This window comes from Mustelus asterias, chromosome 27 (genome assembly GCF_964213995.1).
Source record: "Mustelus asterias chromosome 27, sMusAst1.hap1.1, whole genome shotgun sequence".
In the NCBI taxonomy this organism is placed as follows: Eukaryota; Metazoa; Chordata; class Chondrichthyes; order Carcharhiniformes; family Triakidae; genus Mustelus; species Mustelus asterias.
Genome location: NC_135827.1, coordinates 7112829 through 7257007, shown reverse-complemented (window position 1 = coordinate 7257007; position 144179 = coordinate 7112829). Strand labels below are relative to the sequence as shown.

Here is a 144179-nt window from a genome sequence, read left to right as displayed (position 1 = left end):
CACCACAATCTTCTGGAGCAGGCTTGATGTCTTTCACATGTTGGAGAGGAACTCAATCGCCTGAAGGATTGTTTTCTGTGATTTTGCTTCCAGGAGGAGATTGCATGGTTGTTTGGATGTGTATCGAGTTGATGGAGTGGTGAGGTTTTCATAGAATCCTACAGTGCAGAAGGAGGCCATTTGGCCCATCGAGTCTGCACCAACAACAATCCCACTCAGGTCCTTATCCCTGTAATCCCACGTATTTACCTTGCTAGTCACCCTGACACTAAGGAGCAGTTTAGCACGGCCAATCCCCCTAACCCGCACATCTTTAGAACAAAGGAATTAGGAGCGAGAGTCGGCCATTCAGCCCTTCAAGCCCACTCCGCCATTCTATATGATCATGGCTGACCTCCATCTCATCCTAACTCCACTTCCCTGCCTTTCCCCCACAGCCCTTTATCCCGCTTTCAATCAAATATTTATCTATCTCTTCTTGAATCCACTGATTGATTCTGCACCCACTGCACTCTGGGGCGGTGAGTTCCATAGATTCACAACCCTCTGGAGTGTGGAAGGAAACCGGAGCACCCAGACAAAACCCAAGCAGACACGGGGAGAACGTGCAAACTTCACACAGACAGTCACCCGAGGCCGGAATTGAACCCAGGTCCCTGGCACTGTGAGTGCTAACCACTGTGCCACCTTGTCAGACCAGCTAGACATAGAACATAAGAAATAAAAACAGGAGTAGATAATGTGGTGTGTCGAACCAGCTCCACCATTCAACCAGTCATGACTGATCCACTCCCTCAACTCTACTTTCCTGCTCCCGATATCCCTTCATTCCCTGAGGAATCAAAGATCCATCCATCTCAGTCTTCACAATGCTCAATGATGGAGGATCCACAACCTTCTAGGGTAGAGAATTCCAAAGACTCACAACCCTTTGAGTAAAGAAATTTCTCCTCATCTCAGTCCCAAACGGTTGGCCCCTAATCCTGAGACAATGCCCCCGGTATTCTGGAATTCCCAGCCAGTGAGAAACAATCTCTCCGAATCCACCCTGCCAATCTCTTTCAATCTTGAATCAACCGGTCTCTTTATGCATCTTCGTATTGGCAGAGTCACTCTTATTGGCACAAGTCAAGTTTTACTGGCCAACAAATAGGCCAATCGCAATTCCCAATCCCGATCTCAATCCCGGATCCACGAACGGGAGGAAATTCAGGGTGAGCCATTATCCTTCCCAGCCCTGAAGAAAGAACCCGGCATCCACATGGGCTGACCAGGCCAGACATATTGGAAACACCATGCAAAGAAGCCATGGCCAGCATGACTCTGAGGCCATCACAGTTCTGAAGAAGAATCACATTGGAGTCAAAACAATGACTCTGTTTCTCAGATGCTGCCAGACCTGCTGAGTATTTCCAGCATTTTCTGCTTTTAATATTATCTGAGTGAAGCGCAGCTTTGAAATATTCCTCCATGTGCAACATTTCAGTCCAAGCAATCTTGGCCAACACACATTCCCAAGTAACACACACCACCTACTGGCACCTCATGTTATAACAACACAAAACGATCTGGGAACCTTTGAAAGTGAATGCAGTGTTACGGAATCTTTACTGTGCAGAGGGGGACAATTCGGCCAAACTGCACAGGTCATCTGAAAGAACATTCTACCTAATCCCATAACCGTGCTTTATCCCCATAACCATGCACGTTTTTTCTTTTCCGATAACAATCCAAATCCCTTTTGAATTCGTCATTGAATCATTGGATCAGAAGGAGGCCATTTGGCCCATCGAATCTGCACTGACCACAATCCCACCCAGGCCCTATCCCCATAACCGCATGCATTTACCCTAGCCAGTCACCCTGACACTAAGGGGCAATTTATCACGGCCAATCCACCTAATCAATCAAACCTGGACTCCAACCACCCTCTGAGTGAAAACATTTTCCCCACACCACTTCTACTCCTTTTGCCCATTATTTTGAATCTGTGCCCTTTAGTGGAACCCTTCAGATTCCCACAATCTGAAAGACGTGCTGGTTTGGTGCATTGGCTAAATTCTCCCTCAGTGTACCCGAACAGGCGGCAGAGTGTGGAAACCAGGGGATTTTCACAGTAACGTCATTGCAGTGTTAATGTAAGTCTACTTGTGACTAATAAATAAACTATTAAACAGATCTCATACATTTGAGTCCTTGATGCTTCACTCCAACTCCTCACCTGCCCCTTGTTCAGCCGGAGTGCCCTCATCTCTGAATCTGAAGGTTATAGGTCCAAGTCTTGAGTAAGCTAGGCTGACACTGCAGTTCAATACTGAGGGAATGCCGCAGTGTTGGGTGTGCTGTTTTCTGGATGAATTGTTACACTGACGCCCTGTCTGTCAGGTGGATGGAAACAAACCCACAATCTAAAGAAGAGTAGGAGAGTTTTCCTCGAAAACTAACATCATTAAAGAAGTTACCTGGTCATCTCACTGTGTTTGTGGGATCTTGCTATAGACAAATCGACTGCTGCATTTCCTACAATACATTTCACAAAAACAACAATTTGTATTGATATAGAGCCCTTTATGTAATAAAATCACTCTCCAGGAATGTTAAGGAATAACCTTTGACACTGAGCTATATAAGGGGATGTTTGACCATACAGCCAGGTACTTGCTCAAACGAGTACAAATGTTGGTTGTAAGGTGCTTTGGGATGTCCTGTGGTTGCGAAAGGTGCTATACAAATTCATGATCTCTTCTTTTGTTGCTGGGCTATGTTTCCTAGTTCTGGGCATCATCTGCAGTGCTGAAATTGCAGCATATTCCACCACAGGGGCATCGCACACAGCTCAAAGCTGGTGCCATCTGACGTTCACTTGTAACAGGTGAGGCCTGGGCTGATTTCCCACCCCTTCCCTAAAGAGAGCCCGATTCTGTTGTTCCTCCTCTCCTGTGTCCTCCCCCACCATCCTCCCAAACCCCATCCCCTTTCCCTCATCCTCCACCAGCCTCCAGGCTGAGGTTAACACTGAGTCAGGACAGGTGGCAAGGCGTAATGTAGAGGTGTGCCATTACATACCAAACAATAGATGGATTGGTCTGTTTGCCAATGTACCAGCGCCCTTGCATAATGAAGAGGGGAGAGACAGTGACCATTGGAACCATATCTGAAAGTTATTGTCTAATCTGGCAAGTTCACAGTGTCCACATTTAAATTAAACACAGCCTGTTGGCTAAGATCAAGCGTGTGATCAAGCCCAAGATGGGGCACAATACCTCGTCTCGTCAGCTTGGATCTTGTTCGTCTCTCTTGTGGGGACCATGAATTGAATTCAATTGGATTTGGTTTTTGGAGCAAGTGAGGAATGGGTCAGTGTTCGCCCTGGTTCACTCTGAGCAATGGGCAGCACTGTGGCACAGTGGGTTAGCACTGCTGCCTCATGGTGTCAGAGGCCCGGGCTCAATTCCGGCCTCGGGTCACTGTTTGTGTGGAGTTTGCACGTTCTCCCCATGTCTGCGTGGGTTTCCTCCGGGTGCTCTGGTTTCCTCCCACCCTCCAAAGATGTGCAGGTTAGGTGGATTGGCCATGCTAAGTTGTCCTTTAGTATCAGGGTAAAAATGTGGGGCTACGGGGGTAGGGCCTGGGTGGGATTGTTGTCGGTGCAGCTTCAATGGGCCAAATGACCTCCTTCTGCACTGTTAAGAATGGAATTTAAAATGTTAAAAATCACAGCAGAATCGGGCAGACTCACCCAATGTGAAATCAGCCACACACCACGAGGTGGATGAGGGAAGCCAGGCTGCCACTCTCTGAGTGAAGTTTACCTCTGCGTCCTTACACAGATGTCCAGCAGAATAGAGCATGCCACAGAATTGCCACCTGTCATTCATCAACATCGACTTGGATGCAACTGCTGAAGAATTTAGGATTTAAAAGCAATCGCACCATTCATTTAGAAAGTGGTGGACTCAAGTCAAAGTCCAAGGACTCAAAGTCCAGGCTGACACTCCAGTGCAGTACTGAGGGAGTGCTGCACTGCCAGAGGCACCATCGTTCAGATGTGCTGTTAAAACTGACGTCTCAGGTAAAGATCACTCCTGTGATGACGAGTAGGGGAGTCTCTCCTGTATCCTGTCCAAACCTATCCCTCAAAATAGCACCATCAAACCTGCTCAGTATAACATCACTATTCTCTTCACAGACGCTGCCTGGCCTGCTGAGTATTTCCTGCGTCTTTTGTTTTTATTACTGTTTGTTTGTTAGAAGCGTAGAATCCCTACAGTGCAGAAGGAGGCCATTCGGTCCATCAAGTCTGCACCAACTCTCTGAAACAGCATCTTACCCTGACCCTCTCCCCCGCTCTATCCATTTTACCATTACCAATGCACCTAACCTGCACATCTTTGGACTGTGGGAGGAAACTGGAGCACCCGGAAGAAACCCACGCAATGTGCAAACTCCGCACAGACAATAAACTGAAGCCGGAATTGAACCCAGGTCCCTGTCGCTGTGAGGCCACAGTGGGTGCCACCGTGCCAGCCTGGACATCCTAGACATGCATAGAGGATCCCAGCTCTCTTTTCCAAGGAATGCTGTAAGTTTTGATGCCCAACGTCACTTGAACGCAGAATTCCAACAGCCACGGGGTCGTTGCAAAGAGAGATTTCACCTGCTTCTTACCCTTCCCCTGACTTGTGAAAGACATTACACGGCTAAGAGCGAAGAGAACTGATTATCAGGCCGGGCTCTCAGGTGTACACTCTCCAGACGTCTCGGAATGTGCCGAGGGATTTCTGGAAATGATGCTCTGAGGAGCTATCTCCAAGCCCAACCACAAAAACAGCACTGAAGTCAGGAAAACACATTCCTGACCACGGGGGATATATTAAGAGTGTGACTGGCAAACATATGTTAGCACTCTGCAGTGACCTTCGCCTGGTTAACCCTTCTCTTCTGTAGATATTACAATCATGTTTCTGTGAGGGGAGACAGTGCTTCAGTCACACATGGGCCTGTCTCAAGGCAAAGACTTTGATCAGTGCTACGGACCCTGGCTTCACCTCCATTAGAGATAAGGAGACACATTGTCTGTGCGCACATTCCTCTGCTTCATGCCCTAACACTGTACTCCTTCATTGATGAATCACCTGTAAGAGCTCGGAATCGCAGATCAATCAATTTCACTTTACTATCCAGGTGGAAATTAACATTTTGGGTAACGTTGCTCATTTGTCTCAAAACAAAGGGACACGCAGATGAATAACAGCAATGAAGGAAAGAAAATTGCCCTATCATAGAGATCAAACTTTAATTAAATATCATAGAATCATAGAATCCCCATAGTGCGGGAAGAGGCCATTCGGCCTATTGAGCCTGCACCAACAACAATCCCACCCAGGTCCTATCCCTGTAATCTCCATGATGGCACAGTGGTTAGCATTGCTGCCTCACAGCTCCAGGGACTCAAGTTCGATTCCCGGCTTGGGTCACTGTCTGTGTGGAGTCTGCACATTCTCCCCGTGTCCGCGTGGGTTTCCTCCGGGTGCTCCGGTTTCCTCCCACAGTCCAAAGGTGTGCTGGTTAGGTGCATTGGCCACGCTAAATTGCCTCTTAGTGTCTTGGGATGTGTAGGTTAGAGGGATTAGCTTGGTAAATATGTGGGGCTGCGGGAATAGGGCCTGGGTGGGATTGTTGCTGGTGCAGACTCGATGGGCTGAATGGCCTCCTTCTACACTGTAGAGATTCTATGATATTTACCCTACTAATCTCACTGTTACTAAGGGGCAATTGAGCATGGCCAATCAACCTAACCTGCACATCTTTGGACTGAATGTATTAAAATACGTATTAAAAAAACTATTTAAAATAATCAGTCAATGAGTCCCACCTTAAGTCCATATCCTCATCTACATATTAAATTCTGATTCAGTGTTCTTATAGGAAAGGGCACTAACAAGTTCAAGAACTGATTTGTCCTGAACCTGAGGGATTGCAGTCTTCCCGTCCTCCTAATGCTGTCAGTCCCGGAGCTGATTGAGAACATGGTGCTGCTGGTGTCCACACCCTCCTCGTCATTCCTTAGCCCAAGATGCTATGATGGAATACTCTCCATTTGCCTGGATGAGGCTCAACAAGCCTCACACCAGCCTGGTAAAAGTAGCACGTTAAACATTCACTCCCTCCACGACTGACATACATTGGCAGCAGTGTGTACCATTGACCAGAAACTGAATCGCACTCGCCAGATTCAGAATTTAGAAGATCTTATAGAAACATACAAAATTATGAAGGGAATAGGTAAGATAGAAGCAGGGAAGTTGTTTCCACTGGCGGGTGAAACCAGAACTAGGGGGCATGGCCTCAAAATAAGAGGGAGCAGATTTAGGACTGAGTTGAGGAGGAACCTCTTCGCCCAAAGGGTTGTGAATCTGTGGAATTCCCTGCCCAGTGAAGCAGTTGAGGCTACCTCACTGAATGTTTTTAAGGCAAGGATAGATAAAATTGAACAGTAAAGGAATTAAGGGTTATGGTGAGCAGGAGAGGGGGAGGGGGGTGTAAGTGGAGCTGAGTCCACGAAAAGATCAGCAATGGTCTTATTGAATGGCAGAGCAGGCTCGAGGGGCCAAATGGCCTACTCCTGCTCCTAGTTCTTATGTTCTTATATAAATACTATAGCGAGTAACTCACCTCCTGATTCCCCAAAGCCTGTCCACCATCTACAAGGCACAAGTGATGAATACTCTCCACTTACCCAGATGAGTGCAACTTCACCAACACTCAGGAAGCTTGACACCATCCAAGACAAAGCAGCACACTTGATTGACACCTTTGTGTACCATCAACAAGATGCACTGGAGGAACAGGCCAAGACTCCTTCAACAGCACCTTCTGAATCCTCAACCTCTACAGAATTACAGAATCACACAGTGCAGGGGAGGCCCCTCAGCCCATCGAGTCTGCACCAATACATGAGAAACACCTGACCTCCCACCTAATCCCATCTACCAGCACTTGGCCCATAGCCCTGAATGTTATGATGTGCCAAGTGCTCATCCAGATACTTTTTAAAGGATGTGAGGCAACCCGCCTCTACCACCCTCCCAGGCAGCGCATTCCAGACCGTCACCATCCTCTGGGTAAAAATGTTTTCCTCACATTCCCCCCGAAACCTCCCACCCCTCACCTTTGACTTGTGTCCCCTTGTGACTGACCCTTCAACTAAGAGGAACAACTAGTCCCTACACACCCTGTCCATGCCCTCATAATCTTGTACACTTTGATCAGATCGTCTCTCAGTCTTTTCTGCTCCAACAAAAACAACCCAAGCCTACCCAACCTCTCTTCATAACTTAAATATTCCATCCCAGGCAGCATCCTGATGAATCTCTTCTGCTCCCCCTCCAGTACAATCCCATCCTTCCTATAATGTGGCGACCGGAACTGCACACAGTGCTCTAGCTGTGGCCTCACCAAAGTCAGACACAACTCCAACATGATTTCCCTGCTTTTGTAATCTATACCTCGGTTGATAAAGGCAAGTGTCCCATATGCTTTTTCACTATCTGACTAACATGTCCTTCTGCTTTCAGAGATCTGTAGACACACACGCCAAGATTCCTTTGTTCCTCAGAACTTCCCAGTGTCATGCTGTTCATTGAATACCTCCTTGTCACATTACACTTCCAAAGTGTATCACCTCACATTTTTCAGGGTTAAATTCTATCTGCCACTTATCTGTCCATTACACTCTCCCGTCTATATCTTCCAGTAGCCCAAGACACTCAACTTCTCTGTTAACCACTCAGCTAATCTTTGTGTCAGATACCTGGGAACACCACGACTTGGAGGTTCCCCTCCAAGTCACTAACTATCCTTGACTTAGAAATACATCACCGTACCTTCACTGTCACTGGAAAATCCTGCAACTTCCTCCCTAACAACACCATGGGTGTATATACATCACCTGGACTGCAGCAGTTGAAGAAGACAGATCACCACCACCTTCTCAAGGACAATTAAGGACCTACTGATGACGATTAAACCATTGTTGATTGTTGGAAAAACCCATCTGGTTCACTAATGTCCCTCAGGGATGGAAAGCTGCCGTCCTTACCTGGTCTGGCCTACGTGTGACTCCAGAGCCACAGCAATGTGGTTGACTCTCAGCTGCCCTCAGGCAACTAGGGACGGGCAATAAAAGCTGGCCAGCCAGCGACAGCCATGTCCAATGAATGAATTTTTAAAAATAGGGATGGGCAACAAACGCTGGTCTAGCCAGTGACACCCTCATCCTGTGAACAAATAAAAAAGCCCAGTGGGATCCCTGTACAGGAGGGAGCTCAGCATTGGGGACGGCACGGTGGCACAGTGGTTAGCACTGCTGCCTCACAGCACCAGGAACCCGGCTTCGATTCTGGCCTTGGGTCACTGTCTGTGTGGAGTTTGCACATTCTCCCCATGTCAGCGTGGGTTTCCTCCAGGTGCTCCGGTTTCCTCCCACACTCCAAAGATATGCAGGTTAGGTGGATTGTCCCTTAGCGTCCCAAGATGTGTAGGTTTGGGGGATTAGTGACATTATTACATGGGGTTACAGGGATAGGGTCTGGGTAAGATGCTCTATCAGAGAGAGTTGGTGCAGACTCGATGGGCTGAATGGCCTGCTTTTGCACTGCAGGGATTCTGTGATAGAATAGAATCATAGAATTCCTACAGTGCAGAAGGAAGTCATTCAGCTCATCAAGTCTGCACTGACTACAATCCCACCTGGGCCCTATTCCTGCAATCACACATACCTACCCTGCTAAATCCCCTTGACACTATGGGGCAATTTAGCATGGCCAATCAAGCTAACCCGCACATCTTTGGACTGTGGGAGGAAACCGGAGCACCCGGAGGAAACCCACGCAGACACGGGGAGAACGTGCAGACTCTGCACACACAGTGACCCAAGCCAGGAATCGAACCCAGATCCCTGTGCAATGAGGCTGCGGTGCTAACCACTGTGTGCCATGCCAGCCTAGGTTTGTATCACTCTTCAGTCCCGTAGCTTTCATTGAATCATTGAATAGAATCCCTACAGTGCAGAAGGAGGCCATTTGGCCCATTGAGCCTGCACTGACAACAATCCCATCTACGCCCTATCCCTGTAACCCCATGCATTTTCCCTACTAGTCCCCCAGACACTAAGGGCAATTTAGCACTTTCCCCTGTTTGCCTCTTTCCGACCTGGCTCCCCCTCTCCATTTTCACTGTGCTGCTGCCATCCACACAGGAAATGGATAAAATCATAGAATCCCTACAGTGCAGAAGACATTCAGCCCATCGAGTTTACACTGATCTCTGACAGAGTATCTTACCCAGACCCTCTCCCACACCCCATCCCCGAAACCCATTTATCATGGTTAATCCACATAATCCACATGTTTGGACTGTGGGAGGAAGCCGGAGTATTCGAAGGAAACCCACGCAGACACGGGGAGAACATGCAGGCTCCCACAGACAGTGACCCAAGGCAGGAATTGAACCCCGGTCCCTGGCGCTGTGAGGCAGCAGTGCTAACCACTGTGCCACCATGCTGCCACGCATCAAGAATTAGAAAATAGGGATCGACTTGATAACTCTTTGTTGGCTGGCACCTCTGCGCCACTGTGCTTTAACAATGGCTTTCCAAAATGCCTTTTGACAGCATGTTCCAGATTACCATCTGTATGAAGCTGTGCTCCCCGATTACACTCCTAAATAGCTGAGCTCTAATATTAAGACTGTGGCCCCTAGTTATGGATTTCCTAAGCAGAGGAAATGGTTTCTCTGCCTCCAACCAATAGAATCGCTTGGTGACTTAGAGGCTAACATGAAAGAGGAGAGTCATGGGACTAATTCAATAGTTCTTTCAATGAACAGGAACAAGATAGAGGGGCTGAAAAGCTTCCTTATGTGTTGTACGATTCTTTGATTCGATGAGCTTGAATGACTCTGATTAGATTACCTCCCTCATTAGAATTATTCGCTCTTTTTACCCATTTCAAAGTAATTTTCAGATTGCTGCGCACAAGATTGGAGAGGTTGGGGTTATTTTCCTTGGAACAAAGAAAGGTTGAGGGGTGACTTGATCGAGGAGTACAAAATTATCAGAGGAAGAGAAAGAATGGACAGGATAAAATTGTTTCCCTTGGTGGAGAATTCTAATCAGTATTCTGTAACTTGATTTCTGTGACTCTGTGCACTGTTGGAGAACAGATTTCCACTCCATCTGACGAAGGAGCTGTGCTCCGAAAGCTTATGGTATTTGCTACCAAATAAACCTGTTGGACTTTAACCTGGTGTTGTGAGACTTCTTACTGTGCTTACCCCAGTCCAATGCCGGCATCTCCACATCAGGAGAATTCTAGAACCAGGGGACATAGATTCCAGATAAGTGGCAATTGGTGTAGAGGGGACATGAGGAAGAATTTATTTTACGCAGAGGATGGTGGGTGTCTGGGATTCGCTGCCCGAGTTGGTTGTGGAGGCAGAGACCCTAAACTCTTTTTTAAAAAGTACCTTAAGTGCTGCAAACTACAGGGCAATGGGCTGGGTGCAGGAAGGTGGGAATGGAAAAGGCACCTGGGGTGTCCTCAGGCTGGCATGGACAAGATGGGCTGAATGGCCTCCTACTGTGCTGTAACTTTTCTCTGGTTCTATGGTTCTAAGTGATGACATGAAGTGAATTATTTAATTGGCTTGACCCCAAAAATCAGTCTAAAGCTTATTCTCGAGTCACTTTTGGAGAACGGGTTTGTTTTTCCAATGATTTTCACTTCAATCTCTGCCCCATTTGGTATGGGGTTGAACATACATACAAACATATAAATTGGGAGCAGGAGTAGGCCACTCGGCACCTTGAGCCTGCTCTGCCATTCATTAAGATCCTGGCTGATCTGATTGTGGCCTCAACTCCACACCTTTTGACTTGCTTATTAAGGGCAACTGGGGATGGGCAATAAATGCGGGCCAGCCAGCAACGCCCATGTCCCACAGATAAATAGAAATTAAATGCCTCTGGGAGCTTTTACTTTTCCAAGGAAGCTAGCCATCGGTTTCTAAAGATCAGCTCCAACAGACCCTTTTATCATTACTGACGCCTCAATTAGATTAGCCCTCAAACTGTCCATTTCAAAGGAATACAAACTAAGGGTGGGATTTTCCATTCTCACGGCCCGCCCAGACCTGGTCCATCAAATTTTCCATCCTGCCCACAACAATTCCCGTGGCAGACGGGACCAGAAAATGTAGGTCTAAGTTTATGCACTTGAACTTATATTGCTCTGGTTCAAACCTACTACAAAAGATAACACCTCAGTGCAGTACTGAGGGAGTGTTCGCTGTCAAAGATATTGACATGAAATATTAAACTAAGACCCCCATCTACCTTCTCAGATGTAAAAAAAAAAATCCCACAGCAAAATTCGAAGAAGAGCAGGGTATCCTGTCCAACATTCATCCCTTAGCCAGCACCATTCAAATAGATCATCTGATCATTATCTGGTTATGGGAGTTTATTGTGTGCAAGCTGGTTGCCATGTTTCCTACAATATTACAGCGATTACATTTCGAAAATACTCAATTGGCTGTCAGACATTTTGGGACACTTGAGACTGTGCAATTCCTTTCTTTCTCCATGGACATTCAATGGTAACAGACAAAGGCGAATCTCTGACTCTGCAGTTTGCACCAACGGCAGAGAACTTTGAGCTACTGTGGCTACTCGACATTAATGGGCAATGCTGTTTAATATTAGAGTTCCCCTATGAAAATCGGACTGAGGAGTGTTCTGGTGTCCAAACTCTTCTGTTGCGAGAAACACAGAAAAAGCTTTCAGTCAGAATTCTGACCTGAGCAGTCCAGAGAAAATAATGATTGAAACTTCTTGCACTGATGACCAAAGACACTACCTTGCTGACAGAGAGATAGGCCCATTTTCTTTCATCTAAAGAAGTGCTGACTGACTCAGACAGTAATGTATTAAATAAGTCATTTTGTTGCCCCTTATTCACGATTCTGTCAACAATGTGCTATCAATCTGACACATGTGACAAGGCAGGGCTGCGCTATGGACATTAAAGAACAGCTACAGCCTCAAACTCTTCCCACGTGCCTTTATGCTCAACACATTTAGAGTTACGTTTGTATTCTCCAGTTGAAACCTTGACATTGCTTAACATCTTTAACCCTTTGCAGCACTGAAATTGAAATATTTTTGCGTAATGTGAGGCCGGAGTTCTGATTGGCATCACCACTTTGACTGGCGATTCTCACAACATTGGAGCATCGGTGACGTAACTACACGCAGCACCGCACAACTGCCACAGATTCTACAGCTGGAATTTTCCAGCCCTTAACGCCAACAGAATCTTCCAGTCCCACCGAAGTGAGCCGAGATTTCAATGGCTCGCCAGTCCTGTCGCGAGGGAAATCCGCCACAGGGAGGAAACTGGAAAATTCCGGCCTACAGGTGGCTTTGTCATAGAATCATAGAATCCTTACAGTGCAGAAGAGGCCATTCGGCCCATCGAGTCTGCACCGACCACAATCCCACCCAGGCCCTATTCCCGTAACCCCTCTTATTTACCCTGCTAATCACCGTGACACTAAGAGGCAATTTAGCATGGCCAATCAAAGCTTTCAGAGCTTTCCATATGGTTCTTTGACTCTATCCTTTAGTTTTCAATGCACAATTTCGCCTGTTTGCCTCGTTCCTACCTGGCTCCCCCTCTCCATTGTCACTGTGCTGCTGCCATCCACACAAGAAATGGATAGAATCATAGAATCCCTACAATGCAGAAGAGACCATTCAACCCATCGGGTCTGCACCAACTCTCTGACAGAGTACCTTACCCAGGCCCTCCCCCCGTCCTATCCCTGTAACCCATTTACCATGGCTAATCCCCCTAACCTACACATCTTGGGACAATAAGGGGCAATTTAGTATGGCCAATCCACCTAACCTGCACATCTTTGGACCAGGGGAGGAAACCGGAGCACCCGGAGGAAACCCACTCAAACATGAGAAGAACGTGCAAACTTCACACAGACAGTCACCCAAGGCCGGAATTGAACCCGGGTCCCTGGAGCCATAAGGCAGCATAGAATCATAGAAACCCTACAGTGCAGAAGGAGGCCATTCGGCCCTTTGAGTCTGCACCGACTACAATCCCACCCAGGCCTTATCCCCATAATCCCACATATTTACCCCACTAATCCCTCTAACCTACACATCTCGGGACACTAAGAGTCAATTTAACATGGCCAATGAACCTAACCCGCATATCTTTGGAGTGTGGGAGGAAACCGGAGCACCTGGAGGAAACCCATGCAGACACGGGGAGAATGTGCAAACTCCACAGAGACAGTGATCCACAACATACCCAGGGATGGTGATGGAGGAGTCTGGGACACTGGTTTTAAGGTATGATTCTAGGAGTATGACAATGCCCAGGCTGTTATTGACAGCTTTCCTAATTTTGACGGATGTTAGTGAGGAGCAGCTTCCAGGGTTGACTTGGCTGGGAGTGCCTTTGTCATATGCGGTGCCTTGGTCAATTCCAGATTGTGTGTCTGGTTTTATCCTTATTAAACTTCACATTGGTACAGCTGATTGACTTGCTAGGCCGTTTCAGAGGGCAGTTAAGAGTAAACCGTATTGCTGTAGGTCTGGAGCCACACGAGGGCCAGATCGGGTAAGGATGGCAGATTTCCTTCCCTAAAGAATGTTAGTGAACTAGATGTTTCTTTTTATGACAATCCGGTGGTTCTGTGGTCACCGTTACTGAGGCTAGTTTTATATTCCAGAATTAATCAATTAATTAAATTTACACCAGCTGCTGTGCTGGGGTTTGAACCCATGTGTTACCAGTCCAGCAAGATAAACACGATGCTACCGTTCCATCAAAATGTTGCGAGGACCATGAATAAGTGAATGAGGGATAGCTGGAGGCCAGAGTGGTGTGAGCCACTTCAAAGAGCGCAGGTTAGGTTGATTGGCCATGCTAAATTGCCCCTTAGTGTCAGGGGGATTAGCAGGATAAATACGTGAGGCCACAGGAATAGGGCCTGGGTGGGATTGTTGTCGGTGCAGGCTCAACGGACCAAATAGCCTCCTTCTGCACTGTAGGGATTCGATGAGCCAGGAGGTGGGAGTAGAGTGGGGCCATCACTTCCGCAGCAGAGTGTGGGCTGATGTCTTACATGGGTGGGGAGTGTATCTGGAAGGGCACAGTGATCCATCAGGCTGATTCACAGCTGCCAAGGCTGGTGCTGGGCTTCAGGTGAGTCCAACCTTGCTGAGGAGAGGGGAATTTTTAACCATTTGAGTTAGAGCACCCATCTCCTTGATATCTGTCAGCCAGGAGCTGTTTTCCATTGATATTAATAAAACACTGTTTTATTCATTCATGGGACGTGGGCATCACTGGCTGGGCCAGCATTTATAGCCCATCCCTAATTGCCCTTTAACTGAGTGGCTTGCTAGATCATTTAAGAGTCAACCACATTGCTGTGGGTCTGGAGTCACATGTAGGTCAGACCAGGTAAAGACGGCAGATTTCCTTCCCTGAAGGACATTAGTGAACCAGATGGGTTTTTTTACAACAATCAACAATGGTTTCATGGTTATCATTAGACTTTTAGGTCCAGATTTATATTTGAAGATAAATTTCACCATCTGACATGGTGGGATTCGAACCAAGGTCCGCAGAACATTATTGGGGGGTCACTTGAATACTCGTCCAGTGATAACACCACTATGTCCTCACCTCCCCTTTACATGCAGCACTTTCATATTATGGGGTGTATTGCAGTTCGCTCAGGGAGTCCGAGTTGCCGAGGCAACTTGCACATTTACAAGCATGTTGCAGCCAGGAGCAGTGGATAGTAACGATAAAGGGTTCAGCTTCTCTTTCCATCACCCACACAGGGGCAAATAGGGAGGGATGGGTGATAAATGCTGGCCTAGCCAGCGACACCCACACCCCGTGAAAGAATAATAATCAAAGCTTGTCTGACCAGGAATCTCTCCCACTCAGTGTCCACCCCTGACAAGGATTTGCAGATTGATACGCAACTTGGTTTGCCACATAGTGAACCTTGGCCATCGGGGGGTGCTGGGGTGGGACTCAAATCCAGAGCTTGTGGCTCAGAGGCAGGGATGCTACCCAGTACGCCACACGACTGCACCCCCATTATATCACATTGTAATTTAGATGGGATGTTGGTGATTATAAATCCATTTGAAAAGATGTCTTTCACACATTAAAGTCTGACAGCCACAGGTTTAGCAGTCGCCTAACCAGCCATTTCTGAAGAGTTAGCATCACCTCCCTGCTTCGGAATGTATGAAATGAGCAATAACAGAGGCTTTGCAGACTTCACTGATGCAGTAACGGATGGTGATCTCCGGGGATTTTTTTCTCCTTGTTCCCTTGGCCCAAAACTAGAAACTTGAAGCTGGGAATTCTCCCTCAATTATATTGACATGTAGAACTGGAAAAAGTGCAGGGGCTGGACATGAAAGAGCTCATTCAAAGCATTTAATCAGCATAAAATCCAAAGTGACAGCTTTTTGAAAGGCAGGTCATGCAAAGATTTTTCTAAATTCTTTTGAGGCCGGAACACACTTGGGAAATTCTCTGGAACTTGACTTTCAACTAATCTTTCAGAAGCTTCCCTGAGCAGAGCGGCATGTCTGACGGGAAACTCTCTCTCTCCCGGGACCCGAAACGGAATTGTAAATTGGATTAATTGGTGAAATGGGAAGCAGGGGGTAAATAATCGGTCTAAATGAGGGCCAGGGATGAGTCAGAAATGGCTGTGTGGCTAACGGGCAAATGTGTTGGAAGTGTTTCTATTTGCATATCTCGATAGCCAGCCCGTGAAGAGGTACAAAGGGAGTCAATGGAGAAAACTGGGATGAAGATAAGTAGAAATAGTTTGAGCGGCTAATTGATGCGATCTGGAATACATTGCCAGAAAGGGGAATGCAAGCAGGTTCAATAGTATCTTTTAAAGGGAGATTAGTTATCTACTTGAAAGGGGAAAAATGAACTGCAGGAGAAAGAGCAGGGAAGTACAAATAATTGGATAGCTCTTGCAAAGAGCCAACACAAGTGCGATAGGCCGAATGGCCTCCTTCTCCTCTGTATGACTCTATGAATGTTGGCAAAGAGGAAGGATATGCCGAACATTTGGAATTACAGCAGCAATCAGGTTGCATTCAATCAGCAGAATGGGCTGGCATGTGATGCAGTGGAAAGGAACGGTTCCCAAATTCAGCGGGAGTTAGCGAGGCCAATCTTGGTGCCAAGATGGAAGGGGATGAGGCTGGTACGTGGATGTGAGCCAGGCAGGTTCCACTGCCTTCTTATTCCAATCTTCCAGCGTTCAGCGACAGGCTGCCCCGAGTATTTCACTTGCGTGCATTGCATAACCTCAAAGGCAGCCAAACCTCAGCCACTTTCAATCTAAAACACCATTAAGTGGGTGTGCCTTGTTCCCATGGTAGCTAATCCATGGACTATATGGCTCAGATGCTTCTGAGGGGTAGAATCACAGAATCCCTACAGTGCAGAAGGAGGCCATTCGGCCAATCGAGCCTGCACCGACCACAACCCCACATTAGCAGTAGGAGCTACCAGAGATTGCCAGCAGAATTTTACTGGCCCACGGCAGGTAGGCAGGGAAGGGTCGGGAGAAGGGGATATGGGGGCTGCAACATAGAGGGGATAGCTTCTCAACACTGTCACCGAGGACTTTTCCCAGCAGCAGGGTGCGAGGAGAATTGCTGGCTCAAAGAGGACAGGCAGCTTATTTGCAGCCAAAGGCCCAATCAAGCACCAGGAGCTGCTGGCTCTAAAGGGGTGGTCTCACTGCAGCAGCCCAGGGGAGGCAGAGGCTCCATTGCCTCAGAAAAAGGGCCATGGACAGGGAAGGATACCCCCCACCCCCATGCCCCCGGTGTTCTCCAGAGAAGGATTCCCCAACCCTCCAACGCACAGTCCTCTGCATTTTTCAGCTTTTATTTCCTTATTGATTTGATTTATTTTGTCACCTATATTGGGATACAGTGAAAAGTATTGTTTCCTGCGTGACATTTAGACAAAACACACCATTCATAGAGTACATAGGGGAGAAGGAAAGGAGAGGGTGCAGAATGTAGTAATACAGTTACAGATAGGATGGAGAGAAAGATCAACTTAATATAAGGTAGGTCCATTTGAAAGTCTGATCGTAGCAGGGAAGAAGCTGTTCCTGAATTGGTTGGTACGTGTCCTCAGACTTTTGTATCTTTTTTCCCGACGGAAGAAGGTGGAAGAGAGAATGTCCGAGGTGTGTGGCGTCCTTGATTATGCTGGCTGCTTTTCCAGGGCAGCGGGAAGTGTAGACAGAGTCAATGGACAGGCTGGTTTACGTGATGGACTGGGCTTCGTTCACGATCCTTTGCAGTTACCTGTCCAGGTTCCCGGGATCTCCTGCCTGCCTCAGCAGCACATATTCTCGTGGTGGGGCTGCTGAGGATTCCAGGCTGCCCCAACCTCTGGTGGAGCCAATTAGGCTGCATGTGGTAAAATGGCTGAGCCTATTCTGCTGCAGGCAGGGTGTGGACTCGGAATCGATTTTCTGCGCCAATGTTGGGCTCCAAAAGTCCACAGTTATAAGGAGAGGCTGGATAGACTGGAACTTTTTCCCTGGAGCATAGGAGGCTGAGGGGTGATCTTATAGAGGTCTATAAAATAATGAGGGGCATAGACCAGCTCGACAGTCAATATCTTTTCCCAAAGGCAGGGGAGTCTAAAGCTAGAGGGCATGGGTTTAAGGTGAGAGGGGAGAGATACAAAAGTATCCAGAGGGGCAATTTTTTCACACATAGAATTCATAGAATCCCTACAGTACAGAAAGAGGCCATTCGGCCCATCGAGTCTGCACCGACCACAATCCCACCCAGGCCCTACCTCCATATAGAACCATAGAAAATTACAGCTCAGAAACAGGCCTTTTGGCCCTTCTTGTCTGTGCCGAAACATTTTATGCCTCGTCCCACTGACCTGCACTTGGACCATATCCCTCCACACCCCTCTCATCCATGAACCCGTCCAAGTTTTTCTTAAATGTTAAAAGTGACCCCGCATTTACCACTTTATCCGGCAGCTCATTCCACACTCCCACCACTCTCTGCGTGAAGAAGCCCCCCCTAATATTCCCTTTAAACTTTTCTCCTTTCACCCTTAACCCATGCCCTCTGGTTTTTTTCTCCCCTAGCCTCAGCGGAAAAAGCCTGCTTGCATTCACTCTATCTATACCCATCAAAATCTTATACACCTCTATCAAATCTCCCCTCAATCTTCTACGCTCCAGGGAATAAAGTCCCAACCTATTCAATCTCTCTCTGTAACTCAGCTTCTCAAGTCCCGGCAACATCCTTGTGAACCTTCTCTGCACTCTTTCAATCTTATTTACATCCTTCCTGTAACAAGGTGACCAAAACTGTACACAATACTCCAAATTCGGCCTCACCAATGCCTTATATAACCTTACCATAACACTCCAACTTTTATACTCAATACTCCGATTTATAAAGGCCAATGTACCAAAGGCACTCTTTACGACCCTATCCACCTGTGACGTCACTTTTAGGGAATTCTGTACCTGTATTCCCAGATCCCTCTGTTCAACTGCACTCTTCAGAGTCCTACCATTTACCCTGTACGTTCTTCTTTGGTTTGTCCTTCCAAAGTGCAATATCTCACACTTGTCTGCGTTAAATTCCATTTGCCATTTTTGAGCCCATTTTTCTAGTTGGTCCAAATCCCTCTGCAAGCTTTGAAAACCTTCCTCACTGTCCACTACACCTCCAATCTTTTGTATCATCAGCAAACTTGCTGATCCAATTTACCACATTATCATCCAGATCATTGATATAGATGACAAACAACAATGGACCCAACACCGATCCTTGCGGCACACCACTAGTCACAGGCCTCCACACAGAGAAGCAATCCTCCACAACCACTCTCTGGCTTCTTCCATTGATGTGGAGATGCCGGCGTTGGACTGGGGTAAGCACAGTAAGAAGTCTCACAACACCAGGTTAAAGTCCAACAGGTTTATTTGGTAGCAAATACCATAAGCTTTCGGAGCACAGCTCCTTCGTCAGATGGAGTGGTCTCTGTTCTCAAACAGGGCACAGACACAGAAATCAAATTACAGAATACTGATTAGAATGCAAATCTCTACAGCCAGCCAGGTCTTAAATGCACAGACAATGTGGGTGGAGGGAGCATTCAACACAAGTTAAAGAGATGTGTATTGTCTCCAGACAGTACAGCTTGTGAAATTGTGCAAGTCCAGGAGTCAAGCTGCGGGGGTTACTGATAATGTGACATAAATCCAACATCCCGGTTTCGACCGTCCTCATGTGTGCGAAACTTGGCTATCAGTTTCTGCTCAGTGACTCTGCGCTGTCGTGTGTCGTGAAGGCCGCCTTGGAGAACGCTTACCTGAAGATCCAAGGCTGAATGCCCGTGACTGCTGAAATGCTCCCCCACAGGAAGAGAACAGTCTTGCCTGGTGATTGTCGAGCGGTGTTCATTCATCCGTTGTCGTAGCGTCTGCATGGTTTCCCCAATGTACCATGCCTCGGGACATCCTTTCTTGCAGCGTATCAGGTAGACAACATTGGCCGAGTTGCAAGAGTAGGTACCATGTACCTGGTAGATGGTGTTCTCACGTGAGATGATGGCATCCGTGTTGATGATCCGGCACGTCTTGCAGAGGTTGCTGTGGCAGGGTTGTGTGGTGTCGTGGTCATTGTTCTCCTGAAGGCTGGGTAGTTTGCTGCGGACAATGGTCTGTTTGAGGTTGCGTGGTTGTTTGAAGGCAAGAAGTGGGGGTGTGGGGATGGCCTTGGCGAGATGTTCGTCTTCATCAATGACATGTTGAAGGCTCCGGAGGAGATGCCGTAGCTTCTCCGCTCCGGGGAAGTACTGGACGACGAAGGGTACTCTGTCCACCGTGTCCCGTCTTTGTCTTCTGAGGAGGTCGGTGCGGTTTTTCGCTGTGGCACGTGCCACAGCGAAAAACCGCACCGACCTCCTCAGAAGACAAAGACGGGACACGGTGGACAGAGTACCCTTCGTCGTCCAGTACTTCCCCGGAGCGGAGAAGCTACGGCATCTCCTCCGGAGCCTTCAACATGTCATTGATGAAGACGAACATCTCGCCAAGGCCATCCCCACACCCCCACTTCTTGCCTTCAAACAACCACGCAACCTCAAACAGACCATTGTCCGCAGCAAACTACCCAGCCTTCAGGAGAACAATGACCACGACACCACACAACCCTGCCACAGCAACCTCTGCAAGACGTGCCGGATCATCAACACGGATGCCATCATCTCACGTGAGAACACCATCTACCAGGTACATGGTACCTACTCTTGCAACTCGGCCAATGTTGTCTACCTGATACGCTGCAAGAAAGGATGTCCCGAGGCATGGTACATTGGGGAAACCATGCAGACGCTACGACAACGGATGAATGAACACCGCTCGACAATCACCAGGCAAGACTGTTCTCTTCCTGTGGGGGAGCATTTCAGCAGTCACGGGCATTCAGCCTTGGATCTTCAGGTAAGCGTTCTCCAAGGCGGCCTTCACGACACACGACAGCGCAGAGTCACTGAGCAGAAACTGATAGCCAAGTTTCGCACACATGAGGACGGTCGAAACCGGGATGTTGGATTTATGTCACATTATCAGTAACCCCCGCAGCTTGACTCCTGGACTTGCACAATTTCACAAGCTGTACTGTCTGGAGACAATACACATCTCTTTAACTTGTGTTGAATGCTCCCTCCACCCACATTGTCTGTGCATTTAAGACCTGGCTGGCTGTAGAGATTTGCATTCTAATCAGTATTCTGTAATTTGATTTCTGTGTCTGTGCCCTGTTTGAGAACAGAGACCACTCCATCTGACGAAGGAGCTGTGCTCCGAAAGCTTATGGTATTTGCTACCAAATAAACCTGCTGGACTTTAACCTGGTGTTGTGAGACTTCTTACTGTGCTTACCCCAGTCCAACGCCGGCAGCTCCACATCATGACTACCATCGACGCCACAAACCGCCGGCTCCAAGTGGAGAGGATCTCCAAGAAGATCGCACATATCGACACAGACATCAAGTTTCTACAAACATGCAAGAAAGCAGACAAGATACCGAAAGGACTACGGATCACGAACCCACTCAGGTCAACCTTTAACACGGACTACGCTGAGAGACTGTGCCGTCGCACCTCTCTCACCCTCCTCAAACACCTCATACACCAACTCTACAGCAAGCGCCGCAGCCTGGAAACCAAGATCGAATCCATAGTCTCAACCTGCGCTCAGGACGCAGACCAGCTGCGAAACTCTGCCAAGCAGACGAGACAAAGGAACTACACCATCTACATGCACACCAAGAACAGGAAACTTGAGAAACTCGGCATCACCACCAGCAGCAACCAAGCCTCCCCCGGTACCACAGTAGAAAACAGTACCACTGCAGGGAAGTCCATTGTCAACCTATCGGACTACACACTTCAGCCAGATGAAATCGAAGTTCTCAGCCGAGGGCTCAACTTTTGCCCCACTACCAAAATAGACCCCATCAGTCTCGCAGCGGACACAGAGGGATTCATCAGGCGAATGAGGCTGCGGGAGTTCTTCCACAAACCCCAAGAGGCCAACAGCGAACACAATGAGACAGCTAATGAACCGGAACAGCAGACAGAGAGACCCGCAGTGCAACCGAAGAGGAAAGAGTCGAATTGGACTCCTCCGGAAGGCCGCTGCCCTCGACTTGACATGTATGCCCAAGCCATCAGGAGGTGCGTCAACACCAAATTCATCAGCCGCACTCACAAGACAGCACCGAACATCACCCAAGCACAACGCAACGCCATCCACGCTCTCAAGACCAACCGCAACATTGTCATCAAACCAGCAGACAAAGGAGGGGCCATCGTCATACTGAACAGAACGGATTACTGCAAAGAAGTGTACCGACAACTAAACAACGAGGAACACTACAGACAGTTACCCACAGATCCGACCAAAGAACACACCCGTCAACTCAACACTCTGATCAAAACCTTTGATCCGGACCTTCAGAGCACCCTCCGTGCTCTCATCCCACGTACTCCACGCGTTGGAGATCTCTACTGCCTCCCAAAAATACACAAGGCAAACACACCCGGCCGTCCCATCGTTTCAGGAAACGGAACCCTGTGCGAGAACCTCTCCGGCTATGTCGAGGGCATCTTGAAACCCATTGTACAAAGAACCCCCAGCTTTTGTCACGACACTACGGACGTCCTACAGAAACTCAACACACATGGAGCAGTTGAACCAGGAGCACTCCTCGTCACAATGGATGTCTCGGCACTCTACACCAGCATCCCCCACGATGATGGCATTGCTGCAACGGCCTCAGTACTCAATGCCGTCAACTGCCAGTTTCCAGATGCAATTTTACAACTCATCCACTTCATCCTGGATCACAATATCTTCACCTTCAACAACCAGTTCTTCATCCAGACACACGGAACAGCCATGGGGACAAAATTCGCACCTCAATATGCCAACATCTTCATGCACAGGTTCGAACAAGACTTCTTCACCGCACAGGACCTTCAACCGATGCTATACACTAGATACATTGATGACATTTTCTTCCTTTGGACTCATGGTGAGCAATCACTGAAACAACTATATGATGACATCAACAAGTTCCATCCCACCATCAGACTCACCATGGACTACTCTCCGGAATCGGTTGCATTCTTGGACACACGCATCTCCATTAAGGACGGTCACCTCAGCACCTCACTGTACCGCAAGCCCACGGATAACCTCATGATGCTCCACTTCTCCAGCTTCCACCCTAAACACGTAAAAGAAGCCATCCCCTACGGACAAGCCCTCCGAATACACAGGATCTGCTCGGATGAGGAGGATCGCAACAGACACCTCCAGACGCTGAAAGATGCCCTCATAAGAACAGGATATGGCGCTCGACTCATCGATCAACAGTTCCGACGTGCCACAGCGAAAAACCGCACCGACCTCCTCAGAAGACAAAGACGGGACACGGTGGACAGAGTACCCTTCGTCGTCCAGTACTTCCCCGGAGCGGAGAAGCTATGGCATCTCCTCCGGAGCCTTCAACATGTCATTGATGAAGACGAACATCTCGCCAAGGCCATCCCCACACCCCCACTTCTTGCCTTCAAACAACCACGCAACCTCAAACAGACCATTGTCCGCAGCAAACTACCCAGCCTTCAGGAGAACAGTGACCACGACACCACACAACCCTGCCACAGCAACCTCTGCAAGACGTGCCGGATCATCAACACGGATGCCATCATCTCACGTGAGAACACCATCTACCAGGTACATGGTACCTACTCTTGCAACTCGGCCAACGTTGTCTACCTGATACGCTGCAAGAAAGGATGTCCCGAGGCATGGTACATTGGGGAAACCATGCAGACGCTACGACAACGGATGAATGAACACCGCTCGACAATCACCAGACAAGACTGTTCTCTTCCTGTGGGGGAGCACTTCAGCAGTCACGGGCATTCAGCCTTGGATCTTCAGGTAAGCGTTCTCCAAGGCGGCCTTCACGACACACGACAGCGCAGAGTCACTGAGCAGAAACTGATAGCCAAGTTTCGCACACATGAGGACGGTCGAAACCGGGATGTTGGATTTATGTCACATTATCAGTAACCCCCGCAGCTTGACTCCTGGACTTGCACAATTTCACAAGCTGTACTGTCTGGAGACAATACACATCTCTTTAACTTGTGTTGAATGCTCCCTCCACCCACATTGTCTGTGCATTTAAGACCTGGCTGGCTGTAGAGATTTGCATTCTAATCAGTATTCTGTAATTTGATTTCTGTGTCTGTGCCCTGTTTGAGAACAGAGACCACTCCATCTGACGAAGGAGCATTGCTCCGAAAGCTTATGGTATTTGCTATCAAATAAACCTGTTGGACTTTAACCTGGTGTTGTGAGACTTCTTACTGTTCTTCCATTGAGCCAGTGTCTAATCCAATTTACTACCTCCCCATGTATACCTAGCGACTGAACCTTCCTAACTAACCTCCCATGAGGGACCTTGTCAAAGGCCTTGCTGAAATCCAGGTAGATAACATCCACCGCCTTCCCTTCATCCACTTTCCTGCTAACCTCCTCGAAAAACTCTAATAGATTGGTCAAACATGACCTACCACGCACAAAGCCATGTTGACTCTCACTAATAAGTCCCTGTCTATCCAAATATTTGTAGATCCTATCCCTTATCACACCTTCCATTAACTTGCCCACCACCGACGTCAAACTTACTGGCCGATAATTTCCCGGATTTCTTTTGGAACCTTTTTTAAACAACGGAACAACATGAGCCACCCTCCAATCATCCGGCACCTCCCCCGTGAATACTGACATTTTAAATATGTCTGCCAGGGCCCCTGCAAGTTCAACACTAGCTTCCCTCAAGGTCCGTGGGAATACCCTGTCCGGTCCTGGGGATTTATCCACTCTGATTTGCCTCAAGACAGCGAGCACCTCCTCCCCTTTAATCTGTAAAGGTTCCATGGCCTCCCGACCAGTTTGCCCTATTTCCGTAGACTCCATGCCCGTTTCCTCAGTAAATATGGATGCAAAAAAACCATTTAGTATCTCCCCCATCTCTTTTGGTTCCATACACAGTCTACCACTCTGGTCTTCAAGAGGACCAATTTTATCCCTCACTATCCTTTTGCTCCTAACATACCTATCGAAGCTCTTTGGATTTTCCTTCACTCTGTCTGCCAAAGCAACCTCATGTCTTCTTTTAGCCCTCCTGATTTCCCTCTTAAGTAGCTTCTTGCACTTTTTATACTCCTCGAGCATCTGATGTGTTCCTTGCTGCCTGTACATTTCATACAACTCTCTCTTCCTCTTAATCAGTGTTACAATCTCCCTCGAGAACCAAGGTTCCTTATTCCTATTTACTTTGCCTTTAATCCTGACAGGAACATACAAAGTCTGCACTCTCAAAATTTCTCCTTTGAAGGCCTCCCACTTTCCATTTACATCCTTACCAGAGAACAGCCTGTGCCAATCCACACTTCCCAGATCCCTTCTCATTTCATCAAATTTGGCCTTTTTCCAGTTCAGAACTTCAACCCGAGGACCAGATCTATCCTTATCCACGATCAGGTTGAAACTAATGGCATTATGATCACTGGATCCAAAGTGTTCCCTCACACTCACATCCATCACCTGCCCTAACTCATTTCCCAATAGGAGATCCAATATCGCATCCTCTGTAGTTAGCACCTCTATATACTGATGGAGAAAATTCTCCTGAACACATTTTACAAACTCTACCCCGTCTAAACCTTTAACAGTATGCGAGTCCCAATCTATATGTGGAAAATTAAAATCCCCTACTATCACAACTTTGTGTTTCTTGCAGTTGTCAGCTATCTCTCCGCTGATTTGCTCCTCCAATTCTCGCTGACTATTGGGTGGTCTATAATACAAGCCCATTAATGTGGTCATACCTTTCCTGTTTCTCAGCTCCACCCATAGGGCCTCTGTAGACAAGCTCCCTAATCTATCCTGCCTGAGTACCGCTGTAACATTTTCCCTGACCAACAATGCCACCCCCCACTTTTTATCCCTCTGCCTCTATCCCGCCTGAAACATTGGAACCCTGGAACATTGAGCTGCCAGTCCTGCCCCTCCTGTAGCCAAGTTTCACTAATGGCTATAATGTCATATTTCCATGTGTCCATCCACGCCTTCAGCTCATCTGCCTTCCCCACAATACTCCTGGCATTGAAATAGACACACCTCAAAACATTATTTCCACCACACTCTACCCTTCCATTTGTGATTTTGCTTGAACTAACCTGTCTTTTTACCCCTGCTCCACTATCTACTCTGGCACTCTGGTTCCCATCCCCCTGCAAATCTAGTTTAAACGCTCCCCAATAACACTAGCAAATCTCCCTGCAAGTATATTGGTTCCCTTGTAGTTTAGGTGTAACCCGTCTCTCTTGTACAGGTCCCACCTGCCCCAAAAGAGGTCCCAATGATCCAAGAATTGGAAACACTGCCCCCTGCACCAGTTCCTCAGCCACGTGTTCATCCGCCCAAGCATCCTACTCCTGCCCTCACTGGCATGTGGCTCAGGTAGCAATCCTGAGATTACTACCCTCGGGGTCCTGCTTTTTAACTTCCTTCCAAGCTCTTTGTACTCACTCTTTAGGACCTCCTCACTCTTCCTTCCCACGTCATTGGTACCGATGTGTACCACGACATCTGGCTGATCACCTTCCCTCTTTAGAACGCTGTGCACGCGATCAGAGACATCGCTGACCTTGGCACCTGGGAGGCAACAAACCATGCGGGAGTCTCTGTCCCGACCACAGAACCTCCAGTCTGTACCTCTGACCATTGAGTCCCCTATCACTACTGCTCTCCTCTTCTTCATCCCACCCTTTTGCGCTGTAGAACCAGACTCAGTATCAGAGTTCCGGCTGTCGCAGCTTGTCCCAGGTAAAGCATCTCCCACAACAGTATCCAATTCAGTATACCTGTTGTGGAGGGGTATGGCCACAGGGGAACCCTGCTCTGCCTGTCCTTTCACACTGCCATTTCCTCTCCTTACAGTAACCCAATTTCCTGTGCTCTGCTGCTTAGGTGTAACTATCTCCCTAAAGCTACTGTCTATATACTTCTCATTCTCCCGAATTAGATGGAGGTCATCAAGGTCATCATATCCCAACATATTTTACCCACTAATCCCTCTAACCTACGCATCTCAGGACACTAAGGGGCAATTTAGCATGGCCAATCAACCTAACCCGCACATCTTTGGACTGTGGGAGGAAGCCGGAGCACCCGGAGGAAACCCCCGCAGACACGAGGAGAACGTGCAAACTCCACACAGACAGTGACCGAAGCCGGGAATCGAACCCAGGTCCCTGGAGCTGTGAAGCAGCAGTGCTAACCACTGTGCTACCGTGCCCCACCACAGAGGGTGGTGAGTGTCTGGAACAAGCTGCAAGAGGGAGTTGTAGAGGCGGGTACAATTATGTCTTTTAAAAAGCATTTAGACAGTTACATGGGTAAGATGGGTATAGAGGGATATGGGCCAAGCGTGGGCAATTGGGACTAGCTTAGTGGTTTGAAAAAAAGGCGGCATGGACAAGTTGGGCCAAAGGGCTTGTTTCCATGCTATAAATCTCTATGACTCTAGTAAAATTCAGTCCATACACAAGCAAAGAGATGAATATTATCTAGCTTCCTGGCAAGACATAGATGAGACTGGATTTTGTCTAAATCTCTGATCTGAAACTCAAGTAAGGAGTTGGCACTGTCTAACAACTAGAAAAACATGGGGGATGATGAGGATGCCCAACATCTGACAATAAACAGATGTTACTGCTCATCTATAACATCTGTCACCAACACAGGCACAATGAACCAAGTGTTCTCCATCTGCGGTGTAATTGCTGTGATTCCGTGATTTACACATCTTAATCGTGATCGAGTTTCTATCACTTGTTAGCTTCTGGTGAGAGAATGTTTAATGCAATAAGTGAGGTTGTTTGAATCGTATCTTCCATTGCAAGCTTCTCACAAGTGGACACACCAAAACACAACACACAGCAACCCTCTTCAATCATGTATTACTCAATACTCCAACTTGGCCGTGCAGTCGAGGAATTGGCCACATTTATCAGGCACTGCTGGGGCCACTAAGACCTGAATATGGTGGACAGGAAACCAGTCCACATTTCAGGCCCCAAGTGTGCTGACCACCATATTGAGTAAAGACAACGCTGAGGTGTCCACTGCCCCACCCAAAGCAGCCATTAGGCCATTACCATTTCCAAATAAGAGACTTCAGGCCTGTTTGAGGCCCCCTCTCCTGGATTGGTTGCCCCTCAGCAGCTGAGGTCATAGCTAACTACCAAATAAACCTGTTGGACTTTAACCTGGTGTTGTTAAAACTCTTACTGTGTTTACCCCAGTCCAACGCCGGCATCTCCACATCATAGCTAACTGAACACAGGGAAAACCAGGTCTAGCGATGGCTACCAACCGAAAACATGAATAACTTATCTGAACATGGATCCTTTAAAAGGAGTGTAGGAGTATCTGGTCTGCCTTCCATCCGGTGTTGGTAAAGTACCCTATGGCCCCCACACACACTGGAAAAATAGGCATGTCAGGATTTCTGGGCCCAAGTGTTTTCTTTTCATTATTGTCTGTTTTTCCAAGTATTTTAAAGAGAAGAACATTTAATTATGAGGATTAATGATGCAGCTGAGAATTGATCTTTCATGAATGGGCATTCCACCTAGACTTACACTCCGTAAATGTACTTAGGAACAAGGGGTACTTCTCAAACCAGCTGAGAATAATGTATCAAGGGGAAGAGGTTGTGTTCGTTTGTGGGTGTCGCTGGCTGGCCAGCATTTATTGCCCATCCCTAGTTGCCTGAGGGCAGTTAAGAGTCAACCACATTGCTGTGGCTCTAGAGTCACATGTAGGCCAGACCAGGTAATGACGGCAGATATCCTTTCCTAAAGGTTGTGTCGTGGTTTTGTCACTGGACGATCCAGAAACAGTCTGGGATCTTGTATTCAAATCCCACCATCGCCAATGGTGGAATTTCAGTTTAATAAAAATCTGGAATTAAAAGTCTAATGATGACCATGAAACCATTGTCGATTGTTATAAAGACCCACCTGGTTCACTGATGTCCTTTAGGGAAGGAAACCTGGCATTCTGGTCTGGCCTACATGTGACTTGAGACCTGCCCTCTGAAATAGCCTAGCAAGTCCCTCAACCCGAGGGCAATTAGGTCAAAAAATGACCTTGCCAACGGCATCCACGTCACAAGAATTTTTTTTTAAATGTGCTGACCTGCTTTCAGGTCAAAGGTGAAAGGTTACATGAGCAGCCATGGGGACTGGTCTCACAAAGGTTCAAAATATTCTTCAGGATTGTTTTGTCAAATGGTGGAGCAGACACGAGGGGCTGAATGGCCTAATCCGGCTACATTGATACAGAGGAATTTCCTCTGCTGTCCCAAAATGTACCAAAAAGCATTTCAGGAGCATGGTGTTACTCTGAACAGACTCATTCCCTCCGTGGTCCTCAGCTCCAGTTTTGCTGACATGGTATTCCATCTGCTCTTGACTCCTGGTTTTCATTGAAGCCATGGCTAAACATTTACCCTCATTCTAAATATAATCACAATGGAATTTTCACACGGGAAGCAGCTGAGCAACAACCTCTCACTGGCATTTTGGACAAATGAGTAGGGTGTCCGCGAATAAAGTCTGAGCGGAAAAGGCCAATCAGCGACACTAGGAGCTGCAGGTGGTGTGTGCACGTACCCACCACCCCAACCTCCTCATTTCCTCACGATGATCCTACCCTCGTGCCTCTTTCAGATCCCCAAGAGCTGCAACATGGCCAGCCTGTAATGGTAGCACTGAAATAAGAGTAGGAAGACAATGATAAGACCATAAGACCATAAGATACAGGAGTAGATTTAGGCCATTTGGCCTATTCAATCATGGCTGATATGATTCTCATCCCCATTCTCCTGCTTTCTCCCTCTAACTCTCGATCCCCTTATTGATCAAGAACCTATCTATCTATGTCTTCAAGACACTCAATGACCTGGCCTCCACAGCCCTCTGTGGCAATGAGTTGCACAGATTCACCACTCTCTGGCTAAAGAAATTCCTCCTCATCCCAGTTTTAAAGGAATGTCCCTTCACTCTGGCTGGAATTGGCTGGAATTTTCCTGTCCCATCGTGCTGAGTTCTCCCATGGGAGAATTGGCAATCCAGCCTAAAGTCCATGGACTCTCAGCATGACGGGATGGTCCCAGGTGGCCAGGGCCAGAAAATCCTGCCTCATAGTCACTCAAAGTGATGCTTGTAGCCACCGAGCTCAGTTACTGACACTGTGGTTGAGGTATGAGTGGTCTGTAGGTTCAGCTGCGGAAGACTCAGATGAAGACTATGATGGGCTGCCGCATACCAGAAGGAGAATATACATGCTCAATGAAATGCTTGGTCCATGGATGGGCCTGCCAGAAATCCTGAGGTCAATGTCAAAGAGCTTGAAGGAGTCTGGTACCAAGTTGTACCTGGTGTTTGTGCAGAGTTTGCAGTACTTCTTTGCCAGAGTGGAAGGAGAAGCAGACTGGCTTAGGTGCCTATGGGTGGCACAGTGGTTAGCACTGCTGCCTCACAGCGCCTGGGAGCCGGGTTCGATCCCTGGCTTGGGTCACTGTCTATGCGGAGTCTGCATGTTCTCCCGGTGTTTGCGTAGGTTTCCTCCGGGTGCTCCAGTTTCCTCCCACACTCTGAAAGCCATGCTGATTAGATGCATTGACCTGAACAGGCGCCGGAGTGTGACGACTAGGGGAATTTCACAGTAACTTCATTGCAGTGTTAATGTAAGCCTACTTGTGACTAATAAATAAACTTTAGGCTGCTGACTCAGTGCTGTGGACCACTGGGGCAAAGGAACCATTTTGGAGCACTGGTGTCCTGCTTGGCATGAACAAGGAACTGAAATTGTCCCTGGAAGGTGAAGCATGAGTATAATGTAGGATCCAGGGGAAAGGAATCTTGGAGTGAGATTGAACCTGCAAGTTGGATCATTGTTGAATCTATTCGAGTGGGAATGACCTGTGCAGAGAATTCCAAGATGAGATCTTTGGATGCTGATAATGGAAACCCTTCTGAGAAAGATACATTTTCAGTGAGATCACTTGGCTCACAACATGACAACCGTCTGGTAGGTTGTTGAGAAATCCATGGAATCTGCTTTGGTCGCATCTGTCATCTACTGTGTAGTGTGTTGTGTTTGACCACAGTTTGCCTGTTAATTCACATACACCTGATACTTACCCTGAATGTTAGAGTATCAGATAGACATTGTAAGTTGTTTTATCTTTCCAAACTTGTTTGTTCAAAACTGGTGGAATCTTGTGGCTTTCTCCATTTAGTAAGCACCTAGAATCTCAAACTTCATCTACTTTAAACAAAACCTTATTTGTCCTAAATGGGATATCACCCCACAATATGGGATCTGACCAAGGATCAGAACACAAGCATGGACATGGGACCGCCTGCTCACCCTGGAAATCCCCCTACCCTAAATTCTCACAATGGAAGCTCTCCCCAGCACTGCCCAGGCACTGTACCCTGGCACTGCCCCCTGGACATGGCCCCCTCCCCTTGGGGGCTGTACTTACCTGTGGACCCCCAATAGAGATGATTTGCCAGGTCCCCCATTGATCCAGACCTGTTGTAAAGCCTGCCTCGCCAACGGGGTTTGGGGGGCGGGTGGAAAATTTCCTGACATGGAGGGATAATAGAGTGGGGAAGCCCGCTAATTATATTTAATGAGGTTCCCAACCTATCATGGCAGGAGCCCCATTATGCCATTCACGGGTGGGTGGGGACAATGTTAATGGGAAATTCCACCAGTGTAAAAGCCCTTTGGAGACTCCTGTTGGATTCTCCGCCCCCTCTGGCTTTCCCACTGACTGAAAAACGGGCAGAAAATCCCCTCCTTAGACTTTTTCCAAACAAACTGAGCTTGCTGTCACCAAGGCTCAGATTGATGCCCAGAAAGCTATGGATTTCAATGCTGAAAGGACCTTGCAGAGTGTCACAGCAGACGAGCAATGTGCCCTTGAATGCATTGGCAGGACTGTAACCATCCTGGAGGAGTGGCAGTGGCCCGTTGAGCATAAATCTGATCTTCAAGGGTTCTGCAATGTCTTTCTCCCACATGTTGGCAGCTTGGTTTCTATTCCCCTTGACTGTTATATATTTGAGTGGCTGTATGATTGCTTTAACAGCCGATGACATGATTTGATGGTGATGTCATTAGGGTGTTTCACAGGCTGATGTTTAGAATCAGAGAGCATCCCTTTCAACAAACCTGTTGTGTGTTACTTTGAATCTACGTGTGCAAATCAGGTTGTTTTCTTTTTTTATAAAACCCACAACTGCTAACATAGTTAGGACATTAAATTGGCTGACAAAATTTCAGGTACAATCTTGAATTATAGAATCCATACAGTGTAGAAGGAGGCCACTCAGCCCATCGAGTCTGCACGACCACAATCCCACCCAGGCCCTATTCCCGTAAACCCATGCAATTACCCTGTTAATCCCCTGCCACTAGGATCAATTTAGCATGGCCAATCAACCTAACCCGCACATCTTTAGACTGTGGGAGGAAACTGGGGCACTTGAAGAAAACCCGCACAGACATGGGGAGAATGTGCAAAGTCTATACGGACAGTGACCTGAGGTTGGAATTGATCCTGGGTCCCTGGCGCTGTGAGGCAGCAGTGCTAACCACTGTGCCACCGTGAGTGGGGGTGACTCACAAACTGCTCAAAGAAAAAGGTAGGGGAAAGGGTGTGTTATGGTTCACTTAGGTGTCTGATTTTTCTTTAGTTCTTTGTTGGGATGTGAGCAACATTGGCTAGACCATCATTTTTACTGCTCATCCACAATTATAGAAACATAGAAACATAGAAAACTACAGCACAAAACAGGCCCTTCGGCCCCACAAGTTGTGCCAAACGTATTCCTACCTTTTAGGCCTAACTATAACCCTCCATCCTATTAAGTCCCATGTATTCATCCAGGAGTCTCTTAAAAGACCCTATTGAGTTTGCCTCCACCACCACTGACGGCAGCCGATTCCACTCGCCCACCACCCTCTGTGTGAAAAACTTCCCCCTAACATTTCCCCTGTACCTACCCCCCAGCAGCTTAAACCTGTGTCCTCTCGTAGCAGCCATTTCCACCCTGGGAAAAAGCCTCTGCGAGTCCACCCGATCTATGCCTCTCAACATCTTATACACCTCTATTAGGTCTCCTCTCATCCTACGTGTCTCTAAGGAGAAAAGACCGAGCTCCCTCAGCCTATCTTCATAAGGCATGCCACTCAATCCAGGCAGCATCCTTGTAAATCTCCTCTGCACCCTTTCAATCTTTTCCACATCCTTCCTGTAATGAGGCGACCAGAACTGAGCACAGTACTCCAAGTGGGGTCTGACGAGGTCTTATATAGCTGCATCATTATCCCCGGACTCCTAAACTCAATCCCTCGATTGATAAAGGCCAGCACACCATACGCCTTCTTAACCACCTCCTCCACCTGCGGGGCCGATTTTAGAGTCCTATGGACCCGGACCCCAAGGTCCTTCTGATCCTCTACCGTACTAAGAGTCTTTCCCTTAATATTGTACTCCTTCATCCCATTCGACCTGCCAAAATGGACCACTACGCATTTATCTGGGTTGAAGTCCATCTGCCACTTCTCCGCCCAGTCTTGCATCCTATCTATGTCCCTCTGTAACTTCTGACATCCCTCCAATTATGATGGTGTGTGGTGAGCCACCTTCTTAAACCGCTGCAGCCCGTGTGGTGTAGGTACACCCACAGTGCTGTGAGGATGGAAGTTTAGGATTTTGACCCAGCGACAGTGAAGGAACGGCTGTGTAATTCCATGTCAGAATGGGGAATGACTTGGAGGGGAACCTCCAGGTGGTGGTGTTCCCATGTGTCTGCTGCTCTTGTCCTTCTAGATGGTAGAAATCATGAGTTTAGTATGGCATTATCGAAGGAATGTTGATTGCTGCTGTAGCAACATACACTTTGCCATGCACATTGCAGTTCGAGTTATGTTAGAGGATCCAACGTTCTTCCTGTCATATGGCTAACCAGGATTCTCCCCCATTCTCACTCTCTGCCACTGTAGAGAGGACTTGCAGGTTGATACTCAACTTGTTTGACTGTGCAATGAATGCACCTTTCTTGTCCATCAAGACCTTCCAGAACCTGAAGCTTCTGACTCAGAGGCAGGGACACTGTGCCACAAGACCTCCCAGAAGGAGGTAAATAATGCACTGACAAGTTTCACTGAAGTTTCATCCAGTTTATTTTAGTGGTAATTAGTCAGCAAAAGCATTGACAAAAACAACATTAATGAGATGAGTTGTCGACATGGCAATGATAATATTGTGTAGATCTGATCTGAGAGCAAAGAGTCAGAGCAAATCTGCAGTGTAATTAATATCTGATGCTCATGTCTAAAGACCACACTGAGAGTCAACTGGCTACAATAAATAGAGAGAAGGTTTTCTAGTCAGTTCTGCTGCCACAGAGCTTTGTGCAATGGAATCATTTAACAGGAATACAGGCATGCAACTCAACAAGGTTCCACTCCGAGTTCCACGTCTCATTCCCAATGGAGAATCATGAAGATGTGTCAATCGCTGTTTAAATTCCCATTACACTCTCCCACTGTGGTAGGACCTCGTGACCATGAATACCCATTCCTTAATTTCTCTGTATTTTATCTCTGACCCCATGCTCTGTACAATGGTGCCACAGGCCCACATTTCTTTCATTATTGTGCTAGCGCTTATGTGATCCATTCTTGTCTCCTTATCTGAGGAAGGCTGTGGTGGCATTGGAGGCAGTTCAGAGGAGGTTCGCCGGATTGATGAAGGGGTTGACGTATGAGGAAAGATTAAACCGTTTGGGCTTGTACTCGCTGGAAATTGGAAGGATGAGAGGGGACCTGATCGAGGAATATAAAATTTATAAAAGGGATTGATAAAGTAAATGTAGACCAAATGTTTCCTCTTGTGGGGCAATCTAGAACAAGAGGTCACAGGTATAGGTTGAGAGGCGATAGATTTAACACTGAGATGAGGAGGAATTACTTCTTGCAGAGGGTGGTAAATTTGTGGAACTCACTGTCCCATAGCGTGGTGGAATCTGAATCATTGAATGGTTGCAAGAAGGAGACAGATATATTTCTAATAAAAAAAACGATATGGGGAACAGGCGGGGAGGTGGATTTGAGACCAGGGAGAGATCAGCCATGATCTGACTGGATGATGGAGGAGGCTCGAAGGGCTGAATTTGCTGACTTCTGCTTCTAATTCCTGTGTTTCTATGACAACCACGTTCAATGAGTGGAACAGAATCTTTGTGAACATAATAAAGAAAGATTTGCATTTATATAGCACCCTTCATAACCTCGGGACACTCCAAAGTATTTTGGAACCAATTAAGTACTTTTGAAACGTCCTCACTGTTGTAATATAGGAAACCTGGTGGCAGCCAATTTGTGCACAGCAAGCTCCCACAAGTAGCAATGAGATAATAACCAGAAAATCTGTTTTTGTGATGTTGGTTGTGGTATAATTATTGGCCAGGACATCAGCAATAAGTCCCCTATTCTTCATTCAAATAATGCCATGACATCTTTCACATTCACAGGAGCAACTTGACCAAGAGGTCAGTCACGATCCCAGCTTACCAATTTATTCAAAAGATGGTAGCTCAGACAGTGCAGCACTCCCCTAGCACTGCACTGGAACATCGGCCTAGATTCCATGCTTAAGTATCTTGGAGAGGAACTTGAATCCAAATCTGTCTCAGAGTCCTGAGAGCAATCAGTGAGGCATGGCTGGCACATCTGATGGTGAGAAATGTGTGCCAGATATGGTTAGAGACTGACCATTTATTCTGAGATACAGCAATTCCCGAAGTCTCTTCATCAACAGCAAACACCTTCTCTTGTGGGGCTTCCGAGAAAGTTTCCAACAATCCGGTTAATGAGGGATCCAAATATATTATTGATGTCATCGGGATTGCTATCCCAGCCTCCTTCAGAAATTGGACTGTCCAGTAACCCCAATGGGATGATTTACAGATTTGTAATCAGTGAGGGAAACAAGGGTTAAGGGGATAAGGCAGGAAAGTGGAGTTGAGAATGATCACATCAGATTGGTCATGATCTCATTGAATCTTGAGCAGAGCAGACTCGATAGGCCAAATGACCTACTTCTGCTCCTACACCTTATTGCCTTATGGGATGTCAAAGTGAGCTAGATGCACTATTGTGGACAGATTTGGCTGCATAATTGTGGTAAACCACTGTTAAGCTTATTGCCTGTGTGTGTGTGTGACATGCCTGGGCATGCCCCTGCCGGCCCTGCCTGAGACCCCTCCCCCCCTGATCCAGGTATAAAGGTGACTGCTCCCCACCCCCCTGCCTCAGTCGCCAGACCAGTTCATCAGCATGGGTGTGCTCCAAGTCTTTTGCGAATAAAAGCCTATTTGTTCTTGCACACAAACTAGTCTTTGCTTGATTGATAGTGCATCAATAATACTGCCCTATCTGCTCAGACAGTTTGTTGCCAGCTGTGGTCACTCTGTTCGGATCACCAAGTTGTTTCTCCAAATTACCGAGAGAGAGAAATTCCAACTGGAAAACGCATTTTGTAAAATGGTTTGCTCTCAGACTACGGACATCAGCAAAGCCAGAACTTCCAGCCCATTCACACAGGAGGCGATAATGGGGCATTGCCACGTGGCATAATCATAAAGGTTTACAGCATGGAAACAGGCCCTTCGGCCCAAGTTGTCCATGCCACCCTTTTTTTAACCATTAAGCTAGTCCCAATTGCCCATATCCCTCTATACCCATCTTACCCACGTAACTGTCTAAATGCTTTTTAAAAGAAAAAATTGTACCCGCCTCTACTACTACCTCTGGCAGCTTGTTTCAGACACTCACCACCCTCTGTTTGAAAAAATTGCCCCTCTGGACCCTTTTGCATCTCTCCCCCCTCACTTTAAACCTATGCCCTTTAGTTTTAGACTCCCCTACCTTTGGGAAAAGATATTGACTATCTAACAGATCTATGCCCCTCATTATTTTATAGACCTCTATAAGGTCACCCCTAAGTCTTCTTTGCTTTAGGGAAAAAAGTCCCAGTCTATTCAGCCTCTCCTTATAACTCAATCCATCAAGTTCTGGTAGCATCCTAGTAAATATTTTCTGCACTCTTTCTCATTTAATAATATTCTTTCTATAATAGGGTGGCCAGAACTGTACACTATTCCAAGTGTGGCCTTACCAATGTCTTGTACAACTTCAACAAGACATTCCAACTCCTGCATTCATTGTTCTGACCAATGAAACCAAGAATGCCGAATGCCTTCTTCACCACTCTGTCCACCTGTGCCTCCACTTTCAAGGAGCTAGGAATCTGTACCTATACCTGTTCTATAATTCTCCCCAACACCCTACCATTAACTGATCTACCAAAATGCATCACCTCGCATTTATTTAAATTAAACTCCATCTGCCATTCGTCAACCCACCGGCCCAATTGATCAAGATAGTTTGATACAACTGAATGGATTGCTTCAGTGGAAATTGGGGTCAACCACATGGGATTGGAGTCACATATAGACCAGACTAGTCAAGGAAACTAGCATCCCTTCCATAAACAGCATTGGTTTACTGATTTAGTTTTTACAACAATTCAACATCATCCTGGTCACTTCAAATTGATTTCAAAATCTCGATAAGAAGATAAGAAATAGGATAAAGAGTAGGCCATCTGGCCCCTTGAGCCTGCTCCACTATTCAGTGGGGATTATGACTGATCTGACTGACCTTTAGTGTCACTTTCTTGCCTATCCCCGTAACCCTGGACTTGTCAATCAAAAATCCATCAAACGCAGCCTTAAATATATTCAACGACCCAACCGCCACTAACTTCATTTTGGGGTAGAGAATTTGAAAGTTTAACAACCCTCCGACCAGAAGTATCTCCTCAGCTTTGTCTCAGATGGGAGAGTTCTTATGTTGAAATTGTTCTAGATTTCCCCAGGAGAAATGACCCTAATTTTCCTAAGTGTCAGTGCTGCTGGTAATGTACAGGGATCAGTAAAACTGACAATTGATACGAAAGCTCATGAAAGCCTTAATCCTAGAATCCCTACAGTGCAGAAGGCCATTTGGCCCATCAAGTCTGCACCGACTCTCTGACAGAGCAGCCCAGCCAGGCCCTATCCCCATAACCCCATGTATTTACCCCACTAACCCCCCTAACCTACAAATCTTGGGACTCTACAGAGTAATTTAGCACAGCCAATCCACCTTTGAGTGTGGGAGGAAACCGGAGGAAATCCTCGCAGACACGGGGAGAACGTGCAAACTCCACACAGACAGCAACCCGAGAATTGAACCCGGGTCCCTGGCACTGTGAAGCCAGTAGAGAGAGAAAAACTATTGCAACCTGCTAGAAAACTCACAGGAGGAAAGAGTGAGAGGGCGGTATGTGTAAGGATGGCAGGAGAGAGAGAAGACACAGATGGCAGTGCAATCCTGGCAACAAAATTACCTGGTTGTTAAAACCCTTACTGTGAACAAAATTACACTCGGAGGAATTCATATATCTTCCATCGTCCAGTCACCCGAAGTACAGATTAATGTAATGATTTCCTGATGTCAGTCGGCATGTGAACAAGAATAATTGAGCTCGATAGGTGTTCTATGTTTTAAGGACGAACTAGAGGAAAAGCAACCATCATCATGACTTTATCAGACTTTCAGGATGTGGTGTCAGGAATGTTCTGTCAGCTCCTCAGGCTCCATCTCAGGTGCTGGCTAACTCACTGGCTGCACCATCACCTTGATCAACCTCAGCGGCCGGTGATTCGATGGTGGCTGTCGTGGTAACCGCCTCCTCAGCAGAAGTGCCTGGACCGGTCTCTGCAAGATTGAATGCAGCCATTGAGAACATGTCCCACCTTCTTAGCAAAAGATATACTGAGATTTCCCCCCCAACACGAGAGGTCCCCGACTGAGTTCCTCAGCCAAGCTTAATTCAACCAATCACAGTACAATAGCACGGGCCCGCCATTCAGTAATTGGAGGTTACCGCAGGACATCGAGCACTTTATTCATCCACATTTGTAAATTATTTCAAATTATTTTTGGGGCATTTTTAATTTGAACGGATTTGGGTATCCTCCTTTCAGGGTAACTCTTTCAAGTTTAGGGTTTACTGGAGATACTTTCTTGAATTCTTGTTGTCAGCTGGTTAGCACTGCTGCCTCACAGCACTAGGGATAGAACCATAGAACCATAGAAAATTACAGCTCAGAAACAGGCCTTTAGGCCCTTCTTGTCTGTGCCGAACCATTTTATGCCTAGTCCCACTGACCTGCACTTGGACCATATCCCTCCACACCCCTCTCATCCATGAACCCGTCCAAGTTTTTCTTAAATGTTAAAAGCATTTACCACTTTATCCGGCAGCTCATTCCACACTCCCACCACTCTCTGCGTGAAGAAGCCCCCCCTAATATTCCCTTTAAACTTTTCTCCTTTCACCCTTAACCCATGCCCTCTGGTTTTTTTCTCCCCTAGCCTCAGCGGAAAAAGCCTGCTTGCATTCACTCTATCTATACCCATCAAAATCTTATACACCTCTATCAAATCTCCCCTCAATCTTCTACGCTCCAGGGAATAAAGTCCCAACCGATTCAATCTCTTTCTGTAACTCAGCTTCTCAAGTCCCGGCAACATCCTTGTGAACCTTCTCTGCACTCTTTCAATCTTATTTACATCCTTCCTGTAACAAGGTGACCAAAACTGTACACAATACTCCAAATTCGGCCTCACCAATGCCTTATATAACCTTACCATAACACTCCAACTTTTATACTCAATACTCCGATTTATAAAGGCCAATGTACCAAAGGCACTCTTTACGACCCTATCCACCTGTGACGTCACTTTTAGGGAATTCTGTACCTGTATTCCCAGATCCCTCTGTTCAACTGCACTCTTCAAAGTCCTACCATTTACCCTGTACGTTCTTCTTTGGTTTGTCCTTCCAAAGTGCAATATCTCACACTTGTCCGCGTTAAACTCCATTTGCCATTTTTCAGCCCATTTTTCTAGTTGGTCCAAATCCCTCTGCAAGCTTTGAAAACCTTCCTCACTGTCCACTACACCTCCAATCTTTGTATCATCAGCAAACTTGCTGATCCAATTTACCACATTATCATCCAGATCATTGATCCGGGTTCAATTCCGGCCTTGGGTGACTGTGTGGAGTTTGCACATTTTCCACACGTCTGAGTGGGTTTCCTCTGGTTTCCTCCCATAGTCCAAAGATGTGCTGATTAGGTGGCTTGGCCATGCTAAATTGCCCCTTAGTGCGCCAAGATGTGTAGGTTAGGGGGATTAGTGGGGTAAATATGTGGTGTTACGGGGATAGGGCCTGGTCGGGATGCTCTGTCAGAGAGTCGGTGCAGACTCGATGGGCCAAATGGCCTCCTTCTGCACTGTAGGAATTCTATAGTGTAAGTCCAGCAGCCTCGTTTATGCTGGACGTGGCTCATACTTGCCAACATACTCCTGAGTGTAACTTCGGGAGCGTAATGTTACTTCTGTTGTAGCTTGGCGGAATACTCAGAGAAACATGGCCATTGACCATTTCTGCTGCTTCCCTGAACTTCTCCCTGATCGAAGGAATCACGGGGAATTCTGTCCCGCCAGGAATGTACCAAAGTCCCTTCTGAGGATACTGCATAATGGAAATCTTAACAATGAAGATCAGAAATCTCTGCTTGAATACTGACAACTTACCAATGGAGAGACTTTACCCAGACCCCCTGGCCATCAGTAGACCATGGGGCCATTATTTATTAGAAGATTGAAAATGATAACGGGGAAATAACACAACTAGATGATAGATTCTCCAAAACAAAGAACATGATCAGAAAAATACTCCTGTCCTGTTATGACCAATGTGTCTCAGATAGGGTTAGCCTGGACACTCCAGGGATTGAAGATCAAGCTCCAGGATACTGCTGTGTAAAAAAAATCATTGGGATATTTAAAAAGAGTTTTTTGTCATTTTCTTTAACATTTCTCTTTATCAGATATAAAAATATTGGGGGGAATTCTCCCATCCCACCCATCACAGGCAGGGAATGGACCACACAAAAGATCCACACCTCGGGCGGGATTCTCCGGTTTTGGGGCCAGCACGGCCAGAGAATCCCACCCATTGAAAATGGGTTTGGCTATCAATCAAACACCATCCAATTGGGTAATAAATCTTGCTGCTTTCCAATTGGTGTAGGAAGGCAGTGCGTCACAAGGTTGGATGTGTTGGCTGACTATTGGCCGGAGTGTGGGGGAAAGTCATGAGATGAAACCTCCAGGAATAAATACATTTAATCACTGTCGCCAACCCTAGTTTCAGACCAAACAAAGACCAAAAGGTTTTAATAATATTCCAACTTCAACCATCCAGACACAGCAGGTGGAATTTTCCCATCCTACCTGCCATGGGAATTGTAGTGGGGGGACACGGACATGCAAAGGTCCGTTGACCTCGGGTGGGATTTTCCAATCTTGGGAGAGTGCAGTCGGAAAATTCTGCCCATTATCTCTGAGCGTCAGCTGCAGGTTCACCCTATTACATTCCTCGATGGGCTCAAGACCTCAGCAGGTGCTGGTCGGGCTCAGACAGGGGTGTAGTGGCTCTGGAGAGGGTGGGGATTAGTGGGGGGGGCTGATGATCGTGAGAAACCTCCCCCCCCCCACCCCTCCCCCGCCCCCCACAGTGTTGGTAACTGAGCAGGATGGGCCTGCAGGCTCTATGGTCAGCTCAGGGCCAACACTGCGTGCTATTTGCCCCACTCTGGGGTCATGAGACCTGAAGAGAGCAAAGGATGCAATAGAAAAATCTATCTGATACCTTCTGCCAGTTCCCTGCCATCCTCAATGTCTTCAGCCTCAGCAGGGGCAGTAACATCAGCATCCTCTGGATAGTTAATCTGCTCCCTTGATTCACTGGGTGGTCTATGGAAATGAAGGTGAATGGTTTGAGAATTAAGACCACCTCAGTTCAATTCTTACCAGTTCTCAACTCAGTGACATATCCATGAGAAGCTATGGAACAATAAGAGGCCATTCAGCCCAAATAGTCCACTCCTTTCATAGAGACCATCTACGTTGTTGTTTCTCTTCCCGCACCTTATGGTGCACAAGGCAGACTTTGATCTGTTCCCATAGCGATGTTTCTTTTCCTGGAACAGGTCGCTAGTCTGTCATCAGAGGCTTATAGCTTGAGGGGCCGCCACTTGGAGAGGCGATGGCCTGGTGGTATTATCGCTAGACTATTAATCCAGAAACTCAGCTGGGGACCCGGGTTCGAATCCTGCCATGGCTGAAGGTGGAATTTGAATTCAATAAAAAATATCTGGAATCAAGAATCTACTGATGACCATGAAATCATTGTCGATTGTCAGAAAAAATCTATCTGGTTCACTAATCTATCTGGTTCACTTTAGGGAAGGAAATCTGCCATTTTTAACCGGTCTGGCCTACATGTGACTCCAGAGCCACAGCAACATGGTTGACTCTTAATTGCCCTCTGAAATGACCTAGCAAGCAACTCAGTTCAAGGGTGACTAAGGATGGGCAATAAATGCTGTAACAAGTCTCACAACACCAGGTTAAAGTCCAACGGGTTTATTTGGTAGCACAAACTTTCGGAGCGTTGCCCCTTCATCAGGTGAGTCAATAAATGCTGGCCAGCCAATGATGTCCAAGTCCCCAGAAAGAATTTTAAAATCTCCATATCAGGTGGCTGATCAGGAGTCTCTCCCTCTCTCACCACCATCCATTGGCATGTTGGGAAGGATTTGCAGGTTGACTCACTCAACCTGTTTGACACGTTATGAATGCATCTTCCTTGGCTGTCATGTCCTATGATGGGACTCAAACCCAGAGCTTCTGCCTCAGAGGGAGGGACACTACTCATTGAGTGACCTTCTGACCATCTCCTGATCAACATATTAAGAAACTTACATCAATACAAGCTTTTCCTCTATAAATCTCAATGATGTTGGTTAAGATGACAATTGCTTTGTGTGTGGCACATCCTGTGAGTATCATACTCAACCTGCTCTAACACTTTATGAGTAAGGTGGCTATTGTTAAGGAGCAGTAAGCAATCCCTGGCGGCTTTGTTGCATTAATATAAACACCATCATTGGTCAGAACCATCTGTTGGCAGTGAACACCAATTTCACACCCACAGACTGCTGCGTAATCCCAAGAATTTCACCAGAATATTACCAGACAAGAGGTTCTTCGATTGTATAAACTTGGTTTGTACTCCCTCGAGTTTGGAAGCATTGAGATGTTTGCAATGACATTGGGATTCAATTGGGTAGATAATGGGAAACAACTTGGGACAATCCAGAACAAGGAGCCATAATCTTAAAATTCAATTCAGGCTAGTGAGGAGTGCTATTTGGAGACAGTGTTTCACACAAAGGTTGGTTGAAATCTGGAATTCTTTCCCCAGAGCCTCTGGACACTGGGGGAGCAATTGAAACTCTCAATACAATCTGAATTCTGAGCAGCATGGGAGTTGAACAGTTAGGGAGTCAACTCCCAGGGGCAACTGAGTGTGTTGAACATTTTACTCTGCCAAACTTTGGAAACCTATCCATGTTCATATTAGGCATCGTGCAGTACTTACCCCTGAAACAGCAGGTCATGCAGCCCTAGGAGAGAGAGGGAGAGATATTTGGTCATTATAATACACCCATCAGTCAACGTTAGCCATAGACTGGCTAAGTGGAACATCACAGTTACACAGCAAAATTTCACCAAATAGGTTTCCATTGAAATCCAGTGTGATTTATGTCATTACATTTCAGGTTATTATTCCTCTAATATTCAGGAATCCTCTTTGTTTGAATCTCACTCCATGTTTAGGATAACAGAGTAGAGTTGCCAACCCCCTAGGAGTCTCCAGAAATTGAAGGTTAATCTCCAGGGCACTGCTGTGTGAAACCCTAGGGAAATATCATCCGGACCTTAAAAACAATAGCTTTTTAAAAAACTTCCTTCACTGTTTCTCTTAACTGGACATAAAAATATTGAAACTGGGCTGACAGTCAAGCATCATCTTATTGGGTGAAGAGTCTTTTTGCTTTCCAATTGGCCTTGGAAGACTGTGTCACAAGGGTGGATGTGTTGGCCTAATGGGTGTGCGTCACTAATGGATGGAGTGTGGAGGCAAGTCAGGTGATGAAACCTCCAGGAGTGCATTTAATCACAGTTGGCAACTCTGCAACAGATACTTTTCCTGCAATCTGAACTGCTCGACTCAACACTTTGCTTGAGAACCGCATTTATATTGGGTTTTGCAATGGCTGCCAGTCATGGCTGTAAACTAACTGACCTGAGTATCATGAGCTGTAAGGTACTCGGGAATACCATCACTTCCAAGTTTCCCTCTAAGTCACGCACCATCCCAACTTTGCCATTCAACACCATTGGTTCCATCACTAGAACCTTCTGGTTTCCCGTGATGACAGGTTAGAAGGTGGAAAACTCGACATCTTCCTGCCACCATGTGATATTACCATCAGCTGCCTGCTCATTAAACCGCTTAAGTGGCCAATTAAGAGACATTGTCCACCCTCGCAGGCATTTTGTCCCCTTCAGGTAGACCAGCGACCATGTGAGACAACCATCCAGTGAAGCCTGACAGCTCTCAACATACCCCAGGTGCAGGGTGGAGGGCGCCCCATGTTCCACGGAGGACCATCCCCCTCCCATCTCCCCGCCCCTCCCGCCACCCATGACAATGGCTGCCCCCAGGGAAACAAAAGCATCCGTGCCCCACAACCCTTCTCCATCCCCACGATCGCTGGGCCTTTGACTGTCGTTGGACTGACTGACCTTTGACTGTCCCCAATCTACCTGATCTCTCTTTGGGGAAAAGCTGTCCATCCGGGTGTCCTCATCTTCCTGGTGCGCCCCTAGTGGTGGTATTTCTGAGGCTGCTGAGCTGCTGGCCTTCTGATTGACCCAGGGGCATCTCAGGCCTCAGCATTCGGAAATAGGTCATGCACCCCATGTCCCAAGGAACCCAGAAATGGGCACATCGGAATTTCCAAGTCGATCGCTCGTGCGTACCAATTTTAATGGGCATTAGGTTGTAAATGTCAGAGTTATCATTGTCCAGAATCAGCACTTTCACCATTTACATACCACATCTTACTATTTACACATTGCACTGCAGGGTGAACCACTAATTTGTTGTCTAGGGCATAGAGTCACAGAGATTTACAGCATGGAACCAGGCCCTTCGGCCCAACTTGTCCATGCTGCTCTTTCTTGTAACCACTAAGCCAGTCACAATTACCCATGTTTGGCCCATATCCCTCTATACCCATCTTACCCACATAACTGTCTAAATGCTTTTTAAAAGACAAAATTGTACCCGCCTCTACTACTACCTCTGGCAGCTTGTTCCCGACACTCACCACCCTCTGTGTGAAAACATTGCCCCTCTGGACCCTTTTGTATCTCTCCCCTCCCATCTTAAACCTATGCCCTCCTGTTTTAGGCATTTCACTTCTTCTGAGATTCGATTTAAAACATATTGTTGAGTCAGTGAAGGAGGAGATTGATTCTGCATCTACTCCGTGTTGTGACTACCCTGGGTACTGAATGGCGGAGCTATGTTGGCTTGGCTCAGTTGAAAGATTGTGGGATCAAGCACTTATCCAGGATTTAAGTATCTCCCCCCCTCACAGCACTGTGGGTGTCCCTGCAGCGGTTCAAGATGGCAGTTCACCGTCTGATGGGCAACTAGGGATGGGCAGCAAATCCTGGCCTAGTGGATGACACCCACATACCATAAATGAACTTAAAAAAAGAAATTGGGACTGACATTCTGGGGTAGCACTGGGGGTCTGCTGCAAGGTCAGTGGAGCTGTCTTTTGGAAACCTTTGCCGGTTCAGATGAATGTTAAAGGTCCATGCTAATGTTCAAAGAGCGATGGGTTTCCCTTTAGAGTTAAAATAGAAATCACAGCCGATTGTGGATCTCATTGCTGTTTGTGGGATCTGAATAGTGAATGGCCACTATGATTGTCCGTATGACAATATCATTTCACAGAAGCAAAATCAGAAAATGCTGGAAAATCTCAGCAGGTCTGGCAGCATCTGTGGAGAGAGAACAGAGCTAACGTTTCAGGTCTGTTCTCTCTTCACAGATGCTGCCAGACCTGCTGAGATTTTCCAGCATTTTCTGTTTCAGATTCCAGCATCCGCAGTAACTTACTTTAATAATTTTGCAGAAAGTTGTGTGTGACATGTTTTCATATGTTTCTCTGAGGTGTGAATATGTACAATATAAATACTGAGGGTAGTCTTTACTCTGCATCAAACCCTCATGTATCCCTGGGAATACTTAATGGGGACAGTGTAGAGGGAGCTTCATTCTGTATCCGAGCAATTTTGGGCCCCACACCTCAGGAAGGACATACTGGCACTGGAGCGGGTCCAGCGGAGATTCACACGGATGATCCCAGGAATGGTAGGCCTGACATACGATGAACGTCTGAGGATCGTGGGATTATATTCATTGGAGTTTAGGAGGTTGAGGGGAGATCTAATAGAAACTTACAAGATAATGAACGGCTTAGATAGGATGGACGTAGGGAAGTTGTTTCCATTAGCAGGGGAGACTAGGACGCGGGGGCACAGCCTTAGAATAAAAGGGAGTCACTTTAGAACAGAGATGAGGAGAAATTTCTTCAGCCAGAGAGTGGTAGGTCTGTGGAATTCATTGCCACAGAAGGCTGTGGAGGCCGAGACGTTGAGCGTCTTCAAGACAGAAATTGATAAATTCTTGATTTCTCGAGGAATTAAGGGCTATGGGGAGAGAGCGGGTAAATGGAGTTGAAATCAACCATGATTGAATGGTGGAGTGGACTCGATGGGCCGAATGGCCTTACTTCCGCTCCTATGTCTTATGGTCTTATGGACCCCTTGCTGTACCTGCTCATTATGGCTGCATTTCCTATCCATTGGTTGCAACTGGGTAGAAGTGGGACCTGAGTGAACACAATTAGCTGGACCATTTCATGCATCAATGAAGTGGATGCACCTCAAAAATATTTAACTGGCTCTAGGGAAATTTGGAAATGCACAATATAAATACAAGAAATGTTTTTAACTAAAGCCCATTATCCTTGCTCATTGTAATAATTCAGCCAAATGCCAGTTTCCTGTCACCTTGCATTGTGTACCAAGAAAGAGTCCGGTCCCGCGGCTCACAGCTCGGCAGTGCAACACCTCGGGGCCTACAACCCAGTCCGGGTGAAATAACAGGGTTAAAAGCCCCTGTTGATCCCTTCCTATCAGACAAGCCTCCACCTGCTCAATCAGGGAGTCCACGGGGAAATCTGTCAATAATCGCCCATTGCCTTCGTGGTCATCATAGGGGCCATAGAGATTTACAGCATGGAAACAGGCCCAACTTTTCCATGCACTCAGTTATTACCACTCAGCTAGTCCCAATTGTCTGCATTTGGCCCATATCCCTCTATACCCATCTTACCCATATAACTGTCTAAATGCTTTTTAAAAGACAATTTGTACCTGCCTCTACTACTATCTCTGGCAGCTTGTTCCAGACATTCACCACCCTCTGTGTGAAAAAATTACCCCTCTGGACCCTTTTGTCTCTCTCCCCTCTCACCTTATGAACCTATGCCCTCTAGTTTTAGACTCTCCTAGCTTTGGGAAAAGGTATTGACTGTCTAACTGATCTGTGCCCCTCATTATTTTATAGACCTCTATAAGATCACCCCTAAGCCTCCTATGCTCCAGGAAAAAAGTCCCAGTCTATCCAGGCTCTCCTCTTAACACTCATGCCTGCAGAAATGAAAGCTTGGGAAAGGGATTAGAGCGCAAGGCTAAAACTCTGGTTGAGGAATTGGATATGTGCTGACCCTGGATGTGGCAATGCTTTCAGAAGAGGGAGCAAGCTAGTACTGAGGAAATGCATCAAAAATGCAACTTGGGATTCAAAGCCGGGAGCGGGGCACATCTGTGCAGCACTGTGTGTCTCTGAAAGGACCCAGGGAATAGTGAGCTAATGCACTGCTGGTTAGTGTTGTTTCCAGTGCTGCCTCTCTGCCTTCAAGAGGGAGTTGGACTGCTTCCTAACCGTGGCAGAGATCGCACTGGACAGGAATAAGTGTCCATTTAGATATTACTTGATCAATGAGATTGCCTGGAAATTTCCAGAGTATTTTCCCTCATCTGCCCTGGATCTTTTCCCTTCTTCTTTTGCGCATCCCTGGAGGGAACCTGTCTGGGGATATGGGCGTTGCGGGGAGGGGGGGGATCGGGGGGGAGGTGATGATGGGGAGCAGTAGGAAATATACAATCATAATACTCCAGCCAGATACTCAGAGTGTGGAGAACCTGCCCTTCACCTGCCCGTCTATTTCATTTGTGACGAATGAAGGTTTGAGATAATTCTCCTCAGAATCAGGTTCAATTCCAACGGAAATCTTCACAGTGACAGTGATGAGTTAAAAGCCGGAAGTGGCTGGCACTTGATGCCCTACTGATCTGGATGGGCTGGGAGTTACTTACATGGCATGTTTTCACGGTTCCTCATAACGTACATAAACATCAACACGGTTCCTATGGCGGCAACCAGCATTCCAACCACGGCAGCGCCAATCACTGCTGGCAAGGCACTAAAAGGTGGGTCAGCTGAAAGATATATGGGTGACAACTCAATACTGGCCTTTTAAACTGGTTTCAACCAAGCTTGCTCACTTTGTTAACAAAAGTTATGTTACACGGGAATTAAATAAAACAGAATTAGGTCTGCCACTTAGGAACGAATAACACATTCACGTGAAATAACACCATCGGAACTTTTAACAAGAGGTTCCCCCAATTAAAACAAAGCACATTGATCGTAACGTGGACCTTAACAAAGGAGAGGAGTAGCATTGGGGTGAGGACACTAGAGAGGGAATGGCAGAGCACAACATCCAATTCATTTCAAAGATAATGGCCGGAATTCTCCAGCCGTTCACGCCGATGGGATTCTCCGGTCCCGCCGGCAGCCCAGCCCCACCCAAGGGTTTCCCACCAGCGTGGGGTGACATCAGTGAAAATTCCCATTGACAGCGGGGGTTCCAGAGATTCCCGCCGCTAGCAAACAACCAGCGGGAACCACCATGCGGCTGGGAGCCGGAGAATCTCACCCTATGCAAGGTTTTGATAGGATAGACATTGAGAAATTGTTCTCAATATCGAGGGAGATCAGAACTGGAGGCTATAAATAGTCACTAATAAATTCAATGGTGAATTCAGGAGAAGCATTTCGACCCAGAGAATGGTGAGAATGTGGAATCTGCTTCCACAAGGATTAATTGAGGTGAATATCTTCAATGTATTTCAGGGGAAAGATGAAAACTCTGCTACTGATGACAAAGTGGAAAGATCAGGAATATAGAATTCTAAGTGATGCTGACCAGGGATTAGAAATGACCACTGATATCTCCATCACCCCACTGATATCTCCATCATCCCACTGATATCTCCATCATCCCACTGATATCTCCATCATCCCACTGATACCTCCATCACCCCACTGATATCTCTATCACCCCACTGATATCTCCATCACCCCACTGATATCTCCATCACCCCACTGATATCTCCATCACCCCACTGATATCTCCATCACCCCACTGATATCTCCATCACTCCACTGATATCTCCATCACTCCACTGATATCTCCATCATCCCACTGATATCTCCATCACCCCACTGATATCTCCATCATCTCACTGATATCTCCATCACTCCACTGATATCTCCATCATCCCACTGATATCTCCATCACCCCACTGATATCTCCATCACCCCACTGATATCTCTATCACCCCACTGATATCCCCATGACCCCACTGATATCTCCATCACCCCACTGATATCTCCATCACCCCACTGATATCCCCATGACCCACTGATATCTCCATCACCCCACTGATATCTCCATCATCCCACTGATATTTCCATCATCCCTCTGATATTTCCATCATCCCTCTGATATCTCCATCACCCCACTGATATCTCCATCACCCCACTGATATCTCCATCTTCCCAGTGATATCTCCATCATCCCACTGATATCTCCATCATCCCACTGATATCTCCATCACCCCACTGATATCTCCAACATCCCACTGATATCTCCATCACCCCACTGATATCTCCATCACCCCACTGATATTTCCATCATCCCACTGATATCTCCATCACCCCACTGATATCTCCATCTTCCCAGTGATAGCTCCATCATCCCACTGATATCTCCATCACCCCACTGATATCTCCATCATCCCACTGATATCTCCATCATCCCACTGATATCTCCAACTCCCCACTGATATCTCCATCACCCCACTGATATCTCCATCATCCCAGTGATATCTCCATCACCCCACTGATATCTCCATCATCCCACTGATATCTCCATCACCCCACTGATATCTCCATCATCCCAGTGATATCTCCATCACCCCACTGATATCTCCATCAGCCCACTGATATCTCCATCTTCGCAGTGATATCTCCATCACCCCACTGATATCTCCATCACCCCACTGATATCTCCATCATCCCAGTGATATCTCCATCACCCCACTGATATCTCCGTCATCCCACTGATATCTCCATCATCCCACTGATATCTCCATCACCCCACTGATATCTCCATCATCCCACTGATATCTCCATCACCCCACTGATATCTCCATCACCCCACTGATATCTCTATCTTCCCAGTGATAGCTCCATCATCCCACTGATATCTCCATCACCCCACTGATATCTCCATCACCCCACTGATATCTCCATCATCCCACTGATATCTCCATCTCCCCACTGATATCTCATCCACCCCACTGATATCTCCATCATCCCACTGATATCTCCATCATCCCAGTGATATCTCCATCACCCCACTGATATCTCCATCATCCCACTGATATCTCCATCACCCCACTGATATCTCCATCATCCCACTGATATCTCCATCACCCCACTGATATCTCCATCACCCCACTGATGTCTCCATCATCCCACTGATACCTCCATCTCCCCACTAAGCAACAATCAATGAACACAACAGGGGCACATCATGATTGAAATATAAACAGAGAACGCTGCAAAAACTCAGCAGGCCTGGCAGCATCCGTGGAGCATGCACATATTGTGTGTAAGAGGGGGTGCAGCAGCTGGAGCAGAGTAGAAGTCAGTGGTTGGTGGGAGCTAGGAGAAATTGCAATTGATGTGTCGGTCAAGTGACAGAGGAAGTGTAAATGGCAGTGTGAAGGGCTAAAGAAGGTGCAAATAGCAGCATAAAAGCAAGATAGTAGAATGTGTTTATGGGAGAACAAAGGTCAGTGCTTAGTGAAAGCAAAACTGAAGAACAAGTGACAGGTAGCCCAGAGGAAGAGGGAGGGTTTTGTGTTGGAACTAAAAATGTTTTGGATTTTACAAAAGGGCCAAGATAGAGGAGGAAGGTCATAGGCTAAAGTTGCTGAACTCCACGTTGAGTCCTGAGGGCTGCAATGTGTCGAATCGGAAGATGAGATGCTGCTCCTTCAGTTTGCGTTGGGCTTCACAGGAATATTGCAGCAGGCCAAGGACAGAGCCGTGGTCCTGAGAGCAAGATGCTGAGTTAAAATGACAAGCAACAGAAAGGTTAGAGCCATGCTCGTGGACTGCGCGTCAGTGTTCTGCAATGAGATTACCCGGTCTGCGTCCAGTCTCTCCAGTGCATTGGGAGCAGCGAATGCAATCGGCCAAATTGGAGGAGGTGCAAGTGGAACGCTGCTTAACCTGAAAGGGGTGTTTGGGCCCTTGAACGGTGAGGAGAAAGGAAGTAAAGGGGCAGATGCTACGGTTGCAAGGGGAGGTGCGTGGGAGAGGAATGAGGAGCGGGGGTGATGGAGAAGTGGATCAGCGTATCATGGAGAGAGCAGCCACTGCAGAATGCTGGATGTGTTTTGTGCTGAGTTGGAGTTGTTGGAAATCATGGAGGGTTGATCTGGCTCTTTGAAAGAGGCCACGGTGATGCGTCGGTAACTTCACTTGATTAGTCACCCAGGCTTATAGAACATAGAACATAGAACAGTACAGCACAGAACAGGCCCTTCGGCCCACGATGTTGTGCCGAGCTTTATCTGAAACCAAGATCAAGCTATCCCACTCCCTATCATCCTGGTGTGCTCCATGTGCCTATCCAATAACCGCTTAAATGTTTCTAAAGTGTCTGACTCCACTATCACTGCAGGCAGTCCATTCCACACCCCAACCACTCTCTGCGTAAAGAACCTACCTCTGATATCCGTCCTGTATCTCCCACCACGAACCCTATAGTTATGCCCCCTTGTAATAGCTCCATCCACCCGAGGAAATAGTCTTTGAACGTTCACTCTATCTATCCCCTTCATCATTTTATACACCTCTATTAAGTCTCCCCTCAGCCTCCTCCGCTCCAGAGAGAACAGCCCTAGCTCCCTCAACCTTTCCTCATAAGACCTACCCTCCAAACCAGGCAGCATCCTGGTAAATCTCCTCTGCACTCTTTCCAGCGCTTCCACATCCTTCTTATAGTGAGGTGACCAGAACTGCACACAATATTCCAAATGTGGTCTCACCAAGGTCCTGTACAGTTGCAGCATAACCCCACGGCTCTTAAACTCCAACCCCCTGTTAATAAAAGCTAACACACTATAGGCCTTCTTCACAGCTCTATCCACTTGAGTGGCAACCTTTAGAGATCTGTGGATATGGACCCCAAGATCTCTCTGTTCCTCCACAGTCTTCAGAACCCTACCTTTGACCCTGTAATCCACATTTAAATTAGTCCTACCAAAATGAATCACCTCACATTTATCAGGGTTAAACTCCATTTGCCATTTTTCAGCCCAGCTTTGCATCCTATCTATGTCTCTTTGCAGCCTACAAACAGCCCTCCACCTCATCCACTACTCCACCAATCTTGGTGTCATCAGCAAATTTACTGATCCACCCTTCAGCCCCCTCCTCTAAGTCATTAATAAAAATCACAAAGAGCAGAGGACCAAGCACTGATCCCTGCGGCACACCTGAGGGGACACGGATTCAAATCCCACCATGGCAGCTGGTGGAATCTTCATTCAGTCTGGAATATAAAGCTAGTCTCAGTAATGGTGACCATGAAACCATCATCAATTGTTGTAAAAGCCCTAATTGATTAATATCCTCTAGGGAAGGAAATCTGCCAGCCTTCCCCAGTCTAGCCTACACATGACTCCAGATTCACAACAATGGGTGGAGTTTTCTCTTCTGAAAGTTCCACTCCTCCTCCCCCTAGTCTGCAAGGAAATCTTTATAAGATAACTTTGGCTAACTGTCTCAGCTCCCTCTGCCTCACTGCCACCTGTTACTTGGTGTTTGTGAAAAGCGGGCAGCAATGTGTGTGTGGAATGGTACTGGGGGTTTGGATTCTGCTATCAGACCTTCATTTCTAGTAACAATTCATTGGTGGGCACTCAGACACTTGCTGTGAACACACTTTGGAGCTAGCCAATCACTGATCCATGAGAGTTTAACACCAATGACGTCAAGCGAATAGTTGCTGATCTGGTTTCTATGGTTACAGCAAATAAATGTTCGCAATTGACTCCATTTTGGGTCAGTTCTTTCATTTGGTAACTTTGAGATATCAAATGATTAATAATTGCTTTTGAACTCAAGGGTTTCACAGCTAAGCACTGTTAACACTGGAGCGCAGAAATATATCAATGTTTACAGGTAGGACTGGTATCTGCATTTTAGCGAGAGCCTGACCGGCCAGTGGGGTGGACTTCACAAACCTCCCGAAACTTGGAGCTTGGAATATCTGCCAGCATGAGTGAGGCAGCAAACCAGAGAGAAAGACACCATAGCGATTGAAATCTCTACTTCCACTTATCCCAGTCTCATCAGTCCCACAGGGTAAAATCGGCCTTGTACCATGGCAATGGACAGCAAACAGCCAATAGAAATAATGCTGGGAGTATGTGTGAGGCCATTAATATTGGGAAGGAAATAGTGGAGCAAACGTACAGGCAGATTACAGACATGGAGGGAATTTTCCCATCCCACTCACCACGGGAATCGGAGCGGGCAGCGGGCAGACCATGCAAAGGTCTATTGACCTCGGGCAGGGTTTTCCGGTTTTGGGGTGAGTGCAGCTGGAAAATCCCACCCAAAGAGTATTGACAATGAGGAATTCCGATTATCTAACTGGGATTGTGATAAGGTAAGGGGCAAAGAAGTGGAGAAATGCATACAACCATCATAGAATCCCTACATTTGGCCCATCGAGCCTGCACCAACAACAATCCCACCCAGACCGTATCCCTGTAACCCCATGTATTTATGATGCTAATCCCCCTGACACTAGGGTCAATTTATCATGGCCAATCAACCTAACCCACACATCTTTGGAGTGTGGGAGGAAACTGGAGCATCCCCACGTAGACACGGGGAGAACGTGCAAACTCCACACAGACAGTGACCCAAGGCCAGGAATTGAACCTGGATCCCTTGCGCTTGAGGCAGCAGTGCTAACCACTGTGCCACCGTGCCGCTGGAGACAAGAGAGTCAGCAGTATGAGGAAGAGGGCAGTGCTGGATCTTTCTAGTTCTCGGAAATTAAGTGAGGCAAGTGTGTTTTAGTCGCTGTCAGAGCCAACCAACTGCACTGAAACAAAAATCAGAGTGAACTATCCCAGGGAAACAGGTTGGGTGGTGAGTGAGTGTTTCTCTCCAAACTAGAATGAGTGAATTCGTTCAGATTGGGAACTGAGTTATTAAAATTTCTAATTGACACAAACATAACAGTCAATAAAATAACATGAGTATTAGCACAGAGAAGGCCAAGAGGCATTAATCAAAATTAATTGTTTCAACAAAGCACTAACTGGATTGTTAAAGAAATAGGGGTTTTTTTAGAATATGGGTGGTATTTTCCATTACCAATACCCCCCACCAACCCCCTCCCCCTCCCCTCCACCCGCTGTCACGTGTTTTGCACAGTAAGAAGTTTAACAACACCAGGTTAAAGTCCAACAGGTTTATTTGGTAGCAAAAGCCACACAAGCTTTTGGAGCTCCAAGCCCCTTCTTCAGGTGAGTGGGAACTCGCACTCACCTGAAGAAGGGGCTTGGAGCTCTGAAAGCTTGTGTGGCTTTTGCTACCAAATAAACCTGTTGGACTTTAACCTGGTGTTGTTAAACTTCTTACTGTGTTTACCCCAGTCCAACGCCGGCATCTCCACATCACGTGTTTTGCAGCCAGTGGAGGTGGTCCATCCATTGGCCAGTGGTGGAATCTTCAGGTCCCGCCGCAGTCAACAGATTTTCCCATCGTCCATACCTTCCCATGCCGGGGATCCCACGGCAGGTGGTCGCCATCAGCAGGACTGGAAGATCCCGCCGGTGGGACGGCCGTATTTGACCTATGGGTGGGCATCAGGGACCTGTTGCTTGCGATTCCTGCACCAAAAGGGAGCTTCAGAATGCTTACGCGTCTTGGAGAGGGGGGCTGGGGGTCACGTGTGCAGGTCACTGTCTCCAGCTGCTTCAACCCGAGCTCAGGATTTCTGAGCTTGGGACACATCTGGAGTAATTGCGGAACATCAGGGAGGATGAGTGTTTCCTGGATCGTTTATTCCAGGAGATGGTCACCCCACAGGCAGCAGAGTTCCCATTGGGAAGAAGGCGGGGAGTGCAGGGGTGTGCCAGTCTCAGGAGAGTGACAATAACCTGAGGGAGTGCTGTCTAGACCACAGCACCAATGCAGAAGGTTCTGCACGGGAGGGCAGAGCAAATAATAGAAAAGCAGAGATTGTATAGTCAGGGAGACAAACAGGCATTTCTGTAACTGTCTGTGTGAGGCCCACATGGTATATTACTCCCCTGGTGCCAGTGTAAAGGAAATAATCCAGTGGCACAATGGGGCAGCATGGTGGCACAGTGGTTAGCACTGCTGCCTCACAGTGCCAGGGACCCAGGTTCGATTCACAGCTTGGGTCTCTGTGCAGAGTCTGCACGTTCTTCCCGTGTCTGCATGGGTTTCCTCCGGATGCTGCAGTTTCCTCCCACAGTCCAAAGACGTGCAGGTTAGGTGCATTGGCCATGCTAAATTCTCCCTCAGTGTACCCGAACGGGCACCGGAGTGTGGCAACTAGGGGATTTTCACAATAACTTCATTGCAGTGTTAATGTAAGCCTACTTGTGATACTAATAAATAAACTTTAAAAAAACTTAATCACCTCCCTCGATGGTTTGGACACTGGACTCCTGAGCATTGTTCTCTCCCAAAAACTGATTGGTGAGAGCCAAGTGCTTAATACACAAGGATAAAATGTTTTCAAGGAAGGGAAAAGAGGGATGGGTGGCAATGCTGATTAGAGAACACATCGTATTGTTGGGAAGAGCAGATGTCCTTGTTGGGGCCAAGGACAGAATCCATCTGGTTAGAGTTGAAAAGTGAAGAAGATATGATCTGACATTCTATAGGCCTCCAAATAAGGAGAAAGAGAAAGAGTGAGAGAGAGAGGAGCAAATCCGAAAATGTGTAAGAGTGGTGATATTGGGATTTTAATTCCCCACATATTGATTAGGATAATGTTAAAGAAAAGGGTGAGGAGGGGGGAGAAATTACTGAAATGTATTCAGGAGAACTTCCTTGACCAGCATGTTCTCTGTCAAACTAGAAAGGGGCCATTTCTGGATCTGGTTCTTGGGAATGAAGTGAACCAAGTGTCTGTGGGGGAGCATTTAGGTAAGAGTGATCATTGTATCATATGTAGATACAATGTAGAAGAGCAAGGAACAATCTAAAGTAGAATGTCTAAATGGGGAGAGGGCTAATTTCAATGGGATGAGAGGGGTCTAGGCTGGAAAAAATGGAACCAAAGGCCGACAGAAGATCTGTAATGGAACAATGGGTGATCATTAAGGAAGAGATGCTTCAGGTAAAGGCTAGGTACGTTCTTGCCAGGGTGCAAGATAAGAGAACCAAAGCCAGGGCTTTTTTGATAATGAGGCAGCTCGAGATTACGATGTAACAAAAAAGAGGTTGTACAATGCATGTCCGGTGAAATCTTCAAGTGTGAATCAAGTAAAATACAATAGGTTGAGAGGGAAGCTGAAGAGGAAAATAAGACTGGCAAAGAGGGAATATAAGAATATAATGGCAGGTAATATAAAAGGGAACCCAGAAATCATCTCCTGGCATGTAGATAGTAAGCAGATAGTAAGAGGTAGCCTATTCGGGACAATGATATATGCTTAGCGGTACAGGGCAAGGCTACAATAGCTCTTTGTTCTTGTACCAATGTTTGGTAAGTAAGAGGAATCATATAAACTATCGGTAGAAGCGGGGATGGTAGGAGCAATGGATGGAATGAAAATTGAAAGGGAGGAGGTTCTGGATATGCTTAAGTGGATAAGTCACTTGGACTTGGATGGTTTGCATCTTAGATTGCAAAAGGAAGTGGGGAAGGAGGTAGTGGAAGAGCTTGTTATAATCTTCCAATATTCTCATAGATATGAGGGAGGTGCTAGAGGATTGGAGTGGCAAATGTGACAACCTTCTTCCAGGAATGTTCCAAGGACAATCCTAGCAATTACAGGCCAGTTAGTGGTGTGTAGGGTCTTAAAAACAATAAACAGTGGAAAAATACTCAACAGACCCAAGGAGAGGTTTGAGTTCATTAAGGAGAGCCAAAGTGGGACGTGATGAGGCAGACCTGATATGGGAGCTTAAGGTGAAGGAACCCTTAGGAGGCAGTGACCATAACATGACAGAATTCACCCTGCAGTTTGAGAGGGAGAAGCTGGAACAGTATTACAGTTGAGTAATGTTGAGGAGCAGATAGGGAAACAGATCCTGGAGCGATGTAGTAATAACAGGGTTGTCGTGATGGGAGACTTTAATTTCCCAAACATCGATTGGAATATCCCTAGGGTAAGGGGTTTGGATGGGGAGGAGTTTGTTAGGTGTGTTCAGGAGGGTTTCCTGACACAGCATGTGGATAAACCTACAAGGCTGTACTCGATCTGGTACTGGCTAATGAGCCTGGACAGGTGTCGGATCTCTCAGTGGGGGAGCATCTTGGGGATAGTGATCATAACTCTATCTCCTTTATGCTAACATTGGAAAGAAATAGGATCAGGCAAGCTAGGAAAGTGTTTATCTGGAATAAGGGGAAATATGAAGCCATCAGGCGGGAGATTAGAGGCTTAAATTGGAAGGAGGTATTCTCGAGGAAAAGTACCGAAGTAAGGTCGCAGATTTTCAAGGATTGTTTGTCGGAGTTCTACATGACAACGTTCTGATGAGACAGGGAGGTTTTGGTAGGTTACGGGAACCATGGTGCACGAAAGCTGTGCTGAACCTAGTCAAAAGGAAAAGGAAAGCGTACACTAGTTCAGAGAGCTAGGCAATGACGGGGATCTAGATGAGTATACGGCTTGTAGGAAGGGACTTAAGAAGGAAATTAGGAGAGCCAGAAGGGGTCACGAGAAGGCCTTGGCAGGTAAGATTAAGGAGAACCTTAAAGCGTTCTATAAATGTGTGAAGAGTAAAGGGATGAGATGTGAAGGAATAGGACCTATAAAATGTGAAGGTGAGAAAGTCTGTACGGAACCAGAAGAAATAGCAGAGGCGCTTAATGAATACTTTACCTCGGAATTCACAGTGGAAAAAGACCTGGGTGGTTGTACTACAGGATTGCGGCGGACTGAGAAGATTGAGTTTGTCGACATTAAAAAAGAGGATGTGTTGGAAATTTTGAATAGCATCAAGATAGATAAGTCGCCGGGACCGGATGGGATGTACCCCAGGTTACTGTGGGAGGCGAGGGAAGAGATTGCAGAGCCTCGGGCGATGATCTTTGCGTCGTTGATGGAGACGGGAGAGGTTCCAGAGGATTGGAGGATTGCGGATGTGGTTCCTATATTCAAGAAAGGGAATAGGGATAGCCCAGGAAATTACCGACCGGTGAGTCTAACCTCAGTGGTTGGTAAGTTGATGGAGAAGATCCTGAGGGACAGGATTCATGAACCTTTAGAGAAGTTTAGTATGCTCAAAAGTAGTCAGTACGGTTTTGTCAAAGGCAAATCATGCCTTATGAGCCTGGTGGAGTTCTTTCAAAATGTGACTAAACACATTGACGAAGAAAAAGCGGTAGATGTGGTTTACATGGACTTCAGCAAGGCGTTCGATAAGGTCTCCCATGCAACACTTCTCGAGAAAGTGAGAGGGCATGGGATCCAAGGGGCTGTTGCCTTGTGGATCCAGAACTGGCTTGCCTGCAGAAGGCAGAGAGTGGTTGTAGATGGGTCTTTTTCTGAATGGAGGTCGGTCACCAGTGGAGTGCCCCAGGGATCTATTCTGGGACCCTTGCTGTTTGTCATCTTCATAAATGACCTGGATGAGGAAGTGGAGGGATGGGTTGGTAAGTTTGCCGACAGCACGAAGGTTGGTGGCGTTGTGGATAGTTTGGAGGGATGTCAGAAGCTGCAGCGTGATATAGATAGGATGCAAGACTGGGCGGAGAAGTGGCAGATGGACTTCAACCCGGATAAATGTGTAGTGGTACATTTTGGCAGGTCAAATGGGATGAAGGAGTATAATATCAAGGGTAAGACTCTTAGCAGTGTAGAGGATCAGAAGGACCTTGGGGTCCGGGTCCATAGGACTCTTAAATCGACCTTGCAGGTAGAGGAGGTGGTTAAGAAGGCGTATGGTGTGCTGGCCTTCATCAATCGAGGGATTGAGTTTAGGAGTCGGGAGATAATGATGCAGCTTTATAAGACCCTCGTCAGACCCCACTTAGAGTACTGTGCTCAGTTCTGGTCGCCTCATTACAGGAAGGATGTGGAAATTATTGAAAGGGTGCAGAGAAGATTTACAAGGATGTTGCCTGGATTGGGTGGCATGCCTTATGAGGATAGGTTGAGGGAGCTCGGTCTTTTCTCCTGGAGAGACGAAGGATGAGAGGTGACCTGATAGAGGTGTATAAGATGTTGAGAGGTATAGATGGGGTGGATTGTCAGAGGCTTTTTCCCAGGGTGGAAATGGCTGCTACGAGAGGATACAGGTTTAAGGTGCTGGGGAGTAGGTACAGAGGAGATGTCAGGGGTAAGTTTTTCACTCAGATTGTGGTGGGTGAATGGAATCGGCTGCCGTCAATGGTGGTGGAGGCAAACTCGATAGGGTCTTTTAAGAGACTTCTGGATGAGTACATGGGACTTAATAGGATTGAGGGATATAGGTAAACCTATATATAGGCCTAGGTCGGTAGGGACATGACCGGCGCAACTTGTGGGCCGAAGGGCCTGTTTGTGCTGTAGGTTTTCTATGTTCTATGTTCTATACAGTGCAGAAGGAGGCCACTCAGCCCATCAAGTCTGCATCGACAACAATCCCGAGGCTCTATCCCCGGAATCCCACACATTTACCCGGTAATCCTTTGGACCTACGCATCCCGGAACACAAAGGGGCAATTTAGTATGGCCAATGCACCTAACCAGCATGTGAACTGGAAATGAGACAGTTTATTGGATTAATCCAAAGCAATGGAGAACTTCTTAGGGGAAACCAAGAAATTGTGTTCCAAATTTTTAAAGTTTATTTATTAATGTCACAAGTAAGCTTACGTTAACACTGCAATGAAGTTACTGTGAAAATCCCCTAGTCGCCTCACTACGGCGCCTGTTTGGGTACACTGAGGAAGAATTTACCGTGGCCAATGCACTTAACCAGCACGTCTTTCGGACTGCGAGAGGAAACCCATGCAGACACGGGGAGAACATGCAAACTCCACACAGACAGTGACCCAAGCTGGGAATTGAACCCAGGTCCCTGGAGCTGTGAGGCAGCAGTGCTAACCACTGTGCCACCATGTCGCCCTACTCCTTGCGGGTCAAGAACTGTTCGGTATGCCTTTCTATTTATATTTTACTTACTATTGGACTCAATTCTCATGTCTAATCCGTATGAATATATATATTGTATATATGTTTTACCATTTTTTTCCTCACCTTCTAACTAGTTAATATAACTTGTTCCATCTTAACTCAAGAAAGCCTAGTTAAATTGACTCCTTTTAGAACATAACTATTAGGTCTAGAAAAGGTGTCCAAGGGAAAGGGAGCCTTGTTAGATTAAACAAGACCAGACGATGCTGGAAAAGCTCAGCAAGTCTACCAGCATCTATTAGGATTAAACCTTTGCTGTTTCCAACAGAGTGGGGGGGGGGTTGAATAAAGACCAAGATCCAGTCACACCTCCTCACCCAGCTTTGTAACAATTTTAGGGGTATCCCAGTCGGATGGTGATAAATAGAGGGGTCTGGCCCAGATCAATAACTTTTGGAGAACTGCATCTGGGACTGGTCATAACCCCACCGTCAAACCACCCAGGAATCGGTGCATCGGAAGAAGAGAGGAATCAGGATTCAGATGTTTTAACTTTGAATATCTTTCCCAAACTCAACCAACACACTTTTGGTTGTTAAAACTGCGCCTTGCATTTCGCTGGAGGTGTCTCACGGAGGTTGAGGGGCGACCTGATAGAAGTCTACAAAGATTATGAGAAGCATGGACAGAGTGGATATTCAGAAGCTTTTTCCCAGGGTGGAATAGTCAATTACTAGGGGGCATAGGCTTAAGGTGCGAGGGGCAAAGTTTAAAGGAGATATACAAGGCAGGTTTTTTTACACAGAGGGTGGTGGGTGCCTGGAACTCGCTGCTAGGGGAGGTAGTGGAAGCAGATACAATAGTGACTTTTAAGATGCATCTTGACAAATACATGAATAGGATGGGAATGGAAGGATATGGTCCCCGGAAGGGTCAGGTGTTTTAGTTCAGTCGGGCAGCATGGTGGGTGCAGGCTTGGAGGGCCGAAGGGCCTGTTCCTGTGCTGTCATTTTCTTTGTTCTTTGTTCACACTGAATCAAACAGCTGACTAGCAAGAAGAGAAAGTACACCTCACAGCAAGGCACAGACCAGAATCTGTGCTATCCAGCCTACTCTATTACAAACTAGCCTTCAAACAACACTATTCCTAGAAAGGTTACAAAGAAGGATTTAAATCGTCATGTATGTACAGTCAGTGTTTAGTACTATAAACACCAATGTGGAGGAAGTAAATTGAGTCTATCATCTTAATAAAATGGTGTGTCTTTTTTCCAAACAATATGGGGCTTTTAGCCAGTCGAGGGGCAATGTTAGTCCTTCGAGGAGGTTTACACTGAGACAGTTTATAGCAATAAGATTTCAATGGAAGATAATCAAAATTCAGCATAAACATTCAGGCTCATTAAAAAATTATTTTCTGATTCTTGCATCCAAAGAAATTGAAGCACACAACAAGGCCATTCGGCCCAGTGAGCAATTGCTAGCTCTTCAACTGCAAGTATCTACTCAATGGTCCATCCTTTGCCTATATCCACTTTATCATCTTCCTTTTTCCTGTTTGGCCATTAACACTCCTCTACAATGAGGTGTTTAACGCACTGGGTTGTGGGAAACAGGCTGTCAAATGGCTACAACAGTTATCATTCAGGAAACCAACTGTAGATGGGGAGAGGCATGACGCCGGGATCCATCTTCCGCTGGGAGCAGGCAGTCCGAGGGTCAGCTGTAAACTGGAATGAGAAGGGGTTAGATCAGAGCGCCAGTTCACACACGCTACAGTGAAAGATCCACCAAACATTTCGATGTAATTGTCCTTTTTCCCAAGAGCCAGAGTGCAACAACTGGCCCTTTCTGATATAAAAAATTAAGTGCACACAGCAAACTCTACCACCCAAAGCAAAATGAACAAACAGAACGGACGCATTTTAGAGAATGAAGAGGCCTCCAACCAGGCACCAAATGGATCGACCAAGGATCAACTTGTCTTAACACTAGAGTCACAGCAATGACAATGGATCCTCTGGGATTGTTTTGTAGACCTACATATAGGGACGGCACAGTGGTTAGCACTACTGCCTCACAGCGCCAGGGACCTGGGTTCGATTCCCGACTTGGGTGACTGTCTGTGTGGAGTTTGCACGTTCTCCCCGTGTCTGCATGGGTTTCCTCCGGGTGTTCTGGTTTCCTCCCACAGTCCGAAAGACGTGCTGTTTAGGTGCATTGGCCATGCTAAATTCTCCCTCAGTGTACCTGAACAGGCGACTAGGGGATTTTCACAGTAACTTCATTGCAGTGTTAATGTAAGCCTACTTGTGACACTAATAAATAAACTTTAGAAATTTCTGGGTTTCCCCTGAGAAGTTCTCCATATAAACTGCCTCGCTGTCCGGCCCACCCTCTGTGGGAAGAAGCTGGGTTGGACCAATATAGAGCAGCAGCGAAGGAGGCCCTTCAGCCCATTTGAGTTTGCTCTAGCTCTCTTGAAGAGCAATCTAATCAGCTCGCCCACCCCCACCCACCCCCCGCCACACCCTCCACACCCCCCTCCCCCCAGCTTGTTCACCATATCCTTGCAATTATTTACCCTTCAAGTATCTATCTAATTCCCTTTGGAAAGTTAATATTGAATCATTTCCATTGCACACTCTTAAATCCTAAACTCTCCTAAAGTATTTTTTTCACTGGTTCTTTTGCCAATCACGTTAAATCTGCTTCTTTCAATCACTGAAAACAGTTTCTCTTCACCCTGATATAAACCCTTCAAAATGTTTCCACTAATATGCTCTATGTGGATAACTATTTTTCACTGGAATCTCTTCCCATTCTACTTATAGAAACATAGAAACTAGAAGCAGGCCCTTTGCCCCTGCTCTGCCATTCATTTTCACCATGGTTGATCATTGAATTCAATATCCTGATCCCCCCTTCCCCCCATATCCCTTGATCCCTTCAGCCCCAAGAGCTATATCCAATTTCTTCTTGAAATCAGACAATGTTTTGGCCTCAGCTACTTTATGTGATAGTGAATTCCACACATTCACCACCCTCTGGGTAAAGAAATTTCTCCTCATCTCAGTTCTAAAAGGTTTATCCCTTATCCTCAAACTATGACCCCTAGTTCTGGACTCCCCTACCATTGGGAACATTCTTTTTCAATCTACCCTGTCTAACCCTGTTAGAATTTTATAAGTTTCTATGAGACCCCCTCTCACTCTTCTAAACTCCAGTGAATATAATCCTAACCGACTTAGTCTCTCCTCATATGACAGACCTGCCACCCCAGGAATCAGCCTATTATACCTTCACTGTATTCCCTCTATAGCTAAGACATCCTTCCTCAGATAGGGACACCAAAACTGCACACATTACTTCAGCTGTGGCCTCACCAACGCCCTATACAATTGGAGCAAAACATCCCTATCCCTATACTCAAATCTTCTCTCTATGAAGGCCAACATACCATTTGCCTTCTTTACTGCCTGCTGTACCTGTGCGCTTACTTTCAGCGACTGATGCACGAGAACTCCAAGGTCTCATTTAGTATCCACCTCGCTCAATTTACACCCATTCAAATAATAATCTGTCTTCCTATTATTGCTACCAAAGTGGATAATCTCACATTTATCCACATTATACTGCATCTACCGTGCAGATGCCCACACACTCAGCCTGTCCTAATCACACTGAAGCATCTCTGCATCCTCCTCACAGCTCACCCTCCCACCCAACTTTGTATCATCTGCAAATTTGGAGATAATACATTCAGTTCCCTCTTCCAAATCATTAATGTATAATGTGAACAGTTGGGGTCCTAGCACAGATCCCTGCGGAACCCCACTGGTCACTGACTGCCAATCAGAAAAAGACCCATTTATGCCAACTCTTTGCTTTCTATCTGCTAACCAGCTTTCTATCCATCTCAAGACATTACCTACAATCCCATGTGCTTTAACTTTACATAGTAGTCATTTATGTGAGACCTTGTCGAAAGCCTACTGAAAGTCTAAATAAACCACATCCACTGATCCTCCTCAGTCAACTCTACTAGTTACATTCTCAAAAAATTCCAATAGATTAGTCAAGCATGATTTCCCTTTTGTAAATCCATGCTGACTTTGCCTGATTATACCACTGCCTTCCAAATGCCGAGTAATGAAATAGTTGATAATAGACTAAAGCAACTTCCCCAGTACCAATGTTAGGCTCACTGGTCTATAGTTCCCTGTTTTCTCTCTACCTCCCTTTTTGAATAGTGGGCTTACATTAACTACCCTCCAATCTGTAGGAACTATTCCAGAATCCAAAGAATTTTGGAAAATAACTACCAACGTATTGACTATTTCCAGGGCCACTTCCTTAAGTACTCTGGGATGAAGATCATTAGGACCTGGAGATTTATCCACCTTCAATCCCATCAATTTCCCCAAAACCATTTATCTACTAATGCTGATTTCCTTCAGCTCCTTTCATTTCAACCTCTCAATTTTATCAGCGTATCTTCTAGTCTTTACTCCCTCATTAACTGACCCAAATTCCTCTTCAATGCAGAAACAATGGTAGAAATGTGGAACTCTTTCCTACAAACATTAAATGATGTTGGGTCAATTGTCAATTTTAAATCTGAAATTAATAGAAATTTGTTAACCAAACGTATGAAGGGATATGGGGCAAAGCAGGGTATATGGAGTTGGGTTGCAGATCAGCCATCATCTTATTGAATGGTGCGACAGGTACAGGGGGCTAAATAGTCTTCTCCACAATCACACACCCAACCCATTATATGTGAGTTTGTATACATCTCAATATACACCTCTCCCAATATACAGCTCGCCCATTAAATACAGTCCAACTTTAACATATCCAGCCATTACATAAGTGCACTGCTGGTTACACACCCTGCCATTAGACAGACAGCCATTTCACACCTGTCCCTTACACAGTTGCTCGTTACACACCCTGCCTGTTACAAACCATACTCATTACACACCTCATCTGTCATGCACCCATCCATTAGACACTGCACCCATTACAATTCACCCATTATACACTTGCCTGTTACATACCCTCTCGCTATAACCCATTAGTATTGCATACTGCCCGTTACTGAAAGCTAGCATGCAGGTGCAGCAAGCAATTGGGAAGGCAAATGGTATATTGGCCTGTAATGCAAGAGGATGTGAGTTCAGGGGTAAAGATGTCTTGCTGCCATTGTATGGCATCTTGATGAGACTGCACCTGGAGTATTGTATGCAGTTTTGGTCTCCTTATCTGAGGAAGGGTGTATTTACCAGACTAATCCCTGGGATGGTGACATTGTTTCAAGAGGAGAGATTAGGCAAACCACGCCCGTATTTTCTAGAGTTTCAGCTCAGGGGTTCTACACAGATTTTACTCCCTTTGTGTACTATAGCTGAAAGGTCTTAGACAGTGACTATTCCCCATTGTCCCTGGATGGCGACTGCCCTAATGAGGGGTGATCTCATTGAAACTTACGGAATCTTTACAGGTTGATAGAATTTATGTAGAAAGGATGTGTCCCTTGGCTGGTGAATCTAAAACCAGGTCTCAGAACAAGGGGTAGACCTGTTAAAGCTGATCTGAGGAGGGGTTTCTCCACTCAGAGGGTGGTGAATCTTTGGAATTCCCTACCCCAGCCCGTGGAAGCTCATTCACTGAGCATGTACAGGACAGAAATTGATAGATTCCTGGACACTAATGATATCGAGGGATGATACAGGGATAGAGGGGAAAAATGGCTTGGAGGCAGATGAACAGCCATGATTGGTTTGAATGGCGGAGCATTTGATGGGCCAAATGGCCTCCTTCTTAAATATCAAGAACCTTACAATTGTAGTGAGGTATCTCAAAGTGGAACCTGCTGAATGGAGACAAGTTGAATTTCATTACACTTCCTGTAATTATCAAATCAAAATGGTTTTCAATGTACTTTTATATTTTTTATGAGTGAAGTATATTTTGAAGAATAAAAAGGAGATCCACCATGTTCTTAGGGTTGGGCAGTAAATGTGTCGCACCATTGTCATCCTCACCTCAACAAATATAAACCAGAAAGGAATGGGGAAAAGATGGTTACAGCTCCTGGGAAATCATTTTAAATTCCTCCAATAGATATCATACTCTACCTGGAGTTTTCACTTCTGAAGGATACCCTGTCGTCTTGTGATTGACAGCCAGGATACGAAAAGCATATAGGACCCTGGGGTCCATGCCCCCCAGCTTGTGACCTCTGATGGCGGGGTCGATGGCACTAGCGACAGTCTGCCAGGGTATGTATGGGTCGGCAATGGCCTCCTCCAGCTTGGCTCCGCCACGTGGCCTCAGGGACCGTCTGGCGGGTCTCCTCTCAATCATAAAACCCGTTAAGTCACCGGCGCCCCGAGTCATCCATTCCAGGACCACCTCCGTTCTCTGGCGGCCATACAACAGCTTGCTGATGGTCACATTCGGGGGTGTGGGGTATTCTGTGAGGGATATGGAGGAAAACACATGGTTAGTGAGACAGCAGAGTGTCAAGCCATCAAGTATGTTCATTCCTGAAACCACTTGGTTGAAACTGGTAGGGAAAGAACACATAAGGAGCCAGTTACACTGTAGGATATGGTAGCTGAGTGTTAGCAATTGGATTAGTAATCCAGCAGACCAGACTAATGGTTCTTGAGATATGAGTTCAAACCCACACCACCACAGCTGAGGGATTTAAATTCAGTTGATTAGATACAAAATAAGGAATTACAACAATAACATTAACAGCAGCAATGGGTTATTTTTATTCATTCATGGCACACGGGTGTCGCTGGCTGGCCAGCATTTATTGCCCATCCCTAGTTGCCCTTGAGAAGGTGGTGGTGAGCTGCCTTCTTGAACCGCTGCAGTCCATGTTCTGTGGGTTGATCCACAATGCTGTTAGGGAGGAAATTTCAGGATTTTGACCCAGTGCCTGCGAAGGAGCGGTGATATATTTCCAAGTCAGGATGGTGAGTGGCTTGGAGGGGAACTTGCAGGTGGTGGTGTTCCCATGTATCTGCTGCCCCTTGTCCTTCTAGATGGAAGTGGTCATGGGTTTGGAAGGTGCTGACTAAGGATCTTTGTTGAATTGGGGTTTTAGTTAAATCAGGCAGCATGGCCAGTGCAGGCTTGGAAGGCCGAAGGGCCTGTTCCTGTGCTGTAATTTTCTTTGTTCTTTGTTCTTTGAATTGCTGCAATGCATCTTGTAGATAGTTCACACTGCTGCTACTGAGGGAGTAGATGTTTTTGGATGTGATGCCAATCAAGTGGGCTGCTTTGTCCTGGATGGTGTCAAGCTTCTTGAGTGTTGTTGGAGCTGCACCCATCTAAACAAGTGGGGAGTATTCCATCACACTCCTGACTTGTGCCTTGTAGATGGTGGACAGGCTTTGGGGAGTCAGGAGGTGAGTTACTTGCCACAGTATTCCTAGCCTCTGACCTGCTCTTGTAGCCACTGTGTTTATGTGGTGAGTCCAGTTGAGTTTCTAGTCAATGGTAGCCCCAAGGATGTTGACCGTGGGAGATTCAGTGATGGTCACACCATTGAATGTCAAAGGGTGGTGCTTAGATTGTCCCTTATTGGTGATGGTCATTACCTGGTATTTGTGTGGCGCAAATGTTATTTACCACTTGTCAGCCCAAGCCTGGATATTGTCCAGATCATGTTGCATTTGAATATGGACTGAGGAGTCGCGAATGGTGCTGAACATTGTGCAATCATCGGCGAACATCCCCAGTTCTGACCTTATGACAGAGGGAAGGTGATTGATGAAGCAGCTGAGGATTATTGGACCCAGGACACTGCCCTGAGGGACACCTACAGAGATGTCCTGGGGCTGAGATGGCTAGCCCTCCACAACCACAACCATCTTCCTATGTATCAGGTATGACTCCAACCAGCGGAGAGTTTGCCCCCTGATACCCATTGATTCCAGTTTCGCTAGGGCTCCTTGATGCAACACTCAATCAAATGCGGCCTTTATGTCAAGGGCTTTCACTCTCACCTCACCTCTGGAATTCAGCTCTTTTGTCCATGTTTGAACCAAGGCTGTAATGAGGTCAGGAGCTGAGTGATCCGGGCGAAACCCAAACTGGGCGTCACTGAGCAGGTTATTGCTGAGCAGGTGCTGCTTGGTAGCACTGTTGATGACCCTTCCATCACTTTACTGATGATCGAGAGTAGACTGATTGGGTGGCAATTGGCTGGGTTGGATTTGTCCTGCTTTTTGTGTACAGGACATACCTGGGCAAATTTCCTCATTGTTGAGTAGATGCCAGTCTTGTAACTGCACTGGAAGAGCTTGGCTAGGGGAGCGGCAGGTTCTGGAGCACAAGTCTTCAGTACTATTGCCGGAATGTTGCCAGGGCCCATTGCCTTTGCAGTATCTAGTGCCTCCAACCGTTTCTTGATATCACGTGGAGTGAATCGAATTGGCTGGAGACTGTGATGCTGGGGACTACTGGAGGAGGCCGAGATGGATCGTCCACTCGGCACTTCTGGTTGAAGATGCGAATGCTTCAGCCTTATCTTTTGCACTGATGTGCTGGGCTCCTCCATCATTGAGGATGAGGATATTTGTGGAGCCTCCTCCCCCAGTGAGTTGTTTAATTGTCCACCACCATTCACGATTGGATGTAACAGGACTGCAGAGCTTAGATCTGATTCGTTGGTTGTGGGATCGCTTAGCTCTGTCTATCACTTGCTGTTTTTGGCATGCAAGTATTCCTGTGTTGTAGCTTCACCAGGTTGACACCTCATTTTTAGGTACACCTGGTGCTGCTCCTGGCATGCCCTCCTGCATTCTCCATTGAACCAGGGTTGATCCCCTGGCTCGATGGCAATGGGTGACCATGAAATGATTAGATTGTCATAAATAATATCATTTAGGGAAGGAAATCTGCTGTCTTTACATGGTCTGGCCTATATATAAGTTCAGACCTACATCAATGCTATTGACTCTCAGCTGCCTGTGCAACTCAGTTAACCCTAATCCAATCCTACTGAGGGGGAGGGGCAAGTTAACCATAAGGAAATTTAAAAGAGGATCTAAGAATTTCTTAGTTAAGAAATAAAAATGTAAAAGAGCATCAATGTGCATGCACACACGTACACACACACACGTACACACACACACGTACACACACACACAGATCCACACACACACGTGCGCGCAGATGCACACACACATACGCATACACACGCACACACACACCACACATGCACGCACACGAAAGAGATAGCCAAAGAGCTGTACAATGCACAAGTTGCCACTGTTACAATCACGAATGAGAGGTTCGCTCACTATTCACGTGGAGGTGGATGCTGAGGGTGGAACTCCCCACCACATTGCTGGCTGTGCACCAGTAATGTCCATTGTCACGGTCCCCATCGGTTTCCCGGATGGTGAGGTTTGACCAGAAGGCTTCCTGGTGCAGCAGGTACTTTTTGGGCGTGAGCCAGACGCTCTCATTTCTATTATTGTGCCAGACAATCTCCGAGGAAGGATAAGCTGCCTTAAGGACGCAGGTCAGATGAACATCACTCCCTTCGAACACCGTCAGGGAGTTTCTCGGGGTAAGCAGATCAGGCGCCTCTGAAACCCAAATAAACACAGCAGGATGTAACTTTCACATCACATTTTTATATCAATGAATTGAATCATAGAATCTGATCATTTCTGGTTTGTAAACCCTTCATTGTGGTGAAAGATGTCTGCCAATCTCTGTAAAATATTGACAACCTCAGGCAGGCCACCTCAAAATCTCACTTCTTTTAAACAGCAAGTAAGCCTCAATACTTGCCTTAACCTATTTCTGTTAATAAAAACAGAAAGTGCTGGAAATACTCGGCAGGTCAGACAGTATCAGTGAACACCTGAAACACTGGGTGGAATTTTCTGTTCCCGAAGCAGTGTCCAACTCACTGCCACGTTATCCAGCACTTGGAAGATCAAAATCCTGGAGGTGTAGTCCACGCCATCTCTGGTCAGGCGGGGCAAAGCCTGAACCAGCCGGCAATGTCAGCTTCCCAGAGATCATGGGGGCCTCATCTCCAGTAACAAAAAGGAAGATCCCCCTGCCCAAGGACACATAAAGCCACCCCACACGCACACGGGCAGGTCCCCTGACCCCCATCAGAACTCCAACCGTACACAGGAACCACCCCCCCCACCCACGTACACGGAACCGCTCCCCCATCAGAGCTCCTTGGAGTGGGCTATCCCGGCACTGCCCCTGGCAAGCCTCCTGGCATTGTCCCATAGCAGTGCCGGGGGGCAGTGCCAAGATGCTGTCAGGGCATATCTGTCTCTCCCTGGGGAGTGACATTACCTGTGCGCCCTCAACATGGTCTCTTCATCCATTACACATTGTTCCAGACCCGGTGCAAACCTCACAGTGGCAAGGGAGCATTGGGCGGCAGGGTGATGAGGGGAGGGCGGGAGTGGCGGGAGTTCCCAACGTTGGGGAGGGATACAGCAGGAAAGCCCTATAAGCACTTTTCAATGAATTTGAATGAGGTTCCCAACTTTCAAAGAACAAAGAACAAAGTAATGTACAGCACAGGAACAGGCCCTTCAGCCCTCCAGGCCTGTACCAATCATGATGCCCTAACTGAACTACAAAAAAAACCTTCTGCCCTTACTCGGTCCGTATCCCTCTACTCCCTCCCTATTCATGTCCTCATCCAGATGCCTCTTAAATGTTGCCAATGTGCCTGCTTCCGCCACCTCCTCTGGCAGCGCGTTCCAGACACCCACCACTCTCTGCGTGAAAAACTTACCCCACACATCTCCCTTAAACTTTCCCCCTCTCACCTTGAATCTGTGCCCTCTTGTAATTGACACTTCCACCCTGGGAAAAAACCTCTGACTATCCACCCTGTCTATACCTCTCATAATTTTGTAGACCTCTATCGGGTCTCCCCTCAGCCTCCGTCTTTCCAGTGAAAACAATCCTGGTTTATTCAACCTCTCCTCATAGCCAACACCCCTGAGACCAGGCAACATCCTGATGAACCTTCTTTGCACTCTCTCAAAAATGTCTACGTCCTTCTGGTAGTGTGGTGACCAGAACTGCATGCAGTACTCCAAATGCGGCCTAACCAAGGTTTTATATAGCTGTAACATGATTTCCCAACTCCTGTACACAATGCGCCAGCTGATGCTTTCTTAATCATCTTGGCCTCCTGTGTTGCCACCTTTAGGGAACTGTGGACCTGCACGCCCAGATCCCTCTGTATGTTAATGTTCCGAAGGGTTCTGCCATTTCCAGAATAGTTCACACCTAAATTTGATCCTCCAAAATGCATCACCTCGCAATTGCCCAGATTCAACTCCATTTGCCATTTCTGTGCCCAAGTCTCCAATCTATCTATATCCTGTTGTATTCTCTGACAATCCCACCAATCTTTGTATCATCCGTAAACTTACTAATCAGACCTCCTACATTTTCCTCCAGATCATTTATATATACTATAAACAATAGAGGTCCCAGCGCTGATCCCTGCGGAACACCACTAGGTACAGATCTCCATTGTGAAAAACACCCTTCCACTGCTATTCTCTGTCTTCTATCACCAAGTAAGAAGTCTCACAACACCAGGTTAAAGTCCAACAGGTTTATTTGGTAGCAAAAGCCACTAGCTTTTGAAGCGCTGCTCCTTCATCAGGTCCACCGCTGGTATCTCCACATCATTCTATAACCAAGCCAGTTCTGTATCCATCTAGCCAGCCTACTCTGAATCCCGTGTGATTTTAGTTTTTGTATCAGTCTGCCATCTGGGACCTTGTCAAACGCCTTACTAAAGTCCATATAAACTACATCCACAGCCCTTCCCTCATCAATTATCTTTGTCACCTGTTCAAAAACTCAATCAAGTTGGTGAGACATGACCTTCCCCGTACAAACCATGCTGCCTGTCACTAACTAGCCTATTTTCTTCCAAATGTGCATATATCCTGTCCCTCAGTATCTTCTCCAAAAGCTTCCCCATCACTGACGTCAGACTCACCGGCCTTTAATTATTATGCCCATGGATTATCCCTGCTTTCATTTTTAAACAGGGGAACAACATTGGCTGTTCTCCAGTCCTCTGGAATCTCACCTGTCATCAAAGAGGGTGTGAAGATATCTGTTAAGGCCCCAGCTATTTCTTCCCTTGCCTCCTGCAGTAACCTGGGATAGATCCCATCCGGCCCTGGGGACTTGTCCACCTTAATGCAATTTAGGATACTCAACACTTCCGCCTTCGACATTCTCTGGAGCGTTCACACACCTATCCCTGACCTCAACATCCATCATGTCCTTCTCCTTGGTGAATACCGATACAAAGTACTCATTAAGGATCTCACCCACTTCCTGCGCCTCCACGCATAACTTTATTTGGCCTACTCTTTCTCTTGCTACCCTCTTGCTGCTAATATAAGCATAAAAAGCCTTGGGATTTTCCTTGACCCTGTTTGCTAAAGACATTTCATGGCCCCTTTTAGCCCTCCTAATTCCACGTTTAAGATCCTTCCTACTTTCACTAAATTCCTCAAGGGCTTTGTCACTTTTTAGATGCCTAGACCTATTGTCTGCTTCCTTTTCCTTTTGCTAAGTTTACAATTGCCCTTATCATCCATGGTTCCCAAATCCTGCCATTTCTATTCTTCATTTTTGCGGGGACCTGCTTGTCCTGCACTTCAATCAAGTGGCCTTTAAAAGTCTCCCACATGCCAGATGTGGATTTGCCCTCAACTGGCTGCTTCCAATCCACATTCCCCAGTTCCTGTCTAATTTGGATGCAATTAGTCCTCACCCAATTAAGCACCTTCACCCGAGGGCCAATCTTGTCCTTATCCATGACTACCCGAAATCTTATGGAATTATGGTTGCTAAACCCAAAATGCTCCCCCACTGAAACATCGATCACCTGGCCCGGCTCATTCCCCAATGCCAAGTCTAGTATGGCTCCCTCCCTGGTTAGATTGTCAACATACTGAATCAAAAAGCCCTCCTGGACATATCGAACAAATTGCTCTCCATCCAAGTCCCTAGCTCTAAGGGAGTCCCAGTCAATATGGGGGAAGTTAAAGTCACCCACCATAAAACTACTCTGCTTTTTTCACACTTTTTCAGTGTCTGACTACACAACTGCTCCTCTGTCTCCTACAGGATGTTGGGAGGTCTATAATACACTGATTTCACCCATCCTATTCCTGAGCTCCACCCATAATGCCTCACTACAAGATCCCTCCAATGGCTCCGCCCTCAGCACAACTGTGATGTGTTCCCGAATCAGCAATGTAATTCCCCCACCCCTTTTGTTTCCCCTTCTGTCCCGTCTAAAACAGCGATATCCCGGAATGTTAAGCTGCCAGTCCTGTCCCTCCTTTAACCATGTCTCCATAATTGCATAGTAAGAAGTCTCACAACATCAGGTTAAAGTCCAACAGGTTTATTTGGAATCTCAAGTTTTCGGAGCGTTGCTCCTTCATCAGGTGATCACTTGATGAAGGGGCAGCGCTCCGAGAGCTCTTGCTTCCTAATAAACCTGTTGGACTTTAACCTGATGTTCTGAGGCTTCTTACTGCACCCACCCCAGTCCAAAGCTGACATTTCCACTCCATAATTGCACCTACATCATAATTCCATGCCGTAATCCAGGTTCTCATTTCATCTGTTTTACCTGTTATACTTCTGGCATTGAAGCAAACGCACCACTGACCTCCAGTCCCTCTCTCTGCCTGCTCTTACTCTGCGCTATGTTTATCTCAGTCTCACTTTTTCCCCCAGTCTCTACACCTTCTGGCCTGCTGTTCTGGTTCCCACCACCCACCCCCACCCCACCCCCGCTTCCCCCCTCTCTCCCCGCTGCACTAGGCAGTGTCTCTGGGCAGATACCTCATTATGTCAATGGCAGGGGGCGGAGAGAATTGTGCTGTGAGACATTGCCGGTGGCAATCTCGCTTTTGGCCTCTCGCGGGATCTTGCATCCGCGGTAAAAATGGGCACAGAATCCCAGCGGTTAACTCTGTTTCTCTCCACAGATGCTGCCAGACCTGTTGAGCATTTCCAGCATGTTCAATTTTTATTTCAGATTTCTAACCTCTGCAGTATTTTGCTTTTGTGCCAACCCCCTTAACCTTTCCTGACCATTTAGATCTTTGGCATCCATTTTGGTTGCTTGACTCAGTACCCATGCAAGGGAACACTTTAACTAAAGTTCTAAGAGTTTAAAAAGATGACAGTCAAAGAATAACTACTCCTACATGATTATAGACGTGTTGAGTTCAGGATGGATGGCTGAAGGTTAAAATTCCAAAATAAAGATTCTTCTCAGAGACTCGGTACCTAGTTTGATGCTGCATGCCTTACTCCTGGTCAAAGGATGTGTTGCTTGGCAGATAAATTCCTTGCCACTGTATGTTGGACTGGACTTTAGCACTTGATTATTGATGGACCGTTCAGCTTTACCCAGGAAAATGCTTCTCCAATTCTTCCAGTGCAGTGAAGCCTGTGGTAGGCCTCCTTCCCAGCTGCACGACAGCATCGTGTATTCCAAACTCTTCACAGCGGCGGCTGAGCATTTGGGTTTCCCTACGGGTAACACTGAAAGCAGAAAAGAACTTCAAGACGAAACTAGTTGTGGAAAAATCTCTTGGACGAAAGAAGGAGCCGGAAAGTAAACACAAGCAAGACATTAGTGCGCAAAGAATGTTATAAACCACAAATCTAGTTTGTCGTCTTCTGAATCTCAAAATTGGCCTTCCTTCATAATCCCTTCCCTTGAGGGGGGGGGGGAGGTCATGCCTAAATTGTGGGCTGGATTTTCTGGCCCTTCTTGCCGATTGGATCTTCCGTTCCCGCCGAACGTGACTCCCACCGGCAAGCCACTCAAAACACTGTAGACATCGGCGGGACTGGAAGATCCTGCCAACTGCCGATGGAAATCTGCCATGCGGTGGCTGGAAAATGCCGCCCTGTGATACAAGGCCCATTCTAAATTCCTAATGATGATCCTGCCTTGTGCTCACCCCCATAAAAGATGTCAATAACAGCTATAGAATAGAATCCTTATAGTGCAGAAGGAGGCCGTTCGGCCTATCGAGTCTGCACCAACCACAATCCTACCCAGGCCCTATTCCCATAACCCCACATATTTACCCTGCTAATCCCCCTGACACTAAGGGACAAGTTAGCATGGCCAATCCACCTTTGGAGTGTGGGAGAAAACCAGAGCATTTGGAGGAAACCCACGCAGACACGGGGAGAATGTGCAAACTTCACACAGACAGTGACCCGAAGCCAGAATTGAACCCAGGTCCCTGGTGCTGTGAGGCAGCAGTGCTAACCACTGTGCTACCGTGCCGCCCAGTTATGCATCACCTCCATTGGTCATTTTTCCTCTACAAGTTTGAGATTTTCTTATAAAACAATTGCTTTAGGATTATTCCCAAAACAGAAAGTATAAACCTGTCTTTTTGCGTTTTCATCTTTGGGCCAAGTTTTCCTGAAAAATCTCAGCATGCAATTCATGTGTAAATGATCCGGTAAGCTCAGGGATATTCAGTGATACATCGTGTGTTGTATATCACCAGAACTTGCTGATTGATTTACACTTCCGCCATTTGATTCACACGGACATCATCTCTTCCAGGCCATCCCATTATTTTTAGTAACTTGTTAGGTTCGTTCAATGAATGCCCAAAAGTTCACCCCAAGAAATTAGGACTCAGACTTAACAAGTAATAATGGAAAGTCACAGAACTTTATATATCACAGAATTCTACAGTGCAGAAGGAGGCCATTTGACCCATCGAGTCTGCACTGACAACAATCCCACCCAAGCCCTATCCACATAACCCTACATATGTACCCCACTAATCCCTCTAACCTACACATCCTAGGGAAACTATGGGCAATTTTAGCATGCCCAATCAACCTAAACCGCACATGTTAGGACTGCGGGAGGAAACCGGAGCACCCGGAGGAAACCCACGCAGACACGAGTAGAATGTGCAAACTTCACACAGTCACCCAAGCCGGGAATCGAACCTGGGTCCCTGGCGCCATGAGGCAGCAGTGTTAACCACTGTGCCACCCTGCCGGCCAATCAACCTTTCGAGGCCAGAAAGGGCACAATGTAATCTGTTGATTTTCATGAAGGCGATTAGTCAATTACTGTGTAAGATTGGTAAAATTTAAATTGCAAATCTTTACATTTTTCTTAGTTTGCTTTGTCTTTTATCTCTCTCCCTTTAATCAGTCTTTCTTTTCTTTCGTTGTTTCTCTTTGTTTCTGATTTACCTCTAATTCTCTTCCACCTCTGTTGTTCCCTGTTTCTCTCACAACCTTCAGATCTCCTGGGTTAATCCGCAACCATTGATGGTTCTGGTTTCACAGTTAACAGAATCCCTACAGTGCAGAAGGAGGCCATTCAGCCCATCGAGTCTGCACCGACAACAATCCCATCCCAGTTCCTATCCCCGCAAACCCCCATATTTATCCCGCTAATCCCTCTAACCTACGCATCCCGGGATACTAAGGGACAATTTTGCATGGCCAATCAACCTCACCCGCACATCTTTGGACTGTGGGAGGAAACCGGAGCACCCGGAGGAAACCCACACAGACACGGGGAGAAAGTACAAACTCCACACAGACAGTGACCCAAGGCTGGAATTGAACCTGGGACCCTGGTGCTGTGAGGTAGCAGTGCAACCACCCCACCCACACAGAGCTCAAGTTCCAGATGCCCCATTGACCTCATTATCAACTCGCACTTCCGGTAATTTAAGATGGAAATTTAACTGGAGCTGAAATGTGCAGGATAAAGTCTATCCAATGACCCTCACAACCAGATGCTCCACTCCAGCGGGATTTAATCCATGTTGCTAGGAGATTGCAGAAGCTTTTATTACATGCACAGTGGGATCTATTCGCATTCTTCACCTGCATGTTGGAGCTTTCAGGGGAAGAGGGGTTGTTTTTGGAGGCTAATGATATTTTTCACAAGATTGGTGCAAAGCCCAACAACATTACTGAGAACAGGCGATTTGCTTGCTGCAAAGAACAAGATGCTGGATAAGTGAAAATCAGCTAGGGTTCCCAATCCTTATCAATGGGCTATGATTCCAACTGGGAAAGTGCTCATTGACTGAGGTCAGGGTCAGACTCAACCGGGTCTCTCTCACCAACAGATAGTCCAGAACAGGGGAAGGTGGACCACGGGAAAAGAGCACTTAACATATTCCAGCACAGTTGTTCATTAGTCATACTCACATGCAGTGGTTCTGCAGGACCAGTCTGCCCTCAGGGCTGGATGAGAGGCCCGGCAGGAATAGGTGCTGTTGTTTGAGGTCTCCCGTCCTGACTTCACTCTTGAAATACTGGATTGTCCCTCAGCGTCAATGCCACCTCTCGCCACATTAACCCACTGGAGAGTCGCTGGGGGGTCTCCACCTTCCCAAGAGCACCACAATGCTATATCCCGATTATCATTAACAGATAGCACTGTGCAGATGGGCCTTCCAGCAGGCAGATCTATACATGGCAGGAAGGACTACACAGGTTAGTAAGTCGGTATACGGGGAGACATGATGAACAAGACTGAACCTGGGTCCTACCTGCACTCTTTTTGCCGCCTCTTCCCATTTACAATTAGCCAACGGACAACCTGTTTCCAACAAAGGGGATCATGGAGCAACAGTTGGCCAGTGCCAACAGTTCAAGGGAGGAATGGAGGAATTGGAGTGGGAGGAAATTATTGTCACTGAGAGATGTTTGCAAGCTAACCTGGAGGTGATCATTTACAAGCACCCAGTAAAGTGCAAACTTCCCTTACATGCGGCAATTAAACTCTAACTGGCCTCAGACATCTCTTCAATTAGATCCAGTGATGCATAAAGGGGTGGGTTTGAAAACAGATTTAAAACATTAATTGCATCTTGCATTCTAACAATGCCTCCACTATTGTGAAACTGCCGAGATTCTGACTTACCATGCCCAATGCCAAGGAAGATGAATGGGTAGACTTTAACACACAACAGTGAGTCAGGCAAGTCAGTATTTTGAGGTGAATCTATGACTGTCAAGGAAAATGTTGATTTCAGTTTCAAGGAATGGTGAAATAAGTTTTCTGCAGTAATGAATTGGGAAAATGGAGAGAAACAATGTTTTTAAAGAATATAGCAAAGAAAAGTCCTAGACGAGAAATGCAAGTGAAACTCATCCCTAGTCTCCTCCCAATAACACCCAGATCATTCTGAAGGACAGAGATATGTGTGCCTCCATTAGGCTGCTTATTCAGAACATTCATCACTCTTCAAGGCCGTTCTTCTTAATATCCTCTCAACATTCAAGGTTATGAAGAGAGCAGATTACATACACTGCAACTCCTTTACCCCCCTGCAACCAGTGTCCTGTTCCTACAACATCTGAAGCTGCGTCAGTTTTTGGGGGAAAATATTGCTCAGGAGTCCAGTGTCCAGACAACCTCGGGAGGTGATTACGTTTTTTTTAAAGTTTATTTATTAGTGTCACAAGTAGGCTTACATTAACACTGCAATGAAGTTAATGTGAAAACTCCCTAGCCGCCACACTCCGGCACCTGTTCGGAAACACTGAAGGAGAATTTAGCATGGCCAATGCACCTAACCAGCACGACTTTCGGATTGTGGGAGGAAGCCGGAGCACCTGGAGGCAACCCACGCAGACACGGGGAGAATGTGCAGACTTTGCACAGGCAGTGACCCAAGCCGGGAATCGAACCCGGGCCCCTGGCGCTGTGAGGCAGCAGTGCTAACCACTGTGGCACTGTGCCACTATTAACAGGGCAAAGGTGAATAAGGTTAGCGTGCAAAGCTTAAAAGCATTTAGACAGTTACATGGGTAAGATGGGTATAAAGGGATGTGGACCAAATACGGGCAATTGGGACTAGCTTAATGGTTGAAAGAAAGGGCGGTATGGACAAGTTGGGCCGAAGGGCCTGTTTCCACACTGTAAACCTCTATGACTCTATAATGCTGCAAGGGCAACATTCTAGACACCACCAGATGATGCAGCTTTTATGCCATTTAGAATTCAAAGATTTTATTCATTTGGATGCATTAAGCCAATCTTCAAATGCCTCAAATGTGTGTGTTGTGGTTTGACTCAGCCTGCTGGAGTTGAGGATAGAATGATACTAACCCAATCCAGAGGCTACAGCTGGGATTTTCCGATCTTGCCAGTGACGCACATCATCACAGGGTGAACGCTGCCTCCCAGTGGTGGGACTGGAACATTGTTGGGAGGTAGTTAAGAGGAGCGTACAGCCTTCTCTTGTTACCTTATATCCAGCTTCCTGGTAGGATTGTAAACCCTTCAGGATTGGCCTGGGGTCTCCAGGAATTGAAGATCAATTTACTAGACACTGCTGTGTGTAACCCTGAGGAAAATGTCATCAGGCTGTTAAAAAAAGATTGGTTTGTTTTTTACTTTGAACATTTTTAACCAGATGTAGAAATCTTAGAAATCCTACAGCACAGAAAGAGGCCATTCGGCCCATCGAGTCTGCACCGACCACAATTCCACCCAGGCCCTACCCCGATATCCCACCCATTAATCCCTCTAACCTACGCATCCCGTGACACTAAGGGGCAATTTTAACATGGCCAATCAACCTAATCTGCACATCTTTGGACTGTGGGAGGAAACCGGAGCACCCAGAGGAAACCCACGCAGACACGAGGAGAATGTGCAAACTCCACACAGACAGTGACCCAAGCCGGGAATCAAACCCAGGTCCCTGGAGCTGTGAAGCAGCAGTGCTAACCACTGTGCTACCGTGTCGCCCCAAATATTGAAAATGGGTGGGGAAAAGGGTTGTTTGGCTGTAAACATAGAATCCCTACAGCACAGAAGGAAGTCCATCATGTCTGCACTGACTCTGCACCAGAGTACCTTACCCAGGCCCTATCCCTGTAACTCCATATATATAACCTATTAATTCCCCTAACCTACACATCATGGGAAACTAAGGGGCAATTTAGCATGGCTAATCCACCTAACAAACACCTCTTTGAACTGTAGGAGGAAACCGGAGCACTCGGAGGAAACCCACGCAGACACGGGGAGAATGTACAAACTCCACACAGACAGTGACCCAAGGCTGGAATCGAACCCGAGTCTCTGTTACTTTGAGGCAGCAGTGCCACTATATCAAGCATCATCCAGTTGGCTAATGAGTCTATTTGCTTTTTGAACAGCGTAGGAAGGCAGTGCGTCACAAGGATGGATGTGTTGGCCGACTGATGGATGGAGTATGGGGGGAAATCATGTGATGAAACCTTGAGGAATACATTAAATCACAGTTGGCAGCCCTGCAATCTGGGTAACCCCTCTTCTGTGCAATATTGAATGTGAGCTACTGTGACTGATCATAGCCAGGGTAATGGCAGAAGGTTTTTTTTTTAATATACTTTTCCAATTCAATCAAATCAAATCCAATTCAGAGTCTCAACAAGTTGAGACATTTCAGATCCAGGCTGACAAGACAGGACGGGAGACCAAAACCACCCTGTCCTGGGCCTGATCTACATGGGTCAAGCTGATTGGAGAAGGGGGAGGATCCTCCTCCAAGACTTGAGCTCATTTGCATCTTAGCCAAAAGGCCGAGATGCCGCTTTTAAAAATTGCTTCATATGAAACATATGAAGCCTCAGCGCAACCCCATGACCTCAACCAAGTGCAGATCCGATACTACACTTGATCTTAGCCAAAAGGCCGAGAAGCGATGGCAGAAGGTTACAACAGTTAGTATCACCCATTCATCCTGTGCATGTTATTTCATTGCCTATCAACTATACTTTTTAAGCACCGTATCGCATCACTTCATGCTGAAGATTGGCCTTATAATCGAGTTTGGATGATAGACAATTGGTTGCGAATAATACAAAAAATTTCACTATTTTTCAGCAAGACACTGCCAAAGGTATATCTGTAATTCGAGCCGAGAGCTGGCATTGCCCTGGATTGTACTTAGAATGCAAATAAAACCATCACAATTGTGTCAACTGCTTCCATTGTTTCCTAGTTGTGTTATGAATTAGTGTAGGATGTTACAACAATATACTGAGAGCACCTTAAAACACAAACGTTTATTAATCTCGCCTTTTCGATCTGCAATCTGTAACTTTGTCATGAAATGTTGGCGTTTATGGTAAAAAAAAATCAAAGGTGGAAAATCAGCCGAGGACAACAAAAAGAGAAGTTTCTCGAAACCAAACGATGTGAGATTAAAATCTACTCACAGTAGACAGTGAGTACGATGCTAGTCTTAGTCCTGGCGTTGAGAACTGTGTTGTGTGCGAGGCACATGTAGGTTCCTGTTTGACTTCGGGAAATTCGTTCAATGACAAACTGCTGCCCTGCGTAGATCTGAGAGTTATTGTGGAACCAGATGTACTGGCTAGGCGGGTTGGAAGAGGCGGAACAGATCATGGAGACAGTGTCCTGCTCAATGGCTGAGTAACCGACAGCGTTGAGAGCGTAAGGAGTGACATTGATGTCTGGCTGATCAGGACCATCTAGGAAAGAAAAGAAAGAGCCAACTTCACTTTAGAGACCTTTATTTTATTCATTCATCGGGTGTGTGTGTCGCTGGCTGGCCAGCATTTATTGCCCATCCCTAGTTGCCCGAGAGCCAACCACATTGCTGTGGCTCTGGAGTCACATGTTGGCCAGACCAGGTAAGGACAACAGATTTCCTTCCCTAAAGGACATTAGTGAACCAGATGGATTTTTCCAACAATTGATTCATAGTCATTACCAGATTCTTAAATACAGATTTTTTTAAAAAAATTCAAATTCCACCATCTGCCGTGGCGGGATTCGAACCCAGGTCCCCAAATACATTAGCTGAGTTTTAAGATTAATAGCCTAGCGATAATACCGCTAGGCCATCGCCTCCCCTGCTAAACGCAATTGTACAATACTTGCCCTTGAGGAAATGCAACAGATGTTCACCAGACCGATTCCTGGTATGGAGGGATTGTCATATAAAGAAAGTTTAAATAGATTGGGCCCGTATTGACAGGAGTTTTGTAAAATGAGAGGTGATCTCACTCAAACGTACCAAATTCTGACAGGGCTCGACAGGGTGGATGCAGGGGTGGCGGGGGAGGGGGGTCTGGAATCAAGGGACAACATGTGAGATAAAGTGCAGGCCATTTAGGACTGAGATGAAGAGGAACTTCTTCACTCGAATGGCGGTGAATCTTTGGAATTCTCGGCCAGAGGGGTGTGGGGTGTGTTCAAGACTGCGATTGTTAGATTTTAGCAGATTAAAAACATTAAGGGATATGGGAATAATACAGGAAAATGGCATTGACATAGAAGATCAGCCATTGGATGATCTCGAAGGGCTGAATGGCCTACTCCTGTTTCTTCTATTTTTATGTACTTTTGGATTTAACTTCATCAATCAATATTGATTAATGACAACAAGGCTGATCGCAGTCAAGGAGCTATCATTCTCATGGCACTAATACTTGCAAGCAAGAGCTTGAGTTGTAGAATTGGCCCTATGATGTGGAAGACATTTACATATTGTAATTGAGAGGCTCAGGGCGGGATTTTACGACCTTGCTCGGGCGAGATTATAAAATCCCGTCTGAGGCCAACAGAGATTTCTGTCCTGCGAGCCTCGCCTGCCCCTGGAAACGGGACGGGGAGGTGGTAATATTCCAGCCACAGTATGTGCCAAAGCACTCTCCAGTTAATGGAGCACTGTTTGCCGTGCGATGTAGAGACTATCCCAGCCAATTTACACCAATGAGATAATGAGCAGATAATCTTTCTGCAGTGATGTTGCTGAGAGACAGATGTTTCCCAGGGAGAAGTCCTCCTCTTTCTTTAAAAATAATGCCCTAGGATCTACCTGACAGAGCAGGCAGGGCACTGGTTTGACTTCCCACCCAAAGAAGGGCAACTCTGACAGGATTGCACTCCCTAAGTACTGGAGCACTCGGAGGAAACCCAAGTGCTCCAGTACTTAGCTCCAGCACTGAAATGTCAGCTTAGATTTTGTGTACAAGTTATTTGAGTGGGAATTGAATCCATTTATCTCTGACACAGAGGAGGCAGGGTTACTCACTGAGCCACAGCTGACATCTATAGATACATCTTGATCAATAGCAATAAAAACTAGCAGCAAATGGTGGCACAGTGGTTAGCACTGCTGCCTCACAGCACCAGGGACCCAGGTTCAATACCAGCCTGTCTGTGTGGAGTTTGCACATTCTCCCCGTGTCTGCGTGGGTTTCCTCCGGGTGCTCCCGTTTCCCCCCACAGTTCAAAGATGTGTGTGTTAGGTGGATTAGCGATGGTAAATGTAGAGTTAGGAGATATGGGATAGGGCAGAGGGAGGACCTGGGTGAGGTGGTCTTTCGGGGAGTCAATGTAGACTCGATGGGCCGAATGGCCTCCTTCTGCACAGTAGGGATTCTATGATTCAAACCAATAAGAGCCAGCAGATCAATGCAGACTTTGAGATGCCTCAATTGGAGCCAGTTGCACAGAATATCGGGGAGGGAGCTTTTCCCAGGGCCTGGTGTTACTCCTGTTTCCACAGTAGAGAGAAACCAGCTAACTAGAATAGAGTCCATACAATGCAGAAGGAGGCCATTGGTCCCATTGATCCTGCACCGACTCTCTGAAAGAGCATCTTGCCCAGGCCCTATTCCCGTAACCCTGTGCATTTAACATGGCCAAACCACCTAACCTGCACATCTTTGGACTATGGAAGGAAATCAGAGCATCCGGATGAAACCCATGCAGACATGGGGAGAACATGCAGACTCCACGCAGATACCAAGGCCAGAATCGAACCTGGGTCCCTGACGCTGTGAAGCAACCAGTTGGGCACAAAGTCAAATTTAATTTGACGAGCCTTTCACTGTAAATTCTGTAAAGTCTTCAGTCTGAGTAACGAAAGGAACTCACAGATGACATCGAGCCAGACGCGGTCACTGGTCTCTTCATTCACCTCATTCTTAGCGGTGCAGGTGTACCAGCCGGTGTGGTTCCTGTTTACTGAGGTCAGGTTCAGCAGACTGTCCGAGCTCTCACTAATGTTAACGGGACTTCTGGACAGAGCTGCCTGCCTGTTCCAGACGTATTCCAGGGGACCGGTTCCATTCTCCACAGAACACAAAATCGAAATCGCAGACCCTTCAACCGGAGCCGAGAGGCTCATCTGGACGGATGGTTTGGAAATTGGAACTGTTAAAGTAAAAGGAACCTGGTTATTTCCACAGAGCGAGCTAACATCTTCCACCTCTGCGTGTTCAGTTCGAAAACCTCCTGGCTCTAAGCCTGGTACACCGTTTCCCTTGCAGATTCCCAATGAGGTTCATTGTAAGTTCATGGAACAATAGCTCATCTGCCAGTCAGCCGCTTTGTAGAACTCAACCTTGAGTTCAACAATTTCAGTTCACAACCTCTGCTCCCACTGTTATAAAACATTAATGATTCTGCTATTACCATTTCCCCCACCTCCAGACCCACCTTTCATTTCGTTATCTGTCCCATTCCCATCTTTTTTTGACTCGCACCATTGTCCATTGAGCTGATTAACCCTCTCCTGTCCTCCACTCTTCTTGCTCATTGCCAGCCTTCTCCCTGTCTCTTTCTCTTTACTTGTTTAAAACCCTGACCCTTGGAGGACGAGAGGGGGGATTTAATAGTGGATAATGAGGAAATGGCTGAGACTTTAAATAAGTTCTTTGTGTCGGTCTTCACGGTGGAAGACACAAATAGTTTACCGAATATTACAGATCGAGAGTTGGTGGGAGGTGAGGTTCTTAATACAATTACTGTTACTAAAGAGGTAGTGCTTGGTAGACTAATGGGACTGAAGGTAGACAAGTCCCCGGGCCCAGACGGAATGCATCCCAGGGTACTGAAAGAAATGGTTGAGGTAATAGCAGATGCGTTAGTAGTCATTTATCAAAATTCGCTGGACTCTGGGGTAGTGCCGGCTGATTGGAAAACAGCTACTGTTACACTGCTGTTTAAAAAAGGAAGTAGACAAAAGGCGGATAACCACAGGCCGGTTAGCTTAACGTCCGTAGTTGGGAAGATGCTGGAGTCCATCATTAAAGAGGAAATAGCAGAGCACCTGGATAAGAATGGTTCGATCAAGCAGACGCAGCATGGATTCATGAAGGGAAAGTCGTGTTTGACGAATTTACTGGATTTTTATGAAGATGTGAGTAGTGCGGTTGACAGAGGGGAACCGGTGGATGTGGTGTTTTTAGATTTCCAGAAGGCATTCGATAAGGTGCCTCACAAAAGGTTACTGCAGAAGATGGGGTACACGGAGTTGGGGGTAAGGTGTTGGTGTGGATTGGGGATTGGCTATCTAACAGGAAGCAGAGAGTTGGAATAAATGGGTGCTTTTCTGGTTGGCAGTTGGTGACCAGTGGCGTGCCGCAGGGATCGGTGCTGGGCCCTCAGCTGTTTACCATTTAAATAGATGATCTGGAGGAGGGGACTGAGTGTAGGGTATCAAAGTTTGCTGATGACACGAAGATGAGTGGGAAAGCGAATTGCGTGGAAGATGCGGAAAGTCTGCAGAGAGATTTGGATAGGCTGAGCGAGTGGACGAGGATCTGGCAGATGGAGTATAACGTTGGCAAATGTGAGGTTATCCACTTCAAAAGAAATAATAGTAAATTGGAATATTATTTAAATGGTGAAAAATTACAACATGCTACTGTGCAGAGGGACCTGGGGGTCCTTGTGCACGAATCGCAAAAATTCAGTCTGCAGGTGCAGCAGGTGATCAAGAAGGCGAATGGAATGTTGGCCTTTATCGTGAGGGGGATAGAATATAAAAGCAGGGAGGTCTTACTGCAACTATACAAGGCACTGGTGAGGCCGCAACTGGAGTACTGTGTGCAGTTTTGGTCCCCTTATTTGCGAAAGGATATATTGGCCTTGGAGGGAGTGCAGAGAAGGTTCACCAGGTTGATACCGGAGATGAGGGGTGTAGCTTATGAGGAGAGATTGAACAGATTGGGTCTGTACTCGTTGGAGTTTAGAAGGCTGAGGGGTGATCTTATAGAGACATATAGGATAATGAAGGGGCTGGATAGGGTAGAGGTAGAGAGATTCTTTCCACTTAGAAGGGAAACCAGAACGAGAGGGCACAGCCCCAAAATAAGTGGGGGCCGGTTCAGAACAGAGTTGAGGGGGAACTTCTTCTCTCAGAGGGTAGTGAATCTCTGGAATTCTCTGCCCATTGAAGTGGGCTACCTCGTTGAATATGTTTAAATCACGGGTAGATAGATTTCTGATCGATAAGGGAATTAAGGGATGTGGGGAGCAGGCGGGTAAGTGGAACTGATTCGCCTCAGATCAGCCATGATCTTGTTGAATGGTGGGGCAGGCTCGAGGGGCTTGATGGCCTACTCCTGCTCCTATTTCTTATGTTCTTATGTTCTGACAGATCCCCAGTGTTCATCAGTTCTGATGAAAAGTCAGGAGGTGGAGTTTTACCTGTGTTTGTGCAATGTGGCAGCGGGTGGGAAAAGCAGCATTGAAGCCATCCGCCCCAGTGGCAGCCTTCTCATCATGTTGCTTGGCAACGTAGTACATAAAGGTTGAAGGGGAATGATCCCATGATGTCATGCTGGAGGAGAGGACTCTCTGGTTGAGCCCATCCTGACAGCAACTTTGTTTCTTAAAGATCGGGGCGCCATTTTTAAAGGCTGCCCTGACGCACAAAACTTAAAATGCAAACCCCCACACCTTGCATCCACCCCTCCGTGCAACCACCCCGGCACTGTCCCCTGGCACTCCCCAGGAATTGTTCTCTGGCATTGATCTCTGGAATTACCCCTGGCACTGCCCCCTGGCACTGCCCCCTGGCACTGCCTCCTGACACTCTCCCCCGTGAGCAATGCACTCACCTGAGCTCCTCCGGCAGGTCTGCCTGCCAGATGCATACCATGGGAGAGCAATTGTAATCCATAGCGGCATGCACTGACACCGGTGTGAATGGATAATGGGGCTGGAGAATCAGATATAGCACCCTGATAATGACATGCAAATTTATTCTAATGGGGTTCCCATTATGTCACTGGCGAGGGGAGCAGAGATGAGACTTCCCACCAACATAAAACACAATTTGGGATTCTCGGGTGATTTTCTGCTCCCGTCAAACAAACTCACCCGAGAAGTATGGAAGCCGAAAATCCCGAACAATGAGCTGAAACATTGGCCGGGATTCTCCCATCCCGCCTGCGGTGGGCTCAGTGGGGGGCGGGAGCAGAGAATTTGGCAGGAGCCAAAATGTCAGAAACCCGCCGGTGTAAAATCACATGGCAATTCTCCCAATGGCGGGTTAATGGCGGGTCAGTCTGCCCATTGGCTGGTGGCGTGAATGCTATTTGCATTAATTCGCATCTCATGAATGCTCATTAAAACAACTGCTAACTGGTGCCCCATCAGACCTTTCAATCTTGCCTCATGCCAGCGGGAAGTCATGTCGGTCTAAAACCTGATTGCTTAAGGGTGGCACACACAAGATGGTCTTCAGTTCACTAGAGACTTCGGGGTGAGTGCCACACTGCCATAGTGCTGCACTGCTCCTGACGCATTGTACACTGTACCCGAACAGGCGCCGGAGTGTGGCGACTAGGGGATTTTCACAGTAACTTCATTGCAGTGTTAATGTAAGCCTACTTGTGACACTAATAAATAAACTGCAAACTGGAAACCACTCTGCCGGGCCAGAACGATTCCTGCCTCCATCTCCATGCTGAGCTGGTCTTCATGGACAGTCCGTGCTGCTGGACCCATGGACCTTCCTGTGTCATCGAGTCAGGTGTAGGGTTGGGAGAGTACAGGGGTCTCCTCTCCCCCCCACCCCCCCGCACTCCCCCCCCAACCCCCACCCCACCCCCCACCCCACCCCCCACCCCCCCACACCCCACTCCCCCACCTCCCACCCCCCCCCCACCCCCCACCCCCTCCAACCCCACACCCCACTCCCCCACCTCCCACCCCCCACCCCCCCCCCCACCCCCCACCCCCTCCAACCCCACCCCGAGAGTGCCACACACCAGTGTCTATCTGGAAAGGAATGTGCTGCAGGATTCATGCAGCCACCGCGACAAAGGTCAGAATTTAACCGGGGGTGAAATACGACATGAGGCCCAGGGGTAGGGTGAGGCCTGACAAAGGGAAGAGGGGCAATGTGGATGGAGGGTGGTGAAAGGAGGGGGACAGGAAGGGTGAGGGCTCACAATGGCAGGAAAGGGACAAGGAGGTGGATGAAGAAGAACGATGGAAGGCAGAGGGAAAACTGAGGGGAGGGAAACTAGACCCCAACAAGCTGCAAGGGAGCCAAAGGAATACCACATTGCTTCCTGGAGGGTGATGAGACTTATTGGTCAGTGCTGTTCTGGTGCATCTTGAATGCTCGCCATACAGATTGTACCCAGTTTTAATTGCTAATCCAGGCCTTATAGATTGTATAAGAATCCTGTCAAGTGATTCACTTACTATCGTTCACCCTGTGGCTGATTGGTTAGCATCCTTGCAGGGAGGTTTGCCAGTGCTGTTGGGGAGAGTTTAAACTAACTTGGCAGGAGCGTGGGATCCTGAGAGAAGGTTCAGCAGGGACACATGTGCAGCCAAAATTAGACGAGAGAGCAAGTGAGTGAGGAAGGCATAGAAGTTATAGGCTAATTAAGGCACAAAGGAGTTTGGCAAGAGTGGATGGAATTTATTTTAATACAAGGAGTCTGACGAACAGATGAGTTGAGGCACAAATTAATACATGGAGGTTTGCTGTCACTGAGACATGGTTGAGCGGGAGGCAGGATTGGCAGCTCAATATTCCAGGATTAGGATCATCAGACAAGACAGGGAAGGAGGTAAAAGAGGAGGGGGTATCGCAGTTTTGATCAGGGATTCGATTACTGCAGGAGGAGGGATGATATCTCAGAAGGCTCTTCAAATGAGGCCATATGGGTAGAACATAAAGACCACAGAGGAGTAATCACATTGCTGGGAGTGTTCTATAGGCTCCCTAACAGTCCGAGAGAAACAGAAGAGCAGATATGTAGACAAATTTCAGAGAAGTGTAAACGTAATAGGGTAGTGATAATAGGGATTGCAACTTGCCCAACATTAACTGGGCTAGTCATAGTGTGAAAAGCTTAGAGGGAACGGAATTCCTAAAATTTACCCAGGACAACATTGTAAGCTGGTATGTAGTAGGCCCTACAAGACAGGGGGATAGTCCTGGACTTAAATTTAGGTAACAAAGCTGGGCAAGTGGTTAAAGTATCAGTGAGGGAGCATATTGCAGAAAGCGATCATAACTCGGTTAGATTCAAGATTGTTATGGAAGAGGACATGAATGGGCCTGAAATCAAAATTCTAAACTGGGCTAAGGCTGATTTTAATGAGATCAGATACGATTTGGCCAGAGTGAAATGGAACAGGTACTTTTTGGGTAAATCTGTATCAGAACAGCGGGGTGCATTCAAGAAGGAAAGAGGGAGGGTACAAGGCCAACATGTTCCAATAAAGAAAAAGGGTGGGACCAGCAAATTCAGTGAGCCCTGGATATCGAGGGTTATACAGCACTGGATAAAGACAAAAAGGGCAGACATCAAGGGCTCAATACAGCAGAAACCCTGGAGGAATATAGAATGTGCAAGAGGTTACTTAAAAAGAAAATTAGGAAAGCAAAAAGGGACATGAAAGGATACTGGCAGGTAGAATAAAGGAAAATCCTAAGTTGTTTTACATTAAGGGTGAAAGGATACCTAGGGAAAGAGTAGTGCACAGTAAGGACCACGGTGGTAATTTGTGTGTGGAGTCGGAGGTTGTACGTAAGGTTCTAAATGAATATTTTGTGTCAGTGTTCACTAGTGAGAGAGACAATGTGGGGATAGAGGGAGGACTGTGGTACAATTAAAGAAATTAACATCGACGGTGAAGAGGTTCTGAGTGGTCTGGCAGGCTTTAAAGTAGATAAACCTCCAGGGCCGGATGGAATGTATCCCAGGCTGCTGAGTGAGGCAAGGGAGGAAATAACAGGGACACTGACAATAATTTTCAATTCCTCTCTGGCCACAGGAGAGGTCACTAAGAGTTTTAACAACACCAGGTTAAAGTCCAACAGGTTTATTTGGTAGCAATACCATAAGCTTTCGGAGCGCTGCTCCTTCGTCAGATGGAGTGGAAATGTGCTCTCAAACAGTGCACAGACTGTGTTCACCCCAGTCCAACGCCGGCATCTCCACAACAGGAGAGGTGCCAGGGGCTGGAGGACAGCCAATGTGGGACCATTATTCAAGAAGGGAGGATACCAGAAATGAAGAAGCTTAGATACAAAGGAAAATTAGAGAAATTGGGCTTTGTCTCCTTGGAACAGCGAAGATTAAGAGGTGACCTTATTGAGGTGTTCAAAATCATGAACAATGTTGACAGGGTAAAGAGGATATTCTGTATCAACTAGTTGGTGTGTCAGTGACTAGGGGTCACAATTTCAAGAGGGTCAGCAAGAGAGCTAGGAGTGAGATGAGGAGAAACTTCTTCACTCAGAGAGTTGCTGGGATTTGGAATGCGCTGCCTGCGAGAGTGGTGGAGGCAGATTCCATAGGAGGTTTCAAAAGAGAGCTGGATACATATTTGAGAGTGATGAGTTTAGCGGGTTATGGAGGTAGGGCTGGAGAATGGACTAGCTGGGTAGTCTATACCTCCCTCGCTGCTGTAAAATTCTATGATTCTACAGACCAGGACTCTACAGGCCAGTCAGTCTAACCTCAATGGTGGGGAAACTATTGGAAGCAATTCTCAGAGATAGAATTAATCTGAATCTGGAAAGGCAGGGATTAATCAAGAATAGTCAGCATGGTTTTGTTAAGGGGAGGTCATGTCTGACCAATTTGGTTGTATTTTTCAAAGAGGTGACCAGGTGGGTAGATGAGGGCAATGCACTTGACGTCGTCTTCTCGGACTCCAGCAAGGCTTTTGTTAAGGTCCCACATGGGAGACTGATAACCAGGTAAAAGCCCATGTGATCCAAGGAAGTTTGGCAAATTGGATCCAGAGTTGGTTGAGTGGCAGGAAGCAGAGTGATGGCCAAGAGATGCTTTTCTGACTGGAAGACTTTGTTCAGTGGGGTCCTGCAGAGATCAATGTTCATAGAAATCATAGAAACCCTACAGTACAGAAAGAGGCCATTCGGCCCATCGAGTCTGCACCGACCACAATCCCACCCAAGCCCTACCCCCATATCCCTACATATTTCCCACTAATCCCTCTAACCTACACATTTCAGGACACTAAGGGCATGTTGGACCCTTGCTGCTTGTGGTTTATATAAATGATTTTGACTTGAATGTAGAGGGTTGATCAATAAGTTCGCAGATAATACAAAAATTGGTAGGGTAGTAAATAGTCAGGAGGATAACCTTAGATTACAGGAAGGTATAGACAAGCTGGCCAGATGGGTTGATCAGTGGCAAATGGAATTCAAGCTGGATAAGTGTGAGGTTGTGCACTTGGGCAGGACAAACAAGGCAGGGGAATACATGATGAACAGCAGGACCCTGGGAAGCACTGAGGATCAGAGGGACCATGGTGTACATGTACACCGGTCCCTTAAGGTAGCAGGAGAGGTCATTAAGAAGGCATACGGTACACTTGCCTTCATCAGCTGAGGCAAAGAGTTTAAGAATAGGGAGGTTATGCTGAAATTATATAAAACATTGGTTAGGCCGCAGCTGGAGTGTTGTGTGCAGTTCTGGAATCCACATTGTAGGAGGGATGTGATAGCACTGGAAAGGGTGCAGAAGAGATTTACCAGGTTGTTGCCTGGGCTGGAGAGTTTTAGTTATGAAGAGAGATGGGATAGACTGGGGTTGTTTTCCCTGGAGCAGAGGAGACTGAGGGGGGAAATGATTGAGATGTATAAAATGATGAGGGGCATAGATAGAGCAGATAGGAAGAAACTTTTCCCCTTGATGGAGGGATAAATGACTTGGGGGCATAGATCTAAGGTAAGGGACAGGATGTTTAAGAGGGGATGTGAGGGAACGCTTTTTTACCCAGAGGGTGGTGGGAGTCCGGAACTCACTGCCTGAAAGGATGGTGGAGGCAGAGACCCACATAACATGGAAGAAGTATTTAGCCGGGCACTTGAGATGCCAAGTCATACAAAGCTATGGACGAAGTGCTGGAAAATGGGATTAGAATAATTGGGTGGTTATTTTTGACTGGGGCAGACGCAATGGGCTGAAGGGCCTTTTCTGTAGAACTCTATGACTCTCTGATTCTAATTTATAAAAATGTTCATCATGACTGATATGTTGCATGTACCGAGTTCTATTTCTGTGCCATTTTTGGAGATGTACAGAGAAGCTAATAGTAAACATTCACTATGTACAGAAACCACCCAGGGAACAACATGTTAGAACTACAACATCTGCAAGCTCCTGATTAATCTTCCCACAAAGAAAACCCTCAATAACAGTAACTGAACACGAGTTAACCTCAGGATGTGCCCATTTACAACAAGCCAGTTTACTTACAGCTCCAGAACATTGCATCACACCCTCTGATCAAACAATGAACCTTCCGACTTAACATGAGCAATGCCAGGGAGGTCTGCCAGCTTACAGCTACAGATATTGGGAGGTGTGAGGCTTCACAGTTGAGTGGGGAACAGGCTGGATTGAGCAATGGGTTGTTTCCAGTTATGATGTGGAGATGCCGGCGTTGGACTGGGGTAAACACAGTAAGAAGTTTAACAACACCAGGTTAAAGTCCAACAGGTTTATTTGGTAGCAAAAGCCACCTAGCTTTTGCTACCAAATAAACCTGTTGGACTTTAACCTGGTGTTGTTAAACTTCTTACTGTTGTTTCCAGTTAGTCAATGTTTGTACAAAAGGTTTGTTCTAAACAAATCACGGAAAGGCTGCTCATTCTGTTTCGGTTCCGGAATGTTCTTTAAAGGATAAGTACAGTAAATTGTGGAGGTCTTGTGACATGATGGGTAGCATCCCTGCCTCTGAGCCAAAAGCTTCAAGTTCGAGTCCCACCCCAGGAGTTGATGGCCAAGAGGTCATGTTCCAATCGCGGCCAAACAGAATAATTGAATCTCTACTGTACAGAAAGAGCCCATTCGGCCCATTGAGTCTGTACCAACCACAATCTCACCCAGGCCCTATTCCCGTAACCCCACATATTTACCCTACTAATCCCCCTGACACTAGGGTCAATTTAGCATGGCCAGTCAACCTAACCGGCACAACTTTGGACAGAACAAAGAACAAAGAACAAAGAAAATTACAGCACAGGAACAGGCCCTTCGGTCCTCCAAGCACCCGACCATGCTGCCCGACTTAACTAAAATCCCCTACCCTTCTGGGGACCATATCCCTCTATTCCCATCCTATTCATGTATTTGTCAAGCTGCCCCTTAAAAGTCACTACCGTATCCGCTTCCACTACTTCCCCCAGCAACGAGTTCCAGGCACCCACTACTCTCTGTGTAAAAAATCTGCCTCGTACATCTCCTTTAAACCTTGCCCCTCGTACCTTAAACCTGTGCCCCTGAGTAATTGGCTCTTCCACCCTGGGAAAAAGCTTCTGACTATCCACTCTGTCCATGCCTCTCATAATCTTGTAGACTTCTATCAGGTCGCCCCTCAACCTCCATCGTTCCAGTGAGAACAAACCAAGTTTCTCCAACCTCTCCTCATAGCTAATGCCCTCCATACCAGGCAACATCCTGGTCAATCTTTTCTGTACCCTCTCCAAAGCCTCCACATCCTTCTGGTAGTGTGGCGACCAGAATTGAACACTATATTCCGAGTGCGGCCTAATTAAGGTTCTATAAAGCTGCAACATGACTTGCCAATTTTTAAACTCAATGCCCCGGCTGATGAAGGCAAGAATGCCGTATGCCTTCTTGACTACCTTCTCCACCTGCATTGCCACTTTCAGTGATCTGTGTACCTGTACACCCAAATCCCTTTGCCTATCAATACTCTTAAGGGTTCTGCCATTTACTGTATATTTCCTATCTGTATTAGACCTTCCAAAATGCATTACCTCACATTTGTCCGGATTAAACTCCATCTGCCATCTCTCCGCCCCAAGTCTCCAACTGATCTATATCCTGCTGTATCCTCTGTTGGTCCTCATCGCTATCCGCAAATCCACCAACCTTTGTGTCGTCTGCAAACTTACTAATCAAACCAGTTACATTTTCCTCCAAATCATTTATAGATATTACAAACAGCAAAGGTCCCAGCACTGATCCCTGAGGAACGCCACTTGTCACAGCCCTCCATTCAGAAATGCACCCTTCCACTGCTACCCTCTGTGTTCTTTGACCGAGCCAGTTTTGTATCCATCTTGTCAGCTCACCTCTGATCCCATGCAACTTCACCTTCTGCACCAGTCTGCCATGAGGGACCTTGTCAAAGGCCTTCCTGAAATCCATGTGGACAACATCCACTGCCCTACCCTCATCAATCATCTTCATCACTTCCTCAAAAAACTCGATCAAGTTTGTGAGACACGACCTCCCCTTCACAAAACCACGTTGCCTCTCACTAATACGTCCACTTATTTCCAAGTGGGAATAAATCCTGTCTCGAAAAATCCTCTCCAATAATTTCCCTACCACTGATGTAAGGCTCACCGGCCTGTAATTACCTGGATTATTCTTGCTACCCTTCTTAAACAAAGGAACAACATTGGCTATTCTCCAATCCTCTGGGACCTCCCCTGTAAGAAGTCTCACAACACCAGGTTAAAGTCCAACAGGTTTATTTGGTAGCAAATACCATAAGCTTTCGGAGCGCTGCTCCTTCGTCAGATGGAGTGGAAATGTGCTCTCAAACAGGGCACAGCGACACAAAATCATGTTACAGAATACTGATTAGAATGCGAATCCCTACAGCCAGCTGTTCTCACTAGCTGTTCTGTCTGGAGACAATACACATCTCTTTAACCTGTGTTTAATGCTCCCTCCACCCACATTGTCTGTATCTTTAAGACCTGGCTGGCTGTAGGGATTCGCATTCTAATCAGTATTCTGTATCTTGATTTTGTGTCACGGGGTGTGGTGGGGGGTGGTGCGGGTGGAGATGGTTGGTTGCATTCTCCTTATTTTAAAGTAAAGTAAAGTTTATTTGTTAGTCACAAGTAAGGCTTACATTAACACTGCAATGAAGTTATTGTAAAGTTACTGTGCTAAAGAATTAAAATCTCAAACTCACCCAGAACATGTAACCTGACGAAGATGTAGATAAGTTTTGCCCCGTCGTTGGTGTCGTACAAACTTTGACACGTGAATCTTCCCTCAGCAGCGAGTTGCAGGTTGTCTATGACCAGGGACGCACTATCAGAGAGGACCTTCACATCACCAAACATGGAGGCCATTTTCTGCAGCTTGGGGCCCATTCCATAGTTGTACAGGACCGCACGGATGTCACTGAAGCCAGGTCTAGTAAAACCCCAAATGTAAATGGTGGGCAAAGTCTGGCCGCATTCCAGGATCACAGATCGACCTATGACCCCTTTCACCTGGCTCTCGATGTACGTGACCTCCTCGGGATCCAGGATATCCAACCCTGAGTCAGAAAGAGACCCAGTTACATTCAAAAATTAAACGTTTGGGATGCTGGGAAGGTCGGGTAACATCAGCGGGGGGGAGAGAAACAAAATTATCATTTCAGCTCCGTGACTTTTCCACAGAACTGGAAGATGTTAGAGAGTTAACAGGATTTACAGCGCAGGGAAAGAATAAAAGGAAGATCAGTGATCAAGTGGCAGGCAGGAGAGATTAAACAACAAACGGAATGATGTGAAAGACGAAAGAGGGAGTGAGAGGACAAGAGTAACAATGAAAGATGGATGCAGAGGAAATGTAAATGCTTAAAGGGGAAGGAAGCATGGACGGCATGGTGGCACAGTGGTTAGAACTGCTGCCTCACAGCACCAGGGACCCCTGTTCAATTCTGGCCTTGAGTGACAATCCATGCGGAGTTTGCACGTTCTCCCCATGTCTGCGTGGGTTTCCTCCGGGTGCTCCAGTTTCCTCCCACAGCCCAAAGATGTGTGGGTCAGGTTGATTGGCCATGCTAAATTTCCCATTAGCTTCCAAAGATATGTACGTTAGGGGGATTAGGGGGATAAATGTGTGGGGGTTATGGGGATAGGGCAGAGCGGTGAGCCTGGGTAAGATGCTCTGTTGGAGAGTCGGTGCAGACTCAATGGGCCAAATGGCCTCCTTCTGCACTGTAGAGATTCTATGGATAGCAGCCCCAATTGTTCAAGATTTTCTTAAACAATGAAGGTGGATGGGTCAAGATTCTGGAGTATTGCTTGATTACATCTGAAGAGGCACGGTGGCACAGTGGTTAGCACTGTTGCCTCACAGAGCCAGGGACCTAGGTTTGATTCCCGGCTTGGGTCACTGTCTGTGTGGAGTCTGCACATTCTCCCCATGTTTGCCTGGGTTTCCTCCAGGTGCTCCGGTTTCCTCCCACAGTCCGAAAGTCATGCCGGTTAGGTACATTGGCCATGCTAAATTCTCCCTCAGTGTACCCGAACAGGCGGCGGAGTGTGGCAACTAGGGGATTTTGACAGTAACTTCATTGCAGTGTTAAAATAAGCCTACTTGTGATACTGATAAATGATTTCAGTTTGTGTTTGTACCTGTTCATACCAGGCAGCATCCTAGTGAATCTACCCTGGCTGTACCTTCTTTACTGGCACAACATTCTTCCTATTGTGTGGAGCTCAATACTGCACACACCCATATGTGAGCTAAACCGAGAGTGAATCGGTGAACAGAGTAACAACGGGATTTTCGTGTGAGTGGGAATTCAAAGCAGAGCGGGTAGGGAATGAGTAACTTAAATCAAGCGTAACAGAAAATAAATAAACATATAAATAAGTAATTCAAGAATCTAATTCAATCTAAGCAGCTAAAACTAAAATTAATTAAGTAGCATGTAGCAACATTAAAAGGTTCTGAATTATAATGAACGATCAATAAATAATAATGCTAACAATATTAAGTAAGCAATAATAAACAAAAACAATAAATAATGAATAAGTAGTAAATAAAAGGAGTTCATAGAATCTCTACAGTGCAGAAGGAGGCCATTCAGCCCATCAAGTCTGCACCAACCACAATCCCACCTGGGCTCTATCCCCACAACCCCACACATTTACCCTGCTAACTCCCCTGACACTCAGGTCAATTTAGCACAGCCTGTCAACCTAACCCGTGCATCTTTGGATCGTAGGGGGAAACCGGAGCACCCGGAGGAAACTCACGTAGACATGGGGAGAATGTGCAAACTCCACACAGACAGTGACCCGAGGCAGAATTGAACCCGGGATCCTGGCCCTGTGAGGCAGCAGTGCTAACCACCGTGCCGCCCAGTTAAGGCGATACAACATTGATATAACACTAAGTAATTAATTTACGTAGAATGATGGGATAGCTACAACCTGTTATCTGAAATTCTGATGTAATGTGGAAACCCAGAGTGCTTTGAATGTCCTGGATGATCACACGTGACATCCAGTGATCATCTACTCGAACTAGAGCTCAGGGTTTTTTTAATTCACTCGTGGGAAATGGCTGCTTGTCCATCCCTAATTGCCCTTGAACTGAGTGGCTTGCTCGGCAATTTCAGTTGAAAGTTAACCACATTGTTCTGGGTCTGAAGTCGCATGTAGGCCAGACTGGGTAAGGATGGCAGATTTCCTTCCCTAAAGGGACATCAGTGAAACAGATGGGTTTTTACAACAATCAACGATGGTTTCATGGTCATCAGTAAATTCTTAATTCCAGATATTTTGAATTGAATTCAAATTCCACCATCTGCCGTGGTGGGATTCGAACCCCGGGTCCCCAGCTGAGCTTCCGGATTAATAATCTAGCGATAATACCACCAGGCCATCGCCTCTCCTTTCTACATTTTGAAAATCTGCTGGAGGCACTGCAGAAAGCTGAGAGCTTCAGCCGGCAGCGCAGGAATGTTCCGGAACTATGACACCCTCAGACCTGTTTTCAGTGCTGAATGAGAGGGACAACACCTCAGCAGACTGCAGTCCAGAACCTGTCTGCAGGGTCACGGAGAGAGTGGCAGCAAAGTGCAGACCTGCAGTTGTCACATGGGATTCAATAGTCATTTGGCAGTACAGAACTTGAGTAAAGCTGGAAAAAGAGACACTTTGTCGAAACTTTTCATCTTGTACTCATCAGGAAACTTTGCAAGAATACCAATGTCAGGGAAAGCAACAAATTTATACTGATTGAGAAAAGGATGCTGATTGTTTGGAAAGTTAGCCCGATTGGTAGCGAATTTGCCAAGATGTTGTTTTCCCTTACATTGGTATTGTTCTGATTTGTCCTGATGAGTGCAAGGTGTAAAGCTTCAACAAAGTGTCGCTTTCTTCAACGATAGTCAAGCACTTCTCCATCCATTGACATGCGTCCTGTGCTGTCCCCCTGGTGTCAAGGTAAGGGACATTGTTGAGGGGGTGCAGAACATTTAGAGGGAAACAACCAAAGTCGTGGTCCATTGGGGTCCAATGACATGGGCGAGGAAAAGATTGTGGCCCTGTGGTCAGAATTTCAGAAGTTATGGAGCAGAACCTCAAAGGCAATGATCCTGGGATTACTCTCAATGTCACGCGTTGAGTGTTCATTATAGGTCACCAAACATTGGGAGTGATATAGAGAAGAAAACTCTAAAAATTAGAGGTTACTGAGAATGGGGAAGTTCAACTATTAACTATAAAACCATAAGACATAGGAGCAGGAGTAGGCCATTCAGCCCATCGAATCTGCTCTGCCATTCAATGAGATCATGATTGATCTGATATGATAATCCTCAATTCCATTTACCAGTCTTATCCCCATTATCCGTGATTCCCTTACTGATTAAAAATCTTATCTATCTCAACCTTGAACAAACTCAATGACCCAGCCTCTACAGCCCTCTCTGGAAAAGAATTCCACAGATTCACTCCCCCCTGAATGAAGAAATTCCTCATAATCTCTGCCTCAAACGGGGGACCCCGTACTCTGAGATTATTCCCTCGGGTCCTAGACTCTCACATAACGGGAAATAACCTCTCATCATCCACCCTGTTAAGCTCCCTGAGAATTCTATAAGTCTCAGTAAGGTCACCTCTCATTCTTCTAAACTCCAATGAGTGGCCCAACCCACTCAACCTCTCCTATATAAACTGAGAAATTAACAGGGAAAGTAGGGGGAGAATTCCTTAATTCTTGAATATTCGCTCAGGAGAACATTTTGGATCTATGTACACATTGAGAAAGGAAGCAGTACTGAACCTCATTCTAGGGAAGGAAATAAGGCAATGCAGCATGTTTCAGTAGGGGAGCATTTGGGAAAAAGTGATCACAATATCATGAAGATTAGAATGGTCATGGAAAATGACATGGAAGAATCAAATCTGATAAAATTCGCTGGGAAGAGGGCTCATTTTGATATGGTATAAAGGGATCTGGCCCTGGTGGATTGGAATCAAAGGTGAACTAGTGAAACAGCTAAATGATAGACAAAAAAGGCCCACCTGTGGAGAATCATCATAGAATCCTACAGTGCAGAAGGAGACCATCGAGTCTGCACCGACCACAATCCCACCCAGGCCCTATCCCCATAACCCCATGCATTTACCCTAGCTCATCCCCCTGGCACTAAGGGGCAATTTAGCATGGCCAATCGACCTAACCTGCACATCTTTGAACTGTGGGAGGAAACCGGAGCACCCGGAGGAAACCCACGCAGACACGGGGAGAACACGTAAACTCCACACAGACAGTGACCCAAGCTGAGAATTGAACCCTGGTCTCTGGTGCTGAGAGGCAGCAGCGCCACCGTGCCATCCAGTAAACAAAGGGGACATCATTAAGATAGGAAATTAATCTTTTGCGTGTCTTCACTAAAGAACAGGACTCTAACAATGTCACAGGAAGGGAGAGGGTAGGAGAGACATTGGATCGGATACAAATAGATAAGGAGGATGTATTTACAAGTTTGGCATTGCCCAAAGTCACCCAATCCAGAGAATGGATTTCATTAACTATTCTGGTGGATGGAGCCAGGGGCATTGGTGGTGGGAGAGGGGATAGAGAGCCAGGGGTGAATTTATTTAAGGTCTAGTTGCGCTTGAAGCCTCTTGCCCCCCGACATAATCCTTACGGCCAACAGAGAAGACACTTAACTCTGGGCTATATTCCAACCCCAGTGAAAGTTGCTAGAAGTGTGAGTTTTACCCCCAGTGCACCATACTGCTTCCCTGTAATGTAAAGCAATTATAGTATTGCTAGACATTTCCAAACACAAACACACTGCAGAACATCCCCCTGCAACAGCACTCAGTACATTTACACACTTCATTATTTGTGTTGGAAGGAAACAGTCAGGTTTGAAAGGATGAGCCTTAAAACTATATTTCATCCTATTGCGCTATAACTTCAAAATTACTTTCCCAGGGGTTTGGGCAGCAGACAAACCCTGCCTCAAATCTTACCCCAGATCTTACCCCAGATCTTACCCCAGATCTTACCCCAGATCTTACCCCAGACCTTACCTAGGGCCAGCGGGGCAAGAATCCAGAGAAACCGAAACTGGGTTTGAAATTTCCGAGTCAATCCATCACCCATTTCTGGACCATGCTGCTGCAGGATGTGAACACCCGCTTTTGACCAACGTGCTGGCAGGATCAGCGGCCCTGAGCAACCTATCTCAATCCTCTCCTCCACATTTCCATCCTCCGTACATTTTGCCCAGGGGTCCGGTGTGAGCAATCACGGTGAAGTATCTGCACTGACTCAGGCAAACGTGACCCATGGAACATGAGGCACTTGCAAGCTTCTCAGATTGACTCTGAATTATTCATCGACCCTTCTTTGATAATGCAGTGTCTGTTTACCAATGTGCTGTCAGTCTATCTATTATGCAGAGGTAAACCTTTCCCCTCGGTCCCAGTCATTTGTCTGATTACTTCCATCAATTCCAACATAAATCAAATCAGAATCTAACTCGGGGACATTTAGCCAATTTCAGGAGAAGTCACCCTTCACCGTGTGGAATTCCCAAGATGTTTGTGCTCCTCGCTCCACTTAGTGCTTATCACTGGCCCCTCAGAGAAACACTTTTCCCTCACCTCTGTCCTTCCTCAACTGTGTCACTTGCTCCCATGAAAATGAATCCATAATTGATGGGAGAACCCTGGGTATAAACTGGGCAAAAGGCCTCATGCAGTTGAACATAATGCTCGTTACAAGGTTAAAATAAGAATGAGATACAAGCTGGTATCTATCTAATCAGGGGTTGAGAGATTTATATATACAGTGGCACAGGGGTTAGCACTGCTGCCTTAAAACCCCAGGGACCCGGGTTTGATTCCTGGCTCGGGTCACTGTCTGTGTGGAGTCTGCACATTCTCTGCATGTCTGCATGGGTTTCCTCCGGATGCTCCAGTTTCCTCCCACAGTCCGAAAGATGTGCTGGTTAGATGCATTGGCCAAGCTAAATTTTCCGTCAATGTACTTGATGCACCATTGATTATGCAAAGATTTGTTGTTGGGAAATAACAGGCTTTTATTTACGAAAGAATTGGAGCACACCCAAACTGATAGCTAATCTGAACTGAGGCAAAAGGGGCGGAGAGCAGTCGCAGAGAAGGGTGGAGTCCCGGATTGAGGCAGCAGGGGCATGTCCAGACATATCACACAAACAGACAATACTACAGTGGTTCACCACAGTCCCTGAACAGGCGCCAGAGTGTAGCGACTAGAGGATTTTCACAGTAACTTCATTGCAGTGTAAATTTAAACCTACTTGTGACACGAATAAATAAATGTTAAAATACAATAATACATTCAGGAGGATTTACTAGACGAATACCAGGAATGAGTGGGGTTGTTTTACGAGGAAAGGTTGGAGAGGTCAGGGTTGTATCTGATGGAATTTGGAAGAGTAAGAGGTGACTGGATCAAAACCTCTATGATCCAGTGGGGTATTGACAGGGTGGATGTGGAGAGGATGTTTCCTCTTATGGGAGAATCTAGAATTAGTGGTCACTGATTAAAACTAAGGGGTCGCTCATTTAAGGCAGTGATGAGGAGAAATCTTTTCTCTCAGAAGGTTATGAGTCTCTGGAGCTCTCTTCCTCAAAAGGCAGTGGAAGCAGAGTCTTTGAATCTTATTAAGGCAGAGCTGGATAGATTCTTGATTAACAAGAGGGTGAAAGGTTATTGGGGGTGGGAGGGAATGTGGGGTTGAGATTACAATCAGATCAGCCATGATCTCATTGAATGGTGTAGGAGCAGGCCCGAGGGGCCAAATGGCCTACTCCTGGTCCCAAATCACATGTATACTCGTATGATTTATTTATACTCAATATTAAAGGAGTGTATAACAGACTGAAATCTAATTCAGCTGTTCAGTTGCTGTATGTGTGGGAGTGAGTCACAAGCTGGAATCTCAGCTAGCGGTTTAGCAACAATAATAATGGACGGCGTGGTGGCATAGTGGTTAGCACTGCTGCCTCACAGTGCCCGGGATCATGGTTCAATTCCGGCCTCGGGTCACTGTCTGTGTGGAGTTTGCACATTCTCCCCGTGTCTGCGTGGGTTTCCTCCGGGTGCTCCGGTTTCCTCCCACAGTCCAAAAATGTGCAGATTAGGTGATTGGCCATGGTAAATTGCCCCTAGCGTCAGGGGGATTAGCAGGGATTTTATGATCCTGATTTGCATTTACATGCATCATTAACATAATGAAATATCCCACAGAGCATTGTATGGCAAAATTAGACAACGAACCACCAACGATCCACCAAAGCGATAGATTTTAAGAAGCATCTTTAAAGAAGAAAGAGAAGTGGAGAGGTTCAGCAAGGGAACCCCAAGAATTTTGGGATTAGGCAGCAGAGGGCGTGGTGACCTATGATGGAGAGATTGAAGTCAGCGGGTGCTCAAGTTGGCAAATCAGAGGTCAGATGTCTCGGTGGGTTGCGAGGCTGGAGGAGGTTACAGAGAGAGGGAAAGGGGACTCCATGGATGGATTTGAAAGAAATAATGATAATTTTAAAGTGAGGGTGCTGGTTGACTGTGAGCCAGTGTAGATTAGTGACATTGGTGTGAGCACAAATATGGGCAGCAGGATGTTGGATTTAGAATGTGGGAGGCCAGCCACGAGTGCTTTGGAATAGTTGTCTGTGGAGGTAACAAACATCTGGATGTGGTTTTCAGCAGCGGACTGGCTGTGACAGGGGTAAAGCTGGGTGCTGTTACAGAGCTGGAAATAGGTGATCATAGAATCCCCACAGTGTTAAAGGAGGCCATCCGACCCACCGAGTCCGCACCGATAACAATCCCACCCAGGACCTATCCCTGTAACCCCAAATATTTACCCTACTAGTCCCCCTGACACTAAGGGGCAATTTAGCATGGCCAATCCACCTAACCCGCACATCTTTGGACTGTGGGAGGAAACTGGAGCACCCGGAGGAAACCCACACAAACAATATGCAGACTCCACACAGACAGTGACCCAAGCCGGGAATCGAACTCAGGCCCCTGGAGCTGTGAGGCAGCAGTGTTAACCACTGTGCCACCGTGTCGCCCCATTAATCTTGGAGATGGTGTAAATAGCTAGCTATAAGCTCATCTCAAGGTCAAATGTGACACCGAAGTTGTGAACAGGTTGACTTAATCTCAGACTGATGCCAGGGAGGGGGGGTTGAGGATGGAGTTTGGAGCAGAGACTGAAAACAGTGGCTTCAATCATCCCATTATTTAATTGAAGGAATCTTAGGCCAGAATTCTCCGGCTGTTCACGCCCCACTCCCACTAACAGTGAGAACAGAAAACATGACACTCAGCTAAATCTCCATTCACTGCAGTGGGACCGGAGGAATCCCAACCACGGCGTGGTCGGAGATTCTGGCCTTTATACTCACCCAGTACGGGATGCCGACTAAACAGTCCAATAATTTAGCAACAGTGGAGAGGTGGAGCTGGGTATTGTCAGGGTATATGTGAAAACCCGTGCTGCGGTTTCAGACAGGCAACATGTAGATGAGAAGGAAGAGGGGGCCAAAGATCGACCAATGGGGACAAATTCAGAAATAAGCGTGTGGGAACAGGAAGAGAAGTCATTGCAAGTAAATCTCTGGTTATGATCAGGTCGATAAGAATGGAACCAGGCAAGAGCAGCCCCACCCAGCTGGATAGCATTGGAGAGGTGTTGGAGAAAGATAGTGTGGTCAAACCTAGCAAAATTTGCAGAGAGGTCAAGAAGGTCAAAACAGGATGGTTTATCTTGTCACAGTCACTATAGGATTTTGAGTACATTTCCATACTGTGAGATGTATCTGAAATTAAGGATAACTGATGATAAGTTACAGGAACCTAATGGAGGGGTTTAGCTGATCTCATGGGTCTTTGAGACTGAAGCTTGAGACTTGGTATCGCCATCACCTAGCGCCAAGATTAGATCACTGCCTTAGAGCCATTCCCGATATAAGACCATAAGACCATAAGACATAAGAGCAGAATTAGGCCACTCGGTCCATCAAGTCTGCTCTGCCATTCAATCATGGCTGATATTTTTCTCATCCTCATTCTCCTGCCTTTTCCCCATAACCCCTGATCCCCTTATTAATCAAGAACCTATCTATCTCTGTCTTAAAGACACTCAATGACCTGTCCACAGCTTTCTGCGGCAAAGAGTTCGACAGATTCATCACTCTTTGGCTGAAGAAATTTCTCCTCATCTCTGTTCTGTTAGCCTGAGGTTATGCTCTCTGGTTCTAGTTTTTCCTACTAGTGGAAACATCCTCTCGACGTCCACTCTATCCAGTCCTTGCAGTATCCTGTAAGTTTCAATAAGATCCCCCCTCATCCTTCTAAACTCCAACGAGTACAGACCCAGAGTCCTCAACCGTTCCTCATACAACAAGCTCTTCATTCCTGGGATCATTCTTGTGAACCTCCTCTGGACTCTTTCCAAGCTGTAATATAACAAAGCTGGCTGTGAAGGGCTTTGGGATATTAGCAGTGCTTTAAAAATATCCTGAGATTATCCAATGTTACCACAGGGACTGCAGTGGTTCAAGAAGGCCCCATTTTCTCGAGGGCAATTCAGTATGAGCAATAAATGCTGGCCTAGCCAGCAATACCCAAGATGAAATAATAAATTAGATAATAATAAATTAAACAACAAGTGCTGACCTGCATGCTTTGGGTGAATGGACAACTAGAGGAAACCAGTTGTATAGTGAATGCAGAAACCCGGGGAATGTCAGGTCTGCCCAACTTTCACCTGTTCCTTCTTTATTAAAAGGCGGCTGCCCTAATAGAGGTCTTCAAATTTCTGGAGGTGTTTGATAGTGTATAGATAAAGAAGATGTTTTCACTTGTGTGGGGAATCCAAAACTAAAGATAGGATAGCCACGAATAAATTGATAGTGAATTCAGGGGAAACGCCTTTACCCGGAGAGTGGTGAGAATGTGATAGATGTGAGCACTGCGTTTCAGTGGGAGTTAGATATGTGCCTGAGACAAAAAGGAAGAGAACTTCTTGCCTGGGTGAGGTGAAGTCAATAGAGTGGGAGGAATCTTGGGTTGCCAATTCCCCGGGAGTGGCCTGGAGTCTCCAGGATTGGAGATCAATCTCCAGGTCAGGGCTAAGCAGAAATCTGGTCGGGACATTTAAAACAATTGGTTTTTGTCATTTTCTTTGATCATTTCTCTCTACTGGATATAAAAAGATTGAAAGTGTGGATAAAAGATTATTTGGCTGACAGTCAAACATCATCTAATTGGGATGGTTAGCACTGCTGCCTCACAGTGCCAGGGACCCAGGTTCAATTCTGGCCTTGGCTCGCTGTCTGTGTGGAGTTTATACGTTCTCCCCATGTCTGCATGAGTTTCCTCCAGGTGCTCCAGTTTCCTCCCACAGTCCAAAGGGTTAGGTGGATTGGCCATGCTAAATTGACCCTTAGTATCTTAAGATGTGTAGGTTAGGGGGATTAGCGGGGTAAATACCTGGGGTTACAGGGATCGGGCCTAGGTAAGATGCTCTTTTGGAGAGTAAGAGCAGACTCGATGGGCCGAATGGCCTCCTTCGGCACTGTAGGGATTCTATGGATTAGTTGGGTAATGAATCTTTTTGCTTTCCAATTGACGTAGGAAGACAGTGCGTCACAAGGGTGGATGTGTTGGCCGACTAATGACTGGAGCATGTGCGAGGGGAAGTCATGTGGTGAAACCTCCAGGAACACATTAAATTGCAGTTGACAACCCTACTTGTGTGAACAGGCTAGATGCTAGAATAGACGCATTGGGCTAAATGATGGTAAGTTCAATGTAACACTGGCGATCAGCTTGTTCTGTGTTTGGTAAGTGTCACAGCAACACTCAGGTCCTGGAGTCACCATGCATCTGATCGATGAACCTATTCGTAATACAGGGTGTGGCGTAATCACCGAAAGCATTGACAGTGTTGGCAGAGGGTTGAACACTGGAAGTAAGAGCTAACATTCTCCCCATGTCTGTGTGGGTTTCCTCCGGGTGCTCCGGTTTCCTCCCACAGTCCAAAGATGTGCAGGTTAGGTGGATTGGCCATGCTCAATTGCCCCTAGTTTCGGGGGGGATTAGCAAGGTAAATATGTGGGGTACAGGGATAGGGTGGGATTGTTGTCGGTGCAGGCTCGATGGGCCAAATGGCCTCCTTCTGTACTGTAGGGGTTCTATGATTCTATGAACATATACAATACAAGTGTGGTCATTCTCAGTGACATCCTCAAGGCCTAGTCCTTGTCTGCCAAGTAACCCAAACTCTTCACCCACCCACAGATTGCCTTGACAACAGGCCCCTTGGAGACAGATAGGTTTACACAATGACACGCAGACCACACAAGCCGATCACCAAAAAAAAGATCTAGAATCATTGCAAGCTCCAATTAAATTACCACCTTTTGCTCAATTGGACTCCACATTCTGAATTCTTGTACAGCAAGTGTCACTACCGTGAGAAAATATAACTTTACCACTGCTCTTTTCTTTGTAGGGACTCAAGCTCCAGTTTCACACAGTTGGCATACATCCAATGAAGCCTCAGATCTATCAGAAAACTGAAGCAAACAATAATAAATCATTCAGCTTGATTCTCGAGTGTCCTGGCTGGTATTAACCATCCATGTTATTAATGCCTAGGGATATTGCTCAGCTGTATCTCAAACAGCCTCAGCTCTATCATTTGATCATAATTGCCAAATACCAAACTCCAATGGCATCATAATTAAGTTCTAAGAATGAACAGAACGCAAAATTATATCCTGCAATTGTTCAACAAAGCAGATCTAAAGAAAGTCTAATGACAAATTGTTATATTAATCGTTTGGGCGCCAAATGGTACAATAGGACTAGGGTTCAAATGTACTTCGAGATCATGCAACGAGTTTCAGGTCACAATGAAAGAATTTGCAAGGCTGTCAATTCTTCTATATCACTGGGAAGAAAGAATGGGGAAAAGGTAAACAATCCTGTGTTGTGGAATATCAGACACCAACCCTTAAACTCCATGGAACCAGAGAATTCCTACAGTGCAGAAGGAGGCCATTCAGCCCATCAAGTCTGCACTGACTCTACAAAAGAGCATCCCACCAAGCCCTCCCACTCTGCTGTATCCCCATTACCTCGTGCATTTAGCATGGCCAATCCACCTAACCTACACATCTTTGGGCACTAAGGGGCAATTTAGCATGGCCAATCCACTTAATCTGCATATCTTTGGACACTAAGGGGTAATTTAGCACGGCCAATCCACCTAACCTACACACCTTTGGACACTAAGGGACAATTTAGCATGGCCAATCCACCTAACCTACACACCTTAGAACACTAAGGGGCAATTTAGCGTGGCCAATCCACCTAACCTACACACCTTTGAACACTAAGGGGCAATTTAGCATGGCCAATCCACTTAATCTGCATATCTTTGGACACCAAGGGGTAATTTAGCATGGCCAATCCACCTAACCTACACACCTTTGAACACTAAGGGGCAATTTAGCATGGCCAATCCACTTAATCTGCATATCTTTGGACACCAAGGGGTAATTTAGCATGGCCAATCCACCTAACCTGCACATCTTTGGACACTAAGGGGCAATTTAGCATGGCCAATTCACCCAAGCTGCATATCTTTGGACACTAAAGGATAATTTAGCATGGCCAATCTACCCTAACCTGCACAAGTGCCCACTTTTGACCCCTTGTCATCCTTGCCAACTTGCTGCTCCTCGGGCATCCTGATGCTTCAGGTTAGCCACCACACACCATTCTGCTCCTACCTCAGCACAATCTGCCACTAAGACTGCATTCATGTTTTCATCACCTAAGACTCAACTACTCAAATCAGCCCCTGGCCATCCTTCCAATCCCTTCATTTTACAGACACAACCAAACCATTGCTACTTGTATCTCAACCCATAGAAAATCCTGCTCATTCATTATCTACATCCATCTGGCTTGCAGTGCACCGTGTACCTATTTTAAATTCTTGCCCCTTCTTATTTCTGTGACCTCCTACAACCTTAGGTACATCTCCAGAATTCTTCATCCCTCTGATATCTATGGAGCACCCTCCCTCACTTTATCCCACCGCTGGTGCTCATGCCAAAGCCCCATTCCCGGGAGCCCTCGCCTCCAAAGGTCTTTCTTCCCCTCAAAGTCCCTCCTTTGAAACTCACCTCTGGCCTCCTGAGCTCCCCTTGTAATCTCTGTCCCTCAGTGCACATTTCTTAGCATCCCATTAGGAAGTGTTTTTCCGAATGTGAAAGGTATGCTTTGACTGAGGGCATTGGTCTTTCAAAGGACTGACACCAAAGAGACTTTAGCACTGGCATGACCAGGCTGCGTTGTCTTGCCAAAGGCCTTTGAATCCTCTGTGTAGCCGAACTCTGTGTCATATGGGACCAGATGGCCTGGCACATGGATCACCACTTTCATCTGTTAAAGCGGCCAATGCATCCGGTCTTGGCAATAGTTCTGATCCTCACAGCGGTGCCCCAAATGTGGTATGCATTGTTTCTGCAAGCTTCTTCTAAATGACTAGGAAAAACAATTTAGCCACCAAGTCATTTCTAAACCATTCTCTTGCAGATGCGAAGTTCTTATGTTATGTTGCATTCCATTGCTTATGAGTAAAGTTGTTTTATCTGGAGAAATCTTTCCGATGCCAGCACTTCAATCTTCAAGTGCAGATGTTGGCTCAATTAATGTCACTGGAAAAAAATGGCCAATTACAAAGATCAAAATGGAAAGCTGATATACTATGCAGCTTAAGATGGAGATTTTATTCTCCATTAGGCCAAGATATTTGCATTGATCAAGAACGTCTGTTGAAGCTTCAATGACTTTCAATTCCCCACCCTGTAAAGCTGTGACTATCAGTTAACACCATGAGATGCAGTTTAACCGAGAGCAGCTTTTTATGCTGGGCCTGCACAGGCGAACATATAGAATTACACATCCAGTTCAATCCATCATTAGCGACACAGAAGAATGCTTAGAGTGCAGAAGGAGACCTGTCTGTGTCGGCTCCCTGCAAGAGCAATCAGTCCCACGGCTTTCAAGAAGCAGTTAGATATCGTAGTTGAGGCAAAGGGGATCAAAGGACATGGGGGGAAGGCGGGGGATCAGGCTATTGAGTTGGATGATCAACCATGATCACAATGAATGGCGGAGCAGGCTCGCAGGGCTGAATGGCCTCCTCCAGCTCCTATTTCCATGTTTCTCCCCACCCTTATTCCAAAGATAACAATTATTTTATCTCCACATAATTATCCCATTCTCATTTGAAAACCATGATTGAAACTGCCTCGCCCATAATGTCAGGCTCTACTAGATTCCAACCAGTCTTTGCATGAATAAGATTTCCCTCGTGTTGCCATCAATTCTTTTGCCACACGCCTTAAATCTGTGTCCCCCTCATACTCAGCCCTTCCGCCTATCTACTCTCTCCGGTCACCCCTTGACTCTGAACACCTCAGAACAGCCTTCTCTCAAACGCCTCTTCCCAAAGGCGAATAGCCACAGCTTCTCCAATCTATCCGCATTATCTTTTATTTATTCATAAGACATGGGTGTCGCTGGCTGGGCCAGCATTTATTGCCCATCCCTAGTTGCCCGAGGGCAGTTGAGAGTCCCACATTGCAGTGGGTCTGGAATCACATGTAGGCCAGACCAAGTAAGGACGGCAGATTTCCTTCCATAAAGGACATTATTGAACCAGATGGGTTTTTCCAATAATCGACAATGGTTTTATCTGTAGATTCTTAGTTATAAATATTTCTTATTGAATTCAAATCCCACCATCTGACATGGCGAGGTTTGAACACAGGTCCCCAGAACATTAGCTGAGTTTCTGGATTAATAGTCTAGCAATAATACCACGAGGCCATCACCTCCCCTATAGGTGGGTCTGTAGGTGGGCAGACTAAGAGGTAGGTAACCCCATCATGATGTTCATAGGAACAGGAGTAGGCCATTCAGCCCTCCACCCCCCCCCCCCCCCCCCCGCCCCCCAGGCCTGAACCACTATGTAATTAGATCATGATCAATCTGTGTCTTATCTATCCACTTCCCAAGGCGGCACAGTGGCACAGTGGTCAGCACTGCTGCCTCACAGCTCCAGGGACCCGGGTTGCATTCCCAGCTCGGGTCACTGTCTGTGTGGAGTTTGCACATTCTCCCCGTGTCTGCGTGGGTTTCCTCCGGGTGCTCCGGTTTCCTCTCACAGTCCAAAGATGTGCGGGTTAGGTCAATCGGCCATGCTCAATTGCTCCTTAGTCACAGGGGGACTAGCTAAGGTAAATACACGGGGTTACGGGGATAGGGCCTGGGTGGGATTGTGGTTGGTGCAGCCTCGATGGGCCAAATGGCCTCCTTCTGCACTGTGGGGATTCTATGATTCTGTTCTGCAGGGTTGCCAATGCTGATGGCATAAATTTCCAGATATCTAATCACAGGATATAAAAAGCAGAAAACACTAAGTGATCAGTGGGTCTGGCAGCGTCGATTGAGAGAGAACAAAAGATAATGAGGGGGGGGGGGGAGCGATCTTATCAGAACTTGTCAAAGTTCAGGTTCAGTCCGAAAGCTGGTGTCTAATTCTCCAGTTACACAAACCAGTTTTCTCTCCAGATTTTGCACCACTTTAAAGAAAGAAATGAGTGACGGTTTGTGCTGTTTGTTGCGGGGACGGCAACAGACTTCACAGAGATCGGGATGCCATCTTTAACGGGTGCCTCAGTCAGAAATAAAGATAAATCCCCCTCTCCCCATCCACGTGGAGGTATTGGGGGCTCTCCCCCACCCCACCCATCTCTATCCTCATCGCCAGTATTTCCCCAACGCATCCCCCCCAATGCCCCCCCCCCCTCGACAATCATTGCCAGAATTTCAACCACTCAGTGAGCGTTCTCTCCCCACCCCCACCACACACATAAACCCTCCCCCCCGCCATTGTGCTCCCACTAGGACCCACCCCTGGCACTGCCCCCTAGCACAGGTTGGCACTGCCAGTTTGTCAGTGCCAACCTCAGCCAGGGGGCAGTGTCGGGAGCATTGCGATGGAACTGCCCGACAATGTTCCTTTCCCCTGGGGGCTTCCTCACGCATAGAGAATCTGGTCCCAAGACCCCATAGAACCATGCAATCCCTACAGTGCAAAAGAAGACCTTTTACCTTTTAAAATAGGCAATCCACATAACCTGCACACCCCACCCAGAGTTTCAAGGGTCTTTCATCAGCACTGAAGAAAGATAGAAACATAATGGACTTTGAGCCAGTGAAAGAGGGGAGGAAACACAGACAAAAGGGAAGATCTTTAATCCGTTGCCAGACCAGTCAGGAAAAAGTGGAGTTGGCAACGCTCCAGGATTGGCCTGGAGTTTCCAGATTTTGAAGATCTGTCTCCAGGACAGTGCAGTGTGCCACCCTGGAGAAAAATCCTCAGAAACTAAAAATTGTTAGATTTTTGCTTTCTATTCTCAACAAAGTGAAATCTCATGGGATCCAGGGTCAGGTGGCCAATTGAATACAAAAATGGCTTGATGACAGAAGATGGTTGTTTTTCAAACTGGAGGCCTGTGACCAATGGTGTGCCTCAGGGATCAGTGCTGGACCCACTGTTATTTGTCATTCATATTAATGATTTGGATGAAAATTTAGTAGGCATGTTAGCAAGTTTGCAGATGACACCAAGATTGGTGGCATAGTAGACAGTGAAGAAGGTTATCTCCGATTGCAACGGGATCTTGATCAATTGGGCCAGTGGGCTGATGGAGTTTAATTTAGATAAATGTGAGGTGATACATTTTGGTAGATCGAACCAGGGCAGGACTTACTCAATAAATAGTAGGGTGTTGGGGAGAATTATAGAGCAAAGAGATCGAGGGGTACAGTTCATAGCTCCTTGAAAGTGGAGTCACAGGTGGACAGGGTGATGAAGAAGGCATTCAGCAGTTGTACAAGACATTGGTAAGGCCACACTTGGAATATGTGCACAGTTCTGGTCACCTTATTATAGAAAGGGTATTATTAAATTAGAAAGTGCAGAACAGATTTACTAGGATGCTACCAGGACTTGATGGTTTGAGTTAAGAGAGGCTAGATAGACTGGGACTTTTTTCCCTGGACCATAGGAGGTTTAGGGATGATCTTATGGAGGTCTATAAAATAATGAGGGGCATAGATAAGGCAGATAGTCAACATCTTTTCTCAAAGGTGGGGGAGTTTAAAACTAGTGGCCATAGCTTTAAGGTGAGAGGGGAGAGATACAAAAGGATCCAGAGAGGCAGTGTTTCACTCAGAGGGTGGTGAGTATCTGGAATGATATCTGGAATAGTTAAGAAAGCCCACCAATGCCTCTACTTTCTCAGGAGACTAAGGAAATTTGGCATGTCAGCTACAACTCTCACCAACTTTTACAGATGCACCATAGAAAGCATTCTCTCGGGTTGTATCACAGCTTGGTATGGTTCCTGTTCTGCCCAAGACCGCAAGGAACTATAAAAGGTCGTGAATGTAGCCTAATCCATCACGCAAACCAGCCTCCCATCCATTGACTCTGTCTATACTTCCTGCTGCCTCGGCAAACCGACTCAAGAACAGCTTCTTCTCTGCTGCTGTCAGACTTTTGAATGGACTTACCTTTCATTAAGTTGATCTTTCTCTACACTCTAGCTATGACTGTAACATTACATTCTGCACTCTCTTGTTTCCTTCTCTATGAACAGTATGCTTTGTCTGTATAAGAAACAATACTTTTCACTGTATGTTAATACATGTGACAATAATAAATCAAATCAAATCAAATGTGTTGGCCAATTAATGGCTGGGGAATGGGGGGAAAGGCAAGTGATGAAACCTCCAGGAATACATTTAGAACATAGAACATTACAGCGCAGTACAGGCCCTTCGGCCCTCGATGTTGCGCCGACCTGTGAAACCAATCTAAAGCCCATCTAACCTACACTATTCCAATATCATCCATATGTTTATCCAATGACCCTTTAAATGCCCTTAATGTTGACGAGTCCACTACTGCTGCAGGCAGGGCATTCCACGCCCTTACTACTCTCTGAGTAAAGAACCTACCTCTGACATCTGTCCTATATCTATCACCCCTCAATTTAAAGCTATGTCCCCTTGTGCTAGCCATCACCATCCGAGGAAAAAGGCTCTCACTATCCATCCTATCTAATCCTCTGATCATCTCGTATGCCTCTATTAAGTCACCCCTTAACCTTCTTCTCGCTAACGAAAACAGCCTCAAGTCACTCAGCCTTTCCTCATTTAATCACAGTTGGCAACACTAAGCAAAGGGAGTATCAGTAGTTACGGTAAAAGAAACAGAAGATTTATCCGGAGTAAGTGAGTAAAAAGCCTGTTTTACATCACATGTCTTTCTTTTTAATTGACTTCAGTGAGAATGAAACGTGAAAAACACATAAAATACAGAGCTTCCCCAAAGCCTGTTGTCACCAGCCTGGAGAGGGGAGTTGGGGTTCTTCCCTGCTAGCTGAAATACTCCGCTTTGATATAATACACACCCATCACTGCCGCCAATGCCTCTCGAACATTTTTTTATAATGAGAGCAGGATATTCTGTAAAATCCTCCAAGATTAAAGCGAAATACTGCGGTTGCTGGAAATCTGAAATAAAAACAGAAAGTGCTGGAAAAACTCAGCTGCCAGAATTTTACTGCCCCACCCACCACGGGAATCGGAGTGTTCGAGGGGCGGAGCATGGAAAGTTCTGTTGGCCTCAGGTGGGATTTTATGGTGTTGGGACGAGCGAGGCCATAACATCCCACCCTACAGGTCTGTCAGCATCGGTGGAGGGAGAAACAGAGTTAACGTTTCCAGCCCAATATGGCTCTTCTTCCAAATTCAGACTCAAAACATTAAAGTCGGGCGGGACTTTCTGGCCATTGATCGGTGGTGGGATCTTCTAGTCCCGCCAACGTGACCCCCTGCCCCTCCACCCCCACAGGTTCCCCAGTGACAAGGGATGCAAACAACAGGAAATCCAGTTGACAGCGACTGGACTAGCTGGCCAATGGCGGGCCACCTCCGCCACCGCGAAACACGCCAGGGGGAGTATGGTAAGTCCCGCCCTCTGCGGATGCTGAGGTTTTCCAGCACTTTCTGTTTCCATTACAATCCTCCCAAGTGTAAGCCTTCTATATTGTATATAGATTAATTTACCATCCTGCTTTTCAATTATTTTCCTGTGATAATCCACCCCAATGCTTTGCTTCCATTTTGATGGGCCTGTTAACCTACTTTGAATGTTGCAGGTCACTAACACTCTCTGTACTTGTGTCTACCTCGGGGAGAGGATCTCAACCGGATGATCAGGTGAAGCTCCATGGAATTGCTTCAGAAAGGCACTGGCGTTGTGGTGTTCTCGCTGGACTATTAATCCAGAAACTCAGCGAATGTTCTGAGGGCCCAGGTTTGAATCCCGCCACGGGGGATTGTGAACTTAATAAAAACTTATCTGGAATTAAGAATCTACAGATGACTATGAAACCATTGTTGGAAAAACCCGTCTGGTTCACTAATGTCGTTTTAAGCTTAAAGTTTATTTATTCACGTCACAAGTAAGCTTACATTAACACTGCAATGAAGTTACTGTTAAAATCCCCTGGTCGCCACACTCTGGCATTTGTTCGAGTACACTGAGGGAGAATTTAGCATGACCAATGCACCTAGCCAGCACGTCTTTCAGGCTGTGGGAGGAAACCGGGGCACCCGGAGGAAACCCACGCAGACATGGGGAGAACGTGCAGACTCCACACAGACAGTGACCCAAGCCGGGAATTGAACTCAGGTCCCTGGCGCTGTGACGCAGCTGTGCTAACTGTGCCACCGTGCTGCCAGGGAAGGCAGTCTGCCGTCTTTACTTGGTCTGGCCTACATTTGACTCCAGAGCCACAGCAATGTAGTTGACTCTCAACTGCCTTTGGGCAACTAGGGATGGGCAATAAATGCTGGCCAGCCAGTGATGACCATGTCCCATGAATGAATAAAGAGATTCCGATCTCTTGGAGACCCTGTTGGCACAATGAATGCTTGCCACCATGTGCTACTTAATTATAGCAGCTAGCTTGAGCCTTGACAAACACTGGGCAACATCAAACACAGCTCTGTATCCATGTAATAATAGAGAATGATATAGAGAAGATGAAGATTTGATATGCTTCATGCGCGGGCCTGTCCTATTGAATAATTCACACTGTTACTAGGAATGTGTGACAGATTGAGTTTCTAATTCTATTCATCAACCGCTGAGAGGTTCCGAGCCAGCTAATGTCAATAATTCAGCTGCTTGTTTTACAATATTTATCACAGAAACACGCACACTGTGAAGCACAACAGTGCTGTACTGCAGCAATGTGCGTGTTCAAGAATGTTCCTGGCCAGCGATGAATCGGTGGGTCAACACAGCTGCAGGAGTGGCACAGAGCAAGCAGACCATGATTCCAACCCCAGCTTAAACCTGTGCCAAATGAGTTGATCATAGCTGAGGAAGGCAGTCAGGACTTTGCAATGTGGTCAGTGTTAGATTCCCCCCACTCGATGGAGGGTCATCTAATGGAGCAGAGAGTGCAGATTGTAACTGAATTCAAAAAAATGGAGAGTAAAGGACCCCACTCCTGATTATTGTCCAGGACGGCACAGTGGCACTGCGGTTAGCACTGCCGCCTCACAGCGCCAGGGACTCGGGTTCAATTCCTGGCTTGGGTCACTGTCCGTGTGCAGTTTGCACGTTCTCCCCGTGTCTGTGTGGGGTTTCCTCCGGGTGCTCTGGTTTCCTCCCACGGTGCATAAATATGCAGGTTAGGTGGATTGGCCATGCTAAATTGCCCCTTAGGGTCCCAAGATGTGCAGGTTAGGTGGATTAGTGGGGTAAATACATGGGGTTATAGGGGATAGGGCAGGGCTGGGTAAGATGCTTAGTCGGAGAGACAGTGCAGACCTGATGGGCCAAATGGTCTCCTTCTGCACTGTAAGGACTCTATGATTTCTGTGACTTTCTAACCGATGGCTACACAGCGAAACGCAGAGTCTTGTGGAAGAGAGAGAGACACATGGAATCCTGGCAAGAACACACACATGGACATCAGTTGAAGACAGGGTGGATCAAGGCTACCACTTGCTTTCTCAGTTGAATAATCCATCCATATTCGCTGTCAAGACAGATATAAAGAATGGACTCAATGATATCTCTCCGACGTCCGTCATAAGCTTCAAGTCCCAGTCCAGAGAACTGAACACATAAGGAGCAATTTAACCCAGCTCTTCTCAGCAATAAACATGCTGAGAAATAAACAGACCTGCTGACTTACGCTGGAGGCCACGGGTCAGGGTTAGTGGGCAGTGTGAGACCCCCCCACTGCCAACAATAAACCGGAGGCAGGAATGGCCACCACACACAATCTGCCCCCTTGTGGCAGGTTGGGCAATTAGACTCATTAATGAGCCACTTGACACCAATTCTTTCTCCGCTGACCTGGATTTAGGGGTGTCTCGGGGATTAAATGGGACTCACACGCCACTACCCCGCCTTCTAAATGGTATCCAGCGAACACTGTCAGGTTTTCCCTGCAGTCTCGGAGGGAAATCTGTGGTTCACAGCACTCAGTGTTTGATCAAATGGACCTGCCTTCAGGTAGTGTTTGGGGGTATGGTGAGGGGAGAGGAGGTGGTGGTGGTGGGCGGGGTTGGGGGTGAGGGGAGAGGAGGTGGTGGTGGCGGGGGGGTTGGGGGTGGGGGGGAGGAGGTGGTGGTGGGGGAGGCGGGTGTGTGGGGGAAGAAGGAGGTGGGGGGGAGAAGTAGGTGGGGGGGAGAAGGGGAGAGAAGTGGAAGAGAGGGGGGTGGGAGAAGAAGGGGGGGGTGAGAGAAGAGTGGAGGGGGAGAAGGAGGTGGGGGAGAAGGAGGAGGTGGTGGGGGGGGGGGGGGAGAGGAGGTTTTGGGAGGATCTTGGGACAGAAAGCCAGTCCTCTGAGCGTGCCCTGACCGCCCCTGCTCCAATCTCTCGTGGCTCTCTCCCCTCTACCTCCTGTCCCGCCCCATTCTCCCGGGGATCCGCCACCTTCCCGGTGAAGCTCTTCCAGCTTTACCGGCTACTGCAGCTCCTCCTATTGGTGTTGCCGGAAATGGAGAATAGCCAGCCTCTGATTGGCTGGCAGCTCTAACAGAGGGGATTTCCTTGCTGGGATTTCGATCTGATGCTGATGAGCTAATTAGCTGATGCGGGGTTCCTCCCAGTTTTCCCACCGGGGGTTAGACCACCATCAGTCACATTAAATCCTGGCCACAATCCAAATTGGCACTCGAGAGAGTGTGGCACTTTCCAAGGTGCAGTCTTCAAGGAAAAACATTAAACCAGACCCTATCAGTCTGCGGGGTGAGAGATTCTATTGGTCCTAATCAAAGCAGAGCAAGGAGAATGGGGGTGAGAAAAATGTCAGCCATGATTGAATGGCGGAGCAGACTCGATGGGCCGAGTGGCCTAATTTTGCTCCTATGTCGTATAGTCTTATGGTCAGCGAGGTCTACTTGGCGTCCTGGTCAAAGTTAATTCCTCAAGCAACATTTTTTGATTTGATTTGATTTATTATTGTCACATGTATTAACATACAGTGAAAAGTATTGTTTCTTCTGTGCTATACAAAGCATACCGTTCACAGAGAAGGAAATAAGAGAGTGCAGAATGTAGTGTTACAGTCAGAGCTAGGGTGTAGAGAAAGATCAACTTAATGCAAGGTAAGTCCATTCAAAAGTCTGACAGCAGCAGGGAAGAAGCTGTTCTTGAGTCGGTTGGTTCGTGACCTCAGACTTCTGTATCTTTTTTCCCAACGGAAGAAGGTGGAAGAGAGAATGTCCGGGGTGCGCGGGGTCCTTAATTATGCCGGCTGCTTTTCTGAGGGAGCAAGAAGTATCGACAGAGTCAATGGATGGGAGGCTGGTTTGCATGATGGACTGGGCTACATTCATGACCTTTTGTAGTTTATTGCTGTCTTGGGCACAGCAGGAGCCATACCAAGTTGTGATACAACCAGAAAGAATGCTTTCTAAGGTGCATCTATAAAACATGGTGGAGACAGATTAGCGGGTCATTATCGCATTGCGGTTTGTGGAATCATGCTGTGCGCCAATTACACTTGATGTTTTCTATATGACGAAAGATGCGTCACCAGCTGTAAATCTGTGTGCTTTGAGACAGTCCGAGGTTGTGAAAAGCGCTCTTGCAAAACAAGTGGTTCCTTATGTGATTCTGGTCAATTCACTCGCGAACAAAACACTTGAGAGGTTAAGAGAATGAGAGGGTTGTGAGAGATAAGTTTACTTCAATGGTTGGCGTGCGTGGACTTGGCAGAGTCCAGCGAGTGGAAGAAATGTTCAATTGTCTCCATTTCCTGCGATGGGCCAGCCTTGCATTTGAGAGCTGGACTAAACTTGGCCAGTAAGCCAATTGTACATAAGCCCGGCAGTTATAATCAGTGACCTGCTGCTTCATGAGAAACAGGCCTGAACTGTCTGCATCGTTCTTCAACATAGTAGATCAGGAGTTATTATCGAAATATGCTTCAAATTATCTAAAGGCCTTGACCACCGCTAGACCATCTACATTTGGAGATTTGCCAACCAATCTGATTGGAATAAAATTGCACAGAATGTGTTTTCACTAAGTTTGAATTATGGGCTACGTAGGCTGATAATGTGAGACTTGGCCTCTTTGATGTGTTTGGCACAAACAGGGGTTCAGCGCTCTGCTTGACCTTTTGTAACAGCAGAAAACATGGAGCTGCTTCCAGTCTTTCGTTTAGCAGAGCTACTCACTTCCCTGGGATCGGTGGATGATGTGCAGCTCTGCTCTGTTTTGCACTGGGCACCACCGGTTGCCCCGGTGAGCTGCTAGCCCGTTTTAAATACTCCAGTTGGAGTGGCTCCCCCCATGATCACCATCAGAAAAGCAACTGCTTACCTGCCACCAAGGCAAACAGCTTGAAATTTTCCACCATTTGATTGAAGCTTCGGTCGAAGACCACTTTTGCCGTGTAGGCGCTTACATTCTGGAGCGTGGCTCAAACCCACAATCTCCTGAGACAACGACAAGAGTGGGGTCAACTGAGCCAGAGTTCACCCTTTAAATAGACACATGACAGCCAGAAGTTTATGTTCCCCACCCCCGGCGGGTTCTGAGGTGGGTGTTGAGGTTGAGGGTCGGGGAGTGTGGGAGCGTGGAATTGTATGGACAAGATTCCCTCCAAATTCTCACCCACCCTGACCAGGTTGCAATATCACGCTGGAGCAGGCTGGTCTCAGACTAGAAACACAGCCTTATCCTGGTTAAGGCCCTTAAGCGACCACTTAATGTGTGTGTGCGTGTGTGTGTGTCTTCTGTCTGTGTGTGTCTGTGCGTGTGTCTCTATGTGCGGGTGTGTGTCTGTGTGCGAGTTTGAGAGAGAAAATGTGTGTATGTGTCTCCATGTGTGTCTGTGTGTGTGATAATGCAAGTGTGTGTGTGTCTGTCTGTTTGTGACTGTGTCTCTATGTGCATGTGTGTCTGTCTCTATGTGTGTCTCTATCTGTCTGTGACTGTGTGTGTCTCCATATGCATGTGTATGTGTGTCTCTATGTGTGTTTGTCTGTCTGTGTTTGTGAGTGCGTCTGTGTGTGTGTCTATATATGTGTGTGTGTGTCTGTTTGTGTTTGTGTCTCTATGTGTGTGTGTGTGTGTCGGGGGCAGGGGATTTGAATGCTCGATGTTGTGATTCTATTATTTTTCTCAGGTTTACTGGTTAATAAATTTGCTCTCTCTTTGACTCAAGAAAATGATGTTTGATTGGCTCCTTGTTGCTCACAGCTTCTGATTTGGAAAAGATCTGACCCCGTGATAAAGAACCTAAAACCTTTGCTGTGCCCAATCGATAAGATTAAACAGAGGGGAGACTGTCTCCACCCCCTTCTCACCTGGTAGTAACATATTGCTCTCAGTATGTCCAGGTGCGGCCCAACCAGGGCTTTGTGAGCTGAAGCCTGACTTCTAACCCCTTGTATTCTAGTCCTTAAAAAACAAAGGCCAATGTTCCATTAGCCTTTTTGATGATCTTCTGTACCTGTGTGTGACATTTTAATGATCTATGTACCTGGATCCCCAAGTCTCTTCCGACTTCCCCTGTTTCTAGTTTTTCACCATTAAGAAAGAATCCTGTTCTATCTTTTCAAAAGGTTCAAAGTGAATGACCTTACACTTGTCTGCATTGAAATACATTTTCCACAGTTTTGCCCATTCATTTAATCTGTAAATATCTCTCTATAATTTTATCCTTCCATCTACCCGGTTTACAGTGATAATTATCCTTGTGTTGTCAGCAAATTTGGACATGTGGCTTTCCATCATCCAAGTTGTCAATAAATATGGTGAAGAGTTGAAGCCCCAACTTGTAGAACACGAGTCACATCTCACACCATGTTTAGTTTTGATCATGACTTTCTGAAGAAAGATGGTATTGTTTTTAATATTTGAGGGGAATTATTATGTTATTCTGCAAAGCAGGCTTGTTTGTGTGTCTGACTAACTTAATTAAAATGAAGACAGTTGGGTTGCAAGATTTAGGACATCAAAGGGATCATTGTGTGAAAGGCAGGTGGCACAGTGGTTAGCACTGCTGCCTCACAGTGCCAGGGACCCGGGTTTGATTCCTGGCTTGGGTAACTGTCTGTATGGAGTTTGCACATTCTCCCCGTGTCTGCGTGGATTTCCTCGGGTGCTCCGGTTTCCTCCCACAGTCCAAAGATGTGCGGGTCAAGTTGATTGGCGATGGTAAATTGACCCTAGTTTTGGGGGGATTAGCAGGGTAAATACATGGGGTTAAGGGGATAAGGTGGGATTGTTGTCAGTACAGATTCAATGGGCCAAATGGCCTCCTTCTGTACTGTAGGGTTTCTATGATTCTATGAAGTTAAATTTTCTTTGAATAAATAATCCGTGGATGGGAAATTTGCATTCGGAGACATGGGGGATTTGAATTTTCTTTTAGCTGTTAAATTTCAAAGGGGAGTAAAAAGAGTTTACAACTTAGAAAATATCAAAATGAATAAAATAAGTTATTACATTCTAATTGATCCAAAAGTGGGGACAGTAGGGAAAGCATAAAAGATTTTTGTACCCTGGAAAAAGTGAGTTTCAAAGAAGGATAAATCCCAGGACAATGGGATCAAGCTGAAAGAGGAAGTCAACTACTTAAGGAGAGATGTGAGAGCTTTTGGGGAGTGGTCCTGCTGGACCTCCTGGAGTGCTGCTCTGTGCTGGGTAAAGAGCTGTGATGAGGAACAAGGAGGCACCTTTCCAAACAAGCCAGAAAATGTCTATCTTCCAGAAAGCAGTTTTAAATCTGCTCCCCAGTAAAGCCAGAAAGGTTTTTGGGCTGCAGACGGAAACCGGGTGTCTGAAGTTTGAAGTTTCACAGCCGAGTGGAAGTGAGGAGTGGGTTATTGTGCGGTGTGTCGTGTTAAAGTGCTAGTAGCTTTGTCTTGGGGGTATTTTTACTGGACTTTTAATGTTAAACATAAGGAGCAGGACTTTCCAGTTCCATCCACCCTGAGACTAGAAGCTCCCAGCTGAGGTCAATGATCTCAATAATCCATCAAATTGTCCGTCCCACCTGCGATGATTCCCGCAGTGAGTGGGACTGGAAGATTTAGCCCAAGGTATTGTTGCCTAAAGCAGTGTTTACTTTGTGAGTCTAACCAAGAAAGAAATCTTTTTGGATTTAATTGTGTAAATGTAATATTGTGTGTTTAAGTTTTCTTTTCTTAATAATTGGTTTAATTTAATATTTAAAATCTCCAAAAGTGCTACTGGATTTTGTGGCGTCCGTCTTCAATACATATATTTTCTTGAGGTCAAAATACAAAAAGAAAAGAGTTGTGATAGCTTGCCAAGTTTCCCTTTGGGATCTAGGTTGTGCAGCAACTATCAGCTGCCGGATTATAACAACATTGAAACAGGAGGTAACCATTCAGCCCCTCTAGCCTGTTCCACCCTTGAATTTGTTCATGGCTGACATGCACCTCCATTCTGTGTTTTACCTTTGACCCATACTTCTCCATATCCTTATCCAACAAGGACCTATATTTCTCAGTTTTGAAAGCTTCGGTTGACCCTTCGGCATTCTGAACATTTCGGGGGCTGAGAATTCCAGATTTCCACACACTGTGTGTGGAAAGGTTGCTTCTCATTCTGCCTGTCTCTCATTTTAAGAATGTGACCCCCGTGTTCTGGATTCCCCCACCAGATGGAAAGTCTTCTCATTACCTGTCCTACTAACTCCCGCTATGATGTCAAAAAAACTCAGTCACCCATCAACCTCCTACACTTGAAGAAATACACAACCTCTCCTCATAATCTATTTTGGGGGAGACAGTGGCATAGTGGTACTGTCACTGGACTAGTAATCCGGGGACTCGGGGCAATGCTCAGGTGACCCAGGTTTGAATCCCACCATGGCAGATGGTGAATTATAGAATCCTTACAGTGCAGAAGGAGGCCATTCAGCCCATCGAGTCCGCATTGACAACAATCCCACGTAGGCTCTATCCCCGTAACCCCACAAATTTACCCCACTAATCCCTCCTGGGACACTAAGGGGCAATTTAGCGTGGCCAATGCACCCAACCCGCGCATCCTTGGACTGCAGGAGGAAACCCGGGTGCAGACACAGGGAGAACGTGCAAACTCCACACAGTGGTCCAAGCTGGAATTGAACCCAGGTCCCTGGAGCTGTGAGACAGCAGCGCTAACCACTGTGTCACTTTGCCGCTCTCTGTGCCACCGTGGTGAATTTGATAAAAATCTGGAATTAAAAGTATAATGATGACCATGAAACCATTGTCGATTGTCATAAAAATCCATCTGGGTCACTAATGTCCTTTAGGGAAGGAAATCTGCCGTCCTTACCTGGTTTGGCCTACATGTGACTCCAGACCCACAGCAATGTGGTTGACTCTTAAATGCCCTCCGAGATGGGCAATAAATACTGGCCCAGCCAGCGACGCCTACATCCCATGAATGAATAAATATTTTTAAAATCCTCTAACCCCTGGCATTATCCCGGAGACTCTGCACGGTACAATTAAACATGGTATTCCAGGTGGGATCTTACTAAGGCTGCATACACTGAAGCATTATTACACCACACAAGATAAGATACAAAAGAACAGCAGCACTGATCCCAAGTGGAGATTGGGTAAGCTACGAGGGATGATTAGCAGAGCTTAAGTAAGGAATACATGGACAGGAAGATCCAAAATCATCAAGACCAACCGAAATCAAAAGAAAGTCCAGGCGTGTCAGAGGTCACTGATCTGCCGGAGCTGTCTCAGGGTTCAGGGGAACTCTCGCACCCTTACGTCCATTTTTCTCCGTGTAGTTATAAAGCTCTGTGATAATCTTACTAAACACGTCACCGCCCACCCCCCCTCCCCCCACCACTCTCTCCCAACCCACCCCACTCCCCCACATCCATTGGGATGCCCTCTGCTCGAAACTGCACAAAAACAACAGGAAGACTTGTGTGGGTTCATGTCGCCACCCACTACCCCCCACCATCCCCACACCCAGGCCTGTCAAATGAGCTCCTGCTATTGACCATCCAGCCTTACCCAATGGCGAATGGGCACTGCGGTGACGTACAAGAGAGAAATCGACATTCACGGGCACAAATCTTAACAAGAAAGGAGAAAATGGAAATTGCAGGGAATGAAGAAAATACGGAAAAATAAACGGCAAGAGCAAAAGCTGGGAATGATCTGAAGTTGGCACAAAGTCTGCCTTTGCCAGCTCTCTGCCTAGCATTCGAAGCAACACAACACTCATCAATGAAAGGTGTTTCCTTGGTAACTGACTGAATCATTTATGATAGATACTCCACCCAAGGCCGAGACAGAGGGCATTGGAAAAATCTACTCAATCAATGAGCTAAAATGGAAATGTTCCCATTCCTGTTCAAGTAGCAGATGCTCGACAACATTCTGTAGCCCAGTTTGAAGATGGTATGGGATATGAGTATGGTCTCGTTCATTGAGGCAGCACAGTAGCACAGTGGTTAGCACTGCTGCTTCACAGCTCCAGGGACGTGGGTTTGAATCCCGGCTCGGTCACTGTCTGTGTGGAAACATAGAAAAACTACAGCACAAACAGGCCCTTTGGCCCACATGTTGTGCCGAACACATCCCTACCTTCTAGACCTACCTATAACCCTCCATCCTATTAAGCTCCATGTAGTCATACAGGAGTCTCTTAAAAGACCCTATTGAGTTTGCCTCCACCACCACTGACGGCAGCCGATTCCACTCGCCCACCACCCTCTGTGTGAAAAATGTACCCCTAACATCTCCCCTGTAACTACCCCCCAGCACCCTAAACCTGTGTCCTCTCGTAGCAGACATTTCCACCCTGGGAAAAAGCCTCTGAGAGTCCACCCGATCTATGCCTCTCAACATCTTATACACCTCTATTAGGTCTCCTCTCATCCTTCGTCTCTCCAAGGAGAAAAGACCGAGCTCCCTCAGCCTATCCTCATAAGGCATGCCACTCAATCCAGGCAACATCCTTGTAAATCTCCTCTGCACCCTTTCAATCTTTTCCACATCCTTCCTATAGTGAGGCGACCAGAACTGAGCACAGTACTCCAAGTGGGGTCTGACGAGGGTCTTATATAGCTGCATCATTATCCCCGGACTCCTAAACTCAATCCCTCGATTGATAAAGGCCAGCACACCATACGCCTTCTTAACCACCTCCTCCACCTGCGGGGCCGATTTCAGAGTCCCATGGACCCGGACCCCAAGGTCCTTCTGATCCTCTACAGTACTAAGAGTCTTTCCCTTTATATTGTACTCCTTCATCCCATTTGACCTACCAAAATGGACCACTACGCATTTATCTGGGTTGAAGTCCATCTGCCACTTGTCCGCCCAGTCTTGCATCCTATCTATGTCCCTCTGTAACTTCTGACATCCCTCCAGACTATCCACAGCCCCACCAACCTTCGTGTCGTCGGCAAACTTACCAACCCATCCCTCCATTTCCTCATCCAGGTCATTTATGAAAATGACAAACAGCAAGGGTCCCAGAACAGATCCCTGGGGCACACCACTGGTGACCGACCTCCATTTAGAAAATGGAGTTTGCACATTCTCTCTGTGTCTGCGTGGGTTTCCTCCGGGTGCTCCGGTTTCCTCCCACAGCCCAAAAATGTGCGGGCTCGGTTGATTGGCTATTCTAAATTGCCCCTTAGTGTCCCGGGATGCAAAGGTTAGAGGGATTAGTGGGTAAATATGTAGGGATATGGGGATAGGGCATGGGTGGGATTGTGGTTGGTGCAGACTCGATGGGCCGAATGGTCTCTTTCTGCACTGTAGGATTCTATGATTCTATGTTCACTCTGCTTTTCAACATCTTTGCTAAAGTTACAAACATATTCTACACCGTCAACATTTACTACTGCCATCACATGGTGTAAGTTCAACCAATAGAACCTTTCTAGAAACCGCACAAAAACAACAGGAAGACAAGTGTCACCCCCCCCTCCACCATCCACAACTCCGCTCCCCCCCTGCTAATCCCTACAGTGGATAGCACTGCTGCCTCACAGCACCAGAGACCCAGTTCAAATCCCGGCTTGGGTCACTGTCTGTGTGGAGTTTGCACGTTCTACCTGTGTCTGCTCTGGTTGGTCCGGTTTCCTCCTACAGTCCAAAGATGTGCAGGTTAGGTGGATTGGCAATGCTAAATTGCCCCTTAGTGTCAGAGGGACTAGCTAGCGTAATTGCGTGGGGTTATGCGGGTAGGGCCTTGGTGGGATTGTTATCTGTGCAGACTCGATGGGCTGAATGGCCTTCTCCTGCACTGTAAGATTCTAACTGAAGAATGTACTTTATTGTACATATACAGTATCACTTGTGGCGTATACCACCAATAGGATCCATTTTACTTTAAATTCTGCTAACCCAAAAATTTCACTTATTAATGCTGAGTTCTTGTAGCTAATCCGCATTGATGTTAAAGGTTGCTAGCTCTGATTGGATAATGTCCTGGAGACCTTCCACGCCCTCATGCTCTTGCCATTGGTCACTCCAACATGTCCATCATGACAACACTTTGCTTTCCATTTGACGTGGAGAGGCAAAGATATCAGCCGGGATTCTCCTCGGAAAAACTCCAAGTGCTGAATTTGCATAAAAACTGGAGTAAATCACGCTGGTTTTTTCAGTGGGATTTTCAGAATGAATCTCCCACTCTGTGCACTGCAGAGTGCCCGAGGGAGATTCACACTGAAAATCTTGGGGCAGGGCCTATTCCCTTTGGCCATTGCCAATTTGCCCCTCCGGCAGTGCCAGGGGACCAGGTTGGCACAGCCAGGCTGGCAATGCCCAGGGGGCACTCCCTTACCCCCAGCCTCCTAGAGGGGCCTACATGACCTCCCTTCACTCCAGCAGGGGAGGTGTGTGATTTTGGGGACCAAGGGGTAATTTCATGTTCAGTTTAGCCATCAGTATCCTTAGGTGCCATAGAGTTACAGTCCTTCTTGTCGTGTGTGTTTTTATTCTTCTTTTAAGTTAATAAATATTCTTTATTAATTGTTCACACAACAACTGGACTGCTTCGTCACTGGGTTGTAAATCGTTCCTCACATTATATAAAGGAAACCACATGTACACATCTAAGAACCAGTGTTCCAAGTTACTGTTGTGGGTTTTGAGATGCCCTTGCATTTAACATTAGTGTGGTTCGTAACGAGAGAGAGTAAAACACATTTTTTTAGTGCCTCTATTTTTCTCTCAGAGTTGCTCACGGCTGTGTCCAGAGAGTAATCTTTAATTCATAGAGACTCCAGGACCATCTTAGAGGGATGGTAATCCTATGCTTATTACATTATAACAACTTCATTCCAGTCAGAACTCAGTCTCTGTAATTGTTACACAATTATCTATCATTGGTAATGTTTTGGGTGATAGGTTCCAGAGGGCAACCCCACAGTTATCTCACAGCCTATTCAGTCCCATGGGGAGGCGGTGGTGGTGTAGTGTGGTACTGTCACTGATCCAGAGACCCAGGGTAATGCTCTGGGGACCCGAGTTCAAATCCCACCAAGGCCGATGGTGAAATTTGAATTTGTTAAAAGTCAGATGATGACCATGAAACAATTGTTTACTAATGTCTCTTAGGGAAGGAAATCTGTTGTTCTTACCTGGTCTGACCTGCATGTGACTCCAGGCCCACAGACTTAAGTGCCTGCAGGGATGGGCAATAAATGTTGGCCCAGCCAATGATGCCCACATAAGAACATAAGAAATAGGAGCAGGAGTAGGCCATCTAGCCCCTCGAGCCTGCCCCGCCATTCAATAAGATCATGGCTGATCTGACGTGGATCAGTACCACTTACCCGCCTGATCCCCATAACCCTTAATTCCCTTACCGCTCAGGAATCCATCCATCCGCGCTTTAAACATATTCAGCGAGGTAGCCTCCACCACCTCAGTGGGCAGAGAATTCCAGAGATTCACCACCCTCTGGGAGAAGAAGTTCCTCCTCAACTCTGTCTTAAACCGACCCCCCTTTATTTTGAGGCTGCGTCCTCTAGTTTTAACTTCCTTACTAAGTGGAAAGAATCTCTCCGCCTCCACCCTATCCAGCCCCCGCATTATCTTATAAGTCTCCATAAGATCCCCCCTCATCCTTCTAAACTCCAACGAGTACAAACCCAATCTCCTCAGCCTCTCCTCATAATCCAAACCCCTCATCTCCGGTATCAACCTGGTGAACCTTCTCTGCACTCCCTCCAATGCCAATATATCCTTCCTCATATAAGGGGACCAATACTGCACACAGTATTCCAGCTGCGGCCTCACCAATGCCCTGTACAGGTGCATCAAGACATCCCTGCTTTTATATTCTATCCCCCTCGCAATATAGGCCAACATCCCATTTGCCTTCTTGATCACCTGTTGTACCTGCAGACTGGGCTTTTGCGTCTCATGCACAAGGACCCCCAGGTCCCTTTGCACGGTAGCATGTTTTAATTTGTTTCCATTGAGATAGTAATCCCATTTGTTATTATTTCCTCCAAAGTGTATAAATGAATTGAAAAAACCTGCATGTGCGTCTGTCATTTATTACCCATTCCTAGTTATCCTGAGAAGTGCAGTCCCTTTTTTCCCCCTAACCATTGCTAACAAAGCAGGCAAAGACAACTGAGTAGCTGGCAAAGACAATTCAGAGCAGCTAGCAGTTAGCTGGTACTGGATAGCAATTAACCTGCTTCTGGGATGTTGGTTGACAAATTAATATTGGATGGGATAGAACATAGAAAGCCACAGCACAAACAGGCCCTTCGGCCCACAAGTTGCGCTGATCATATCCCTACCTCTAGGCCTATCTATAGCCCTCAATCCCATTAAATCCCATGTACTCATCCAGAAGTCTCTTAAAAGACCCCAACGAGTTTGCCTCCACCACCACCGACGTCAGCCGATTCCACTCACCCACCACCCTCTGAGTGAAAAACTTACCCCTGACATCTCCTCTGTACCTACCCCCCAGCACCTTAAACCTGTGTCCTCTCGTAGCAACCATTTCAGCCCTTGGAAATAGCCTCTGAGAGTCTACCCTATCCAGACCTCTCAACATCTTGTAAACCTCTATCAGGTCACCTCTCATCCTTCGTCTCTCCAGGGAGAAGAGACCAAGCTCCCTCAACCTATCCTCATAAGGCATGCCCCCCAATCCAGGCAACATCCTTGTAAATCTCCTCTGCACCCTTTCAATGGCTTCAACATCTTTCCTGTAATGAGGTGACCAGAACTGCGCGCAGTACTCCAAGTGGGGTCTAACCAGGGTCCTATAAAGCTGCAGCATTATCTCCCGACTCCTAAACTCAATCCCTCGATTAATGAAGGCTAGTACGCCGTACGCCTTCTTGACCGCATCCTCCACCTGCGAGGCCGATTTAAGAGTCCTATGGACCCGGACCCCAAGGTCCTTCTGATCCTCTACACTGCTAAGAATGGTACCCTTCATATTATACTGCTGCTTCATCCCATTGGATCTGCCAAAATGGATCACTACACACTTATCCGGGTTGAAGTCCATCTGCCACTTCTCCGCCCAGTCTTGCATTCTATCTATGTCTCGCTGCAACTTCTGACATCCCTCCAAACTATCCACAACACCACCTACCTTGGTGTCGTCAGCAAACTTACCAACCCATCCCTCCACTTCCTCATCCAGGTCATTTATGAAAATGACAAACAGCAAGGGTCCCAGAACAGATCCCTGGGGCACTCCACTGGTCACTGACCTCCATGCAGAGAAAGACCCCTCCACAGCCACTCTCTGCCTTCTGCAGGCAAGCCAGTTCTGGATCCACAAGGCAACAGCCCCTTGGATCCCATGCCCTCTCACTTTCTCAAGAAGTCTTGCATGGGGGACCTTATCGAACGCCTTGCTGAAGTCCATATAGACCACATCCACCGCTCTTCCTTCGTCAATGTGTTTGGTCACATTTTCAAAGAACTCAACCAGGCTCGTAAGGCACGACCTGCCCTTGACAAAGCCGTGCTGACTACTTTTGATCATACTAAACTTCTCTAGATGATCATAAATCCTGTCTCTCAGGATCCTCTCCATCAACTTACCAACCACTGAGGTTAGACTCACCGGTCGGTAATTTCCCGGGCTGTCCCTGTTCCCTTTCTTGAATATAGGGACCACATCTGCAATCCTCCAATCCTCCGGAACCTCTCCCGTCTCCATCGACGATGCAAAGATCATCGCCAAAGGCTCCGCAATCTCCTCCCTCGCCTCCCACAGTAACCTGGGGTACATCCCATCCGGTCCCGGCGACTTACCAACCTTGATGCCATTCAATAGTTCCAACACATCCTCTTTCTTTATGTCCACATGCTCGATCCTTTCTGTCCACCGCAAACCAGCAGTACAACCACCCAGATCCCTTTCCACCGTGAATACCGAGGTAAAGTATTCATTAAGCACCTCCGCCATTTCTAACGGTTCCGCACAAACTTTTCCCCCTTCACCTTTTAAGGGTCCTATGCCTTCACATCTCATCCTTTTACTCTTGACATATTTGTAGAAAGCCTTGGGATTCTCCTTAATCTTACCCGCCAAGGTCTTCTCATGACCCCTTCTCGCTCTCCTAATTTCCTTCTTAAGCTCCTTCCTACATCCCGTATACTCCTCTAAATCCTTAACACCTCCTAGCTCTCTGAACCTTCTGTACGCCTCTCTTTTCTTCTTCACCAGGTTCATCACAACCTTCGTGCACCACGGTTCCCGTACCCTACCAACACCCCCCTGTCTCATCGGAACGTTGTCATGCAGAGCTCCAGACAAACATTCCTTGAAAATCCTCCACTTTCCTTCGGTACTTTTCCCCAAGAATGCCTCCTTCCAATTTACCCGTCTAATTTCCTCCCTGATGACACTGTATTTCCCTTTACTCCAGAGAAACACTTTCCTAGCCTGCCTGATCCTATCTCTTTCCAATGCTATCATGAAGGAGATAGAATTATGATCGCTATCCCCAAGATGCTCACCCACCGAGAGATCCTCCACCTGTCCAGGTTCATTAGCCAGCACCAGATCAAGTACAGCCTCTCCTCTAGTAGGCTTATCCACATACTGTGTCAGGAAACTCTCCTGGACACACCTAACAAACTCCTCTCCATCCAAACCCCTAGCCCTAGGGATATTCCAATCTATGTTTGGGAAATTAAAATCTCCCATCACGACAACTCTGTTATTCCTACATCTCTCCAGGATCTGTTTCCCCATCTGCTCCTCAACATCTCTGTTACTATTGGGCGGCCTATAGAAAACACCCAGCAAAGTTACCGACCCCTTCCTGTTCCTAACCTCCACCCACAGAGACTCCGTAGTCAATCCCTCCACGGCGTCCACCTTCTCTACAGCCGTGACACTATCCCTGATCAACAGTGCCACTCCCCCCCCTCTCTTGCCTCCCTCCCTGTCCTTCCTGAAACATCTAAAACCCGGCACCTGAAGCACCCAGTCCTGTCCCTGAGACATCCAAGTCTCCGTAATGGCCACCACATCACAATTCGAAGCAGCAATCCACGCTCTAAGCTCATCCACTTTATTCACTACACTCCTGGCATTAAAATAGACACATCTCAGACCTTCAGCCTGAGCACTTCCCTTCTCCATCACTCGTCTAACCTCCCTCTTACCCTGTCTACATTCCTTATCTATTTGCGAGCTAACCTCCTCGCTCTCAGTCCCCTCATTTCGATTCCCTCCCCCCAACCTTTCTAGTTTAAAGTCTCTCCAGTAGCCTTAGCCAACCTTCCCGCCAGGATATTGGTCCCCCTGGGATTCAAGTGCCACCCGTCTTTTTTAAACAGGTCACACCTGCCCCTAAAGAGGTCCCAATGATCCAAGTACCCAAATCCTTGTCCCTTGCTCCAGTCCCTCAGCCACGCATTCATTCTCCACCGATTCCTGTTCTCACTCTCCCGCAGCACAGGCAGCAATCCCGAGATTACTACCTTTGCATTCCTCTTTCTCAGCTGTCTACCTAACTCCCTATATTCTCTTTTCATGACCCCTTCCCTCTTCCTACCTATGTCAGCAGTACCTATATGCATCACGACCTTCGGCTCCTCTCCCTCCCCCTTCAGGATTTCTGGGACTCGACCAGAGACATCCCGGACCCCTGCACCAGGGAGGCAAACCACCATCCGAGAGTCCCGTCTGTGTCCGCAAAAACGCCTATCTGACCCCCTCACCGTAGAGTCCCCAATTAGCACTACCCTCCTTTCCTTACCCTTTTGCACTACTGGGCCAGGCTCAGCTCCAGAGACACTGCCACCGCTGCTTCCCTGGGATGTAGGGAAGATCTGCCCCTTTCTTTTACACAGTAGTGCCATGGGGTGTCCGGTCCTGGAGTCTCCATGAATTAAAGATTACTCTCCGGTCACAGCGAGAATGAGGAAAATAGGCTCCTCTGACAGGGCAGCATGCCCTCAGTACTGCACTCGAGTGACAGCCTGGATTTTGGGCACAAGCTCCTGAGGGGGTGGGGTTTCTCAAGCCCACCACGTTCTGACCCTGAGGGGCAGTCAATATATCACCTGAGACAAATGTTAGTGGCTTTTGCTTTCAGTATCACAGTTCTCCAGCAGCTGTGACATTTCGAAGGTGGAAGGAATGATTGGCCATTCTGGGCTGAACACCCCCTCATTATGGCCTAGGGCTCTGCAGTGAGATAGTACCCAGATCATCTGCTCTGGTGACATTGGTAGAGATTTCCTGCTCCTTTGGCAGTACTCTGAAGCGCCTCATTAAAGGCAGCGCCTCCAACAATGCAGCACTCCCTCATTGCGGCCTCCGGGGCCGGGGGAGAGGGCCTCAGCCTAGGTCACATGTTCAAGTCTTCAAATTGGTTTTTGAACTGATGACCTTCTGACACCGAGGGAAGGGCACAGGGCTGTTGAGGGGAAAGGCAAACTAAAGGGGAAACATGTCGCTATTGGATTAAGCTGGGTTTATCCAACACATAATGTGGAGATGCCGGCGTTGGACTGGGGTAAATACAGTAAGAAGTTTAACAACACCAGGTTAAAGTCCAACAGGTTTATTTCACACTATCTGTAATCCCCACAGCTTGCCTGGACCTGCAGAGTCTCACTGGCTGTCCTGTCTGTAGACAATACACATCTCTTTAACCTGTCTTAATGCTCTCTCCACTCACATTATTTGTATCTTAGAGACTTGATTAGTTGTAAGGATTCGCATTCCAACCATTATTCTGTAAATTGAGTTTGTGTCTTTATATGCCCTGTTTGTGAACAGAATTCCCACTCACCTGAAGAAGGGGCTTAAGGCTCCGAAAGCTAGTGGCTTTTGCTACCAAATAAACCTGTTGCACTTTAACCAGGTGTTGTTAAACTTCTTACTGTGTTTATCCAACACAACCAGAGAAAACCTGTGAAAAGTATTGGTCAGTTTAAGGTTCACGTTGCAGCCTGGGCAAGGCTGCCATCTACTGGCTCAGGCTATTGACTCACTGGTATTTTATATGTTGTGATGTGGAGATGCCGGCGTTGGACTGGGGTAAGCACAGTAAGGAGTCTCACAACACCAGGTTAAAGTCCAACAGGTTTATTTGGTAGCAAATACCATAAGCTTTCGGAGCGCTGCCCCTTCGTCAGATGGAGTGAAAATTGAAAAATTGAAAAAGATGGAGTGAAAAAGTGAAAAGCACTGTTGGAGAACAGATTTTCACTCCATCTGACGAAGGAGCAGTGCTCCAAAAGCTTATGGTATTTGCTACCAAATAAACCTGTTGGACTTTCACCTGGTGTTGTGAGACTTCTTACTATTTTTTATGTTCTCAGGTGAAGTCACTATTTTATCATTCAGTTATCAGGGTATTTTTTGGGCTGGCTTCCTTTAATATTTAGTTTTAACTTCACAAATTAGGAGAAAAATAGAAACAAAATTAACCCTCCGCTCCAAAATAACCCTGGGTAAACTCAGGAAAAATCTAGGAATTTTTTTTTAACAACACCGATGAAACTTCAAGAATCGTGGAATCGTTATGGCACAGGAGAGGGTGGGCTCAGTCCCTCGAGTTCATACTGGTCCTTTAGATAGCAATCCACTCAGTCCCATCGCCCCTGCTTCAACAGCGCTGCAAATTTATTTCCTTCAAATACACATTCCATTTCCTTTTGAAACTGTTAGAATTATTGTATTTATTTATTAGCCACTGCAATGAAGTTACTGTGAAAACCCTCTTGTCGCCACACTCCAGCACCTGTTCAGGTACACTGAGGGAGAATTCGGCATGGACAATGCACCCAACCAGCATGTCTTTCGGACTGTGGAAGGAACCTAGAGCACCCAGAGGAAGCCCACGAAAACCAGGGAGAATGTGCAGACTCCGCACAGACAGTCACCCAAACCGGGAATCGAACCCAGGTCCCTGGCACTGTGAGGCAGCAGTGCTAACCACTGTGCCGCCGTGCCTTCTCTCCTTCCACCAGCCCCAGGGTTCCAGTCATTACTGCTCACAATGTAAGAAAAGTTCCTCCCCACATTTCTCCTGCATCTCTTACGCAAAACCTTAAATCCGTGTTGCTATCTGGTAATGGGAAACTTATCCATACCTGTCACTATCTACACCTCCATTAAAACTGTTATCCCTCTGCTCCGACAGATTTGCTCACTAGGCACCGTCACGCTGAATGGCAATCTTGTACTGTAACTCACCAATAGCCTTAACAACAGTTCAACTCAGCTGGTGATCGCAAATATGAAACTAGGTTAGGGGTAAACCGGATTGGAGAAGAGTTTGGGAACAGGAAATACACTGCAAAATGTTGCCTGCTAAAATTAGTTTTAAAACAGCAGGGCACCATCAGTTCATCCTGATGTACAAACATTTGTATCGGTTGAAAGAAATATGAAATGCTTAAAGCTAAAATGTTTGGATTCCGAGCAGAATATTGTGATTATTATAGTAAGGAGTCTAAGAACACCAGGTTAAAGTCCACCAGGTTTATTTGGTAGCAAACGCCACTAGCTTTCGGAGCGCTACTCCTTCGTCAGGTGAGTGGGAGATCTCCTGGTGTTGTTAGACTCCTTACTGTGTTTACCCCAGTCCAACGCCAGCATCTCCACATCGTGATTATTATAGACAGGGACTGAGATTATATCAAATCTCTCCATGCAGCATCGTGAATGGATTAACAGCCACATCGCGACATCTATTTTTCGATGTGGAAATAAAAAGCAATTTTATTGTCCCCTCAATGTTTTGTTTATTCATTTACAGGATGTGGGCGGCGCTGGCTTGACCCAGAATTTATTGCCTATCCCTAATTGCCCTTTGAGGAGGTGTTGATGGTTGAACCGCTAGAGTCCACGTGGTGTAGGTACAGCCACAGTGCTGTTAGGAAGAGAGTTCGATTTTAATCCAGTGACAGTGAAGGAACGGCCAATATATTTCCAAATTTTTGTTTATTTTTCAGTGTCACAAGTAGGCTTACATTAACGCTGCAATGAAGTTACTGTGAAAATCCCCAAGTCGCCACAGTCCGGTGCCTATTCAGGTACACAGAGGGAGAATTTAGCATGGTCAAATCACCTAACCAGCACACCTTTGGACTTTGGCAGGAAACTGGAGCACCCGGAGGAAACCCACGCAGACACGGGGAGAACATGCAAACTCCACACAGACAGTGACCCAAGCCAGGAATCGAACCCGGGTCCCTGGTACTGAGGCAGCAGTGCTAACCACTGTGCCACCATGCCGGCCCTGCCAGCCAGAATGATGTGCACAGCTCTCAGCTTTCCTGTATTAGATACATATTTTCAGTGCCACAGGTCAGTCTCTCAATCTCTTGCTGCTTACAATCTGAAATGTGGCCCTCACTGTCCAAATTCCAGGTATGTGCAGCGGTGAAAGGGAGAACTTTTGCCCCTCTGTTCTGGTTCAACCAAGTGTCTCAGTGACTATTATTGGTAGAAGAATAAGTAATCTTAGCTTACAGTCTGAGTCGATGCTATTGGTGCACTGTAAGTAGCCTGGGCTGTGGGATTGCTGGCAGTTTGGTTTCCCATGTGCACCAGCCTGCCTGATTCTCACTCACTGGGGTAATTGTCACGTTTAGTGAGGGTATAAAATGGGCGAGCTTGGATTGCCCACACATTATACACTCTGCTCAATTATACCAGCACAAAGCCGCCCCCAGATTTCCACCAACTTCTGTTTCCCCTAGAGAATATAAAAATGCAATAAAAGTTAATCGGAGAGAGAAAAAGTGTTCAAACACAATTCTTTCACAGTTTGGTCCAGCTGAAACCCCACATGCTACAGCAGTGACATGAACCAACACCGCAGATTGTGCGCAGTGCATTGCCATTAGTTAACACACTGCATCCTGGCCATACCCTGTACCAGTCTCCTGCTTGTACACTGCTGGCCCTTGGATATCTGTAGTCTGCCATAAAATCAGGATCTCTCTTGTGGACATCTCATCAAACTGCAGCTTAGACAGCAAGGGGAACTAACTGCAGAGAAACCATCTGCCGCCATGAAGCAACAGGCTTCATTAAGCACGTGAGGAAAGATGAGAGTGGCTAATTGGAGTGCAGGCTAAACTCCTGAGGGAAGCCCTGGGGTTGATGATAAAAACAATTCCTGATAAACAGCACAATGTTGTTCTTTTGCATATCAGTATTACCCAATTCACAACCTCACATTATCAAGGACAAGTGTCATGTGAGTGTACCTTTAAGGTTTTTTTAAACCTCATGCAGCTTACAGCTTCAGTGATGTCATTGGGGGTGGAGCTAAGCTGTGGCAGTCAGGTGATAGGGGTTTCAGTTTCGTTTGTGGCAGTCAGGCGATGAGGTTTTTTCTTTTGGGCTTTTAGTTTCGTTTTGGGCAGTGCGCGCTTGAAGCAGTTTAGCAGCAAGCTAAGAAGCAGTCTCTCTGTTTAGTTCTGGAACTATTATCATTTAGCTGAAGGAGAGGCTTATTGCCATCCTGCCTTAAAGAAGCGGTGTTTTGGGAAACAGATTTGACTACAACCTCTTCTGAGTTTCTTCACAAGGGATTTTCAGCACTCAACCCAGAAGGCTGAATGCCTGTAACAAGTCGGCATTAACCGATGCTGTATTGTGTTTAGTTGGAGGGGTTTGTGTATTGGATTTTGGCTTTGGTTGGAACACATCAGAGCTATTCCTCAAGAGTTATACATTATCGTGGCTGTTGTGTTTCTTGTTTGTAATTGTCTTACTGTACATGTCAACAATATTCTTAATTAAACTTTGTTTTTTGATAAAAGCTCCTCATTGTTCAGTTGAATCACACCTGGAGTGAAACCTCATGTTCATCCTGGCCAAATTCAACGTAAAATGTTACAGGTCAGGCGAGCTTCATAGAACACCTTGAAGTACCCGACCCGACTTGCAACACAAGGCATTCAAATAGCACTTCTCACATCACGGGGGGCCACCTCCACCACTTCAGAGCTGATTCAGACAGACACATTAGATAGCTCATTTGACATAGGAAGATCCCACAAACAGCAGCAAAATTGGATGACAGAATTAAAACAGAAAATGCCGAGAACACTCAGCAGGTCAGGCAGCATCTGTGGAGACAGAAACGGAGCCAATGTTTCAGATCCGTGACCTTTCATCAAAACTGAGAATAGTCCAAATGTTAGAATAGTTAGAAATGTAATGGGTTTTAAACAGAAGCGGGGGGGGGGGGGGGGGGGGGGGGAGCTGGGAAAATGAAAAACAGGAGAGGTTTGTGACAGGGTGGAATACAGGACAGATTAACCAATAAGAGTGTGTCTTGCAGGGCAAAGGGGAGCGGTCATTTAAGACATTAAGACTTATCTAGCCACATTTAAGACTTATCTTGATAGGCATATGAACAAATGGGGAAGAGAGGGATGTAAGTGGTTAGTCCAGATAGGTAAACGTGATCGGTGCGGGCTTGGAGGGCCAAAGGGCCTGTTCCTGTGCTGTACTGTTCTTTGTTCGTTAATGGGACAGGGAGAGAAATACAAGGTGTGCCGAGAGGAGGTACGAGTAGCAGGATAGTGAACAGCTGCCATCTGAAAACAAAAACAAGGGAAAAACTGAAATATGCAAAGAAAAGAAAATAAGAGAAGAAGTTGTTAAACGTATTGTTGAGTTCAGGTTACAAAGTGCCTAATCAAAGAATGAGGTAATGTTCCTCCAGCTTCATTGAAACAGCAACAGGCCAGGGGTGGGGAGATCAGAATGGGAACAAAGTGGAGAATTTAAATGGCGGGCGACTGAGAGCTCGGGGTCATTCTTACTGACTGAGGGGAAGGGTTTTGCTAAGTGGTCATCCCACTGGGGTTTGATCTCTCCAACGTAGGGCTGACCACATCGTGAGCAATCAGTACATACAAGGCTTGGTTTGGTTTGAAAGGAGTTCGGGGGGCCTTCGACCATGAGGAAAGGGGAAATAGAAAGGCAGGCGTGACGTCTCTAATGCAAACTGGAGGAACAGCATCTCATCTTCCGATTAGGCACATTTCAGCCTCCCAGACTTAATATCGAGATCAACAGCTTCAGACTGAAATTTCTCCTCCACCATCACCCCATCTTTTTTTCTATCACTTTATTTTCATTGATTCATTTTTCTATCCCCTTTTATCTTATCCCACTTTCCATATTTTTCTCCCTTACCACTGTCTCCCCTCCTCCCACCCCACCTCACCAGGGCCGTCTGTTACATGCTTCAGGTTGTCCTATGTTCTGCCATTTACACCTTCTGAACTCAATGCGTCACCACCAGCCTTAGTGCCACGATTAGCACCCTTCTTAGCCATGATCACCACCATTCGGAACAAATACACTCACAATATAGGTCAATATACTTCACCTCTATATTTGCTTAACATTTACCACCATTTAGCAACCAAGGAATTAATTCCCTCTACCCCACCCTTCCTTCCAAAATGAGCCCACGTTGCTTTTAAGCTCATCATTTTACCGGGGAAAAAAAACACAAAAACATTCAAGTGCATCATGCAAATATGAACAGAGAGATAAAAACAGAAAATGCTGGAAAAACTCAGCAGGTCTGACAGCATCTGTGGAGAGCGAGAGACAGAGGCGGAGTTAACGCTTCAAGTCCGTATGACTCTTCTTCAGAGCCCAAGATCCTAGGGTCCAGGTCGTAGTCATACAGACTCGAAACGTTGGCGTCTTTCCACAGTCACTGTCAAACCTGCTGACTCTTTCCAGCACGTGTTTTTATTTCAGATTTCCAGCATCCACAGTATTTTCCTTTTATGAGCAGATAGATCACGTGATTAATGATGAGTGTGTATTACTCAATTATTTATAAATCAGCCATATCTGGATTCCCGATTAGCCACACACGGTGACTGGTTAATGTACTGGCCAACATTATGGGCTTAAGTCCTGGAGTGGGGTTTAAACCCAAATCCCTCTGACTCAGAACTGATTGCTATCAATTCATCGTCACAACGCAATGGCAATGCCTCCACCTAACTAAGCAAACAACTCAGGAGATAAATGTTGCGGTTGACCCCCTTTCGAGAAGTAATGATGAACCCCCAAAGAGGAATACTCTGCCTCGTAATCTGTTAAAAGTGTGTGGGAAGGTGAACTGTCCTTCAGTAACATTTAGTGGTTAACTAACAGAAATACTTGACACTCACCAAGATCAATACTTAACGATTTATTTATTTAACAGGGAACTTTAACAAGTAACATACGGAAAAAAATAAAATTCGACTGGAATGCTGTTCAAATATGTACAATATCCATTCATTAACCAAAAAAAAGGTAATGAGAGAATTTAGTCACAAAAAATATCCAACCTGGTTTTGTCTCTTTCGGAACCTTCTGGAGTTTCTCAGTTGATTTCTGTCTGTAAGTTCTTTCGATTTGGTACCTTTCGCTGGTTAGATGGCGCGTTCTCTTGAGACATATAAAGCTGACAGGGTGGAGAACTCTCTCCCCCTCTTGATTTGAGGAGGCAGTTGCTATATCCTGTTTTCCCTCTTACACTCTCTTTTATACCTGTGGTGACCTATCAATTTTCATACAATAGGATTGGTCTGATTTTCTTTCAACATCAAATTCAAATCTTATAGGTTCTTGGTAGCCAAGTGTCTGCTTTAAATTGATTGGGCAAAATTCAAACAACAACACGTTGTCTTTGTCAAGACTACTGCTTGACCTTTTGATACAAATGTTTCAGTCTGGACTTTGGATCTGCTTTGCATTTTAAACCTGCAAACACGGAAACAGCTTTTAAAGGGACCACGCAACGTTTTTTCCCCCTCTAGCATTTTTACAATTTTTCACATCTTTATCAACATCACATTCTAACTTCACAAACTCAACTTTACAACGTAAGATAGACAGGAAAGTAGAGTCAGATGTTGCACAGTTACGTCTAGCGGTAATATTCCATGTTGGGGACAAGAGTTTAAAAAAAACGAGTTACACAAGTGAGTTTCAGATTGAAATAAAGCACTTTAATATCTCAATACATATAAAAGTACAGTATAACACAGCATTTACCATTAAATGGAGGTAGAACTTAACTCAGACCATAAGTGCCCATTATTGAATTTAAACTTGGTCTCTTTCATTAAGAATTTTTAAAATCTAGTGTGGATAGGTAACTGATTAGAAGTTAAAAAGCCATCCCAATTTCTGGTGTTTCTCGATTCCTTCTGTCTACGCTGTACCAGACGTCATGTCAAATTCTCTCTCAGGGGAGGGACACAAGGTCCAAGTCAGTGGTATCTCTGAAGCTCTGCAAATGTTGGCAAACCCTTGGAGGCCCCATATTGCTTCAGTCTTATGGGAAAGAACTCTGGCACAGCCAAGACCTAGCAAATAGTTACCCAAGCTACATGAAGCCCAAATGGCAGGATGCAGGGAGCACCAACACCATTCCCCCACTCACCCCCCCCGCCCCCAACCAACCTCCGCCCCCACACCACCAACCCCCAACTCCACCCATCTTGATACTCAACAGACCTGAAGCAGGAAATCCAAGGTAACAAACAGTCTGTGGAACTCAAGTCACCATCTTCCAGTTACACCAGCAACACACTGAACTACAAGCTTCAGCCAACTACACTACTTCAGTACCATTTAAGGAATGTAAATACATATCCCACATTACCCCATAAACAAGAACCATCATCTCCAGTGGGAAGCCCCAGGAAAATTACCCTCTACCAAATCCATTAATATCCTAAAGGATTAATTTCAAAGATCCCCAATTTTCACCAAATAGTCAAACAAAAAGGAGTTTAATGGACAATCTCAAACCCATAATTGTAATGTTAACTATTTAAAACCTTTATTCAATGAAAACATTGATAAAGTGTGCTTTGTAGCCTTTTGACTCAGATCAAGTGAAAGATTAGGTGTAATGCCTCTTCTAGTCAGCTTAGATCTTGTCCGTCTCTCTTGTGGGGACCATGAATTGGATTCGATCTGATTTTGAATTGTTTTTTGGAGCAAGGAGGTGGATTAAGAGCTTGCCCTGTCCACTCTGCATATTGGTTTTGTTACACAGAAAATAATAACTTTTTTTTTTAAAGGTGGGGTTCCGTTCACATCTGAGTTTTAATGGTGTATAATTGTTTAGCCACTGAGCCAACTGTCCAATAGATGACCATTGCAACAACTTCAGAAGGAAATCGAGGCACCCAGTCATAGAGACAGGTTACTGTAGTATTGTTAAGCAACCACTAGGCTCAAATAATGCGCTTCCAAAGGGTTCCAAAGACATCAATGGGCGAAGGATCGCTACCACACCTGTTTCATCCTCACTTAATTACCTCTGCCTTAAAATTACAATATCCGAATGTGAGCAAAACACATTAGAGTTAAATTCCTTTACTATTTTAGGAAAACTATTCACCAGCATGAGACTGAGAACAAGGAATTTCATACGAGTCTGTTCAGGTGTTCGCAGACAAACAGCCTGGTCTCAAGGCTTTTGATATTAATATCCGGTTCATGAATATGGCTTAATTTCAGAATCACAGAGAAATGCATAGAAGATTCCAGTTACAATTCGACTCACTAAACTCAAACCCATTTATTGTTGAAAAAGGGACATTGTTACTGAAGCTTCTCATGCACTCATCAGGACATTCGCAAGAATACAACAAGCAAAATCAACAAATTTATATTGTTTGAGAAGAGAATGCTGATTGGTTGCTAAGTGGACTCTGCTCAAAATATAAACCCATTGATTTCTTTTGCACTGCATTCTTGCGAATGGTCCTGATGAGTGCAAGAGGAAAAACTTCGACAACAATGTCTCTTTTTTCAGCAATACTCAACCTCTGCACTAAAACAACCAAACCCACTTGTTAAAATTCAATTTTTTTCAACCAAGGGAAAAGGACTAACCCCCTCTCTGCAGATTATCAAAAACATACCATGTCAATAAAGGAGCCGACATGGCTGATTCAACATTACATCTCCAGAAGTACGGCCAGTCGTTATTACCACTGGTGTCAAACGCTGTGCCATGTGAACAAGTGTGATATGTGCTTATGCAATCTATGAATGGACCATGTTGTAAATGCCGGAGTTCACACAGGATGGCTCCTAAGACTTGAAGAATACAGAAATCAAGAATGAGGGAAAATAAATATTGTGCAATTAAAGCAAAGTTCAAGAAAAGGAAATACTGCAAAATTGGTTTTCTGATATGGTGGAAATTTGCCTTGTGCATAAAGAGAGAGAGGAGGAAGCAGGAATGTACACATCACAGCTAAAGGAAAGAGAAACTGCAAAATAGGCAGATGGTGGTTGATATTGCTTTGGGGTCAGACACGTGAGTGGTAATCTGAGAGAGATGGTTCTGTTTTATCAAATCCTGTTAACATGTTAGCGATACGGAGAAACTATTTCTACCAATGGGAGAATCAACGGGAGGGAAAGAGGCCCCAGTCTAATAAATTAGAGCCAGCCCATTGAAGCAAAATCAGGAATCACATCATTAAACTAATGATAGTAGAAATTTGGAATTCTCTCAGCCAAAGGGCTGTG

At 46.5% G+C, this 144179-nt stretch overlaps 2 protein-coding genes and 1 pseudogene across 2 annotated transcripts in view; all 3 read right to left on the bottom strand.

Moving 5' to 3' along the window:
• Positions 1 to 27505: 27505 nt before the first annotated feature.
• LOC144479888 (V-set and immunoglobulin domain-containing protein 10-like 2) lies at positions 27506 to 101584 on the bottom strand. Its single transcript, XM_078198927.1, has 13 exons — positions 101512 to 101584; positions 96147 to 96500; positions 84831 to 85109; positions 82139 to 82414; positions 78128 to 78388; positions 75197 to 75454; positions 70165 to 70455; positions 66979 to 67317; positions 48440 to 48562; positions 41718 to 41821; positions 38615 to 38710; positions 29176 to 29319; positions 27506 to 27565 (listed from the first exon to the last, which is right to left on the bottom strand). Exons 1-13 carry the CDS (start codon positions 101582 to 101584, stop codon positions 27506 to 27508), a joined length of 2658 nt encoding a protein of 885 aa, XP_078055053.1.
• LOC144480072 (U2 spliceosomal RNA) lies at positions 81494 to 81623 on the bottom strand (annotated as a pseudogene).
• A 40034-nt stretch (positions 101585 to 141618) lies between the features above and the next one.
• ilvbl (ilvB (bacterial acetolactate synthase)-like) overlaps positions 141619 to 144179 on the bottom strand; it is a 52857-nt gene continuing 50296 nt past the window's right edge. The window contains exon 15 of the mRNA XM_078198822.1: positions 141619 to 144179. This exon is cut by the window's right edge and continues 4687 nt beyond it. The gene's annotated coding sequence lies outside the window, so the exon portion shown is untranslated.

Coding starts and splice junctions, on each gene's coding strand:
- LOC144479888 (XM_078198927.1), bottom strand. CDS start 101,584: ATGGGTGATGGATTGACTCGGAAATTTCAAACCCAGTTTCGGTTTCTC. Junction 96,501..101,511: donor TCTTGCCCCGCTGGCCCTAG/GTAAGGTCTGGG, acceptor TTTCTGACTCAG/GGTTGGATATCCTGGATCCC. Junction 78,389..82,138: donor CATCGTACTCACTGTCTACT/GTGAGTAGATTT, acceptor TGCCATGTATAG/ATCTGCCTGCTGGAAGGCCC.